At 44.5% G+C, this 127,078-nt stretch overlaps 1 protein-coding gene across 4 annotated transcripts; it reads right to left on the reverse strand.

The window, feature by feature from the left end:
- Window positions 1–1,626: 1,626 nt before the first annotated feature.
- On the reverse strand, window positions 1,627–110,125 carry BCAT1 (branched chain amino acid transaminase 1). 4 transcript variants are annotated; one of them, XM_084620334.1, is made up of 12 exons: window positions 109,939–110,125; window positions 74,494–74,565; window positions 43,399–43,599; window positions 42,263–42,319; window positions 40,390–40,500; window positions 38,709–38,828; window positions 30,117–30,280; window positions 28,189–28,331; window positions 20,010–20,095; window positions 18,983–19,123; window positions 17,473–17,547; window positions 1,627–11,158 (listed from the first exon to the last, which is right to left on the reverse strand). In XM_084620334.1, exons 1-12 carry the CDS (start codon window positions 109,945–109,947, stop codon window positions 11,117–11,119), a joined length of 1,221 nt encoding a protein of 406 aa, XP_084476460.1. In that variant the 5' UTR covers window positions 109,948–110,125; the 3' UTR covers window positions 1,627–11,116. The 4 variants fall into 4 exon arrangements, with proteins under 4 accessions (XP_084476460.1, XP_084476459.1, XP_084476462.1 ...); XM_084620333.1 differs by lacking the exon at window positions 109,939–110,125 and adding an exon at window positions 75,867–76,005; XM_084620336.1 differs by lacking the exon at window positions 109,939–110,125 and adding an exon at window positions 74,908–74,957.
- Between the last annotated feature and the right edge of the window lie 16,953 nt (window positions 110,126–127,078).

Here is a 127,078-nt window from a genome sequence, read left to right on the forward strand (position 1 = left end):
GAGGGGTTTTAGTTGGGGGCTGAAGGTGACGGCTAGTGGCGTTCTGTCATTTTCTTTGTTAGGCCTGTCCTGTAGTAGGTGACTTCTGGCTCTATCAGTCTGTTTCTTCACTTCTGCAGGTGGGTATTGTAGTTGTAAGAATGCTTGATAGAGATCTTGTAGGTGTTTGTCTCTGTCTGAGGGGTTGGAGCAAATGCGGTTGTGTCACAGAGCTTGGCTGTAGACAATGGATCGTGTGGTGTGGTCAGGGTGAAAGCTGGAGGCATGTAGGTAGGAATAACGGTCAGTAGGTTTCCGGCATAGGGTGGTGTTTTTGTGGCTATTGTTTATTAGCACTGTAGTGTCCAGGAAGTGGATTTCTTGTGTGGACTGGACCAGGCTGAGGTTGATGGTGGGATGGAAATTGTTGAAATCATGGTGGAATTCCTCAAGAGCTTCTTTTCCATGGGTCCAGATGATGAAGATGTCATCAATATAGCGCAAGTAGAGTAGGGGCATTAGGGGACGAGAGCTGAGGAATCGTTGTTCTAAGTCAGCCATAAAAATGTTGGCATACTGTGGGGCCATGCGGGTACCCATAGCAGTGCCGCTGATTTGAAGGTATACATTGTCCCCAAATGTAAAATAGTTATGGGTAAGGACAAAGTCACAAAGTTCAGCCACCAGGTTAGCGGTGACATTTTCGCGATCACAGACATGAAAGTTGCGATATTACAACAGAAAGACTTCAGAAACAGACTCCAAGGAGAGATTGCTGAATTGGAATTAATTTGCAAATTGGATACAATTAACTTAGGCTTGAATAGAGACTGGGAATGGTTGATTCATTATAAAAAGTAACCTATTTCCCCTTGTTTATTCCTCCCCCTCCCCCCCAATGTTCCTTAGACGTTCTTGTTAAATCCTGGATTTGTGCTGGACATGGCCCACCTTGATTATCATACACATTGTAAGGAGAGTGATCACTTTAGATAAGTTATTACCAGCAGGAGAGTGGGGTGGTGGGAGAGAAAACCTTTTGTAGTGATAAACACCCATTTTTTCATGGTCTGTGTTTATAAAAACATCTGTATTTTCCACAGTATGCATCCGATGAAGTGAGCTGTAGCTCACGAAAGCTTATGCTCAAATAAATTGGTTAGTCTCTAAGGTGCCACAAGTACTTCTTTTCTTTTTCCTGATAATAATGGCTTCCTTTAATCACTGCTGCAAAGTTCTGATGTGCTGTTAAAAGCTGTTTCCTGACAATGTGGTTAGTAGCCAGTCAGTTTAACTGCTTCATTTGCCCAACAGGTTTTACCTGAATGACATAAGTATCTCTGCATCCAGGTTTGGCTAGAACGATGCATGTCTGATATTCTTAGGGCCCAATTCTTCACCCATTTCCTTGGATGTCATGCCCCTTCACTTCAATGGGTAACTGAAGGCACAACCAGAATTTAGGCTTTTTATGACACAATTCGCTCCTCAGCACTGTGGGTGTTCCCATTGGTCTAATTTGGTAAAATATTTTGTTTAAATTCAGCTTTCACGATTAAATTTTATACATACATGTGGTAATTATGCCATATTAGATGTACTTGACAGTGCAGATTTCATAACATGCCACAGACAGGGGGCCATTAAATCCCTTTATTGAAACCAGAAACACTGCATAATTACAGATCTGATGAGGAAACTGCAAACGATATAGACTGCTTCTATTGCCAGCAAAATACAGTTATAACAGGAAGTTTAGACATACAAATATAAAGTGTTTCTTTCATGCCAGATGGTTTGTGTATAACAATGCCATGAGAAGTGTTTAATTGTGCTTCTATGAAACCTTTAAAGAAGGATGAGGTAGAGTTTCCTTTACCCAATATTTTCCCCACACACATCTGTTCCCTTAATACTTTTATATGCTTGGCTCTTGGTAAAATATCCTGTTAACTTGAACATTTATGAAAGCAGAGACTCTTCAGAGGGGTTTATTTCTCCCTGTTTAAGTTGACAATTTCTCCAACTTAAAACACCAGAATTCCACCTATTTCTATCGTACATTAATAACCAATTCAGAAACTGATTTGACTGAGGCATTCATCGACCCAAACTTACCACGCTAATGAAAATGCTTTAATATAGCTTCATATAAAACCCCTATTACTGCTCATCATGATAAAGACCCTTCAATATCCAGTCAATTTATACGGCAGCAGCCCAGGCAATCCCACTAGGACGTGAAAGCTGGAGAGGAAAGAGATTAATTTCTTGGCACCATCTTAAATTAAGGGATGACCATAGTTAACAATTATCTAATTCTCCCCTTATCATGAGCCCTCGCCAGCTGCTGGCATGTTAGATAACAGAAAGGTTTTGTGGGCGTGGGATTTGAAAAGATATGGAACCTTTCCTCTTCGAGGGTTGGCTTGACTCTAGCACCTGACTCTGTTTGGTGGCCTATATGAAGTGAATTGCTGGTCTCAGTTAAGGTGTCAGGCTCTGATTCAGGAAAGCATGTGCATAACTTTGAGCACTTCAGCTTGTGATCAGCACTTTCCCAAATAGCGGGTCACATCGTAAATCATCACTCCAACATTTGGCACTAATTGACAGTCTTGTTCTCAGAGCTGAATGGGCCTAGAAATACTATGCAGACCCCAGAACAAGACTGACGTACTGCAGTGGAGCACTGCAGGAGAAGGTTATTCTGTCATTGCCCTTGCTGTACCTGTCCTGGGGACAGAAGGCTTTACCCTGGCACCTCCCACTAGCACTTAGTATTGACTGAAAATCATTGGAAGCCAAACACAATAGGAGCTACATTCGTATTCTAAATAAACTTGAGGATGTGACGGCAACATGGGGTGACACCAAAGACTAGAACCACCGGGGGTTGTCTTGTCTCAGGAGGGCAAAGACCAACTTTGAGGTATAAGAGAAAGGAAAAAGGACCCCTATGTTATCCACGTCACTGAGGAACACCCTTGGTGGAGGGGAAGGCGGGGGGGTGTGATTCATGAATGTTTTGGATCCTGGCTTGACTGAAACCAGCAACTCTGCAGAAAAAGCTGAGGTGAGAGACTATTTTAGACTACAGTTAAGTTTTAATCTAGCAGACGTGTGTTATACTTTTATTTGTAACCTTTGGCTCTTATTACCGTTCCTCGCTATCTCTTAAATCTCTACCTTTATTAATAAATTTATATTTGTTTTGAGTATTAATAGATTACAGTGCTGTGCTCTTGGATTGGAGCTTGTACTCAGTTGAATCAAACAAGCTGGTACTTGTGTTCTATTCCCTTGGGAGTTGCAATCCTCGTAATTACAGAGTGTCCCGTGACAGGGGCTGGACACTATCAGGAGGATGCTTTTGGAGTGGCTCAGGGACTGGGATGTACCTATTGTTAACCTGCAAGGCAAAGTAAGGGCCAGCAGAGCCCAGAGGAGAGTGTTTGAATGGCTGAAGGGCTGGCAGTGACAGGGAGCTGAGAGCCAGCTACCATAAGAAAGACTTCCTCATGCTGGATGCTGCAGGGTAACAATGTGACTCAGAGTCCTGGGTACCCTAAGAAAGTGTCACAGCCATTGCTTGCTTTTCTTCTGGAAACTTCTTAAAGATTATGGGTGGGTTTGGGGTTGCTGGGGAATTTAAAAAAAAAATTAAACCAAATTATTTTAAAATCCATGTATATTTTAAAAAGAAAACCAAAAGTTTGTAAATATTCCTGTACAGAAAGTTATCAGAGGCTCCTCTTTTCTTATCTCAATCACTTTTACAGTTACGCCAGATGTACTAGATCTGACGACGCCTTCAGTGTGTCTGATCCTGCTGGATGGCAAGCATCTCCGATAGCTGCTGAGCACCATCAGCTCCCACTTAAGTCCACTGCTAAGCACCTGGCAGGATCAAGTTCTAAAACAGACTTAAATGTACCAAGAGGACTAACTATTGTATGGATGGAAAGAGAACATATTTTACTTAATATTTTTCCAAAGACATAGTTGGTCATTAACATAAGTGATTCCCCATGGGGGTTATTACAAAGAATTGTACAGGCATTTGTAAATCATGGTTACTTTCTTCTTCAAAGTCTTAGTCTCTTTTCTTACAATAACCTCACCCAGCCAGCAATTCTAAACATTTAGGCAACATAACTTCCAAAACCTAAAGTTAGACTCCTGAATCTTTATCTGGACTCCTGAAAAAATGGCCAAATTTTCATAAGTGCTTAGCACCCAGCAGCTCCCATTGACTGTTAGGGCCCAATTTTAATATCTTGGCCTTAATAATTCAGGTAAAAAGTGACTGATAGTGTCTGGTTTTTTAAATCACAATTTTTTAAATGAGCAAACCCAGAATAAATATATCCCCCAAAACATTGATTCTTTCTATTCTTTCTTTTTTTGGTGGGGGGATTTATTTTGTGTATTTCAACACAGGTCTTCCTTCAGAGTAAAGGAGTCACATGGGTCTATCCACACTGGCACCAGCAGAGTGTTTCAACATGATTGGTGCTAGTAAGGTACTAGCATGGTTCTCTAGCCCATGGGGGCAGAGGGTTTTCTGGGTTTTTTTGTGTCTGAGAAATGACTTTTGCAATTGTGCCACAGACCAAAAAGCATGACCTGTCTGATTTGGTAGCATTTTTCCACCTACTTTGCACTGGTGTAAATGACTGCACAAGGACAATGGACAATCAAGTCCCCATCTGTGCAATTGGGGACACCTATAGCATGGTTTGGCTAATACAGTTGTCAGATTTTTCCATCCTGGTCAGGGAAAATATATTGGAACCTAGGCTAATAAACACCATGTTTAATAAAGGAATAGGTAGGACGATTCTAATACAAGTGTTCCTTTATGAATGCAGTTACGGGATAACCTTCCTATATGAGGAAATGTCTTCCTAGCTCCCAGCTTCTGTGCTCATAACAAGGCAGACTTTTTAAGATTTCTCCCATGCCCCCTAAGCCAAAAATATGAGATCACACCACCAATCAGTTAGGTTGCACTATTTCCATTTTGCAGGTGGGCAAGTGGAGTCAAAAAGAGGCTAGATGACTTGCCCATGATTGCAGAGTTAATGTCAGAGCCAGAACTGAAACTCTGGAGTATGTGGCTCCTCAGCCTTTGCTCAGACTCCCATCCTTTCTAATATGTGGCCCATTTTGCAAATGGAATCAAAGAACTCAGGGTAAAAAGTTTTTGGCTAGGGTTTTGTGTTATGCTCCAGGTATTAATAGCCTACTCAGCTTTCAGTTATAATTTGGTTAAATACATGGAAAGAAATCAGAATTCAGAGGTATATTTTGCATTTCATGAAGGCCATGAGAGCCCAGACTTACACTTTAGACTAAAGATGTTTTTGTTCATTATATTTAATAGAATTTGAATTAATGGAATGCCCTGCACGTTCTTGTCTAGAGGCTGACCATTTGTAAGGAAATAGAGGTTTAAAAGTTTTCATAAAAGTATTTTGGAAGAAGAGGTTTCCAGACTGGGATGAGTAAAACACCTGCAATAAAATGTATTGTGCAGATAAAAGCCCATCACCTTTTTCCTCATTCTGCTGCTCTTTAATGACTTCCACACTCTTTGACCAGAAATCTGTTTCAGCGCGAAAGAAATTGCCTTTCCAGCACCATAGGGAATTAACTGCAAAGGACCCATTAATATGAGTTACTGACTGTGCTAAAATTTAGCCCCAAGGAGTACCCATGGAAAAATATTAGCAGATGCTTAACACTCACCAGCAGCCAGTTCTTCCCTCCCCCCAGTGCCTCCCACCCACTGGCAGCCCTGCCGATTAACTTCTCCTCCTCCCTTCAGAATCTCCCACCTGCAGGCAGCTCCGCCAATCTACTCCTCCCCCTCCCTCCCAGCGCCTCCTGTGAGCAGCTGTTCTGCAGCATGCAGGAAGCGCAGGGGGGAGAGGAGCAGGGACTGGGCAGAGGTGTGGGGGAAGGGGTGGAGTGGGGGTAGGGCCTGTGCCCTAAGCAGGGGTTGAGCACCCCAGGGAAAGGAAAAAGCTGGCACCTACCTGTACCAACATTACTTGCAAAATAGGTGAGGGGGAGAAAGACCCAGGCGATGACTGAAAGCACAGACACTGACTGCCCAGGGGAGCTATAAATACAAACTTCTTACAAATAGATTTTTAAGGCCAAAAAGAACCGTTATGATCATCTAGTCTGACCTCCTACACAGCATAGGCTGTAGCTCATCCAGTAAACTCTGCATCAAGTCCATAACCTCTGGCAGAGCTACAGCATATTTTCTAGAAAGACATCTCCAATCTTGAGTTAAAGATTCCAAGTGATGGAGAACCCACCCCATCTCTGGGTAAGTCTTCAGTATTAGCCCTGCTTTAGGTATCTGGAATGCCGGTGTGCCTACACTGCAATAAAAGACCCACAGCAACAAGTCTCAGAGCCTGGGTCAGCTGACTTCGGCTCATGGGGCTTGCGTTTTCAGCTAAAAACAGCAGTATAGAAGTTAGGGTTTGGGCTAGAGCTTGGGCTCTGTAACCTGGTGACAGGGGAGGGTCCCAGGCTCCAGTCCAATCATCTGCACTGCTATTTTTAGCCCTGGAGCACATGCCCAAGTCAGTTGGTCCCAGCTCTGAGACTTGCTGTAGTTTTTTTATTGCAGCATAGACCTACACTGTGATACAAGTACACACACCTGCATGCTGCTTTTCTCTCATTATTGGGCCTGTCTCCTCTGTGCACTATATGCAGGGTCATGAAGAGGTGAAAGGAGTCTGAGCGAGGCCTGGAAGATCAATCACTGTGTCATGCTCTGACAGGGCATTGCAACATTTGCTCTAGGACGTTGCATTGTTACATACTGAAGCAAAGGAAAGGGGCTAAGTGATCTGAGGAGATTACATAGGTTGCTCTATAGATAACACTGGACAAGAGTCCCTCCTCTCCTTCCCCACTGGTGATGGGTCTGTGAAATAGCTCTCAACTCTTGCCTCTTCTGCCTTGCCCACTACCAGTCGCTTGGACACGAGGGATGGTTCACATATCGGGTATGTCTGCACATCAAGCTGAAGGTGCGACTTGCAGCTCAATGAGACATACCCACACTAATTCTGACTGAGCTAGCATGCTAAAAACAGAAGCGCAGCTGTAGTAGTTTAAGGAGCTAGCTTCCCTGTGTACAATCCCTTCTAAGACCCTGGGCCTCTGTTCGGATGGCTAGCCCCTCCTGCTGCTCCCACCATCGCGGCTTACACTCTGTTTTTAGCATGCTAGCTCTATCAGTGCTAGCATGGGTATGTCTCCTCAATCTGGGAATTGCACCTCTAACTTGAAGTGTGGACACACCCTATTGTGTGTCCATTCCCACCAGCACATGCTGAACCCTTACCTTTCAAATGCCCTATTTTTCAGATTGCCATTCTCCAGGTGTAATATAGAATAAGGACAAGAGAATCACCAGCACTTAGGCAGGGAAGGTTCAATTATATCTCCCTGCACTCCAGTGGTGATTCATCCAGAAAAAGGGCAGGTGGTATTGCCACTGCGGTCCCTCAGGGATTTCTGCTCGGGGATGTGGGCAGACTTCGCTTATGGCTGGGGTTTTCTGGGAATCCTTCTCATGGACGCTGTTGAAGATTATATTGAGTGAGAACATCCAATGGCCATGTCCCCCTGGCCAACATCTCCCATTTTTTGGTCCTTGCTGCCCTCCTAACTCCCCGGGCAAGGAAATTACATTTGCTTTGTGCTGCCACAACCTCCTCTGGATGGACTTTCTACCCTGAGGATCCTTTGCCAGAGTTCTCACCAGAATAAATAATTGTTACCCCTGGGTGTATTTACCCTGAACTGCTATTACGAATATGGCAATGCAATGACAGCTGCTAATTCCACAACTCCTGCATCATCAAGGTTTGTATAAAACACTAGTTTTTGTGGACCTCTGAAATGGGATCTCATTTTTAGGACTTTTTTCCCCGACAGAAGAATAGCTGAAACTAAACTGAAAATTAGGAACATGCTCAAGGCTGAAAATAATAATCAAAGAATGAAGTGGGGGAAAGAAAGAACTTGCAAAAATTATAGTTCATCATTATCATTTTAAAGTACCACTGTTTGTAAAGCATACACATGTGAGAGGCTGAATTGCATTTGATCAACCCAATTAAACATTAAATAATTGCAGCCAATTATGCAAATATCACACAATTATTAATTTGTTGATCTTTTCTGAACAGCCTCAAATGTTCCTAATGTTAGACTATCTTATTTCTTAAATGATCAATTAGTGTAACCATAACTAAGTGATGAAGAATGGATAATTGCCTAGTTATGATGTACCATAGCCTTTCTATGTTAATCTGCTACAATTAAACAAATAGCGCTCATGGAAAAGAGATGTGCAGATGTTCTTTTACAATCTATCAGCTCAGGGAATAGCATGGTTCCTTCCTAAACTTTATGGGCTAAAATAAGGAGAACACAGTATCTCTCAAGTGCTCACTGTTATTTACAAATGTTATTTCTTGGAATTTTATGATAAAAGGATAAAATAATACAGATGCAGAACACAGGCTATGTATTTCCACACAGGATTGTCATGCAAGATCAAAATACTCTGCTGGTTTATTTAGTATATAATGTTTAAAACCTGGAACCTATTCACCCAGAGCCTGAATGAAAATAATCAAGGCTGTTTGAATTCATTAAGAGGGAGCAAAAGTATTCACAGAGGTGACACCAGCTGACTGGGAGCGCTCCACATGGTTTCACTTTTTCTCTAGGAAATAGCTCAGATTTTTGTGGACCTTCCAATTTTGTCCTCTGTTAGCCCTTGCACTTTTGAGGTCTCCAGCAGTACAAGAGGTGAAGAGGTAAGACAGGAGGTCTAACTCAGGTCTCCCCAAAAGTCAGTGTAGACCACCCCAAGTACAGGCCAATGTCGAGCCCCACTTAAAATTATTGTAGTCTGATTTAAGAACAGTTTCACTCACCTCTTTAAGGAGTCAACCACTCTAAATCAATCATTGTAACTGGTCTTCATTTCTTCACTCTGACTTGTGAGTAGATTACTGTCAGCACTGTCCATGGGGAATTTGATTTGCAACTTCTTTTAATACTATTGATATCTCAAGTATGGGAGTAGCACATCCAATTCCCCAGGCATCTCGTTAAACCGAACCACCTAGACTTTTGCTATCAAAGACAATTATCTAAGCTAAACGTGAGGGAACAGGTTACAGTCCAGTAATAGGAAGCCATTTAGTCTCACTCATGACGTAACCTTGTATGAGTTCTGTGACACACACTCTAGTCAAAGGCACTCCAGTTGTGGTACTTGCCTTGTTGGAAAAACGCTTTTACCCCACATCATATCTCAATGTGTCCCCCATGTTAATTTTTCCAGTAGACGAATAACAAACCAACAAAAACCAACAAACTAACAGTGGCCTATGATACACCGCAAGAAACTGAACAGAGAACAGAGAGCAGAGTACTACTGCTACCATAAATGAAATAACATTTTGTGCTTGTAGGTATAGTCTAAATAGAACACTGTCCAACAACTCACTCTGAACAATTGTCACTGGTAACCTTCAACTGTTCTTCAATAAGGTATCAGAAGAGACTACAGAAAGATGTGTCTAACTCACCACTCATGGGACCAGCAGAAAATGATGGCCTAGTAGAGACTGAGGGTTAATGTTTGACCAAATATTGTACAAGAAACCCCTGTGGATAATTTTAAGTGGTGGCTTAAAACAGTGGGCTGCCCATTAGAGATGATGCTTAGTATATTTTACATTGTGTTAGCAATTGCTAGTTAGAGGTGGGGTCTGTTAGAAAGTGTGGGAGAGAAACTCTTCCCCCCTTATTAAAAAAATACTAGTTAGTTCCCAAAATACTGCTGTATGGCTAGTGTAAAATGTAGGATTTGATTTTATGCAGGTGTAACTCCATTGACAGCTATGAAGTTACATCAGTTATATGCCAGAGTAACAGAAGAAGCAGGCCCCTAGCATTTTGGAGTATTGCTACAGAATACTGTAGTTCCTTTTTGGCAAGAGACATCTTAAAACTAGTTGAGAAAAGTGTGCACATAGATGAGAAAGCTTATATGGATGGTGGCATATTTAAGGATTAAAGAAAAGGTGCAGAAGTTATTAATTTTCCTAATTGTGAGCTAACAGCTCTGTATCTGCTTCCAAATAGCAACAAGAGAGTGTATCTTGAGTCAAGTGGTGTATGAAGAGGTAAGGGAACATGGTAGTGCAGAATGACAAAGGGCGAACGAAATCCCTCTGTTCTCCTGCACTGAGCACTTTCCACTGGCAAGCAGGGGAAGATGTAGGAGAACCCATACTGGAAAGCCATGGCCTCTTCAGAAAAATAGAAAGATCATATTAAGAAACAAGTGAGCCAGCCAGGCCAGGGAGCACTGTAAAGCCTTGGGTGGGGAAAGATCACTACTAGCTCTTGTAAGCTGATTTAGGAGTGCTGTTGCTGGGCTCTGAAGGGATTTCCCCCAATTCATCATCATTCTAAAGAAGCGGTTGCTCTGACATGGGGCCTTAAAAGGTGAGGGTATGATGTTGGCAGAATAAAAAACAGGGGCTCCTCAGGGCTCTGGGAATGCAGCGAGGAACCTCCCACACAAGTGGAGTAACAGAGAAAAACAATCCATTGCCTGAGGATGCAAATGAAATAGGACTAAAGGATAGTAACTGTTCTCCTAAGTAATGGGCAACTTTTTTTATATGGCAGTCTGCTCCGGTAGTGGTGGCAGTTGAAAAAACACCGTGGCTTACACTGAAGAGCAGTTGAAGAGTATTTGACAAGTTTTTGGACTGTACATAAGACACAAGGAGGCACCAAGAAAACGGTTGGGACAGTTCTATTGCTTACATCTAGCACCTCTAACAAGAAGATAGGCTTCTATTAGCAAGACTATGGTATCAATCATAATGATTGTGTTCACATTCCCTGGTATGTGGAAACAATCACCCTGGGGAGGAAAGGGAGAACACAGACTACCCTACGCACAGCTCTAAACAGGCAGCTACAGAAAATCGGCGATTGTTCTGGTGTAATGGTTTGGCCTGTCGGGTAGAGTACAGAAGGTCTGATTCCCGCCACTCTGCATTCATGACACCAGGAGTGTCCATTCGCTGTCTTCTCTTCCATACTGAAACAAAAACAAAGAACATATTTCAGGAAATAAAGGTAACTCTGCACCAACAAAATTTTCCCAGGACCTGATTCTTGTTCACTCTAAGGCCCTTTTCCACCACTCTGGCAGGGTAAAGAGACCTGTAGGGAGGAGTAATTATAATTTACACCCACTTCAAAGCTCCTTTCCACTGCCATAGCTGACCCCCATAAAACAGATTATTTGTGGTTTTATTCCTTAGCTTCAGTCTGTGTTTTAAACAAAGCTGAAGGCAGTTTGACACTTTATCCATCTCTACGTGAGTAGGCTGTGAAGGGGTGAAGATACTCTCCTGTGAGATGATATAAAGCAGACCAGTCCTGCTTTGATGGAGGTGTCTATGCATTTAATACAACCTGTGTTAAAAGTTCCGCAACTATTCCCTGTGGCCATTTTACTAATCTGCTCACATGTGCAGCCCCTGCTCAGGCCCCAGTATGCAAATGCGTCTATTTTCCCTTTTTTTAAAAAGTAGCTTTTTATTACATCTTTTTTTATTAAACCTGAAATAAATCTAACCACAAATACCACAGAGTAAAATTAGAGAAGATGTTACACCAACATAGTAAACCAAATAAAACAGATCTACTGTGGATGAAGAATGAGTCTGCTCTCACTGTGTAATAAACAGGGTTACAGAAGGCAGGGATGAAAAAGACCTACCATCTGTCTCTTCAAGACAGTCCCAGGGCAGAGGACAGTTAGCTATTACACTGACACTGCATTTGATCTTAAACTGAAGGTAAACAGTTCTAAGGCTCTCGGTCACAAACCCTGTAATCAGACACAGCTCATTCATTTAGGTAAATTATATGTGGACACAGGTTAGTAGTAGATGGAGCACTGGATCCTCCTGAGAGAGGGCATGGAAACTCTCTGCAACAATGGGACAAGGAATTGTTCAGAGTCCAGAGTGGGCTGGAAGGGCCATTTGTGACTGTCTGGCCACAGAGGGTGGAAGGAAGTTACCTTTCAACTTCTACATAAACACTGAGGGAGACCATGGCGGACCTGGGTGGAGAAAGGACTATTGCTATACAAATTAGCCCTGGGAAGGGCCAAGAAAAAGATTATTCGAGCCCAGGAGGGCTGAACATTGTTTTGGGTTTGGACTTTTGTTTATCTTTGGAAGGTGAGGACTTTGGCTTTTAACTAGCGAGTCACGTGTACCATGAAGGTGAAGGTAAAGCCCTGTTACAGTGAGAGAAACAGCGGTAAGAGTAGAGAGATGGCAAATCAGTAAATGATGTGGGATTGTGGTTAAGGGGCAGGTGGAGGTAAAGTCTAATCTCAAATATCGGTCATGTCTACTCAATTATTACTTATATTACAATAGCACCTAAAAGCCCTGACATCAAGTCCCACTGTGCTAGGTGCTGTACGTATACATAGTATGAGACAGTCCTTGCCGTGAGGAGTCTACAATCTAAACAGACAGACAAACCAGGGAATTAGTATCCTTGCTTTACAGATAAAAGAGGCAGCATAGTAATGAAATAATTTGCCCAAAGTCATACAGGGAACTGTGGCAGACCCAGGAATGGAACCCAGATCTCCTGACTCAAAAGCACTGGACTGGGATTCAGATTATCTCTAGACTTCACCTGTGGGTCAGACTAAGATGACAGAGAGCTGAGGGCAGCGGCATACGGAAAGCACTGTAGTCTATACATCTTTAGTAGCCCAGTATACACACTGAAATGGAGTGTGGAAGCATGGAGACCATATGAGAAAAACCTTAGGGCAGAAGAGCAATCTAAAAGATGAATTCCCAAGAAGAGGAAAAGCTCTTGGCTTGTTACTGTGTTCACTTGAAGAAACAGCATTTGGGAGGGCTGTCTTTGAAGGCAAGTGGCTGAACAGCTCTCTGTACAACACAACACCACAATGTCTTCTAACAGTCCTTGGGGATATTTCTTCTCCTTGTTGCTAATTCTGCTATCACTGGACAGAGATTTGCAGTGCAGCTCACAGAATGTGTTACACCATGCTCGAAAAGCAGGGTTCCATTCATGACATTTACAGGCCAGTTCCTTTTCCCTACCATGGGTGCTTCATGCTTCCCTGGCACTGCAAAGCAACCAAATGCCAGTTTAACCAAACAGTGCAAGATTCCCCCAGCATGGGCTAATCCCTGAGTAGCAAAGAGACGCTGTAATGTAGAAACTGGAGAAAAGGGAGTTGGCTCTAACCCTAGTGATCCTTTACTATTGGAACGGCCCCTTGGGGGTCCTAGGCAGTTGGTATAAGTCACAGCAGCTGTGAGGCTCCTCTGATTCACACTAGAAATTGGCCTGGCTCAAGCACTGGGCAATGAGGCACCATAAAGGCTCCTGTCTCCCTTCACATCCACCCAAGCTGTACTGAGCAGAGGCTGCATCAGCAGTTTCCATTAAAAGAGGTGAGTTCTTTATGCTGACGTTTACTCTGCTAATTAGGATAACTACTGCTATTAATTCACCTGTCAAGCAACTGAGTGAAACTCAAAAAACTTGGGAATTTATCTGAACCTCCAGAACCTGCAAAAATGGGCAGGATATCTCATGAAAACAAGCTCTCTTGTGAGACTTCCAGTACCTCCTGCTTCTTTTTGTAAGAACAGCCTCACTCAGACTTCAGTGTCTCACCCTGTTCAGAACCAAGAAATGCAGAGGTGCATAAAACTGAAATCACAATCCAGACTCCCATAAATTCCCTGAAAGGGTCAGTATGGATTCATTTTTTTTTGCCAAAGGTTTGTGTTCATTCTCAGATTTTAGAAAGGAAGGATGGTTGTGCAGTTAAGACACTATATTGGGACTAAGAAGATGAGATTCTATTTCTGGATTGGCCACAGACTTCCTGTGTAACCTGGGCAAATCACTCAATCTCTGCTCCTCTGCTTCTGATCTGTAAAATGGGGATAACAATACTTACGTCTCTAGCCAACCCTCTCTACCACTATTTTCTCAGGCTTGCCTATTTAGAGTAGCAGGACTGTCTCTTATTATTATATATTTGTACAGTGCCTAGCAAAATGGGGCCCTGATATTGATCATGTCCTTTAAATTCTACCCTAATACAAATAATTTCACCTGAAACTGTTCACCTATCCCACCCAAATTGCTTTCTGATCTACACTTTAAAAATAAACAAGCTTTCACTGCATCCTCCTTAAAAATACAAATCATCATGAAGAAAGCCATAAATAATCTACAATATTTAGGACCACTGGCCATATTAGCCAAAACATTCAGGGCTTTTTATTTAGGGAAGGAGATTGCCAGCATTGATTGGCATTTCAGAGGCAGTGCAATTCCCAGAGAGAACCTCATCTTTAAATCCTCTAACTCAAGCTGTCAAAGAACACAGTATTCTGTGATTGATGCATTCATAACCACACCAGTGCTATATACAGAGTAAATTATTTCATCTAAAATCTCTATGGATCTTTAGTGATCACAATTTCCGTTCAGTGACACAAGTGTAAACATATATTGCAGTGTTCCCGTCTCTTGCTACTGCCATGAGAAATGTAATCAGTTCTGCCCACAGAGTTCTAATTAGTCATTCTAGTGCTACTTCCCACTGAACAGCTGTTCAAATCCAAGTAAATCCTGTTGCACATGGAGGACTGTGGATTACAAAAAACAGTAAATGGCAGGAAAACAGATCTGGGTGCAAAATAATCAAAGAAATCTGAAAATGTTGAACTAGCATGTATTGCATACAAGGGAACTGGATGCCAGCGGTGATTAGTAATTGGATACGGAGTGATTCACCTCTAGGTTACTGGTTCAAATGCAGCACTCACCGTTGGAACTGAAAGTGCCTATCATCTAATCACTGTCAGTTGGCATACACAAAATGAATTAGTAGTCTCAGTCCAGCTCCTCATATAGAGACCACTATGACAAATGGGCCTAATTCATACAGCATCTTTATGCAGAAGAACACACAAGCCCTTTACATGCTAAATACAAATATATGGGAATCATTTCCTCTAACACAGAAATGCTCCACACCTCCATGGTGGAATGTGGAAGCTGCTTAGCAGAGCACAGCAAACAGTACTGTAGTCCACTGAAATTAAATGGGGAGATTTTTTTGAGGGGGAATCAGAATGTAAATGATCCCCGTGAAATGGGAGCTGCCTGTGATAGTTTATCAGCATATGTGTTCTATCTGCCACTTTGATTATTATTGTGTTGTTTGCTATATGATTATTAAGGGTTATTTTTAGCATGGCTTAGTTTGCAGGTAAACAGGAAAATGGAGAAGCCCACCTGATAGCCACCAATACTTCAAGGGACAAAGCAGGTATTACTTCCTCTGAAGTTTATCTCAGACCATGCTGGGTTCGACACCCTTGCCTTGGCAGAGGAGAGGGGAAACCCAGGCAAAAAATAAACAAAATTTTGTAGTGGATAAAAACCTGAGTCCCTGAAGCTCAGGTGACAGGGATGCAGAGACTGCAGGTGTGCAAACTGTCTCCCCACCCCAGTGGTGGGGTGTCCGGATAAGCGAGGCCTACCTAAGCTTTAGGTAAGACAGGCGTGCATATAGGCTGTTTGTTGTGTTGAAAACCCTTTTTGCCTTCTTATGCTCCTGTTGTGATCAAACAATACTTTGTTTCGAAAAGGTGTAGAGACTACGCTGGATGGTGTCCATGAGGGAACTGGAGACAAGCCTAGGACCCACAATGGTGGATCTGTGCCATCTGAGATTTCTGTCACAGAGGGGGAATCCAGCAGGGCACAGATTCAACAACTTTCTAGCCGCTTTGTGTCAGCAGGGTGGTGAAAAGCAGCTGGGACAGAATCTATATGATAGTATGCATGTGTGAAACCTGCAATAAATAGAAGAACAAGAATCCAAAAGAACTACTGAAACTACCAAAGTTGCCCGACTGTCCCTAGTCCAAGGCTGGTGCACACTACCTGATTTAAAAAATGAAGGGTTAGTGGAATGCTAATCATTTTATTTTATTTTTAACTACTCTATTGTACAACACATTGAATATCACATTGTAAATCTCAGTATGTTAGCCAGGGGATTCCAGGTGAGTCAATAGCAGACAATGGGCCACAATTAATGAATGACTCAATCTGACAATTTTTTGATGGCTGTATCAGTTCATGCACACCAGGTGAAGCCCTTACTAAAGATTTGCAGAAGAGTAATTAAAAATTTAATATAAAAGCCCTGATAGATTCAAGGGATCCATATTTAGTATAGATATTGCAACACATCTCACAATGTTTTATTAGGATCACCAGTTCAGCAGCTCACCGGCGGGAGGATAAAAACCTTAGTGGCAACATCTAATGTGCTTCTTAAGCCACAGACCATTAACTCTGGGGCAGTTATGAAATAACTATAGCAACCCAGATCAGAAGAAATACTATGAGAAGAATGCCAAAGAGTTACTGCCATAGTAAGCAGGAGAGAATGTTAGCTCTCAAACGAAGTGACTTGCAACCTGTCAAGGTAACAGCTATTCTATCCATGCAGAGGTCATATATCATTTACCACCCCTTACAGGAGAAAGAGAAGACATCTAAATAAATCAAGGAGGACACTGGTGCTCAGCTTCTTGAGGATGTCCAGAATGCTACTGACAGTCTTTGTGCACTGACAGATGTAAAACATGCCTCTCTAGATATTGAGAGCAAATAAAAGTGCCAAATGGTAGATCCCTCTTAACATACAACAAGCCACTAGAGGAGGAACTGCTTTGGGAACAAGTAGTGGCTTCATCATCAGAAAGACATTGAGCCTACAAGATAGCAGTTACTGGCCAATATCTAATACCATTTCCACCATCCAAGACATCATTTTGTGGGATTTTTAAAAATTGATTGGCTGTACTATTTTGTGGAAGTCAGTTTTAGTTGATATTAGATTTTATCTGACTGTGTATTTTTTTAAGGGAAGATGAAACAGCTGCCACTGGAGTTTCTGGATAATGACCGGGTATAACTTTTTATAATCCTAACCCATGTCATGAGACAAGTACATAAACATCAGTCTTTTACAAGCACTCCTGTATTTCACACCTGTATTAAAATCACTGTTTCAAGATGAAAGAGGAAGGGCAAGTTTTGAAGAGGAAAATAGCATCCCTCAGTGATATGTAGGGTAAATATCTTCCTGTACCATCCCTTACCATTGATAATCTACCAAGGTTTCAGTGCCAGGGGAGGTTGGAGAAAGTCTATATTTTGGTTCCTGGAGCCTGTAACAGAAAAACTATTCAATCTATTTCACCCTTTCATTATGTTATCATACCAAAGAAGAGAACCCCTTACTTGGATATCAGTCAGCTGATTCAGGAAGCGGGTTGCTAACTGAGGTCCATTCTCCATAGTTGGAATGTGCAAATTCTAGGATGGAATTAAAATGAGAATAATTCCTAGAAGGTCATCATGTACAGTCAGATAACAGCCGCAGCAGCAGCAAGTACATACATATAAAAATGCCTTTTAAATCCGAGGATCTCAAAGCATTTCACAAACATTAATTAAACCTCACACCACTCCCATCAGGCGAGTAAGGATCATTAATACTCATTTTATAGGAGACACAGGAAGCTCAAGGGTCAGCTGCCATTCACATCAACTGCACTACTTCTATTGACTGTAATGAGAGTTGGTTTAGGCCCCCCTCAGTGACTTGGCCAAAGGAGTGGCAGTAGAGCCAGGAATAGAACCCAGCTGCTACTGGAGTCCAAGCAAGGACTAATCACGACACCACACTTACCTTCTTGCTCAATCAGTAAGACTTGAGGAGGAGGGCAGTCAACTCAAAGAAGCACCTTTCTGTTTACTACCTACACTGTATATGGTGTTAAAACAACTACATTTACAATAATTTTCAACATCTTAATGTTTCCCATTCATATCTCAAAAGCCTGATTGTATTAATAGATATAGTCCATCTGTCAGAAACATCATTTTCTACACTGTTATTTTATTTGTTCTTTTGGCTATCTTCCCAAAGAAACATATCAATATACCTTGGGCTGGATTCACTGGTCTGCTAGGTTCATTTTATGCAATGTAAGCAGTGCAAAGTGAACTTAAACAGGACAGAGAAATGCTCTACAGAATTCCCCCTGTTCAGGAGGAATTTCCCAGCTGGTGTATAGTAGACAGAAACAGTTATGCCATCTCCTGTACCAGCTCTGCCATCTGTGTCCTCTCCAACAGAGCTGTACTGCCTGGTATAAGGGGAAGGATTAAGTCAGGCATGGGATGGGGTTAGGAAGGAGACTATTAGGGGATGGAAGGGGAGTGGTCATGGTGGAGCAAAGCCATGTTCTCTGTATGCTGATGGAAGAATTTAAAATCTCCTCCTCTGCCATTTTAATTTACACCAGGGATGGGCAGAACAGAATTGAGGAACTGTGACTGGCTGACAGCCTCCCCATTAAAGGAAGATTTGACTGCAAATCACATCACGTAGCTGGCTGAAATGCTTCTAATTGCAAAATTTGGATTAAATTTCAAATTTTGATTTTTTTTGTATGAATGAATTTTTTGACTTAAATTTAAAATAAATTTCTCCCCATCCCCACCCCCTTTTTCAACCAACTATAGAGCTGGTAAAAAAAAAATGAAATTCTGAAATTTCAAATTAAACACAAAAAAGAGGGAGGGGGAATTTTGAAAAAAAAAATCAGTTTCCCCCAACTTGAGAGGAAGTTGGGAAGAAGATAGGAGGCAATATACTGATAAGATACTTCCTGCATGAACCTCAGACAATGCCAAGCTGTAATTATCTGGGGAAGAAAAAAATAAACACAAATACTTTCCTTACCTTGCCTTTGTATAATATTTTAGAAATAGGGCATACGACACAAGCTGTCCCAGCACCAAACATCTCCTTCACTCTGTTTTCCTCCAAGGCAGCTGTCAGATCACTCATGGTGATGTACCGCTCAGACACTTTAAATTCTCCCTGCGCCAGAGATCAGAAAGACAGAACCAGAGCATATGTTCTTAAAGGTCGTAATTCTTTCCTTACATTAGACACCCGTAATTGTATCACAGAGGTGATATTTTTAATGAACTCAGTTGCAGCCAGTCAATTTTCAGTTCTCATAAGGCTAAGCAAGGCCTGGTCAGTAGTTAGATGAATGACCTCCAAGAAAAACCCAAGATCTGTAAGATGTGATGATGGCAATTCACTAGGTGGCACTTTCCCCTCAAATTTGGAACTGAACCTCCACACGGTGTTCAGGAACACTGTGCAGCCGCAGCAGAACTTTTGGATGAGATATAAAACAGAGGACCTGTATGCCTTTGATCATTGCTGAGCTTACAGCACTTTGTGCATGAGAACTTGTATGCAAGTACAGATTTGGAATCTGAAAGAATACAGGTGCTAGTGCATTATATCTATGGCTGGACTTGAGGCTGCACCTTGGTTGCTCAGAATGAAGGTGGAGACACATGGCCTATAGGTGGTGGAACAAGGAGCTGATGAGTAGAATGTAGATGGGGTGATGAATGACAATTGCTTATTTCCTTACTTTAAGCCAACTGTATTAACGGGATATGGGGTCTGGCAACTCTCACACAAAGTTAATGAAGATTTTTGTGTGGGAATACCAATTGGGAACTAGTTAAACAGACTGCATGTGGCTCTGTGGAACAAAGGCTAGTGTTTGGGTGGTTTGGCCCAGACTTTTTAATTTTAACATGCTTCCCCAGTTCATATTTGGTTTAAAGGATCAGGTGGAACTGTGAGCCATTACTTGAATGCAATAAATGAGTTATTTTCATAACAGTGTATCTCACGGTTGTTAAAATTGCTACTATTGAGGGACAAGGCAAACACCCACCCACTTGCGTGCCAGCTCCAAGATGCTCTGCCTCGTCACTCCAGGAAGAATGATGCCATCTAACGGTGGGGTTGCCAGTTCCTCTTCTGTTGAACCAAAAATACAAACAAAATAAAATATTTAAATGAGAGCAGAAATATCAGATACCAACATGCAATATCCGATATCATAAGATACAAACATTGGTTAGAATTTCAGAGGCAGTTTCTAAATTGCACAAACTCAGTTGGATGCCACCCGTTTTGAATCTATGCATATATCTGAGGGCAGGTCTACACTACAGCCTACGCTGATACAACTTACATAGCTTAGGGGTGTGAAAAAGCCCCCTCGAGTAACGCAAGTTTCGTGCTACTTCACCAACTTTGGAATCATCAAATTTGATCATGTCTGAATGTACATACTCCTCTTATTAGTGAAAAGAAGAAATAATATGGGCCTCAATATGAAACCCTGTGACACACTTGATACTGTTCCGTCTTCAGAGGCTTTACCATGAATGGTGGAGCAGGATGTGTATAAGATCCAAAATATACTTTGGTTGCTGTGAATTATTTTGAAAGCTTGCCAGGCCAGCTGCCAAACAGCATGGAGTTGATAGAATATGAGAACCTGCAAAATGTTTTAAACTGCCAGCTTTATATAATTTTGTCAAGTCTGCATATTATGTCTACCAGCCTGGGGTCACCTAGAGGAGCATCTGCCTCCCTTGTAGCATGTCATCATCTCCGTCTGGTACCATGTGTGTACCAAATGTGGCTCCATACGCATTCAGCTTGCCCATCTCTGGGAACTCGGACGATGAGCTCACAAACCCCATTTGTCTTTTCATGGGAGAGACATTTTGATAAGCTGTAAACTCCTGGATTTATATTAGCACATAGGAAAAACAGCCCTGTGTGGGAAAACTTCCTCTTCGTCTGCTTTTATTGATTTTTATATATATTTATTTGTATTGCGGTAACTTTCCAGAGTCCCCCATGATTTATGGAAACAAATGCTTTAACTTAGTTGACGAACATCACATAAAGACCATAGTTTTGCTCCCAGCACTTTTCCTGACGCTGACAGGCTGTGAAGATCACATTTACAGTGCCCTGTCCAGATCCAGGGATGATGGTTCCCACAAGATAGGTGTTAAGTCAATTCCGTATGACCAGTGCAATAATTTCCCCAGCAACAGAGAGAAGGGAAATGCCCTAGTAGTTATCAGAGTTTGCCCATTCACCCTTACGTTTATAGAGGTGGACAACGGGGGCGCCTTTGAAATTCTGTGGCACTGCCTCTTGCTCGATTTTTTGTTCATCTTTGGAAAGTTTCTTTCTGTTATTCCATCCTTCCATGAAGGGATGATGGCCAGAGTGGTGGGAAATGGGGAGATATCAGACCCCTTTCTGGTCACCAGTGGCACAAAACACTGTTGTCTGTGCTGGCTGCCACAGTCTTTTCCATCCTTCTATTGGCTATGCTTATGGATGCATTTCATGACACTGACAGAGGAGTATTTACCCAGCTCTGCAGTGTTATAAGCTGTTTAATTTTCAACGCTTCGGTTCTTGCATGAAAGTGGCAGATTTACACATTAAGGAGCTTTAATTTGCTGATTACTGTGCACCAGTTGCTCACTCGATTGATGATGTTCAATTAATAACTGATCACTTTACTTGTACAGTGAATCACTTTGGTTTCACAATCAATCTAAAGAAAACTGAAGTACTGTACTGTAACAGGATCCATGACCCACCCCTCTTCCTGGGACCTGCTTGCTGCCCCAATAAGGCTCAGAGAGGCTTCAGGATTGTGCAACACCCATGTCTTTATTTACTTACAGTTATCCCACCACCAGTGTATCTATTTACAAGCCTTGCAGGATTACTCAACCTCTTTTACAGGCAGAGTCAGCCTTCAGCTAGGAGGCCGTCCGTCCGTCCGTCCGTCCGTCCGTCAGTTCGTTCGTTCCCTGACTGACTTCTCCCTGGCTGCCCCTCAGCCTTCTCTTCTGGCTCCCTCCCAGCCTTTATAGCCCTTGGCTTGTCAGGCCAGCAGGTGTTGCCAATCCTAAGGCCAGCATCAGGCCTTTTCCATCAGCCCCAATCTGCTTCCCTTGCTTGGAGCTGACTTGGCAGGGGCTAATTAGGTGCTTTTGCACCAGCACCTTGCTACATGTACCAACACATGTCAGGGGATGCAGTTGTCTACCCAATTATTAAGATCAAGGATGGTCTTCTCCAGTCCATGGAGAAGTTCTGCTACCTAAGGAGTATGTTGTCACAGAATGCCACAACTGATGAGAAGATTACCGATTGCATAGCCAAGGCCAGCTCTGCATTTGGAATGCTGTCACACCACTTATGGAATTACAGGGGTGTTAAGATAAGCACTAAGCTAAATGTCTATTAGGCAGTCATGCTGGACAACATATTGCTGCTATATTAGGAAACTCGATCAGTTCCATATGCACGACCTTCGGTCTGTTTGCAGGGTCAATTGGTGAGACAAGAAATACTCAATTATTGTCAGAGGGCTGACATTCAAAGCATGCTCAAAAAAAGCTCAGCTATGCATTGGTCTTGGCATCTCGTTTGTATGGCAGACTCAAGAATACCCAAGGCCATATTTTCTGGTCAGCTACAGGAAGGCACCGGCTCTCATGGTGGCCAGTACAAACAATATAGACACACTGAAGTCATGCATGAAAGCATATCAGCCAATCCCAGTCACTGGGAAACAACAGCCCACAACAGAGCAAGGTGGCAGCAGACTTGTCATGTTGCTGTTAACTGCTTTGAAGCAAGGTGCATCATCAACACCCGAGGTGAAAAACATGAACAGCGCAAAGCAAGGCCACAACAGCCTGCAATGGTCATGGACGCTCTTGTCTGTCCCCCATGTAACCAGGCTTGCAATTCTCACGTTGGTCTGAACTCACATATACGTGTTCATTTATAGTGTTTGCTGAATGCTCATATGTTGACACTGATGTGAGACTCCATTGTCATTACTGCAGTAGCACTGAGAGGCCAGGGCCCCGTTGTGCGAGGCACTGAACAAACATGTACCAAAGAGACCATCCCAGATCTGGGGAGCTTAACATTGAAGTGATTTTAAAATTGCATTTTACTGAACAACATAAGCTTCAAGTCTTTCATGCAAGTTGTCAAGGTTGAATCCCCACTCTGGCACTTCGAGTGCAGAAGATGGGGGCCAGCAAGGATTTTAAAAATTAATACTGGCCAATTGTATTAAACTCCCAAGGTTACAGCTTTTCTCTGACCTTTGCTTGGTAAACGCTGCCACCACCCAAATGCAAAAAACCCTAGGAAGGAGCACTTGGGAATTCCTCCCTCAAGCCCATTCACCCCCCTCCCCCCAGGGAAGAACTGAGAAAGAAAACAAAGGAAATTAGCTGTTGCTACCAGCTAATCAAACAACATGCACAAACCTCTTAGGACACCAAAAATCCAATCCTGTTTTTTAAAAAAGGTAAATTTTATTAAAAACCAAAAGGAAGAATATACACCTGGAACTTAGGCTTTTCCTAGATTTTAAAAGAGCAATTCTAAAAATTAAGCACCCAAAATAGCTTTCTTGGAGGTTACAAGCATACAAAAACATCTGGGGTTAGTACAGAGGAGTCCACAAGCCAAAATAAAGAAATAAACCTGATCAGGTTTATCTAAACATTCCTAATTTACTTACATATTTGGGGGATTTCAAATAAGTAATTCTAGGTATGATCTGATTTCTCATACCTGGCTTAAAGCTTTACACAGCGTTCCTGCTGCCCTCTGTTCCCCTCTTTCCTGGAGAGACACAACAGACATAAAGGGAAAGCTTCTTTCCCAATTTTAAAAAGTTCTAGCTCTTTTGGTCAGGTGCCCACTCCTTTTCTTTTACCTGTGGGCTTGTTAACCCTTTACAGGTAAAGCAAGCAGAGAACAGACACCAAGAGGGATTTTATAGCTAACTGGCTGGCTGGGTGTCCATAAAAGGGAGCTACACCCCCTTCATTTATCACACAAGTATTTATGAACATGCACTGATTGATGCATATTGGATGAATTTAGGGCTAGGTAAATTACTATAACACTGAGAAAAACACCAAAATGTTTGCAGGGGTGGGGCCACCAAGAGAACTTCTGGGTCACATAGGCCTCAGGAAGCTCTGGGGTCCATACCCTATAATCCTCTTCTCTCCTTCCCTCTGTGTCGCTCTCTCCTTCATTTTTTTCCTCTTTTCCTCACACTTTCCTTTCACCCCAGGTCTCCATTCCATTTTTCCCTCCCTGTTCCAAATTGCTACTTGCTGCCAGGCCCTCTGCCCCTCTCTTTTTTCCCCTTTTTCTGTCTGTCATCCCATAAATTTGTCAATCTCTCTGTCACTCTCTACAAAAAGAATCCATCCCTTTAGGATCACTGTGCATCTAACAGCCCACACTGTGTCACCAGCAAACTTCAAGCTCCACCACCACATGGCACTTTCTGCAGCACAAACAATGACCATTTTAACAAGCATCAAACTCTATTTTTCACACATAAGAGCATTACTTTGAACTTCTATGAGTCTTTTCATCTGAGGCAGGGCTGGATCGAGGGGCAGGCGACCACCTGGGGTGCCGGCCTGGAGGAGCACCGGGCTCGGGGTGCCATTTTTGTTGTTAGTGACAAACGGGAAAATAGAATGTTTGAAGTAAAATGTTTCAGGTATTCTGTATGTGGATTCATTTTTCACTAACCATCTAGAATGTTCTGGACCTTCGTAGAATCTCATGGAACCTTCCAGACTTTCTGAGAGGTACATTTTCCTCGAACCTCCTAGAATGTTGTCAGCTATGCCCTTGTAGGTATATAAGGGGCGGGGCATTGCCAGTCAGTCAATGAGATATAAGAATGAAGATTTACAGATCCTTGTGTGCAAATTTATATCTAATATAACAGGGATAAATCATGCATGCAAATTGTGCATCAAAGTGGTGAAACGGGCTATAAATGCAATAAAAAAGAAGATATTCAAAACTTTAATGGAGGGGGGAGCTGAAGATGCACCTCGCCTGAGGCGCCATGTGGTCTAGGGCCGGCCCTGATCTGAGGATTCCAAAGAACTTTTAAGGAATTAAGCATCCCATCACTCCTATGAAGTAGGTATTATTCTTCCCATTTTATTGATGGGATAACTGAGGCACAGAGCTAAATAATTTGCCCAAGATCACATAGTGGCTTAATGGTTCAGCCAGAAATAGAACCCAGGTGTCCTGACTCTTTGCACCAACCATTCTCAACACTGCCTCTGTATACTGGAAAATATAAACAGATTCCATGGTGTACAGCCCCCATTTGGTGTATTCCCTAGACTGTACACTTGTTTTGATTTTAAAGGTCTTCATCTCTGCCAAGCTAAGCCCCTTGATAGGAGAAACAGACATTTCATTTAACATGCTTTCCACTCCTGTCACCCTTTGTCTCTCAACGTTATGTGCTGTGAAAAGGTAGGCCTGGAGGATCACATGGTGATCAAGCTTTACATTTGGTAAACATGGAAACCTTCCTAGGTATATGTCACTCTCCAAATATGCCACTGATGAAAGCAGTATTTCATGAATGGAAACTACTGAGCTCAGTTATTCCTGGAATAACAGTGATCCAGATTTAGCTACATTCAGCCAGAGCAATGCTAAATGTACAGGATCAGCATAATGTGTGTCATGCAAATTTACCAGAGGCTATTGGGCAATTTCCCCCTCCCCCTACCACCAGTATGAATGAGACATTTTCTAGGATCCGCCCAAGACTGGAATGTTAGACACCTCTTTTGTCCAATACCAGGGATAAATTGATCTAGAAACGGCTTGCAGTAAAAATGGACCCTCATTTGAAGCACTGCTGAAATCAGTCCCCATCTAGTGCATTCATGAGGGAACACAAAAAACATAGCACATACACACAGAGTTTACATTACTCCCTGCACACACAATGAGGTGTATGTTCCTGATGCTTAAACCGTACCCATGATTTCTAGTTCCAAATCTCACTATTTCTATGTTTAATCCCCCCCCCGCCCCACTGCAATATATGCACAATGAAACAAACAAAACAAGGACCCCCTAAGTAGCATTTAGGGTGACCAGATGTCCCGATTTTACAGGGACAGACCCTATATTTGGGGCTTAGTCTTATATAGGTGCCTATTACCTCCCATCCCCTGTTCCGATTTTTCACCCTTGCTATCTGGTCACCCTGGGACCAGTAGCATTCCTTATGAAGAGACAGAGCCAACAGCAGTCACTTTTTGCCACGGTGCATGCGGGTAGACAGTTATACACTGGCGCGCATTTTCTTGGTGGCAACATTTTTATGGGGCCCTAAGTTGTAGGTGTTTTAGGTCTTACCCAGGCTGCTTAGTAATACATTGCTAAATAGCTAATTGCCCGTTCAGTGCAAGTGATCATAGCATGTGTAATGGCAGGTCTGTTTTGGAATAGGGTTGGCATATATTTAGGCTGGATGGCATGAACAGCAGATTGTTTGTTCCACCCATGTCACAATGATACTATTCAGTAGTGCACTGGTAACACACTGGTATTGCAGCTGGATAACTTCTGCTTATTCCTGGTCGAAAAATAGAACACTGAATGCTAACCAACTTCTTGTTCATGCTGTCCAAATGGGCCAAATTCCTTGCTGGTGTAACTCCACTGAAGGTGCACGTGAGGAGTGAATTTGGCCCAATGGCTACAATATCTAATCCACTGTGATGAAATATTAAATAATAAAATTCACGTACATAGCATCATTCACTTGATCTCAGCAAGTTTTTTAGAGCTAGGTAAATATTATCCCTATTTTACAGCTGTATAAACTGAGACACAGAGACATTTAAGGGATTTGCCCAAGAATCAGCAGTCAAACTGGAAATAGAACCCAGGTATCTTGACTCACAAACCCTTATGCAAAATAAAGCACAATGCTGTTTCCATTGTGAGACATTACTAACCACCACTATAGCACTGGCAGAAAAATGGCAATGAAATGGCATTTTACAAGAGTGTGCATTGCATTAGCATAAAAAGGATCAGAGCTTGAATACCGATTTCTTGTTCTTTTGTTTCTGAGACTGGCAGATGGTGGAACAACACGTTGCCTTTATTTAGGATCTGAGCCAAAGCCCTGGGAAGTTAATGGGAGTCTATCAACTTTTATGGGCTTTGGATCAGGCCCATAGTCCTTCAAACCAGGTTACCCTTCTGTACTAGCAACCAGCTGGGGGCAGGGATAGCTCAGTGGTTTGAGCATTGGCCTGCTAAACCTAGGGTTGTGAGTTCAATCCTTGAGGGAGCCACTTAGGGATCTGGGGCAAAGCTTGGGGATTGGTCCTGCTTTGAGCAGGGGGTTGGACTAGATGACCTCCTGAGGTCCCTTCCAACCTTGATATTCTATTCTATGAACTGCAGACACAAATAATTGCATGCACAAGTGAAGGTACGCAAGTGTCTAAATACCTGGTTGCACACAGTAATTAGACAGTCAGTTGTCTAAGTGGCATAATTTCCAAGCTCGAGCCCAGCTTTAAAAATCTGGTCCTACATCTTCAAAGCAATTTACCAGGATTAAAGATGTAGAAGGATGATTGATGCGACACTTTATCTTCTAAGAGAGGGCCACTGGGAGAAAGGAGAAGCTGCTACAGTGACAATATGAACCTATCTTGCTCAGCAGGAAAGTCATGATTCAAAAGGAAGGTCAGATTGCTTTGTGGACACAGGTCATGGTTCAGGAATGGATGGGGATGCCCCTGCTAGAGGCCATGACAGAAGCCACACAAGGCGGAAGCAGAAGAGATAAAGGCGGCAGTTGCAGCCTGTCACAGAACTGCAAGGTCAGAGTCTCTGATCACCTGCCTTCTCTGCAGAGGGAAGGTCCCAAACCCCATTTCTTTGGAAGGGCCCTGCTGGAAGGAATTCTGAAGTAGTTGTGGGGGCTAGTGGGGATTGACTGAGGGGTGACTTCCCTCCTTCTACTAAAACAGAAAAGGAAGGCAATGCAGGCCACCATTCTTTGGGCCAGAACTACAAACCCCAAGAAGCATCATCCATACAACACTGACACCGGTCCTGAGATCACAACTGGCTCCCAGTCCTGAGGACTGCAACAAGCAGAGGTTTAGTGCCACATACTACTATACCTCCATCTTCATTTTCCCAGTACAGGAAAAGATTCATTGTTCCGACTTCGGTGATTTGATGATCCTCTCCATACAGCCACAGAACCTGCTGACACCCTAATTCCATAGCTTCACGCTGGGCATAGATGGAAGAACCATAATTCCTTTCAGGAACAAATGAAAAAGAGACAGATATCACTAGCTAGATGGGTATCTTCCTGCTATAAAACTTCCTAATTCTTCTACTTCTAAAAACAGCTTACATTACTTTCAGTGCCAGATTGCAAAATCTGCCTCACGATTAATGCTCTGCAGAGTAATTTCCTGCCCCTGACATGATTCCATTGGCAGCATTTAAATGAATGAACTACAAGTCACTTTGCTGCTGCAAAATAAAACTTTGAAGGGCTCAGCCAGAGTCAAGGGTTCACCATACTGCTCCATAGGGTCTGTGGACTACCTGGATAAAGCTAAAGGGAGTTTTGGTGGGCCGCCAGGGAGCTCCACTGGATCCTGGGATATAAAGGTAACCCCTGCCCCAACTGACTCATGAAAGTGTCACGTTTGTACAAGCAAAGTGGCTAACAGATTATGCAGTGAAGGCCGCAGCACTTCAAGTTTATACACATGGAAGTGGCTTAAAGCTAGTTTATTTGTAGAAGCAGAAAACCTGAAGCAGTTCAATAGGAGTCAGTTCAATAGGAAGCAGGGGATTCCCTTAGCCATACAGGCTCCCTCCCTCCCCTTAGCTCTCACTGCCTGTTGCTGCTGTCTGATGTGTAACTCTTTACCCAGTAAAAAGAAAAGGAGGACTTGTGGCACCTTAGAGACTAAGGTGCCACAAGTCCTCCTTTTCTTTTTGCGAATACAGACTAACATGGCTGTTACTCTGAAACCTGTCTTTACCCAGTGGATTTGCTGACAGAAATCTAGTCAGAAGAGATTTAAACTTAGATTTTTAACTCTGGTTTTCTTTATAACTGCATATTTCAGACATGCACACACAAATTTGCAAGATTTTAGGAAAAACAAGATGCATACTTTGATAAAAGGAGGCAGAAAATCATGAGGCACTGTGTGAACACTTTAAACTGGGATTAATTTTAACTTCAACATTTACCGACAATTACCACACTTGGGAAACTATCTGGTAACTCTAGGTAGTTGTTGACTTTCAACGGTGACTAAGGTAGATCAAACTTCCATATACTTTTTTCCCCAAAAAATAAGACCGGACAGAAGTTTCTCTTAGTCCCTTCCTCTTTGCAATTGCCCTTATTCCAAACTTTTGCCCTCATTCTCAAAACTTTTCATAATGTGACAACTTAACACAGAAATTGTCTTATGGACACCTTCTGTTCCATTTTCTGACAGAACAGCAGCAACTGCTTACATAGAGAAACAACATTAGGAAAGATTTCAGAGTAGCAGCTGTGTTAGTCTGTAGTCGCAAAAAGAAAAGGAGTACTAGTGGCACCTTAGAGACTAACCAATTTATTTGAGCATAAGCTTTCGTGAGCTACAGCTCACTTCATCGGCTCACGAAAGCTTATGCTCAAATAAATTGGTTAGTCTCTAAGGTGCCACTAGTACTCCTTTTCTTTTTGCGAACATTAGGAAAGCATTTGACTTGTCTTTATTTTAGCAGCTGGAATCATGAAGAGACAGCTCCACAGTCTCATGCAGCTCATTATGGACTACCAGGGGTCCACAAACTATAGTTTAACAACCTTAACCTTAGTCTATCTATGCAGGGTGAACAGATCGGCAGTCTGCCATTTTGTAGCCCATTTTGACTGGAGGTGAGATACCTCTTTTCTGGAAATGCCTTTGTTACAATTTCTGATTTGCAACATTTAATAATACAGCATCATAGCCAGGATTTTACTGAAAGGAAAAATAATCCAACAGTTAAAATATGTAATTAATGCATAATCAGGCTCTCTTACCCTCCCAATTTGCAGTCCCCCGTTCCTCCTTTCCAGGCTCTTACATATTTGGGATCTGCCCATAAGGATATTGGATTAAAGCTTCCGCTTGCAAAGTATGGGCCCACAGGACTCAGTATGACATACAGCAGGGCTTTAGTTGGCTTCTTGACTCCAAGAGAAGGCTGCACAGTAAAAGAAACACACATAGTTTTTGCTTTGTTTTCTTCTTCATGTCACAGTTTAGATTTTCTGAGTTATCACTTTCAAAGCACCTGCCGCAGGTGGGTGCTCCATCACCAGTCAAAGGGCACAATGCATCTGCAAAGATGCTGCTTCAAAAAACCAACCTAAGCCAGTGGTTCTCAACCAGGGGTCTGGGGTCCCCTGGGGGGTCGTGACAGGTTTCAGGAGGTTCACCAAGCATGGCCAGCGTTAGGCCCAGGGCAGAAAGCCGAAGTCCCGCTACATAGGACTGCAGCCCAGGGCACCATGCCCTACCACCCGGGCTGAAGCCAAAGCCTGAGCAATTTAGCTTCATGGTGCCCCATGGTGTGGGCCGGGCCCCAGGCAATTCCTCTGCTTGCTACCCTCTAACGCAGGGCTTGGCTTTTATATGCAGAAAAATAATTGTGGCACAGTTGGGTGGGGACTCAGAAAGAAAAAGGCTGAGAACCGCTGGCCTAAGTAACCCTTATTTTACACATGGCTTTCGTTTGACGTCATAAAAAAAATGGTTCCTAACCTTTCCGTAACTGTTGTTCTTCCAGATGAGTTGCTTATGTTCATTCCACTTTAGGTATGTGTGCACCAAGTGCACCGTTGCCAGAGATTTTTCCCTCAGTGGGGTATCTGTTGGGCTGGCTCTCGTGCCCTCTGGAGCCACATGCTCATCTGCTGGTATAAGGGGAGCCGCCGGCCTCGCACCCTCTCAGTTCCTTCTTACTGTTAACATTGACAGAGGGGTAGGAGGGTGGGTTGTGGAATGGACAGGAGCAACACATCTCAAAGAACAACAGTTACAAAAGGTAGTAACCGTTTTTCTTCTCCGAGTGCTTGCTAATGTCCGTTCCATGTTAGGTGACTCACAAGCAGTATCCCTGGAGACAGGCTCGGAGTTCATGCACATGCTGACAGCAACACTGCTCTCCTGAAAGTGGCATCATCCCAGCCCTGTTGGGTGATGGCATAGTGATATGCAAGGGTATGTACTGATGACCAGGTTGCAGCCCTGCAAATGTCCTGTGTTGGGACCTATGAGAGGGACGCTGCTGACAAAAGCTTGGGCTATTGTGGAGTGAACAGTTAAGATGACTCATAGCAAGCCCGAATACAGGCAGCTATCCAGGATGAGATCCTCTGGGCTGACACAGGTAGGTCATCCTCTCATCTTTTCCACTATTGCTATAAGGAGTTTAATCCTCTCAATATAAGAGGCGAGGTCCCGCATAATGTCCAATGAGTGAAGCTGCTGTTCCTCAGAGGTCTTGGGAGGCTTTGGGAAGAAAACTGACAGGAAAATGGCCTGGCTGTTATGGAATTGTGACACCACCTTAGGCAGGGTGGAGAGTGCAGCTGGACCTTGTCCTTGAAGGACACAGTGTAAGGTGGTTCTGATGTAATGGTCTTGATTTCAGAGACCCTTTTGGCCAAGGCAAACGCCACCAAGGAGGCAACCTTCCAAGACAGAAGCAGCAGGGGGAATGATGCTGGCGGCTCAAAGGGGAGGACCCATGAGTCTCAACAGAACCACATTTAAGTCCCACTGCGGGATCAGCTTGTGAACCTGAGGACAGAGCCTCTCCAGCCCCTTGAGAAACTGTACCATAATCTCGTGGGAGAACACTGACCTGCCATTCACCAGTGGGCAGAAGGCTGAGCTGGCTGCCAAGCACTTGACAGACATGAGGGCTAGGCCCTGCTGCTTTATGTGGAGCAAGTAGTCCAAGATAGATTGAAGGGAAGATCGGGATGGAGAGAGAGCTCGTTGAGACGTCTATGTCAAGAAGCATTTCCACTTATCCAGGTAGGTAGTCCTGGTGGACGGCTTTCTACTACCTTTCTACTACTTTCTACCTGCCAGATCTGTTCTGAGAAAGCCTGTTCCTCTGGGATCAGCCATGCAACATCCATATAGTTAGGTGCAGGGACGCAAGGTTCAGTTCAGGTGAAGCAACCGGCCACGGTCTTGTGAGATTTGATCCAGACTGAGTGGCAGCAAGAGTGGAGCTGCTACTGGGAGATTCAGGAGCGTACCAAACCAGTGGCTATCAGAATAACTCTCACCTTGTCTTGTTTGACTTTTAGGAGGACCTTGCGAACCAAGGGGATTGGGGGAAAGGCATAGCATAGGAGATCTGTGAGGAAAGCATCGGAGAGGGAGCCCAGGATGTGATCATGCAGTGAGCAAAACTGATGACATTTCCTGTTTTGTCTGGTAGCGAACAGGTCCATCTGGGGAGGCCCCCACCTTTGGAAGGTGACCCCTGGGTGAAGGGACCACTCATGGTAAGAGGAAAAGGATCTGCTGAGGTGATCCACCGGTACTTTCCGGATTCCTGGGAGATGTGACATCTTGAGATGAATGGAGTGCTTCATGAAGAAGTCCCATACACAGATGACTTCCTGACACAGGGCCGAAGATCAGGCCCCTCCCTGCTTGTTGCTATAGCAGGTATGGCCGCACTATTGTCTGTCAGGACTTGCACCACCTCGCCTGAGATCTGGGGAAGAAACACTTGACAAGCTAAGTATACCGCTCTGAGCTCCCTGACATTTATGGGCAGGGAGAGTTCTTCTTGGGACCAGAGGCCTGAGGCTGGTGAGGTGGCCTCCCTGCCCTAGGTCTGACATGTCCAAGATTAAAAGCTACCAGTGGGTTGAGACATAAAGGGCATACCCATCATTACTGATCTTGGGTCTTTCCACCATTCCAGGGAGGTGAAGGACTAGGGGAGGAACTGTTGGCACGGAGTCCAAGAGGTGTCTGCTCCAGGAATATACTGACACTAGCCACATCTGAAGGTCCCTGAGGTGCAGTCTTGCATGTTGAACCACTTAAGTACATGTCGCCATGTGCCCCTGTAGCTTCAGGCAAACCCAAGCTGTTGTAATTGGGTGGACCATGACACTGAATATCAGGTATGACATAGTCTGGACTCAGGCCTCTGGCAGGAAGGCACTGGCTTGGAATGAGTTGAGCACTGTCCCAATAAATTCTATACTCTGAGCCAGGACAAGAGTTGACTTCTGTTCGTTTATCAGCAAACCCTGTGCTCAGAAGGTGGTTTGGACCATGCTGATGTTATTCTGAACTCGAGCCTCTGACCAACTTTTGATCATTCAGTTGTCAAGATACTACCACCAGACAGGTTTCAGAGTAGCAGCCGTGTTAGTCTGTATCCGCAAAAAGAACAGAAATACTTGTGGCACCTTAGAGACTAACAAATTTATTTGAGCAAAAGCTTATCTGGGCTATAGCCCACTTCATCTGATGCATAGAATGGAACATATAGTAAGAAGATATGTACATACATACATACACACACACATATTCTCTCTCTCTATACACACACACACACAGAGTGGTTAACCCAGGACAAACAGCTACAAAATGGGGGTAGTAATTAGTCCCAGGGGATTAAAAGGCCCCTCCCTATCCACTGAGGAGAGAGAACCACAGGGCAATAAGGTTCAGCTGGAAAAGGGGTTGCTAGGGACCCAATTAGGTTCAGCTGACTCCAACTACTTGGGACTGTTTTAAACCCTCCCCTGGGTGGTAGGAGAGGGAGGGTGAGGGAGTGAGAGGAGCAGGGAAGTTGCCAGTTGGCAGCAAGACACCAGGCCTTCCCAGTAGGAGGGCTGCACTCGCTCCCCAGAAGGGAAGGAAAACAAGCACAAGGGACTGATTGAGGAGAGGAGTAGCAGGACCCTGTGCCACCTATAAGGATTTGCCTTGCCCCAAACCTGAGTCTCCAAGGCTAAAAAGGACTGAGCCTACTGAGGCGAACAAGGTATTTTGCCACAATACAGAGAACATGAAAAGGTCTTAATTAATTAGCCTCTTACTCCACCTTTTCATATATATATATAGATAGAGATATCTATATCTATCTCTTCTTACTATATGTTCCATTCTATGCATCCGATGAAGTGGGCTTTAGCCCACGAAAGTTTATGCTCAAATAAATTTGTTAGTCTCTAAGGTGCCACAAGTCCTCCTGTTCTTCTTACCACCAGACACTTAGTGAAACCCCCCAGGGGGCTGCCGATAGGCCAAAGGCAAGAGTGGTGAATTGGTACTGGTGCTGACCCACGACAAACCTGGGAAATCTTCTGTGGCCATGGAAGATAGAAATGTGAAAATGTGTCCTTTGAGTTGAGGGCAGCGTTCCAGTCTCCTGGATCCAGGAAGAGAATGACAGAGGCAAGGGAGACCATGCAGAACCTCAATTTCTTGAGATAACTGTTGAGGCGACGCAGGTCCAGAATAGACCAGAGATTCCGTTTGGCCTTTGGAATTAGGAAAATAATCCCAAAGTGAAGTAAAACCCCTTTCCTCTTCCGTCTTGCGAAACCTTCTCCACAGCCCCCAGTCATAGGATGGATTGCACCCCTTGAAGGAGGAGTTGCTTGTGAGATTTTGGGTCCCTGAAGAGAGATGCGGAAGGTGGGTGGGATTGACAGAGGGATAAAAACTGAAGGGTATAGCCGACTGTCACTGTATTTAGAACAGTCCAATGTTATGTATGACCACGCTGGGCTGAAGTGGGACAGACATTCAAAAAATAAAAGGGGAGATGACTCTGAAGCAGTGACAGGTATAATGCCCTTAGGCATACCTTCGAAAGGCCTGCTTGGGCCCTCCAGAGTACCTCTGAGATCCCAGCTGGGAGGCTGGGGTGGACAGGAGTGGCTGCTGGTGCCACTTATAACATCTCCCTTTTCTTTTGTTGGGTTCTTATCTTGGAGATGCTGAGAAACAAGGAGGCTGCTGGGACCTGAAGTGCTTCCTGGAAGCTAACGGAGCATAAAGGCCTAAGGATCGTAGGGTGGCAATTGAGTCTTCAGGCCATGAAGTCTTGTGTCTGTCTGCTCTGAGACTAGAAAGGAGCCTTCGAAGGGGAGGTCCTGGATGAACTGTTGGAAGCCCCAAGGACTGGAGCCAAGAACTATGCCTCATGGTGACAGCGGAAGCCTTTGTCCTGGCTGTTGATTCGGCTGCATCCAGAGCTGCCTGGAGAGAAGTCCTGACCGCATTCTTTCCCTCTTCCAAGAGGATAGTGAACTCCTGCCTTGAATATTGGTGCTGGGAGTCTTTAAATTTAGCCAGGGAGTCCCAAAGACAATCAAAACTTGCTGGTTAGAGATAGTAGTTGAAGGCTACCCATTGAATAAACCTTTCTTCCAGTTTCTTGGTGTCTTTTTGTTTAGGGGTAGCGCTCAACTGGCCCTGCCTGCCTGTAATTTTGTAATGTTAGTAAGTTTAAAGTACTGATAGAAGCCACATCATAACCTACTTGCAAGAATTCAGAAGTTTATTCAAGGGACATATTAATGGCTGTCATATGTATATGAAGAACCAATCCTCTGTGAATTTATTAGAGTATCTATACAATCGCTTTACAGGCTCCTTCCTCCTTGAGAGCTTGCCTCTCGTGCATGGAGCCATCATCACCGGGGTGAAGAGTTTGCTCCCAGGCAAAGTCTAAAATCTGTTGAAAGTGCCATTGCTTGTCCACATGGTATTTGACAGACCACTAGTTTGGATTGAGTGAACCATGCTCAAACTGGCTGTGTGGAAGCAGTAACTATGACATTAGTCCCATTTTTTTGGACCTCTGTATGTAACAGGAAGACAGATAGAAACTTGCTTAACAGTAAGAAAATACAGTACTTCCATTTAAATCTTGTTAGGAGTCTTGTCATGGTGAAGAGGTCATTGTTGGGAGCTGGTGAAATGAACTCTTCTGTTTACCTTTTGCAAGTCAGAGCAATTTTTCTGCTTGATATGGGTAAAGGCCCAATCAGTGTGGAGTAACCTGAAACAATTAGAGCACTTTACTTGCCTAATGAAGCCCCACATTGAAGAATCACTTCATATTAATACTGTGCACTTACTTCAGGGAGATAATTTCATTGATGGTCTGCAAGTGCTTTACAAACATTAAGTTAACAAAGTCCCAACACCTTTGTAAGGCAGCTAAGTATTACAAAGACTATTTACAGATGGGGAAATTGAAATGAAATGACTTGCCCAAGGACAGACAGGAAATCAGTGGCAGAATTGGGAACAGGAATCACACCCTGATTCCTAGTCCTATAATCTAGCCAGTAAGCCTTAAAGTTTTCCCTCCTATGAAAACTTACAAGAAACTAAAGTGTTCATAAGAATCAACTCCCTGTATCCAAATTGTTTTACCGACATTGTAGACTTGCTTCAATCACACCAGCAAGCAATTTGTGTATATGCAAACAGAGGAGCTGCAATGCAGGTGAAGTTCATCCATGAATGAGGAAAAATTCACCTATGAGAGAGTAGCACTTGGGACTCCTCCAGAGGGGAACAACTTTAAATTACCTTTTGGTCTTTAAATTACCTTGCCAGTGGGAGACCATGACATTCAGTCATTGAATTACCATGCATATCTCCCATAGCCTTTTCTCTAAATTACTTTTCAAAATTTCAATGCATACATTGCTGTGTAACTAGCTGGTCTCCTTTTCCTACAAAACCTCAACTGAAATATTCTACATAGAAAAAAATTTACAATCATTCACACAGACCAAGTGAAAAATTGTCTTACACCTAATGATCTGAACAAATTTGTCCACTAGATGGTGCTGTGCTCAATGTAAATGAGCTGTAGTAAAATGAGGCTCCACAGAGTGGAGCATTTTCTAGGTAAATCAATGTGCTAATGGCAAAGAGAATTTAACAGTCACAGGTAGGCAATCATTGGAAAAATGTTTTGGACAAAACACTGTTAAAGATTTTTCCCATCACTGAAATTAGCTTATATGTTCTGCTAGCTGTATAATTCTCACTTGAATTTATAAAGATAACACTATTCTCACTGGCAGCCAAACAGACAGTCTGCTTTACTGTTTCTGCTACAATTATAATATAGTTTATCACACTTTGGCCAGCTTATCACTTGGCAGCAACCCATGGGGAACCCACAAAAGAGACTGATTTGTTATCAAACTTCTGACTCCTCTTTGAATTGGTGAAACCTGGGTGCATTTATGCTTCAGCAGCAGGAGTGAGTGCAAACCTACCAACCAATCTGTAGTAGAAAAGCAGGACATGGAAGGAATACTGTGATTAGTGAGTATTCAGAGGTATGACGGGGAAGGGTGGTATATGAATGGAACTCTTGGAACAATGAGTATGTATACAAACACAAAAAAGGTACATGCAAATATGCTGGAGAGATTATACTGTGACATTGCTTTAAATGTGCAAGACTAAAAGCTGCCACAGGGTCCCACATTGAATGAACAAAAAAATCCAACTACACCAGTGCTTCCAAATTGGTGGCCAAAAGGTCTTTGATTTAATATATATAATATAAAATACAAACATACAACAAACACGTATATGAGACTATAGTACAGATATTGCCAAGGGCATAGCAACTTCTCAAATCATTCTTAAAAAGCAAAAAAGGTTAGGTTTTTCCTTGATTATCCAGATAGTCAAGTTATATTATCTCTTCTGTTGGCAGACTAAGAAAAAGAGGCTGATGATTGAATGGGTGATGAAGACTGAACTGTCTCGTCCCCCCGAGAGATCTTCACTCCAAGATGTGGGTGAGGCGTACAAGCTTGTGCTGATGCTGTCCATATTACATATGTTCGATGTATAAATAAAGGACATCTGTCCAGGCCAGGCCAGCATCTTTCATGACCACTAAATTCACTTTAAATGAATTTAGGAAGAAAAAAAGAACAGATGCCATTTGATTTGTATTGGGGGGAGTTAAGCAATGAGATTCCATTGAAGCCAAATGTGGTTAATCTATTTTCTAACATGCTACTTTTGAAAGCAATCATTTACATACCAGAGACAGGGAGAAAAAGTAAAATATAGTTAACCAAGCAAGGCCTGCCATTCATAAAACTCGTGGCACTACATTCACTAGTGCATTATGGGTACTTTGCACTCTGCTGGCAATGCAAAGGTGCCATAAACCAACTTTGATTGGCCTGTTAAACCAAATGTATAGAAACTGTACATGGCCAGAGAGACACAAATCAGCCATAGAATGCTGGTGAATATATCCCAATGCTTCAAAATAAAAAGATCTGTATAGAATGTTTATTATGAGTTGAATTACAGCAGGGTTTACAGGCCTCAACTGAGATCAGGGCCCCATTGTGATGGGCACTGTACAAACATAAGGGACAGTCTCTGCCCTGACAAGCTTACAATCACTGCTCTAGCCTAAGTGCCAAAATATGGTTGCCACTCCAGCTGTAGAAAGAGAATTAAATACTTTAGTCTCCTTGCCATGGTCAATTACACAGCATGGATTTCAAGAGGTTAAGATAAGAACAAAGCAATGAAAATGTATATAAAACTCAGAAGAAAACATTTTTTTTCCACACCTCTGTTCCAATTAAAGTAGGGCGGATATACAGGCTTGCAGATGTAGAGTGCGGGACCCACTCTTTTTCCACTTCCACAAGCTTCCGGATGCACTCTAAAAGCTCCTCCTTGTCAAAACACTGAAAGAAAGAAAGAAAGAAAGAAAGAAAGAGAAAGAAAGAAAAAGTTATGCAAACATTCTAATAGGAACTTTTAATCATGATGAAAAAGTGTTTGCAGACTATAGAAGTCCACGTGATTCTAACATCACCCTTGGTGTGTAATAAGATACAAGGGAAAAGGCCACGTGATTTTAAGTGCCAAAAAATGAGCAGTCTTAAGATCCTTCATGATATTGTGAAATATATTTCACAAACACAAATAAAGAACCAGTGGGATTACTCACCTCCAATTCTGTTGTAGAAAGCACACTGTAAAGAATTCAGTGTGTGGAAAGAACTCAGTGTGTGTATGGGCAATCCCCTAATTTTTCAGGGTCACACAGAGTTTAAAGCCAGAAGGGACCACCAGATCACCTAGTCCGACCTCCTCTATAATACAGGCCACTAAACCCACACAGTTCCCTCTGCACTGAGCCCAGTAATCTGGATTAGACTAAAATATTACAGCCCACAGGAGACAACACTATTGTGTGCCATAGGCAGAAAAAAGGAGGCATCAAGGTGTACCAACGCCCAATGCCCCTCAGTGGCAGGGTATTGATTAAGTGAGATATACCTGGATGATCCCAGCAGTTTGTTCCCAGAGCTTGGACCGGAATTTAAGGCCTGTGAATTTTCAGAGTATTGTGGATAATGAACATTTCACTATAGAATTCCTATATACAATATCACCATAAAAAGCATGACAAGGAACACACAGGCCAGGGTGCAACTATTAGGAGCACATAACTTGCCCTGCTAAAGCTCATCAGCATGGTGATAAACTTGGGGCACCAAGGGGCTACAGGACTTGACTAAGGTCACAAAGCAAGTCAGCAGCAGAGCCAAAAAATAAAACTCTTACCTTGAAGACAGCCACTGAAAACAATGGGTTAAATTCTACTTGTGCAAGCCTATGGACTTCCATAACTGTAAAAGAGGGTACCATTTGGCCCACTGTCTGTATATAAATGTTTAGAAGGATGTGTGTATTATATGCCTTCAGCTTCTAAAGGATTGATTAATCCCCCGAACTTTAATTTCCATCAGTGGGGAAGAAGGGCAGCAAGGAAAGATGGAGAAAATGAACCTTCATCTTTGTGCCAATGATCTAGCACAGGGGTTCTCCAAACTATTTTTTGCCGGGCCCCCCTTTGAAAATATTTCAGGATGTGATGACACTTCCCCCTGCCCACATGCCACCCTTACTTCTGCGCTGCTGCTGGCCAGCCGCCCAGCTCCGAAGGCAGCGCAGAAGTAAGGGTGGCAATACTGCAACCACTCTACAATAGCCTTGTGACCCATTTTTGGGTCGGGACCCCCAGTTTGAGAAACACTGATCTAGCAGAAGAGTTCATTTCACTGGCTCCCTACAATGAGCTCTTCACCATGACAAGACTCCTAACAAGATTTAAATGGAAGTACTGTATTTTCTTTGTAGTCAGCAAGGGTTTATAGCTCCTGCGCACTTCAAAGCCTCACACCCTAAAAATAAAAATGTTTTTCTAACCCAAGGAAAGAATGAGCTTCAGTTACATACTGGCAGCGTTGCTCGCGCCGCTGACCGCAGCATCCTGTCCATGTTGAGCGTTGGGCGGAACAGGCGGATTTTACCATCCACTCCTCGATAAGCCTTCATCCCTTCAAACAGCTACCAACCCAAAAGGAGAAAGGACCCAAATGAAAATTGTGCTGGGTTATCTCATGACCACCAATACAAAAATAAAACATGCCCTTTGGAAGTAACAGAGCTTAACACTTCCATAAACACTTTACATCTTCAAAGTACTGTATGAATTCTAACTAATCTTTGCGGCACCCCTGTGAGGTAGATAAGTATTATTACTCCCATGTTACTACCTGTTAGAGTAGTTGTCTACTCTAATCTGTCCCTGGGGACTTTGGTGATAATGTCATTATCCTGAGCTGGTTCCAACAGTTAAAATCTGTTGCATGGGTGAGACTTTATGATACCCTCATACCCTGACTAATGCCTAGGACCGATCCCAAATAGCATCTTCCCCTATGGAAAAGTCCTACAGAATTTAACAAAGTATGATAAATTTCCTTTAGGGCTCCACCTGATGTGTGCCTATGCTGAAGGAAAATTAAGGAAGCCCTTAAAATCCCTTGATCCTGTTTCAGCTGGCCCTTGCTCCATCTGTCTCCCAACATACCCCTATGTGGGGAGAGAGGGTGGAATGGGCGGAGGACACAGGTGGCACAGAAGTCAGCTCCTTCAGCTTTATGCCGGAAGAAGAATTCAAGAATTCTTATGGTCAGAATCTAGCTACTTTGAACCATGAGAACAGACTGGGGAAATCTAGCCCATAGTTTTTTGGACCATCCTATAGAATGTAATAGAAAACTATATCCCTGTGACCGAATAGTTCTAAAAACATACTGAAACAATACAATTCTTTAAGTTCTATGAGTTGTTTTTTAGAGTAGTTTCTATAGAACCTAAATGGTTTAATCACTATTACATTCCACAGCACTTTTCCATAGGGTTAGTACAGTAGAGGACTATCAAAGGCTTTAATGCAGCTTCCAGGACACAGTGAGGTCTTGTCCACACCACAAATTTTAGTTGTGTCATAACTGGGTCACAGGACAACCCAGTGTAGTATAAACAGAGCCTCAGTGATTTTCCCGAGGCCGTACACCAATTAAGTGGCAGAGCCACCATTAGAACTTAGGGCATCTTGCTTCTCAACACCATTCTCAGTGCTGTGGACCACGCCAGCTTCCACTTCATTAAAACTTCTTGCACAAATTTAAAAGGCAACCATCCCACAACAAAATTTGACACTGTAGCCAGAGAACAAAATGTACCTTTAATAAACCACGGCATAGCTGATAGAGGAACTTTAATAGGATTTTTTACTGGACTAGCAATCAGCTAATACTGTAATTTTCTTATTGTGCCAAATTGTGGTTATTACAAAACAGCTGTTTTCCCCAATATGCATTTACAGAATGTTTTATGAGAGAAAGAGGAAGGAATGTTAGTCTAAGATATGATCAGTGGTTTCAGAGAAGCAAGAATCACATCATTATTGCAACATAAAGATTGCTCAAGCTTTTAAATCTTTTTCTCCATGGATGGATGCTTGTCACTTTTCAGAGCACAGAAAACCTTTTCACTTGTTAAAGAAAGAGTACCTGCGGTGTGTTCTGGGAATGCCCAGCTCTAATAAAAGCAACTGCTGTAATTGCTTGCTGGTTTTTATACAATTTGCTGCTGCAAACTGTTGCAGGGCTGCAAATGCGTGCACACTATATCATCTGGCATCTGTAAATCACAGGAGCTGGATCCAGAGGCTAGCAGATCCAGGATATCACAGTGTATCATGGAGGGCAAGGAGAAGGGAGGGAGGGAATGCCAAATTCATCATTTTGAATATACCCACTGTGTATTCATTGAGCCACACCATTGGGACCAGATTCTCCTCTGTCTCTCCTCTTGGCTAGAGGAAACGTGATGCAACAAAAGTAAAAAATAAAAAATGGAAAAAAATAAGAGCATATTCATATTAGCAATGATTTCAGACTGGGCCACAGGCCTAGCACTAAAGCAATATGCTACTATGAGTGAAACATAAATTTGGGACTCCAGCGTGGTTTCTTGCTCCCTGGGCCAATCAAGAGCCATATTTAGCCCTCCTCAGCCACAGGGACTTGTAACCATAACACAGATTCTCGAAGGTTAGTTGACTGAATGGAAAAAATGGGGTAGGCCAGAGCCTTGCGGCTCAGAGGAGTTTCCCAGGCAAAAAAAGAAAAAGCCATGAGCCTGTTTCTCTTCTCTTTTACACCAGCGTAACTCCACTGAGTTCAGTGGAGTCACTCCTGATTTATGCTGAAGTGGAAGGAGAATCAGGCCAATGTTCTCACTGTATTTCCTAGATAGCTCAATGTGCCCCTACTGATGCTTTGACACAGACAAGAGTTTAGCACAAGCCGCTCCAATGACACAGAAAAGGCAGCTTTAGACACTGACAGCTAAGCATTTTTGAAAACTATTAACCACGCTGGCTTCCGGTTGTTAACATTTCACTTCCTTATGGGCAGCTCCTTGTTGCTATTTGGTCTCTGCTCTAATACATTTATTTTTAATCTTATAAGATTGCCTGAGAACTAGTCAACAAGTGGGAATTAAAAACAAGAATCTGTCTAGTGTGTCCTGCAATCCAAGCTATGGATCTTTAATGCCTTCTATCAGTTTTTCAGTATGCATGCCCAGTCCCCAAATTAATACCATCAACTTTCCTAGAGTCTCATACAGACCATCTCAGTGTCACACTAGAGTACGAAGCAGGGTGAACTGGAAACCGTGAGCCAGATTTTGCCCTCAGTTAATCAAATGTAAACCAAAACTAACTCCACCAAAGCCAATGGAGTTACTCTGGAGTGACACTAGTGTTAACTCAGCACATTAGGTCAGTACTAACTAACTAAGACAGTAACGGTACTTAGAACATATTACGAAATAATGTTTTCAAAAACTAGTAAAAAAAGGTAATTGCCTAATCCATTTGCTACTCACTTCCACAGCATAGTGGAGAGATGATGAGGCTGGATGTAATGAAAGGTTCTCAAGAGGCCTAATATGAGGTTTCTCCCATCCTGAAGTCAAAGACCATTCGACTATCAGCATGTTGTCTGTGAAAACAGTTCCAAACACCAAACCACTGGGGTCTGGTTTTTCCTTGAAAGTGGTAGCTGGGTTAATAATTAAGTCTGCAGCCTGGAAGAAACATAAAACAAAGATGTATGAGTATTTAAAAATAAAATAATTCAAAAGTAGATTAAAAGTGCTTGTGCATCAGTCACCACAGAACTATAAATAGGCAAGGGAGAATGCAATGTTTTGTTTTACAATTTTGACAGATAACAAGGCTTAACTTTAACACTTTTTCTATTTTTATCTATTTGCATTTTAACAGTTGTGGGAAATTATGGGGGCGGGGGAAGTCAGACAGTAATTATTTAATGACAGAAACTGAGATTCAAAAATCTTCCTGCAAGATCATGTTTCCAGGATACAAAGACTTCTTCATATAAAGGAAGATTGTGACTTGACATAGGGAAGTAAGGTGCATTTTTGTTCCCAGCATCGTGGTGGAGGGAGGGGGAGAGTAGAGCAGGCTCTGAGGGGCCGCTAGTCCCCTTGCATACACAGATGGGCAAGAGTGGCTGGAGCAGAGCAGGACTAGGGCACAGCCTTCTCTCTATTCTCCCCCCGCCCGACCTTCTCATAACATGCTGACCAGCACAGCTCAGCTGGCTCAGAGGGGAAAGTAATCTGTCAGAAAAGGATTGTCGCTCTGAGTCATACTGCCTCCCTGGCACAGCTATGCACTGCCCTTTACTCATGGCTCCAAGTAAAGTGTCACTCTTTTATTTGATACTTAAAAATACAGTGCAATTAAATCACAGATGCATGAAGGTAGAAATGGTTCAGCACCAGCCATCGCAGATTCTGCAGAGGACTTGGCTTTTCAGACTTAGAAACACACATTTTCCAAAGCAAGAGGAATTTGGTCTTAGTCTTTTGAAAAAGTCTCTCTTTAAACAATCTGATTTTCAGGAAGCCTTTACTAAACAATGGCCTGTTTTTATTCTTTTTACATAATGTATTAGATGTAAAATGAATGGTGAGCCAAAGCACATGAAGAGCCAGAAGCTTTTTCAATTCTGATAAGACTTATCTAGGTATTACAATGCATTAGTTTGACAACAACAATTACAGTTCTCTTTGTAGGAACTTTTAGCCTGCCAACTGTGAACTCTCTAAAGGGAATAGCTCTGCTTAATGATTTCATGAAACCAAGAAAGGATTCTACTGAAAACCTATTATCAACCAACCATGAAAAAGATATTACCAAAAGCTGTATGTCAAAATAAAAACCAATATTTTGAAACCTGGGTGCCTAAAACTAGCCATCTAATATAGTCCCCAAAAAAACACTTAAACACAACCTTAACTTTAGGAATTTGGCTAACCGTTGATGTCAATGGGACTTATCACGTACTCAAAGCCAAGCATGTATTTGAGTACTCTTTGCTTTTCTGAATCAGAGCCTTACGTATCCCAAATTAAATGATTTTCAAAGGTGCTGAGCACCTGCAGCTGCCACCGAAATCAACAGTAACTCAGTATCTCTAAAAGTGAGGCCTTTTTTATTTAGGTAGCTAAATTTAGATTTGTGCACTTCATTTTAAGCTCCTGAATTTCAAAAATTTTAGCCAGAGCGTTTAGAGGGATAAATACTTTTTTTTTCATATGGGAGCTTATTGTACTTGAATAATATATCTTATTTTAAAAGATGTTATGCCAAAAGGTGCTAATGGCTACCATTGGGATGGGGAGGGGAACAAGGGACGGGGAGGGTTCTTGATCCAACACCATCACAGGTCTCGTTAAAGCCAACAGCTGTGCCAAGTGTTCTCTTTAAGGCTCAAGAGAAGGAGCAAATCAAACCCCTTTTTGTAGTAAAGACAGCTGCAAAAAATTGGAGGATATCATCCAAAGCATTAGGGTGAGAACTAAACTGTGTGGGACTGAGGGGTTTCTCTGGTTGCAAATCCTGGGGCTACCAGACTGGGCTGCAGGCTGTGTGTATTGGAGGCAAAGAGTCTGTAGAAGGAATTGTGAAGGTGGTCCTGAAAGGAAGCAAAGACAGAGCTTCTCTGGGCACAGAGCATGCTGAAGTAGCAGATCTCTGAGCAGGGTAACTGCCTGCTGCTGTTTGTTTTTATTATGTTCAGGGAAAAAGGCCCTTGTGTAGAATTTTTGTAAATAAAACTATAAACTACACTAAGATACCCGACTCCTCACGGATTCCTCATCCTAACAGAAACGATCCTGCAAGGCCCCAAATATTGGCTAACTGCTCAGGCCAAAGTGTCAACAATAATTTAGAGGCCCTAAATCTCTGATGTGAAAACTTACATGGGATAAATTAAAATATATATAGTTTGACCTCTACTGTTGTATGTCCTTTTCTTAACAGGGCTGGCCTTACCATGAGGCAAACTGAGACGGCAGCTTCAGGTGCCAGACTGGGGCGGGCATTGAGGGTGTCACTAGGACCCAGAGTATAGAAAATTGTCTGTGGCTGATGCATATGTATTCTCTCTGCGCTAGATGCACAGAGATGGTGCAGTGCTGTGCTGGAGGAAGGAGGGCACGAGAGACATAACAGGCAGGCAGGAGAAAAGGTGAGAGGCAGTAGCAGAAAGCAGCAGGAGCTGCAGGGAGAGAGAGGAGGAGGAGCCTCTTATGTACCTCTCTAGCACCCCCAGGAGCCTGGACTGATTAACACCAGCTTCTCAGGGAGCTTCCTGTTTCCTGCCGCTTCTCTGAACCCACTTGAGAGAACAGGCAGTCAACTGAAGTAGTAGGAGCCAGTTAGGCCCTTAAGACGCTGATATCTTCCCTCACTCAGGCCTTGCTACCAGCCTGGTTATTTGTCCCCTTCAACGGAGTGTTGAGAGCCACTATAGCTGGCACAGAACAGCAGTCACGAGTGAAAGAAGAAAATGCCTCTGAGGCAGCATTCAGAAAAAGAAAGAAAGGAAGCTTTTCTATTTAAGCGGGAAGGAGCTCTCCTGAGATACATAGACACAAATGTTCACGGTGAGCCTTCTGGCACCAGTGAGGATGTGAGGAGATGCCTGATCTTCCAGTTAGTCAGAGTGCAGGTGACCTGGAAGCTACTGCAGCATCCATATCTGCATCTCAAATGGATGTAACCATGCACATTCCTGAAGAAAAGTGTAGATCAGAGAAGAGTGTGGTGGAGGCGCAAGAAACAGCTGCTGCCGAGTTTAGTTCCTTAAATCTAGATGATCCAGGACTGTGGACCCACTTGAGCAATATCCCGAAGGACTTCCTTGTACTGCATGGGCCACAGCAAGCGAAAAACTTCATGTTCCCCAAAGACAATGACAATAGAAGTTTCCATCCAACACATTACTGGAGTGAAAGCCCCAATGGTGACAAAGTGGAGAGGCCATGGCTTATGTGCTCAAAAACCCAGAATGCTGCATACTGTTTTTGTTGCAAACTCTTCCAGTCTAATGTTCCAGCCACATTGGGTTCTACCGGAACAAAGGACTGGAAAAATCTAGCTAAAAATCTGGCATGCCATGAAAAGGCAGCAAATCACCAGAGAGCATTCCATAGGTGGAAAGAGCTTGAGATGAGACTAAGGTTAAAGTCCACCATAGATAATCAGCATCAAGAGAAGATTACATCAGAGTCTCTTTACTGGCAAAATGTTCTGAAAAGGCTCATTGCCATTGTGAAATGCTTGCTACCCAAAACCTAGCACTGCATGGCACTTCAGATCAGCTGTATGTGTCAAACAATGGAAACTTCCTTAAAATTGTGGAGCTGATGGGTGAGTTTGATGCTGGACTCCAGGAGCATCTAAGAAGAGTTACCACTCAACAAATGTACACACACCGCTACCTTGGAAAAACAATTCAAAATGAGATCATACAGTTACTGGCAACAAAAGTCAAACAGAAGATTGTGTCAGCAAGATATTACTCTTTTCAGAGTAGCAGCCGTGTTAGTCTGCATTCGCAAAAAGAAAAGGAGGACTTGTGGCACCTTAGAGACTAACAAATTTATTTGAGCATAAGCTTTCGTGAGCTACAGCTCACTTCATCAGATGCATTCAGTGGAAAATACCATGGGGAGATTTATATACATAGAGAACATGAAACAATGGGTGTTACCATACACACTGTAACGAGAGTGATCACTTAAGGTGAGCTATTACCAGCAGGAGAGCGGGAGGGAGAACGGGGGAACCTTTTGTAGTGATAATCAAGGTGGGCCATTTCCAGCAGTTGACAAGAACGTCTGAGGAACAGTGCGGGGTGGGCAGGGGAATAAACATGGGGAAATAGTTTTACTTTGTGTAATGACCCATCCACTCCCAGTCTTTATTCAAGCCTAAATTCATTGTATCCAGTTTGCAAACTAATTCCAATTCAGCAGTCTCTCGTTGGAGTCTGTTCTTGAAGTTTTTTTGTTGAAGAAGAAACTGGGGCAACTTTTAGGTCTGTAATCGAGTGACCAAAGAGATTGAAGTGTCTCTGACTGGTTTTTGAAGGTTATAATTCTTGATGTCTGATTTGTGTCCATTTATTCTTTTACGTAGAGACTGTCCAGTTTGACCAATGTACATGGCAGAGGGGCATTGCTGGCATATGTCACATTGGTAGATGTGCAGGTGAATGAGCCTCTGATAGTGTGGCTGATGTGATTAGGCCCTATGATGGTGTCTCCTGAATAAATATGTGGACACAGTTGGCAACGGGTTTTGTTGCAAGGATAGGTCCCTGGGTTACTGGTTCTGTTGTGTGGTGTGTGGTTGCTGGTGAGTATTTGCTTCAGGTTGGGGACTGTCTGTAAGCAAGGACTGGCCTGTCTCCCAAGATCTGTGAGAGTGATGGCAAATTTTGAAGCAACATCTGGGAACATCCTCTGTGACACTGAAACCACTGAGTGCCACACTGGGAAAGTTGAGTGGAGGCGATAAAGCCTATCAAACACCAAATTGGGAAGATAGATGATGCCATAGTTGCCATTATGGAGGATAATGCCATGACAGGAACTGTTCGTGGGAGAACAGTGGCAGAGGAAATGGAATCACCAGAAACATACATAACTTCAAATTTCTGTGTGGCTTAACATACTGTTTGAAATACATGTTGTAAGCAAGAGACTCCAAGGTGTTGACCTTGATATATCTGGAGCAATGGAACAACTGGACAAAGCAAAGTCATATCTACAGTCTTACCGGTCAGATGAGGCATTTCAAAACATTCTGAAGAGTGCACAGAAGTTGGCAGAGGAACTTCACACTGAAGCTATTTTCCCACCCATTCAAGAATACAATAGTCACCAGAGAATATGACATTTGGATTACGAGGCACGGGATAATCCCATAAGAGACTCCAAACAACAATTCAAAGTTGAATTCTTTAACCAACTTTGTGCAATACAGTCAGTTGAAGAATGTTTCATGCAGCTCAAGGAACACAGCAGTATATTTGGGATGTTGTATGATATTCCAAAACTCCACACTATAACTGAAGAAGACCTACACCAGCAATGCAGGGCACTAGAGACAGTGTTGATACATGATGAAATGCGCAATATTGATGTGAGTGATTTAGGTGATGAACTGAAAGCCCTTTCAAGATACATTTCAGCAGGATCAACTCCAAAGGCTGTTCTGGAATATATGTGCACAAATAAGATGACCACCCTCTTTCCAAATGCTTTTGTTGCTCTGCGCATACTTCTAACACTTCCTATAACAGTTGCCAGTGGAGAAAGCAGCTTCTCCAAGCTGAAGTTAATAAAAACACATCTACGCTCCACAACGACACAGGAGAGGCAGGTCAGCCTTGCAACCATCTCAATAGAGCATGAGCTCGCCCAGACTGTGGACCTTCAGGAAGCAGTTCAAATCTTTGCAACCAAGAAGGTTCAGAAAGCACCATTTTGATTATTCAAACAGATAAAAATGCCAGTGTTTACTACTCAAACAAGAAAAGTTATATTTGCTGTTCAGGTGTTTGAAAGGTAAGAGTTGTTCAGACATTTTAAGTAAGGCATTTTAAGTTGTTAGTTCTCCTTTATTGGGGTATGTAGCAGAGCAGTACCATGAGAGGAGTAGAACAGGAAGAACGGAGAACTGACACCTTTCAAAGTTTTGGCCCAAGTGAGGGGGCATGAGGGCGTCATTTGAACTCCCTGCCTGAGGTGCTAAAATGTTGGGGGCTGGCCCTGTTCCGTAAGTATCTCTCTCGCCTCACCACCTTCTGTTAATTTCTCTTCCTTTTTCCTCTTTGTTTTTACTGTGCTGGACACCAAACTACTGTGGTGATACCTAGATACCACACTGATTGGATTGAACACACAGAAGAAAAACTGTGAAAGATGCCACATTGACAACACTGCAAACTGCAGTCTCCTGTTTGCCCACAGAAGAGGCACAACACATGCAAGCGCAGAGCAAGTTTCCCCACACCCTTCAATGTGCCTCAGCCCTGAAATGGAGAGACCAGCATAAGGGGTGGGAAAAGCAAACTTTAGTGTCTATCCTTGGCCCCTCTATTCAGACCGCCAATATGTGTGGCAGTTACAATGGTAGTTTGTGTTAATTAATGCTCTCACACAATTCTCAACACTTCTGCCTGCCACATCCACCAAAGTAGGAGCATTGCTGGGAAAGTCACAGAAGAGGTAAATAAATTTATTTTTTGTTACTTGTATTGTGGTAACATTCTAAAAATCTAGATCGGGGCCACACGATACAAACATTAGCATGAAACTAGATATGTTGGATTCTACCCTCATCTGATCTGAGTATCTCCCACTGACTTCAACAGAATTTATTTCCATTGAGCAGTGGAAGAATATTGCCTCAGGAGTCTTGACTCTCAGTTCCATCCTCTAACCCCCAGATTCAACCACGGCAGCATGATCTAGGGGACTGGAAGCCACGACACATGGGTTCTGTTCCTGGTTCTGCCATTGGCCTGCTGGGCAAGCGAGGTCACCTCTATGCTTCTGTTTCCCTTCCCATCCTATTGTGTATTTAGAAGAGATCACAAGCTCTCTGGCAGAGACTGTCATTAGGTGTTTGGAGAGTGCCTTGTACCATAGGGTTCTAATCTCAATGGGGGCCTCTAGAATAATGCAAATATTAAGCATAAACAAAGTGTGGAAAGTCAAAACAGATCTGTCAGTTGTGACTCAATAAATAGGTAGAAACTCATTGCCAGCCTGTGTTCAATGGATAACTAATGGTATATGCACCACTGATATCTTTTCAAATGTCATAAAGCCTCCCTTACGATCTCTTTACTTTCATTCCCATTTTGATTCAAAACAAAGCCTGAGGCTCGAGAATGGAGGGTGAGTCACGAGGCAATGAGGCTGAAGTAAAAAGAAAATGAGGTGCTCTTACTTGAAAAAGGAAAGCGTCTCCTAAGTCGTGCCAGAAAAACCCTACAAAAACCTCAGCTTAGCTTGCAGACAGGATTTCTGAACGTCCGCTAGCACACACACCTGGTGCTACAGCTTGCTCCATTTTGTCTGACAGGATAGGAATCTGAGCTGAATATACTCTGGGTAATAATAATAAATAAAATAACAAATGATAGAACAGAGGGGACTTAAACCTATGGATCCACTTGGAACCACAGGTGGAGAAGAGGGGAGTGGCAGCTCTGGGGCTTACTTGCCTCTTCTCCCAGATCCTGTGGAAGCTCCACTGCAATCAAGCTATGCTTGGAGATGGGGCTGGAGAGATGGGCAGGGCTAAAGGAGGGAGAAAGAACTTCTGTCTACAGGTTTTGCTTCCTCATTCACCCTCTAGGCAGCAGATAACAATAACTCAGGCTCCAAGCCTCTCAGTGGAAGGAGGCACCAGAGCAGCTGTGCAAAGAGGTGGGCCCACAACATGACTGGAGGCTCCCTTTCCTGTGGATCTTGGTAACGAGTGGTGTTGGGGAACCATACCCATGCCTGCCCAAACTTCTCCTGCTTGTGGACAAGATTCCAAGGAAACTTCCCAATTTTTCAGAGCATTTAAGCACAAGCCTAACTTTAAGCATGTAAGTAGTCTCACTAACTTCATTGGGACATTCTTAAAGTTAATCATGTGCGTAAGTATTTTGATGGATCAGGGCCTGATTCAAAGCCCACAAAGTCAATGTGACTCATTCCCTTGACTTCAGTGAGCTTTGGATTCGGTCCTAAAGGAGGCAAAAGCGAGTGGAATCGACAGGCTCTTCAAAGCTCCACCCTGGAGTTCCTCTTCAGGAGGGTACAGGTTGGACCAATTACCCTTGCAATTTGGCCCTGAATCATTATCCTTTTGCTCTTCCACTAGTAGACTTGCAGTGAATTTTTTTTCAGATAAGAAAGAGGAAAAAATTATTTTTTCTGGCTCTTACAGAAAAATTTCTACCTGAGGATTAATGGAGCAAGTCTTCCCTTCAACAGGTAGCAGCATCTGAGATTTAACAGAGCCAGACTCCCCTTCAACAGCTAGCAGCGTTTTCTTATATAGCACAAAATCACAGCAAGCTAATCTCTTATTTATCAATCAGGTGTTAGATGGGCTCTTTGAAGCATTACTGACATCTCAAAAATTTAAAAAAAACCCCAATCACAGCAAAAATGATGGGGGGAGAGGGGGTTTCAAAATAATACACCTTAATTAGCAGAACAAATTTCTGACCAGAAACTGGGAAGAACAATGCAGTGACACTTCTGGTCGTTTTAACTACTTGCAAGTGTATCTAGCCATTTCATGTATATTAAGAAGCACCCAACACCTTAGAATGCTAGGCAATCACGTAAACCACTCACATTCTGTAGCATCCCCAACCACTCATAATGTAAGTCTGCTCAGTGACTACCCATATGCAAACAAGCATCAGAGGGGTAGCCGTGTTAGTCTGGATCTGTAAAAGCAGCAAAGAGTCCTGTGGCACCTTATAGACTAACAGACATATTGGAGCATAAGCTTTCGTGGGTGAATACCCACTTCGTCGGATGCAAACAAATGCTTGGGCAAAACTCTTATGCTCTGCAATATGCTCTGAAAAGAAATAAACTCTACTTCTAGCAGATCTGAAAAATAGAAAATTATCCTCAAGTATCATGACTTTTTAAAAAAGTATTATACGTTCTGCAAGTGCAATGGGTTAAATTCAGCCCTCTGTTACACCCTCGGTGGGACCAAGCTTGGCCCAATATCATGTGACTGTATTACATTTAAATCTCTTTAGATAGCCATATTTTAAAGGATTCTTTTCATAATGGAACATTTTATTAAACTAATTACACAATATGATTAACAATTAGTATCAAATGCCTGTTTTAAAAAACTTATCTGCCAGCTGGACTGATTGATTAACGTAATTTCTAATGCCGTGCTGTCCTTTGCCTTACAACTGCTGTGTTGCTGCACTGAAGCATAAACACCATGTTCCATTTTTAGAAAGTGCCTGGAAGAAGGTTTGATTCTAACACAAACTGAGGGCGCACGTTGGCCTGTGACACAGAACTGGAATACAAAGAAATCTGTAATACTTCAGTGCTGGGATCTCATTGTACAGTAATATAATATTTGGGATTTATATAGCATCATTCACCTGAGGACTTCAACACTTTAAAATTGACTAATTTCTTGATAAAGTCTCTACCATTTGCAAGGCAACTTGTTACTATAGGTACTGTATTTCACACATATGAAAACTGAGGCACAAAGGATTTTGTGTAAAAAATTTCTAACATGTCTAAAGTTAGACATTTATAGCCATAAAGTTAGCCACTTAAAGCAGCAGTTGCCTGATTTTCAGAAGAGCTGATTTCATCAGGAGCTGGAAGTACTTAACACCTATGAAAATAAGGTCACTTATTCAGGTGCCTACCTTCAGGCAAACGAGTTTGACATTTTTGGCCCAAGTGACTTGGCCAAAGTCACACATTACCAACATTGTAAAGCCAGGAATAGCATGCAGATCCCCTGTCTCCAAGTCCTGAGCATTAACCACTAGTTCATCCTGCCATCCTTTCAATGAACCATTGGATTTGGGCAAATAGTGTCTGACAAGAGTGCAACTCGAGTTCATTACTATCAACAGTATTTCATTGAAGTCTCCTGTGAATATATAATTATGAATTATGTATGGTAGAGTCCATTATTATTATAGGAACAGAAGTGTGGGGATTATAGTTTTAATCAGCTAGTTGATCATCTCTTATATTTTACAAAGTTAAAATATAACAAACAACTCAGTTGGCAAGTTATGTCCTATATCTAGTGTACATAAGCAAGGCATTACAAACTACCAAACGCCCTGTTGCCAGATTATGTACTAGTGCCTTCCCTGGGACACAGAGGGATAAGAATGCTTCCTTATGTGTGGGATTAGACAAAAGGTAAGTTCTCCAGATATCTATATTGCTAGAATATGAAGTTCAAGACATATGGGAAGTTTTACAGACAAGTAAAAAAGCTGGAGTAAAACAACAGGTCAGCCAAGTTTTATGAAAGATGGCTGAATCCCTTTCCAACATTGTATTTCCTATTGCCATGATGCTAAAATAAAAAGCCGTAACATTGTATTGGGGGACTCAATACCAGAACTACCAGAGGATAACATAAGACGGTTAGAGTAGCAATTGCTGGATGAATGAAATAACTACAAGGATGTAAGCTTCTTGGGGAAGGTATCCTTTTTCTTTGTGAAACAGTTAACAATGCATTGTTGGTGCTAAGCAAGTAACCTTAAAAACAATTATTCACATTGAAAAAATCCACAGAGATGGAAAACAAAAGGGTTTTTCCAAAAAATCTCAGCCTCTTTGTTGCATGATGCTCACCCTTTCTTAAAGGTCAAGTTCCCAGGTAAAATAAACTAAAACAAAGGATCACTCTCCTTCTCCGATAGATTAACCCAAGAAAAACCTCTTTCCTGGTTGTTTTTCCAGCTTCTTCCACTTACCTTGGCTCAGATCTGTTATTTGTTGGAGACAATTAGTCTTTTGCCTTTTACCTTTTCACCTCCTCCACTTGAAAATCCACAGAATTTTAGATAATGGGCACATATACACTATCAATGGCTCCACTGCAGTTAGAGAAGTCCATTTGCTGAAAGCCTGCAATTATTTCAGGGACATCATCCAACTTCACCACCAGTGGATCAACCACAGCAAAAATTGCATTGTAGAACCAACAGTTGTCTTGTCAACACTGAACTGACCAGCCACAGATCTGTAACAATCTGGGGTAGCTGGCTTCCAGAGGGCAATAGCAACCCACTTCTGGACTGTTATGGCCCTTCTCATCCTTGTAGCCTGGTGCTGAAAGGCCGTAGTGAGCTTCTCACAGAGCTTCTGGAAACTGGCCTTTTTCATATGGAATTTGTGGGCTACTGTTGGTCATCCCATGTTTGCATGACGTAGTCCCACCTCTCTGTGCTTGTGGGTCTGATCCAGAATCACAGGGCAGCACAGAGGGCCTCATCAGCCATTAAAAACTGCATCAGCACTCCTCCACCCCTGCTTGTGCACTCCCCTTAAGAAAGCTCACTGCGCTTTCTCCTGGCACCAAGCTACTGACAAAATGTGCACCTCCATTTCTTCCCCCCTTGCCAAAATAAGAGTTGCATGAGTGCCAATCTGGTACAGGTCACTGCTCCAAGCTGGATCCATGCCTTGCCACCAGTTGGAATGAAGGCAGTGGTTACAGATCTGGAGAATGCCAAGCTGGATGTGGTTTACTTTAATGAGGTGCTGGGTTCATACTACTTCCATGCAGGATCCCCAGAAGGGATAGAGAAGTTCTCACACAATACATGTCAGGAGCTTAGCTGCAGAGAGGGGGTTGAGGCCAAAAGACACAGTCTCCGCTGGTGTCATGCTGAAGGGTCAGGGTCAGAGTCAGTGAGCCATCCTGACTCAGAAGCTCAATGGATTTGCTGAGACTGGGATAGTGGAGCAGGGGCAGCACAAGGGGCTAGGAGCACGACATAGGGACCTGGAATTCAAAGCCAGGAGTGAGGGGAGGGATCAGGAAATACAACAGGGTTACTCCTGGGGGAATTCTGTGCCAAAAAATTCTATGCATAATATTTTAAAATTGTGCATATTTTAATTGTCAAAACAACACAATATAATCACACCAGTTTCAATTATTTTGGTAATTTATTTAAAAATACCTGTCAGCACATATGTCTGTAACAATACACACAACAAAAAAGATTCAGGAAATGATTTCTGGCAAATAGATTCCTTACCAGGCATAATAATACAGAACTCTGAGTAATAATTCATTTAAACTACAATACAGAAATGTATTTTCTGCACCCGCGGAAGCAGTGCAATGGTTTGGGGGAGTCAGGCGTAATGGAGGAGCTTAGGGAGAGGGAAGTAATTGCTGAGAAGGTGCCTGGGAGTGAATCAGGTGGGTTGTTTGGTATGGGTGGGAGAAGTACAGAACAGGATTTTTGTCAGGGGAGGAACTGTTAGGGAGGTGGGAAGCCTTCCTCATGCAGACCCTGGCTGACCCCTGGCCTCTCCCGTTCAGTCAGGCACATCTGCCCCCGTGTCCCTGCACCCCCACTCAGTCACCCTGCCCCACTTACCCATGTGTACCTGCACCCTGTGACGGGTTGGGTCACAGAAATCCCCTTGGGAACTGCCCCTGATGTGCTGGGACTACCTCTGAGCCCATTTTCCCTAGCAGCTTGGGACTTCAGTACTTTGCCTTGTTTGATCCTGACACACTTGCCTGCTACAAACACAGATTCAGATCTGAACCACGTCCCCACAAGCTGCAGGCTTAACTGAAAACAGCTTAAGAAGTACTCCTGTCTCCAACTCTCAGATACCCAGCTCCCAATGGGGTCCAAACCCCAAATAAATCCATTCTACCCTGTATAAAGCTTATACAGGGTAAACTCATGAATTGTCCACCCTCTATAACACTGACAGAGAGATATGCACAGTCATTTGCCCCCCCAGATATTCATACTTACTCTGGGTTAAATAATAAGTAAAAAAGTGCTCTTATTAAATACAAAAGGTAGGATTTAAGTGGTTCCAAGTAATGACAGACAGAACAAAGTAAATTACCAAACAAAATAAAACACGCAAGTCTAAGCCTAATACAGTAGGAAACTAAATGCAGGTAAATCTCACCCTCAGAGATGTTCCAATAAGCTTCTTTGACAGACTAGCCTCCTTCTAGTCTGAATCCGGCAATTACTCACACCCCTGTAGTTACTGGCCTTTGTTTCAGTTTCTTTCAGACATCCTTTGGGGTGAAGAGGCTATCTCTTGAGCCAGCTGAAGACAAAATGCAGGGCTTTCCTAGGGGCTTATATAGCCTTCCTCTTGTGGGTGGAAACCCCTCTCTCCCCCTGTGTAGAATTACAACTACAAGATGGAGTTTTGGAGTCACATGGGCAAGTCACATGTCCATGAACGACTCAGTTCTTTACAGGCCGACATCATGTTTGCCTGAACGTCCTCAGGAAAGCTCAGACGTGGATTGGCGTCAATAAAGGTCCATTGTTGGCCAAGTACTCCCAATTACTTGAATAACCTCTTCACATTATGTTGACCAAATCTGCCTTAGGTGCTTTCTACAGGAAACACTTTAAATACAAGTTTAGAGCCAATGCTCAGAACTTCAGATATAAAAATGATATATGTATACGAATAGGATGAATACATTCAGTAGAACATAACCTTTGCAAAGATGTGTTATATGGCATATGTAGCATAAAACATATTCCAGTTATGTCAAATTTACATTCATAAACATATTCTATAAAGTATTATGGGGTGCAATGTCACCCCCCACACTATCCCTCCTCATGTGTCCCTGTACCTCAATTCAGCCACCCCTCTTCCTACCCCCTGCCCCATGTGTTCCTGAATCCCCATTCCCATTCAGCCCCTGGCCCAATGCTGTCACCCCACTAGCTCCTGTGCCCCCACCAGCCCTTCTGAACCCCAGTCTGTGTGACACCCTACGAGTTCCATGTGCCCTGCTCTGTCCGTCCCACCACTTGGCCCCACAGGCAGGGTGCTGTGAGAAAAGCAACCTCTCCTCCTCCCTATCCAAGGCTGGCTGCCCTCTGTTCTGACACTATAGCAGCCCCTAGTGGCCGAAAGGTGTAATTGCAGGGCCTCTTTGGCAGAATTTATTGTCTGCAGAGAAAAAAGAAATTCTGCAGGGGACATGAATTCTGCGTGTGTGCAGTGGCACAGAATTCCCCCAGGAGTATAGCGTCCATTTGCAGCAGCAAGCTGTGGTCCACCTAGTTGCATAGACAGCCTTCAAGTATTTTCCCCAGGTCTTAAATAGCATACCCGAGCCAATTAGGAGATTCACTATGCACCACCAATTAAGGCCTCTATTGCTGGGGCATCCAGTGATGTCTGAGCCTTCAGGGCTCCTGTTCCCCGCTTCACCGAAGTTATCAAACGGCTGTGTGGACAGGAGCCAGCAGACGTGAATTCTAGACCCACAGATCCTCACAAAATATTGCAAAAGCATTCATAGAGCAGTGCAGTTTCCTGAAGTGCTACATAAGCATGGGACGTGCCGCCAGAAGTCTTAGTGCCACATACAATTGAGTGCAGCATCAGAGTGGATGTAGAACATTACATCAACCCCACTCGGCACTTGACTGGTATTGTGTACTGTGGCCACCCTCCCTCATGATAGACTAATACGAGGGAAGCTACTTAAGGGTAGATCATACAAACTAATTCTGTAACACAGATGTACTCTTAGTTTACGAGAAGGTAAAAGGATGTCTCTTTTAATATAGTCACTATATTAGAAGAAATGCACTGAAAAAAGACAGTGCAAGTGTTAGGGAAAATCCCAAATCTAATGCTTTGAGTACAAGACTAGGAGTCAGGAAACATGGGTTCTGCTCTTGACTCACCAACAGATGCACTGTAACACACAGGGCAAATTATTTAACATCTCTACAATGAAAAGTTAAATTGATAACTTCAGCTTCTCCATCTGTAAAGACATTGATTAGTACTGCCCTTTACAGTACTAATCAACCTCTCTTACAGTGCTTGGAGATCCTCAGATGGAACATGCTACCTAAGGACAAAGTACTATTATTCCATCAACATCAGAACTGGCTTTTGACCTAGTATCTTGAGTCTAATAGTGGCCAATGCTAGATATTTCAGAAGGTAATGTAACCCCCCTCCCCCCCAAATGCTATCAGTGGGTAATATTATATACCTCTAACTGGTCAGCTTATGTCCTGAAGCAAGAGAAAACAGTATGTAAAAGCACCTGTCTGGGATACATGAATTCTTGCAGTTAATGCTCATTTCACACAATCAAAAGATTAGGAAAACAGGATGAGAAAATGTGGATTCATTTCCTTTATGCAACTTTTCTCCTAAAGGAAAATTTATAGCTGAACACCCAAAATTTATCATGAGGACTAATATAAGCCATTAAAGTGGAATTATTAAATATGGAACTAACACCAGTAGAGTGTGGCCTCTTTAAACCAGATAAGAGAAAAACAATCTCTCCAACACAACACATGGCCCTAGAGAGCAATAATACAGTACAAGAACAGGTATTTTATGATCAAGTGGGCAAATGAGCTACAGATGCCAATAAATGCTGATAAATTGAGAGCAAAGATATTAAAATCTTCAAATAGAGGATAATATCTGAAGACATGTTGTGACAGGGTGCTGGCTAGGAAACCCTGAGCCATACATCTGTCATGCCAGTTCCAATCAGAAAAAGGGAATTGGAGCTGGCTAAGTAAGTCCAGGGCTAAATGGCAAATGGGGAACAGCTGCCAACCTCATTAGCCAGTGGCTACATAAAGGCTGGCAGGAAGGCAGGTGGGGGGGGGGGGGAGAGGAGAGGAAAGGGAGGAGCCAGGGAGTTAAAGGCTACTCTCTCCTGCTGGCTGCAAGCTTGACACTGTCTGTAGCTACAAGGGTGTGGGAACATCCACTGTGAATAAAGAGCATGGGTGATAGCACTAGAGCAGAGATCTCTGGCTGGTTTGTGGGTGCAGAAGTGGCTTAAGACAGAGGGGCCTGCCTGTACTCTGTTACATGTGGGGGCTTGTCTGGGACCTGAGCCAATGGATGTGGTTGGCAGCCCGGAGATGGAGGAGACCCTGCAGTGGCTCGTCAAACAGCAGGAGCCGATGCAGAAGGCCTTGCAAGGCTTCCAGCAGTCCCACCAGGCCGAGAGACAGACCTTGCTAACCTGGCAGGCAGATTACCAGAAAAGCCTACAGAACTTTATAAGAGAGCAGACCAGTGTGCAGCAGCAACCCCTGCAATGAATGGTGAGCCCCACGGTAGGGGATGTCACCCAGCCGCAAGGCTTGGGACTCTGTAAAATGGGCCTGGCAGATGACCCGGATGCCTTCCTCAGTACATTTGAGTGGGTAGCCATGGGCACTGAATGGGATAGGGCAACCTAAGCCCTACAGCTGGCTCCCTACCTGCGGGGAGAAGCTCAAGTGGCCTACACAACCTAGAGCGAGGAACAGGCCCAGAACTATGAGACGGTGAGGGTGACCACCCTAGACCGGGTGGGCCTGTCGGCCGAGAAATACTACCAAAAGTTCTATGCAGCCTGATGGACAGGGGCTGTGTGGCCGTGGGCATTTACCCAGGGACTGATGGACTGGGCTGCCCGTTGCTGAGGCCTGAGACACACATGGTGGGGGAGATAATGGATGTCCTCATCCTAGAACAATTGCTACAGGGCCTCCCCAAGAATATCTGAGTCTGGGTCAGGCAACATCAGCCAAGTATGGTTGATATGGCAGTCAAGCTGACTGATGAATACACGAAGGCAGACGTTCCCTGAAGGGAGAGCTGACCCTATAAAGACAGAGTTGGGAAGAAGCTGGAGGAAACCCCTTCCTGGGAAAGGTCCTGAGAGGAAGGAGGAACCCCAAGGAGCCAGCGTGATTGTTTGCTAGCAGTGTGGGTGGCCAGGACATATCTCGGCATTCCCCCTTTTATGGAATGTGGGTGGACTGAATTTTGTGGCTGGACTAATGCTGGAGGGCGGACAAGGGGGCAGAGGCTATTCACCATCCCGGTAAGGGTGGGGAGGAAACCCCATAGGGGCCTGGTGGATATAGCTTCAGCCTTCTTGCTCATCCAGAGGGGGCTGATAAAACCACCCTGGATAATTCCAGGTGCACAGATGGTCCTGGAGTGTATCCACAGAGACAGGAGATACTGCCCGGTGGCCCAGGTGCCCCTAGAAGTGCGCGGCAGCTTTAAATGGGAGCGGGTCAGTGTAGTAGAGGGGTTACCATACCCCGTTGCGTTGGGCACAGACTAGGACCCTCTCCCCAAAGGGAAAAGGAAAGGTTCTCCCAAAGAAGGGGGCAGGAACCCCTAGACTGAGAAGCCCCAAGAAGGAAGAGGAGCAAGATCCTCGGGATAATGAACATGAGAACCCCAGACAACAAAGCCTGGATAGGGTAGACAAAGGGGAAGGACGTGCAGGGGACATGGCCAGCCCAAGCCCCTTCGAGGGAGAAAAGGGGCAACTGGGGCTCCTCAGACCACAGCTCCCAGGAGAAGAAACGGGCCCCCGCTTGGTGGCTTGGGAGAACCTGAGACCCAGGGTGTCCAGCAGGAGGTGAGGATTGGCCTCGAACCCCTACTGGAAAAAAGGGGATAAAGGAGAAGGGATGCCTGCAGGAGTGTGACGGGTGTGAGGATCTGTGGGTGATGGCAAAACTATAGGGACATCCACCCCCCAACCAGTGTGGGTTGGAGATGAAGGAACCTCCAGGGGATGATGCTGGTGATCACCCAAAAGAGGGGGAGAGGCTTTCCTGGGCTAACCCCACCAGACAGGGACGGAGAGGCCGAGGAAGGACTAACCTGGCAGTTCATAAGTGGGGAGGTGTGTGACAGGGTGCTGGCTAGGAAACCCTGAGCCAGACCTCTGTCATGCCAGCTCCAATCAGGAAAGGGGAATTGGAGCTGGCTGAATAAGCCCAGGCTTAAGTGGCAACCAGGGAATAGCTGCTGGCCCCGTTAGCCAGGGGCTACATAAAGGCAGGCAGTAAGAAAGCTGGGGGGAGAGGACAGGGAGGAGCCAGGGTGTTAGAGGCCGCTCTCCTCTACTGGCTGCAAGCCTGACTTTGTCTGTAGCTACAAGGTGCTGGGACTTTCAACTGTAAATAAAGCGCATGGGTGATTGCACCATAGCGGATGGTTTGTGGGTGCAGAAGTGGCAGAAGAAAGAGGGGCTTGCCTGCACCCTGTTACAATGTCTAATTGCTTTAAATCTGTTCAGCTCATATTCAGAGTGTCACCAAGCTATGTAAGAACCCCACCCCAAATACATAGCAATGTTACGTAACTTCCTCTGACTCATGTTCTGAGCATGTTTGAAAATTGACCTGAGTTAAGAGTTCAAAAAATAAATAAAAGGCAAAGTGCTTTACACTCTTAAGACTTTTTATGGGTTTGATTCATTGCATCACTCCAGTTTTATGCCAGTGAATTTCTACTGGTTAATTCATGATTTTAGTACACTGCTTGAAAAGATAAAGTACTACATATTTTAATTATTTTTAAACCTGGCTTGGGGAGGGGAAAAAGTGAATTTTTGTGAGAAATTTCCTCTCTGCCCCCTCCCCCCCCGTGTTTTTTTTTTGTAAAGGAAAAAAAATTATCACCTCTACAGACGATTCACTTTACAAGGAAAGAGTTGCAAACAGAAAAATGATTCTTTAAAGAAAAAGTAAACATTTTCTAAAAATGTTTACTATCTCAAATCAAATACTGGATGGGTCAGATCCTTGCCTCAGACAGACACAGACAGTTGCTACTGACTTCACTGAGAATTGCACCCACCTTAGAATTACACTGGTGTAAAAATGGAATAATGCACTAATGCATCAGGCTCTACATTTGGAGACTGTTTTGCAAATGGAGACACCATTTTCCAGAAGAAGCTAGGGCACTATTTAATGCTTTCTGGATGTATTCTTACTGTAGCAAATCCTGCTGCACAGAGTAACAACATCTCATTTGCCTTGCAACTCACTTGCATTTGTTTCCTCATGAGCCAAATCCCAATATGCGTTCTCTGGTCTGCTTATTTATGCTCACACACATTTAGAAACTAGCAGCCAGTTAAACCACACACCTCCACGGCTCTTCACCTCCAACCACAATGCATTCAGCTTTTAATCTCTGCTACCCTAGCTGCCAGAAAATGGAGAAATACAGACCACCACTCCAATGACGTGGAGAGATGAATGGCACCTGGACAAAAAGCACAAACCATGCAGCTCACCAAAATATGACTATCAAGAGTTACTTGATTTGGGGATCCATACGCTGAGCACATTAAAACACAGAGCTAAGACTCCTAGCATAAGGAACAGTGACAGCTGTCTAAGACCTGCAAGAACAAAAACCAAGATGTGCAGGAAATGTTACAGCAACCTCTCAACATGGACCATAAACACGTGCACTTCTTTTGTAGTGTATTTTTAGTTGCTTTACACTTAATCAGACTGTGGAACAAATTATTGTTTGGAGCTACTGTGACATAGTTGTTTCTCTTTAACAACTGTTTTTGAGGGGGAGTATGGGTGTATACAAAGAATATTATATTACTCAACTATATAGATTCATGGGGGGCCTTCAAAGTTCAGAATCTGCACTCTCCCCTCCCTCCTTTCACCCAGTATCTGTATCACTAACACCATTAAGTGCTCTCTAAACCACTAAGTCAATTGTAACCATAGTGCCCTCTAAATCACTAAGTCAACTGTAAATTAAGGGCAAGATTATGTAAACTGAGGAAGCCTTGAATTTCTTGTTTAGTGTTCATGTATGAACTTTTTTCTTTTTTTAAAAAAAATAAGGAAATTCCATGACAAAAAACTATGTAAAGATATAGTTAAGGTTCAGAGTACGTAGCAGTAATTTAAGGGAAAAAAAAACATTATGCAGCTATTGTAATTATCCCAGGAGCAAACATTACAAACCCAGGAAATTCAGAGCTATGGTTATATTTAAATATGAAATTCAAATATGATAAAGTATAGAAATGAATAGTTTACACCCAAGCAACATTAATTTACCGTTGGCGTAAGCGTGAAGGTGACCAACCACCCTAATGTGATTTAAAAAGTAACTTTAATCTAATCTGGAACCACAAACACTCAAATGCCTTAATCATAATCATATTCACTGCATGTTATCACTACCTGGCAGAGTTAGAGACTATATCTGTTCTGCTGTGAAGATTTTGCACTTGTGTAAACTTTCCTGTATGTACATCAACCTCAGAAATATTTTCTGCAATGCATGGTATGAGCACAATTTCATTGATCAGTTTCTTGTGTTTTCATGTACTGCACTCTTTTGAATACAAACTAGAAGTTAGATGCAGAAGACATCTAAAAAGCTAAACACGCCTTGTTAATCACTGACAGTCATTTGAAAAGTACAGAAAAAGATTAGTTTTGAAAAGTGATATTAATGCTGGTGAAAGGTGCTGGGCCGACATCCCTGGAGACTGAAATCCTTTGTACATAAAATTGATACAATACAGGTAGCGGCAGTGTAATCATTGCTCCCATTCATGTGCCTCATCCCTAACTTAATTAATGGTGCTGTATCAGTTGTAAATGTGAGATTGATTCTTCAGGAAGCCTAGACTTTGAATACAATAAGGGTTAGCTTTCTGACAGCTGGAGAAATTAAAAAAGTATTTTAGTGATAATTCATGTGCTGGAGATGCAGAATCTAGTCTACTGACTTCAGAGTAGTCAATGAGAGTTGAGAGCAATGAAAAGCTAGTAGCAGAGTTTGGTACTTAGCACACCCATAAGAAATACTTCCTGCCAGTCTGCAATGAGATGAGCCTGCAGTCTTTTGTCTGATAAAAGTCCCACTGACTTTCACAGGAGTTTAACCTGTCTAAAGACTGCAAGCTAGGGTCTAAGAAAAAATGTGGTCTCAGGAGGAGGAATCTGGCATTCAAGAATGGGCATTACACAATTTACACAATACATTTTACTTAACACCATTGAATTATACCCTCTTTTCTGTACTTCCATTCCTAACATCTTGGATCATCAGGTTATTGGTGCATAAATAGCAACTTTCTCCAGCGTAATCAGCCTCCTATTGAGTTTGATGCCCTTAGCAATATCATTATCTGTTGTTTCTGAAGTCACAGCTTTGCAATTTGCTTCCATTGAAGTGGTTGTGAAGTGCACTGGATTGGTTTGGGGTTTTATTTTTCCCCGCTATTTCCCTGCCCCTCCTCCATTTATGCAGTGTTTTAAATTTGGTTGTAAAGTTCAAAGCAAGTATAAATTATTATTTCATACAGTGCGACCAGCAGGATCCCCAGGCGGCCCTCTCAAACACACAGAAAATATAATATTTTCTAAAAACTCATCTCTGTCAGGGGTCTGCACTTAATCTTACCTCAAGTAACAGAGTCATAAGGCAAAAATGGACTTCCAAATTAGACCTTATCCTGAGCTGGCTGTTTTTTAGGGTTTCTCCATTCAGGACCCTCTGTCCCTCCTGCTAGCGCTCTCTTGCCTTAGAGAGACTCTCAGTCATGATGCTCCATTCTGGCTGAGATGTGGGAATGGAGGGGAGCAGAAGGAGGGAGAAAGGAAAGTGCCTCCCAGTATTCTCAACCTTCTGGGGACCTGCCTGACTGAGTGTAATTTAGCACAGCCGCAGGGCTGCTCTAATCTATGCTCAGTCTGCCCATGGCCCCAAAACAGTCAGAGCACATTGGCACTCTGGTCCTGTCTTTCCTCCCTTTGGCATATACCGGAGGTTCCAAGTGGGGGAGGAGAAAGCACATAGGGCAGTTCTGTCAGCCCTTACAGCAGGATTCTTTTGGGTTTTGTTCGTGTTTTGTTTTTTTACACAGAGGAGTGCCACGGGCTTTAAGGCCTCTGTATATCCCATCAAGTATAAAGGGATCAAAGGATAACAGTGGAACTAATGAAAACTACCTAAACCGTCTGCCAAGGGGAGACAACAGAACAGCTCTAGACTTCCATACATACTGGGCCCCTACAGCTTGACAACTAGTTACATACAATATAAATATTTTTTTAAACTGACATTCTCCAAAACAGAACTTCTAGTGGAAGAGTCATCCTAAACCATTACCCACAGGCAGAACTGTGGTGCCCCACTACTAAATGGCTGATATTAGGTTTTGCCTTACTGGCATCCCTCTTCGTGTGCAGAGGGAGGCAAGCACAACAAGAAAAGTGGCGGCCTGTTGCCATGAGACCAAATCTTGCTACCAATGAAGTCAGTGGCAAAACCTTCGTGAATGTCAAATGAAGGCCAAGATCAGAATTGGCCTTATCAAGACTGATTATAACCTTTGGTAGCATTTATTTTTCATTTCTGATTTAAGCCAGGGAAGCTAAAAGGGAAATAACTACTTAAGCCTAAAACAGAATTGTGCACTGGGCTGGCACAGCAAGCAAAGAATCAGGAAGGGCAGGCTGATTACCAGGGTTATCACCACAATTTCATTACAAATACCACAGTAGTCAACAGTAACACACAAGGAAATGCTGAAAAAGCACATGACAGTTCAACTGGGTTTTTTTTTAAACCCATATTTTTTAAACAGTTGCAAAAGTCTGATGGGGCTTTTTAAAGGACATGAATGTAAAGTAAGAAGAGAGAGAGAGAGAGAAATACACAGATGAGAAAAAAGGAAGAAAGGCAAAACTTGTACAGACAAAACAAAGAGGATAAGTAGGAATAAGGAGGAGAGAAGGAAGAAGCAAAGGCAAAAAAATAGCATAGAAGATTAAGTGGGAGAGGAGGGTTTCTGGGGTGCTCCTGCTAAGCTCCAATTTCCCAGCAGAAATGTGAAGTTGACATCTGTATGCACACACTGCTTAAAATCACCAATACATTTTGTGGAAGTGGGGAGAGGAGGAAAGAGAGAAGAGCAAGATTTTAATTGTTTAAGTTCTAAACAGAAGAGAAAAAGCAGGGCATTGCTTCGTAGCAGCTTCTGGCAGCTCATCAGCATTAATAAGTATTGTCTGGTTGTTAAGCACTGACGGTGTGCCCAAGCTGAGGTGCTAGGCTTTGGAGTGGCTGCTCAGACCCTTGACTCCGCAACTTTGAAGTGGGCTAGAAATGACTTATTTTTGAACATTGCCAAAGCTTAATAAATAGGAATAATAAATGTATACGATACAGTCTTTGTTGAGAGGAATTTTCAATCTCTGAATCAATACTGGATGATATTGTTTTACATATGGGACTGGCAGTACTGTATGTTGTAAGTGTTAAGGTACACAGATAAATGCCATTTTTATTTAATTTAAAGACCAATATCCAGCAACATTTTAGCAGGCAGCTGATGCATTAAGATTAGGTTAGTTCTCATGCAGTTTTGGACAGTACATAAGCCACCAAATGCATTATGCACCTCCATGATGTTCTGCCCTGGTTCAAATCGGGCATGTTATGTAGTAGGATGCCTATGAAGGTTAGGTGTCTGCTGACACCGACCAGCCATCATGTTTTAGACCTTCAGGGGGAGGGGGAGCGGAGTCTTTTTCTTCCTGCTTTCACTGGGTCAGAGTTTCAGATGATTCTTGCAGGGAAGTTGGTAGGCATTCGGAGAAGCTGACCATACCACCTTAAAAAGAAAAGGAGTACTTGTGGCACCTTAGAGACTAACCAATTTATTTGAGCATAAGCTTTCGTGAGCTACAGCTCACTTCATCGGATGCATACTGTGGAAAGTATAGAAGATCTTTTTATACACACAAAGCATGAAAAAATGGGTGTTTACCACTTAGGCTTGAATAGAGACTGGGAGTGGCTAAGTCATTATGCAAGGTAACCTATTTCCCCTTGTTTTTTCCTACCCTCCCCACCCACCCAGACGTTCTTGTTAAACCCTGGATTTGTGCTGGAAATGGCCCACCTTGATTATCATACACATATGTAAGGAGAGTGATCACTTTAGATAAGCTATTACCAGCAAGAGAGTGGGGTGGGAGGAGAGAAAACCTTTTGTAGTGGTAAACACCCATTTTTTCATGCTTTGTGGGTATAAAAAGATCTTCTATACTTTCCACAGTATGCATCCGATGAAGTGAGCTGTAGCTCGCAAAAGCTCATGCTCAAATAAATTGGTTAGTCTCTAAGGTGCCACAAGTACTCCTTTTCTTTTTGCGAATACAGACTAAGACGGCTGCTACTCTGAAACCTGTCATACCACCTTAGTGAGAGTTGGGCAACTGTTTGAAACTGTGGGACCTGTCTAGTTAGGAAGCAAATCACCTCATTTGACTTGAATTTGATGTTTTCAATCATTCAGAGATGCTTCATCTGAATGGTGTCCAACTTCTTTTCACACTTGACAGTAAGGTGCCATGTTTCAGTCCCATAGCATTATATATCCTCATCTTCATCTTTCTACTTATCAGGGTGCTCCATTTGTGAAAGACATTTTTGATGGGGCTATTATTGACTATGCTTTTTTCATTCTGGGCTTCAAGTTCTTTCTTGATGCCGCCCGTCAGGGCCGTCCCTACCCATATGCAAAGTACGCAGCTGCGTAGGGCACCAGGAAATTTGGGGTCCCTACCCATACGCAAAGTACGCAGCAGCATGCTGCTCCAGCCCCTGCTCCGCCCCTTTCCCAAAGCCCCCGCCCCTGCTCCGCCCCCGCCCTGCTTCTTCCCACCCACAAGTCCTGCCCCCACTCCCCTGAGGACTGCAGCAGGGGGTGGGCCTGCACTCACCGGTGCAGCAGCGGGTAAGTGCAGCGACCCGGCCCCAGCCGCACCACCAGTGAGTGCCGGGGGCCGGTTCCCCCTGCCTCCCAAGGCTGGGAGTCAGGGGAGCACAGCAGAGTGGGCTGGGGCTGGGTTGCTCCACTTTCCGCTGCCTCGTAAGTGCAGGGTCAGGCCCGACCCCGCACTCACGGGGTGGCGGGAAGTGGAGCGACCCGACCCTAACTCGCTCCGCTCCACCGGCTTGTGCTGGGGGGTGGTTTCTCCCCAGCCCCCCAAGCCTGCTCCTTCCCCCTGCGGAGGCCTGGGCTCCCCCATGGCTAGGGATGGCCCTGCCGCCTGTGTTATTGATAACGGAGCCGAGGTAGGTAAAATCACAGATAATCTCAACTGGTTGATCACCCACTAAGATGCAAGAGCCTGCAGCTTATTTAAAATGGCCTAATGGTAAAAATTTGGTTTTACTGAAATTAATTTTCAGGCTGACTTTTCCCACTGAGCTTCCCAGGGTTTAGATTCAACAACTAACAATATGTCATCAGCAAAATTGATGTCAATGAGGTTTTTATCATCGTGTGGTATACCTAAAATGCATTTATTTAGTGTCCATTCAAGAACATAGTCTATGAAAGCATGGAAGCATTCTGGGGCAGCAACACATCCTTGTTGAAAGTCCAACCTAATTTGGAAGAAAACAATCCTTTCCCATTTACAAGAAAGCAGCTTGAGGAGTCATCTTACCTTAGAGACAGAAAATTCTGCAAAGCTTGTCAGGAATGGCTATGAGTTTTAGCTAAAGAGATTCCCTGTTAATGGAGTCAAATGCAGGCTTGATATCCATGAATACAATTTGAATTCTCTTGCCTTCTTGATAAGCTATAGACTGTGACGATTTACTCCACAGCGGAATAGCCGGCTTGTTGTGGTCTTCTCTTGCTCCTTAAGATATCAGTGGCTTGGGCCAACAAGACAGAAGCAAAAAACTTTCCCTGGTATGGTGTCGCGGGGCGACGACTCACCAGTGCGGTGCTTCCTGCTGGTCGTCCAGGGAATTAGCTCTTCACCAGCACTGGAGCGCCCTCTGCAGGCCAGTATCTCATCTGCCACTGTTCCCCGTGTCCCTCCCGGACCCCGGTGCCTCTTTATCTCAGGGTTCTGCCCCAGCAGTACCCCCTCGCTCTAAACCCACCTTGTCTCAGTGGCTACTGCCAGTCATCAGCTAGCCCCCGTTCACTGGGGCAGACTGCAGTGTAATGGCCACTCATCAATGGCAAGGGGTTAGGACTAGCTGCCTCTGCCTATTCCTCAGGCTGCCCTTCTGCAGCCCCAGTGCCTCTATAGGCCTTCACCAAGGCCTGCAGCCTGGGGGGTTACCAGGCTGGAGCTCCCCAGCTCCCTTTGCCCTTCCCCAGCGCTGCTCTGCTCAGGCACCCTGTTCCCAGGCAGCTAGCCCTTCCCACTCCAGGGCTAGAGTGGGACTCCCTCAGCTTCTGGCCCACAGCCCTCTTCAGGGCCGGCTCTAGGTTTTTTGCTGCCCCAAGCAAAAAAATTTTGGGCTCCCCCCTTCCCCCTATTGCCCCAGCCCTGGGCTCTTCCCCCCCGACCCCGCACCGCCTGCCGCCCCAGCCCTGGGTCACTGGTAACTCGCTCCCAGGGCAGGCCATCAGCATCCCGCTTATGACACTAGCAGGGGCGGAGGCTGCATCCACCCGATTCCTTCCTAGCACCCAGGGGGGCCCTGACTCCACCCGCTCCCCCTTCGCCTACAGCTGGTCCGGCACTAGCAGGGTTGGGATAAGCAGTGGGGCTCCCGGGTTGCGCCTCAGCCCAGGGTTCCACCAGCCGGGGTCAGGGGGGAATCAGGAGGGCAGACCCAGGGGGACCGCGCCAGCAGGGCGCTGAGGAGCTGGGACAGGGCAGTCACAGAGGGAGCGGCCAGTGGGGAGCGGAGCCCCAGAGAGTGGGACGTGGGCCCCGCACAGCAGCGCTCTGGTCACCGTTCCCCTCTATGGCCCTGCTGCTGCTCCTGGCTGCCCGCCACAGCCCCTGGGCGGCTCGGGGAGCAGGGAGCCCTGCGACACTTGCAGGCGGCTCCTCTGAGCACCCCACGGGCGGCCCCCAGCCCGAGTGTCCCGTGCTCCATGTGTCGGAGCCCACCCGTGGTGCGAACCAGAGAGGCCCCAGGGCACTGCTGCTGCTGGACCCCAGTCCCAGGGCCAGCTTGGCTACCCGCTGCAGCTCTTCCATCTGGACTTCGGCAGCAGCTTGGGGGCCAGGACAGGGTCTATCTGGGTGAGCGCCTGTAGGGCCCGCCCCGAAGCGGGGGGGGGGAAAGGATAGCCTGAATGCCGCCCCTACAAATGTGCCACCCCAAGCACCTGCTTGCTTTGCTGGTGCCTAAAGCTGGCCCTGGCCCTCTTATAAGGGACAGCTGGGCCCTAATTGAGCCGGCCACAGCTGTGGCTGCTTTCCCACAGCTTCCCCCAGCTGTTCTCACTCCATTTCCCAGCCACAGCCCTCTCCAGGGCTGCTTTTAACCCACCTTCTGCGGGAGTGGGGCAGCTGCCCCACTACATATGAACAGAAGAGTAATGCCACAATAGTTACAGGAGACGCGTTTGCTGCCTTTACATTTCCGAAGTAATAAAACAATGCTTCTTTGCCAGTGGGACAGGACTGACTCTCCACATGATGCTGAACAGCATCGCATTCACGAAAACATAGTTGGTCCAGCACTTTTTAAGAGTTTTGCAGGAATTCCACAGATTCCAGGTGCCTTATTTCCCTTAGCTTTCTTTACATCTCTGTGGATGTCATCAGCAGTGAATTTGCCAGGATCATTCTGTGCAGAATGAGTCAACTCAGCAGTGGCCTTAATGTCAGGGTTCAAAGAAATTGGGGGTGCAATTCAGAGCTGGCTGAAACGTTCACTCCAGCATGCCATTTACTCTGCTTCTGTATCAATTAGCTGACCTGAAATGGAGTAGGTCATTCACTTGGTACAGGTTTCAGAGTAGCAGCTGTGTTAGTCTGTATTCGCAAAAAGAAAAGGAGTACTAGTGGCACCTTAGAGACGAACAAATTTATTTGAGCCCAAGCTTTCGTGAGCTACAGCTTACTTCATCGGATGCATTGGATGCTGTAGCTCACGAAAGCTTATGCTCAAATAAATTTGTTAGTCTCTAAGGTGCCACAAGTACTCCTTTTCTTTTTTCACTTGGTACAGTCTTTCTTGTCAGTGAGGTCACACAAGTGTTTATAAAAGGAGGCAAAATCATTCCTGGCAGAAGCTTTCTCAAGTGCGATGGCTGGAGTAACTGGTACAGTAACAATTTCCATACTCCACTAGAACTCTCAACAATAGCTTTAAAGTCATCAAGGAGAGTGACGATGTCGTGATTCAAGATAGGTGAAAGAAGAAAAGAGAGTTAAATATAGAACTCTGTCTTGCCTTCATCAGAAGCTTCACTAGTTGGAGTGTAGCTGAGAATAATTGTCCATCTCCCATACTTATGCTGGACCTTAGCTGCAAGCGGGCAACTGAAAATTGGTTCAAATAATCAGATTGATTTCACAGATTTCAAGGCCAGAAAGGACCATTGTGATCAGCTAGTCTGAAGTCCTGTATAATACAGGCCATAGAACTTCCACAAAATAATTCCTAGAATTATCCTTTAGAAAAGCACTCTCTCGAGTTAAAAATCGTCAGTGAAGACTCTACCATGACCATTGGTAATGGTTAATTACACTCACTGTTAAAATTTACACCTAATTTCTCGTCTGAATTTGCCTAGCTTCAACTTCCAGCCATTCAAATGTGTTATACCATTCTCTGTTAGACCAGTGGTTTTCAAACTGCAGGTCATGACCCAGTACTGGGTCGCCGAATGTAAGGCACGGGGTTGCAGTGACTCTGGTCAGCACTGCCGACTGGCCGTTAAACATCGCTACCTGTTCCGACACCGTGCTGCACCGTGGAAGCAGCCAGCAGCAGGTCCGGCTCCTAGGAGGGGCCACAGGGCTCCGTGCGCTGCCCCCAACCTGAGCACCGGCTCTGCACTCCCACTGACTAGTTCCTGGCCAAAGGGAGCTGGTGGGTGGGGGGGATGGTGCCATGCCTGCAGGTGAGAGCCGCACAGAAGCGCTTGCGCACCTCCACCTAGGAACCAGACCTGCTGCTGGCCACTTCCGGAGTGCAGTGCGGTCCACAGTGCCAGGAGAGACAGGAAGCCTGCCTTAGCATCACTGCTGACCAGGAGCCGCCCGAGGTAAGCCTGTGCCCCAATCTCCTGCCCCAGCCCTGCACCCGCCCTCAAACCTCTCATCCCTGGCCCCGCCCCAGAGCCCTGACCCCCTCCCATACCCCAACCCTCTGCCCCAGCCCAGAGCCCCTTCTCACCCCCTGAACCCCTCATTCCTGGCCGCAGCCCTCACCCCTGCACCCCAACCCTCTGCCCCTCCCAACCCCAAACCCTTCATCCCCAGCTCCGTTATGTCGTGGGCATCAACAATTTTCTTCAACTGGATCACCAGGAAAAAAAAAGTTTGAAAACCATTGTGCTAGACTGAAGAGCTCATTATCAAATATTTATTTCTCATATAGACACCTACAGACTGCAATCAAGTCACCCCTTACACTTCTCTTTGTTAAGCTAAATAGATTGAGCTCTTTAAGTCTATCACTATAAAGCATATTTTCTAATCCTTTAATCATTCTTGTTGCTCTTCTATGAACCCTCTCCAGTTTGTCAACATCCTTCTTGAATTGTGAGCATCAGAACTGGATACAGTATTCCAGCAGTGGTTGCACCAGTGTCAAATATAGCGGAAAAATAACCTCTCTACTCCTGCTCAAGATCCTCCTGTTTATGCATGCCTGAATCACATTAGCTCTTTTGGCCACAGTGTCACACTCGGAGTTCATGTTCAGCTGATTATCCATTCTGACCCCCAAATACTTTTCAAAGTCACTACTTCCCAGGACAAAGTTCCCCATCCTGTAAGTATGGCCTACATTCTTTGTTCCCAGATGTATAAATTTACACTTACCTGTATTAAAACTCATATTGTTTGTTTGCATCCAGTTTAGTGAGCAACCTAGATTGCTCTGAATCAGCGACCTGACCTCTTCATTATTTACCAACTGCAAACTTTATTAGTGGTGATTTTATGTTTTTTTCCAGGTTACTGATAAACATGTTAAATAGTGTACGGCGAAGAACCGTGTGGGACCCCACTGGATACAGACCCACTCAATGAAAATTCCCGGTTACAGTTTTATTTTAAGACCTAGTTAGCCAGTTTTTCACCCTATTAATGTGTGCCATGTTAACTTTACATTGTTCTAATTTTGTTATAAAAGTGTTGTGTGGTACCAAGTCAAACGCCTGACAGAAGTCTAAGTATATTATCAAAAAGAAAAGGAGGACTTGTGGCACCTTAGAGACTAAGCAATTTATTTGAGCATAAGCTTTCGTGAGCTACAGCTCACTTCATAGGATGCATGTAGCTGTAGCTCACGAAAGCTTATGCTCAAATAAATTGGTTAGTCTCTAAGGTGCACAAGTACTCCTTTTCTTTTTGCGAATACAGACTAACACGGCTGCTACTCTGAAACCTAAGTATATTATGTCAACACTATTACCTTTATCAATCAAATTTATAATCTCATAAAAAACCCCATCAAAGTTAGGATCTATTTTTCCATAGCCCCATGTTGATTTGTATTAATTACATTGCCCTCTTTTAGTTCTTTATTAATTGAGTGATGTATCAGCCACTCCTTTATCTTGCATGAGATCAAGGTCAGGCTGACAGACCTATAATTACCTGGGTCATCCCCATTTACCCTTTTTGAAAATTGGCATGACATTAGCTTATTGAAAATCAACATTAATGGTCCAGTTAAATCCACTTGGCCAAATCCTCAGTTTTGTGAACATGATATTTAACAGGCATCCAACTTCTTCCTTTCTCATATCCCAAGCAGCTGATCACATAATATAGCAGTTGCTTATTCTTTCCTCACTGCAGTAAGAAACAAATGTAGGGTGGTTTTTTTTTAATGCTCTAATTTCTACAGGGGTTAAATGCATTATCTCCAAATGATATCAGCATAAAACACTTATGTCCAGCATTATGATGATCAAACATGTCCATAAATCCAGCATTATGCACAATGATCATAAATAGCTCCAGAGCACTTTCTCTCACTGTGTCTGAAATGTTTCAGGCACCAACCTTTTTGCAAACAACTTACCTTGAAAGATTCAGTTGCTTGCTTTGTGGCTCCCCCTGTACATCCTCCAGCTGGGCACTCATTCTGACAGCCCTGCAAGAAATAAAAAGCAGGAGATACCAAATCAAATGCATGTTGCAAAGAGGCAGATACCTAGGCAATTAATATTTTGCATGATAGAAATCAAAAAGTATCAATCAGCCTTCATCATCACTTGATCAGAATAAGAATATTAGTCACTGTATTTTCCACCATCCTCCTGTTTTGGTTTGTTTTTTGTTTTTGTTTCAATTGAGTTATTTAACACAACTGCATTTCTGGGCTTTAGCAAGACTGGTTAAATCCCACATTAGCCTTATATGTCTCAGGGTCACAGTCTGAGAACAAAAGTGCAATTGTTTCACTTAAAGCTGAATAAATACTCTGGGATTTTACACAATTATATCAGGTCACTGAATCCCCTTTAGAGGCAGACACCTCAGCCTTCTGGTTTCCTCTGTGCCTTTATTCAGTGAAAATGACTTGGCAGGGGAGGGGACAGTAGAGAGGGAGGAAACATCTTCTCCAAACCATACTTCCTTAATTGAATGAGATAAGCGGTAACGAACGTACATCCACAAAAACAAAATTAGTCATGAATGTATACGCTATTTCTCTTATAGCCATTGTGTGTCTTTTAAGGACTCCACAAATGAGTGGGATATTAGCCAGCTATTGAAGGAAAGGGGAGCGATGGTGCAAATTGGAAGAGTAAGCCGACAGGTGCATGACCTGTGAAAGCAAATAATCGAGCAGAAGCATCCCATGTCCTCAAAGCAGCTTCCATGTTGCTTTCTTAGCATCCTCTCCCTGCCAGTTCTACAGCATTCTGGTCGCAGACATGAAACACACATTACAAACAGCGGCACCGAGGTAAAGAGGAGGGGGGGAATCTGACATGCCTTTCTGGCTTTGCTCATTTGAGCTAATCAGGACTTTCCAAGACAGTGCTGGAAAGATTAAAGGATGCAGGAAGGGTTTGTGGGCAGGGATCACAAGGGTGGAATATTTGGGGGATGGGCACTCGGAAGGCTCTGGTGCTGAATATACAGGAGGACGGTTGAGGGAATATCAGTAAATGCACAGGAAGATGAACAGGAGGGAACGGGCATTAAGAGGCTTGAGTGCTAGAATGAACGTGGTATGGGGAGGAGGGGGTTAAATGACAGAACAATTAGGTGAAAAGGGGTTTTGTGCTAGGATCATCTGGGGGAGGGGGATACCAATGCTGGAACCTTTAAGGGCCGGGAGGAGGGGAAGTTAACGTCTCTCTCTCTCTCGGATCAGACGCGTTCTCCCTGTTTCTCTCTTGCGCCCAAAAATAAACGAAGAAAGCCATGCAAAGTGGGAAATACCTGGCAAGAGAAGGCATCGGCTGCTCCCTGCTCAGCTGTCAGTGCGCTTGCCATGCTGCCGGGTGAGCGTGTACAGTGCACCACTGAGGCACTCTCTGCTACCCAGCTGAGGATCAGGAGCAGCAGTAGAGCTACACCACGGCTGAAGACCAAGCCCCTAATCATGCCAATGCGCTGCAAGTAACTACCTGACGTAAGATTTAAACTGCAACACTGTGTTGTCGGAGAGGCCAGCTCAGTGCCTGGAGGGCAAGGGGGTCACTCGTGTATGCTGGTAAAATATAAACTAGCCCCACAATGTTCTCTCATTAAAATATCCACATACTCCCACATAACGCTCTGCTCAGAAGACAACAATGATGTACCTGTAACTACTCATCCCAGTTATTAAACCAAGAGACAGGTACTGTTGTGTCAGGAGTTATGGCAATTTGCATAAATAAGACATTAAGGAGGGAGGGGATGATGTAGGAAAATTTAAGTCCCTGGTAGAAACCAGGTGCCAGCAAAATCCTTCATCATCAGATTGAAAGAGCCTTAAAATTAATCCCCACTTGTGAGAGAGTCTCCCCTACCCCAGATTTGTGAGATTTGGCAGAGCTGTTTATAACCTGTAGACCATGCTCTGTGACACAAGAGCCTCAGTTGTGACAGGACATTAATTTCCATCATAAGTCTGGTTCTGAGTGGTGTGTAATTCAGAACTGCATGTGTAGGGCCCGATCCTGCTCCCTTGTAGCTATGGGAATTTTGCCACTGCCATCAGTAGTAGCAGGATAAGGTATGGTCTAGCCTTTATAACTTATACAGACACAGGAGAGGGGACCAGGTGAAGGACTATGTTAATCATTTCAATGTAGCTTAATATGTAGCTTAAACTCCTTCAACCAAAGAGTACTGAACTCGAAGAACAGCACACTGTGTGTCTCTGAAGCACAGAAGTTGAAGGAGAGTTTAGTAGTGGAGAGACTAATACAGTGTTCTTTCACTTTTGCAGGCCTGTGGTTTGTTTATGGGTTAGAATAGATCACAAATGAATAGGAATGTGGTGGTCTCCAGTCAACCCTTAGTGGATGACAGTCTGCAACAAAACCATCCCCACGGGGTTCAGGAAGCTTGCACCTCCATCTGCCCCAGTAACCATATACAATACTTTGCCCCTTATGCTCATCCTCTTGCTTGTCCTCATCCTTAACCTCAATTCTCTCCTCTGCTTCCTTCCCCTCTGTCACACCACAGCTCTGCCATGGAATTACATGGGTCACACACTCATTTAAGATCAGTAAGAGGAGGATTGCAGATACGTTCCAAGGAAGAACCCACAATGGGAGAAAAATGGCACATCACCAACACCAGTACTAGCTCTTCCTCTGCCAGCACCTGCGCTGGCCCTGGCCAGACTGACAATCTGACCCTGGAGGCTTCTACTGAGGTCCAGGTCTTGACTTCCTGGGAATGCAGCCTGCATGTCCCTGAAGAAGAAAGTGAGGCAGGGAGAACCACCTCATGTGAGAGGTGTCTGTTGCTGGCATCCCTCAGGAAGCAGGTAAGAGAGCTGCAGGAGGATGTGGCTCATCTGCATAGCATCCAGGACCATGAGGACTTCATCGACAGGATGTACATGGAGTCATCCGGGACAGACGATACAGGCTGACTACAGAAGCACCAGAGAAGAAAGGAGAACCGACTGCTGTGCAAGAAGGAGACTGGCTGCATTGCCACCTTGTGCAACAGACAGTGCTTCACCCTCCACCCCACCCCAGGTCCCCTGTTCATTGCAGTCAAGAACCACTATGCTGTACTGGCAACAGGAGGAGAGGAGCAGACCCCAATGATTGAGGAGGAGCCACCTGCCCCCATGTCTGGGAGGCTCATGGCCACTGCATCCAACAGGAGGAGCCATAGGGTTCTGGTGGTTGGGGACTCCATTCTGAGGGGGCACGGAGGCATCCATCTGCTGACCTGAAATCCTGGGAGGTGTACTGCCTGCCTGCAGTCTACATCCAAGACATCACAGAAAGGTTACTGTGGCTCATCACCCCTCTGACCACTACCTCATGCTGCTCATCCACATAGGCACTAATGATAGTGCCAAGTATGACATCTGCCCCTGAGCAGATCAGACCATCAAATCAAGAGGCGATGGTGGAGGAAGCATTTCTACAACAGACAACAGAAATATCCAAAACACAAGACCTGGTATCAATGGGGAAATTTAACTACCCAGACACCGCAAAACACAAAACGTTCAATAAATTCTTGGAATATATTAGGGACAACTTTCTGTTTCAGAAGATGGAGGGAGTAACCAGGCGGACAGACATGTGAGTCTTGATTCTAACTAATAGGGTGGAATTGGTTGCGAGTCTGAAAGTTGAAGGCAACTTGGGTGAAAGTGATCATGAAATGATAAAAACAAAACAAAAACAAAACAAAAAACAGGAGGAGTCCTGGTTGTTTTTGCTGATACAGACTAATATGGCTACCACTCTGAAACCTGTCATGAAATGATAGATATTATTCTAAGGAAAGGAAGGAGCGAGAGCAGCAAGATAAGGACAATGAACTTCAAGAAAGCATACTTTAACAAACTCAGAGAACTGATGGGTAAAGTTTCCTGAGAAGAAAATATAAGGGGAAAAAGTAGTTTAGGAGCGCTGGCAACTTCTCAAAGGGACAATATTAGAGGCAAATAGCAAACTATTCTAATATGAAGAAAAGATAGTAAGAGTATATGCCTCTACCAGGAGCTTTTCATAGACCTTAAATCAAAAAGGAAATTTACAAAAAAATTTGAAAACCATGGACAAATTGCTAAGCAGGAGTACAACAGAACAGCACAATCACATTGGGGCAAAAATCAGAAAGAAGAAAAGTGAAGATTTACTTAGTGGGGAAGGAGAGCTAATTGATTACGTCAAGAAGGCTGAGGTGTTTAATGCCTATCTTGCTTCAGTCTTCACTAAAAAGGTTAATTGTGACCAGCGGCTTGATTAATATTAACAACAAGCCGGAAGGAATGGAAACTAAAATAGTGAAAGAACAGATTAAAGAATATTTAGGTAAGTTAGACGTACTCAAGTCAGCAGGGCCTGATGAAATCCATCCTAAGGTACTTAAGGAATTAGCTATAGCAATTTTGGAACCATTAGCGATTATTTTCGAGAACTCCTGGAGGACAGGGCAAATACAGTACCTGTCTCTAAGAAAGTGAATGAAGAGGACCCAAGGAATTATAGACCAGTCAACCTAACTTCAATTCTTGGAAAGATACTGGAACAAATTATTAAACAATCAATTTGTAAGCACCTAGTCAATGACAGGGTTATAAGGAATAGCCAACATGGATTTGTCAAGAACAAATCATGCCAAACCAACTTATTTCCTTCTTTAACAGGAGTACTGGCTTAGTGAATGGTGGGAGCAGTAGATGCGCTATATCTTGATTTCAGTAAGGCTTTTTAAACAGTTCCACATGACATGCTCATAAGCAAACTAGGGAAATGTGGTCTAGAGGAAATTACCGTAAGTAGGTGCAAAAATAATTGAAAGATCATACTCAAAGAGTTGTCATCAATGGTTCACTGTCAAACTCCACACAAACTTCCTCATTGCTGGACTTTACTAAAACTAGACAAGTCATTTACAACACACACTTTGCTTCTCTACAAAAGAAAAAGGACACTAAACTTTCTAAACTACTACATGCCACAAGGGGCCACAGCAATGGTTCCCTGAACCCACCCAGCAATATTGTTAACCTATCCAACTATACTCTTAGCCCAGCAGAAGCAGCTGTCTTACCTCGGGGCCTCTCCTTCTGCCCCTCCACCCCCACGAACATGATACAGTTCTGTGGTGACCTAGAATCCTATTTTCAACGTCTCCGACTCAAGGAATATTTCCAACACACCTCTGAACAACATACTAATCCACAGAGACCTCCCTACCAACACTACAAAAAGAAGGATTCTAGGTGGACTCCTCCTGAAGGTCGAGACAGCAGACTGGACTTCTACATAGAGTGCTTCCGCTGACGTGCACGGGCTGAAATTGTGGAAAAGCAGCATCCCTTGCCCACAACCTCAGCCGTGCAGAACACAATGCCATCCACAGCCTCAGAAACAACTCTGACATCATAATCAAAAAGGCTGACAAAGGAGGTGCTGTTCTCATCATGAATAGGTCGGAATATGAACAAGAGGCTGCTCGGCAGCTCTCCAAAACCACTTGCTACAAGCCATTACCCTCTGATCCCACTGAGAGTTACCAAAAGAAACTACAGCATTTGCTCAAGAAATTCCCTGAAAAAGCACAAGATCAAATCCGCACAGACACACCCCTGGAACCCCGACCTGGGATATTCTATCTACTACCCAAGATTCATAAACCTGGAAATCCTGGGCGCCCCATCATCTCAGGCATTGGCACCCTGACAGCAGGATTGTCTGGCTATGTAGACTCCCTCCTCAGGCCCTATGCTACCAGCACTCCCAGCTACCTTCGAGACACCACTGACTTCCTGAGGAAACTACAATCCATCGGTGATCTTCCTGATAACACCATCCTGGCCATTATGGATGTAGAAGCCCTCTACACCAACATTCCACACAAAGATGGGACTACAAGCCGTCAAGAACACTATCCCCGATAATGTCACGGCTAACCTGGTGGCTGAACTTTGTGACTTTGTCCTTACCCATAACTGTTTTACATTTGGGGACAATGTATACCTTCAAATCAGCGGCACTGCTATGGGTACCCGCATGGCCCCACAGTATGCCAACATTTTTATGGCTGACTTAGAACAAGGCTTCTTCAGCTCTCGTCCCGAACGCCCCTACTCTACTTGTGCTATATTGATGACATCTTCATCATCATCGGGACCCAGTCCACACAAGAGATCCACTTCCTGGACACTACAGTGCTAATAAACAATGGTCACATAAACACCACCCTATACCAGAAACCTACTGTCCGTTATTCCTACCTACATGCCTCCAGCTTTCACCCTGACCACACCACACGATCCATTGTCTGCAGCCAAGCTCTGCGATACAACCGCATTTGCTCCAACCCCTCAGACATAGACAAACACCTACAAGATCACTATCAAGCATTCTTACAACTACAATACCCACCTGCAGAAGTGAAGAAACAGATTGATAGAGCCAGAAGAGTTCCCAGAAGTCACCTACTACAGGACAGGCCTAACAAAGAAAATAACAGAACGCCACTAGCCGTCACCTTCAGCCCCCAGCTAAAACCCCTCCAACGCATTATCAAGGATCTACAACCTATCCTGAAGGATGACCCTACGCTCTTACAAATCTTGGGAGACAGGCCAGTCCTTGCCTACAGACAGCCCCCCAACCTGAAGCAAATACTCACCAGCAACCACATACCACACAACAGAACCACAAACCCAGGAACCTATCCTTGCAACAAAGCCCGTTGCCAACTGTGCCCACATATCTATTCAGGGGACACCATCACAGGGCCTAATAACATCAGCCACCCTATCAGAGGCTCGTTCACCTGCACATCCACCAATGTGATATATGCCATCATGTGCCAGCAATGCCATGTACATTGGTCAAACTGGACAGTCTCTACGTAAAAGAATAAATGGACACAAATCAGATGTCAAGAATTATAACATCCATAAACCAGTCGGAGAACACTTCAATCTCTCTGGTCATGCGATTACAGACATGAAAGTTGCGATATTACAACAAAAAAACTTCAAAACCAGACTCCAGCAAGAGACTGTTGAATTGGAATTCATTTGCAAATTGGATACAATTAACTTAGGCTTGAATAGAGACTGGGATTGGCTAAGTCATTATGCAAGATAACCTATTTCCCCTTGTTTTTTCCTACCCCACCACCCTCCTCAGACGTTATTGTTAAACCCTGGATTTATGCTGGAAATGGCCCACCTTGATTATCATACACAGTGTAAGGAGAGTGATCACTTTAGATAAGCTATTACCAGCAGGAGAGTGGGGTGGGGGGAGAGAGAACCTTTTGTAGTGATAAACACCCATTTTTTCATGGTCTGTGTGTATAAAAACATCTTCTGTATTTTCCACAGTATGCATCCGATGAAGTGAGCTGTAGCTCACGAAAGCTTATGCTCAAATAGATTGGTTAGTCTCTAAGGTGCCACAAGTATTCCTTTTCTTTATGTCTAGTCTAGTCACCTATCTGTGTGAGGGAGCTGTGCAAGTTATTCCCTTTGACACTAATGGAGGAAATACTGGACAATATTTTGTGTTTATATAGAACCTTTCATGCCAAAGAATGAGAAAATGATTCACAAATTATATACCAAGAGAACCACAGAAATAAAGCTGCACATGGAGTGGAGAGTGACAGACAAATGGCATAGAGCACAACAGTAGAGGGAAGAAATTTTGACTAAGAATTTTGAGGCAAATTCCTAACTAACTAAGAATATAAATGCATAGTAAATAGGAGCAAGGACACAATCACCTTGACATTTAGTCAAATTAAAACATTAGTTTAAACTAGTTTCAGGTATTATACCTCCTTCGCTATCCACCTTCCAAGTTTTGTTTGTTTTACAATCACATTTTCCTATTTTAAACTCCCTCACCTGATCCTGTATGAAGGATACACACAGACAAAAGGGGAAATAGTGACCGTAATGGCTGTCAAATGTGAAAGCTTAAAAAAAAATCAATTTAAGAAAGTCCACAACAAAAATATTTTTCTAATCTCTGTTAATTACTATAATCCTAGATGTTATTTGCCACAAAAATATGTGAAACATTTCCAGAAAGAGTGAGATTTTAAAGTTCACAGTGTCCCTTTATGGCCTCAGTCGAGAGACCTCACACTGTAATCTGTACCGTTCTTGGTCTACTGACCCGACAGCTTGAAAACTCCACTTACTTGCTCATCACTGAGGACCAGAAGTGGAGAATTTGGGGAAGGGGGAGGAAGGAGATACGAATGCATTGCAAGCAACTTATGCAGAAGCCAAGCTTTCATTTAAGAAACATTAATGGCCAGCTTTTGAAAATAGCTGTACTTCTAGTAGCCCCTGGGAACAGCAGCAGAAATATTTGAGTGGGGAACATGTATGTGTGCACGCACTAATCTACGTATTCTCCAGCCTCCTTTCTGGGGCCTCCTCTCTATTGAATAGCTGCAGTGCCTACCCCTGCCACCACTCATAGCTTTCCGAAGCACCATCCTGGGAGTTGCTAGGTGCTGAGCACTTATGAAACCAAGTGGTCAGATTTTAGGTGCCCAAACAAGAGCAGAGCTCTCTTGAAAATCTGTCCCTAAGTGTCTAGTCTTTATGGCTGTGAAAATAGCCTTTCAAACATTAACTGAGTGTAAACTGAGGCAGTGAGGTCTTACATGAGTCTGAACAGAGACCGTTCCGGTGTCTCTACTGCTACTCACAGTGTCCATGAAAACAGAGTGAAAACTGATCAGAGTTTTGCTGGTTTTCACTTCAGCTATTTAAAAATAGGTGGGCAGCACTGAGCAAGTCAATTTCACTCTGCGACCACTTGGGAAAGCTAGGATTAGTCGCAGAGGCAGGCAACGCAGAGCTATTCACTGGGAAGGAGGACCCAAAGAAGCAGCTAGTAGGGTTGCCAACTTTCTAATCACACAAAACTGAACATCCTTGCCCATCCCCTTCCCATCCCCTTCCCCAAGGCCCTGCCCCGCCCCTTCTCCATAGCCCCATCCCCCACTCACTCCACCCCCAGCCCCAATCGCTCGCTCTCCCCCACCCTCACTCACCTGCTCATTTTCACCAGGCTGGGGCAAGGGATCGGGGGGCAGAAGAGGGTGAGGGCTCCAGGGTGGGGCCAGAAATGAGGGGTTCAGGGTGCAGGAGGGGGCTCCAGACTGGGGTAGAGGGTTGGGAGGGGGTAAGGGCTTTGGCTGGGGGTTCGGGCTCTGGGGTGGGGCCGGGGATGAGGGATTTGGAGTACAGGAGGGAGCGCCGGGCTGGGGGATGGGGCCAAGGGTTTTGGAGTGTGGAGGGACTGGGGTGTGGGAGAGAGTACAGGATCTAGCTGGGAGTGCGGGCTCCAGGGTGAGGCCAGATATGAGGGGTTAAGGGTGTATGAGATGGCTCCAGGCTGGGGGCGAGTGGTTCGGAGTGCAGGAGGGGGCTCAGGGCTGGGGCAGGGGTGCGGGCTTTGGGGAGAGTTTGGATGTGGTAGGGGGCTCAGGGCTGGGGCAGGGGGGTTGGGATGCAGAAGGGGGTGAGGGCTCTGGGTGATGTTTACTTCAGGGGGCTCCCAGAAGCAGCCAGCATGTCTCTCCAGCTCCTAGGCAGAGGCACAGCCAGACGGTTCTGCACACTACCCCTCGCCCACAGGCATCGCTCCCGCAGCTCCCATTGGCTGCAGTTCCTGACCAGTAGGAGCTGCGGAGCCGGCACTCAGGGCAGGGGCAGCGCACAGAGCCCCCACGGCTGCCCCTACACCTAGGAGCCAGAGGGACATGCCAGCCACTTCCCGGGAGCCACACGGAGCCAGGTAAGGGGCCTGCAAGGCCCATGCCAACTGGACTTTTAACAGCCCGGTCAGCAGTGCTGACCAGAGCCGGCAGGGTTCTTTTCAACTGGGTGTTCGAGTCGAAAACGGGACACCTGACAACCCTAACCTACAGTGGAGGAGGTGCAGTGGAAACATCTTCTTACAGCACTTCTATTACCTACAGCTGCCACCAGGTTGCAGATGGGGTAGAGTAGCTCAAACTCACCCCCCTTGAAGCAGCCCTCAGGCTCCAGCAGAGAGAATAAATGAATGTTCCTCCTCCCTTCAGGACCAGAGGAGGTTCTTCAGATTTATCAGACACCTAATAGCCAGAGGCTATATGAAAAATGGCGCCTCCAGTGAGGCTCCAGGGAGAGCACCCTTCCTGGCAAATTTACGAAGGCCTTGTCCATGGAGAGTGAGCTACTCTCCTCTTCCATATTTGTCAGACACTTACTAGCCAGAGGCAAATATTTCAAGATCTAATCTCCCTTATCAAGATAGGAATTCCAGCTTCTGTTATATGTGATGCCAGGTAATCTAGTGGCTCAGGCTCAGATCCTTAAATACCTTTGGGGAGCTGGGCCTCAATGACTTCATTATTATTGTTAAACATTTATACTGTAGTATTGCCTACAGGCCAACCAGGTCAGGGCCCTATTGTGCTAGGTGCTGTACAGTCATTAAGTAAATAGAGTTGCACCCATGGGCCTGAGGTGTTGCAAATGATGTTTGCTCTACTGAGCCACTTATAATTTTGCCTTTGTCTAAGCACCAGGAGAAAACGCTTAAGACAAAAAGTTACCCTTCTGATACTGTGTGACTAGAGTGTCAGACAAAACATCTCTGTGGTTTTTAAAAAAGCTAACAGTAATTAAAGACCAAATTATAACAATGCAGAAAGATGATTCTCTTTTGTGGCTTTCCAGGGAATTCTAGTACTACTTGGCAGCCACACAACATTAAAAAAAATCTACAGAAAAAGTTGCACTTAAAATTGTAATGGAGCTTGTGTTTAAAAAAGGTCCACAAAGTCTGTCAGATGGAGTGAGAGATTGTGCATGTTGCTGTGGGGCTGAATCATAGAATACTATTTATAACATCAACTGAAAAAACCATTAGCTCATAATGACCTCTACAAGGGGCCTCTAGACCTTGGACACTCATTCATGGTATCACAGAGCCAGACACAGAAGCTTTCAGTTTAAAACTCTGCTGAATTAACCTATACTATGTTAAGCAAGTGGTTGCCCAGTACAAAAAGTAATGAAAAGAAAATATCTGCTGAGCGAGCTCATTTATATGCGAGTAAAGACTGGACACCTTTTACTGTAACAGAATGGGTATATCTCACCCATATTTTACACAAATACTTCTCTTCACGCCTTCTTCCTCAGGTGAGATTGAACCAAGAGGAATGATTGGTTGGCTGCTACTCAAATTGTGGTTCCAACCACTAATCAAGCCCCATGCAGGCAGCCCTTGAAATGTTTTGAGTTTTTTGGGCTTTGGTAGGTACCAGCTTGACAGACTTTTAAGATACAGAAGTCCTCCATTTATTCACAGGAGATATACAGCACAAGCAGCAATAGTGCATGTCCCCAAACAGACCCACGGGAGTGCCTCAATCCCCATCTGCGGAGACCACCTCAAAGAGGACAATTCAGCCTTAGGCTCTTTCAGTGCTTAGCCTCTCTTCCACCAAGGAGAATTACAGTTATGGTTGTCTCTGATCTCTGAGATGTTTGCCTCAGAGAAGGTTTTCAAACTTTGGTTTGGGATACAGAGTGGAAAACAAGATTGATGGGATTCAATAAAGAAAAGGAAAATTTAGGCGATCAGGAAAAACTTCACAATGATGTAATTAGTTTTCTGATTAATCTCTCAAGGAAACAAGAAGCTCCAAAGCTTGGCACGTGCAACAGTTTGTTTACATGAGAAAGTTCACTGGCATAAGTGATGGCTGAATTTTAAACCAATATAGTTAAAACAGTGCAAAAGGCTGCGTAGTCACTCTTATTTTGGTTTAAGAATGGCTTGTTTTGGTTTACCTTAAATCCATTAAGTGAAAACTGAAATATTCTGCTCTTAAATCACAGTAAGTGTCCATCCAGGGGTCTTCAATGGTTTAACTAAATTGATGTAAAAGCCCACTCAAGTTATACCGGTACAACTTTCTTGGTTATACAAGTCCTAACACTACACTGAACAAAGTAGAAGAACATTTACTACAGATGGGACACATCAATTAATTTTATGTTTATATAGACAAGGGTTAATGTCAAGACAGTTCCGTATTGTTATATCTATGCTGTATCTTTAAAAGCAGACTGAGCTAGTTTCAATGGGCAACTGCAGCCAAGATGAATAAGTTGCCAAAGTAGGGTCATCAAAGCCAGCAGTAAAGTTAGACAGTCTTGGAGGAGGGGATATTTACTTGGGGTGGAAAGATAAAAAGGAGGAACAAAAATATAGGAGATGAAACTTTTTAGCCACAACACTTGAATAACATTTTGAATTTGGCTTTCTAGTGTGATAAGACGCTAGGATCAGCAAAGACGCCTGATATCTCCTTTATCTCCTGCTATATGTAATATATATAAAGAGGTATAGGATAAAGCACACCTGAAACCCAAAAAGAGTGTGTGTCTGACAGGCTGGGTTACTGAGACAGCTGGAGGAGAGAAAACACTCTTTAGAAATGTAAAGTATTTTTATTCACTGTAGCAAGCCCTAAGGGGAACCTGTCTAAAGAGCTATGCAATCTGACAGGATAAGTCTTCACTAGCAACATTGAAGATCTGCCAGGGCACCAGTGTAGTGGCAGCACCAGGGCTGGGAGAGAGCCACCCCCACAAGGGGAGTAGCTCCCAGCGCTGGGAGCCAGGCTGGTGCACTGTCTGCGCTGCCACTTTACAGCGCTGAAACTTGCAGTGCTCAGAAGGGTGGTTTTTTTACACCCCTGAGCAGGAAAGTTGCAGCGCTGTAAAATGGCAGTATAGACAAGGCCTCAGCCTAGGCACTTCAGCTGCCTTACACCATGTACAGTCATTGATTTACATCTATGCAGTGTGGGTCTAAAATGTTACCATTCTGACTAGCTAGTGTTCTAAACCCAGCGAGTGCCAGCGTTCATTATGACATCAGGTGCGACACAGCTTGAATCTCCCCCACTTATGTATTTTTGCTGCTTTTCTCTCACCCGTTACTACCGCCTTGAAGAGATGAAAACAGACAAACAATTCTACTTTCTATTTTTTGTCATTAGTCCAGTGCTTAGAGATATAATGACCTTATAGAAGTTTCCTTCCCAAGTGACCTCCTAATGTTCTGTCTCCTTCCTTTTGTTTTCTAAGCCTATTTCCCCTAATGTTCTTCCTTTTGTTTTCTTCTCTATGCAACTTTTGTTATCTCATTCAATACTATTTCCTCTCTTCACCCGTTTGCTTAGTTCAACAGCTTCTTCCTTTGTCACTGTAGGAAACAATCTTGCACTGGTAGACAGAAAGACTAGATTTCCTAATGATTTTCTTCCATCTCTAACCCCTACGAACACTGCCTCAAAGTGTCTTTTTGTTGGCTTGTCAGCTCTCGCATTAATTAGTTTGTTTAAAAAGGGCATTGTTTGCTGGAATGACACAAAGAAAAACACATTAAAGCAGTCAGTTGTGTTCAGTTGACTTATTAATGCATAAGCATCTTTCTTAAACAGACACAATTCATGGCTGTGTGTCATGGTTATTGCTAAAAACAAAAAATAATTTTTCAAAGTGTGTATAAAACCACATGAGGGCCTTGTTCTGTTTGGCCTGATTTTCTTTAGACTAAGGTTTCAGAGGGGTAGCTGTGTTAGTCTGTATGAGCAAAAACAATGAGGAATCCTTGTGGCACCTTAGAGACTAATAATTTTATTTGGGCATGCAGATGAAGTGGGTTTTAGTCCATGAAAGCTTATGCCCAAATAAAACTGTGAGTCTCTAAGGTGCCACAAGGATTCTGCATTGTTTTTTCTTTATACTAAGTCCCCTTTACATCACTCCTACAGTGTGACGGGGACATAAACATAATTTATATCCCCTTTAAAGGCACCTTTATATTCCCAGATGTGATAGACCCAGGCCAGTTGGGTACAGCAGAGTAGCCTTATTGGGATCCAGGAACTGGGCGGGCTCCTCAAAGGCGTCAAGGGAGTCAGTGGACGCCACCCAGAGGAACTCTGCCCGGAGGCGTGAACGGACAGAGGATCGAAAATAGGCCCCACAGCAGAGTATCCCTTATTGGGATCCAGGAAGTGGGCGGGCGAAGCTCGCCCTCTGCTAAAGGATCCCCCCTCAGCCTAAGGGGGAGATCCACAGGACCTGGGAAACCAAATAATTACGGGGGACAACTAATGAACAACAGGGACAGGAGTGCGGTCAAAGGGTCAAACGAAGGGAACCGGACAGGGACACCGAGCAGAGAACTCCGGACAGCGCCCACCGCTCCTCAAAGGCGTCAAGGGAGTCAGTGGACACCGCCCAGAGGAACTTTGCCCGGAGGCGTGAACGGACAGAGGATCGAAAATAGGCCCCACAGCAGAGTAGCCTTATTGGGATCCAGGAAGTGGGCGGGCGAAGCTCGCCCACTGCTAAAGGATCCCCCCTCAGCCTAAGGGGGAGATCCACAGGACCTGGGAAACCAAATAATTACGGGGGACAACTAATGAACAACAGGGACGGGAGTGCGGTCAAAGGGTCAATCGAAGGGAACCGGACAGGGACACCGAGCAGAGAACCCCGGACAGCGCCCACCGCTCCTCAAAGGCGTCAAGGGAGTCAGTGGACGCCGCCCAGAGGAACTCTGCCCGGAGGCGTAAACGGACAGAGGATCGAAAATAGGCCCCACAGCAGAGTAGCAGAAGGCAGATATACTGGCCACTGGATTAACAATTTTCTGTTTCCTGACTGACCAGAGCAGGGGCTCCTCCAGGCTAATAAGAACACCTGACTCCAATTAACCTGCAAAGAGTCAGGTGAGGCCATTAAGCTAATGTGACCACCTGACTCTAATTAAGGCCCTCTGATACTATAAAAGGGCTCACTCCAGTCAGGCAGAGAAGCAGAAGTATGGCTGAAGGGCTGGTTAATGAAGACACCCTCAAGTCATTGGTAAGGGTGAAGAAGGGAGAAGCAGGAGAGTTGTGGGGAAGTGGCCCAGGGAAATGTAGCAACTCTGGCAGTGAAAGATTGGCTACCAACAGCTACTACCATTAGGGTCCCTAGGCTGGAGTAGAGGGTGGGCCTGGGTTCTTCTTTCCCCCCCAACCTGCCATGACAGAGACACCTCCTGGGAGGGGAAAACAGGCCTCTGTCAGGACAAGAGGCTAAACTGTTTTGGTATAAGGCTGTAGGAGCAACAGAGACAGTGGGAATTCTCTCACTAACCTCCTTGCTGGCTTATGATGAAAAGGGCTTAGTAGACTATCCCTGGCCCCAGAGAGAAAAGGGCTACGTGGAGGGTTGCAGTGAGCCTCTGAAGCTAGCATAAACCGTCTGGAAGCCAAGGGGACAAGGTTGGAGCTCTGCTACACAGAGCAGCAAAAACGGGTCTTAATGTAATGAAAATCAGGCTGCCCTTTGTGTTTTTGTTTAACCTCACTGTTTTTTTGGTCTAGCATTTTGCTTTGTCTAGGTATTCTATAAGGCCAGGTCTACACTGTAAACTTTTGTCCATATAGTACTCTTGGGTAGAGGTGTGATTTTATTTTTATGGAATTCCTACACTGGCAAAAACCCTAGTGTAGACATAGTTATACTAGCATAAAAGTACTTTTGCTGGGCTAGTTTATTTTGCTCACTGAATGGGTATAAGCTATATTGGCAAAAGCACTTTTTTGCTTGTACACATACAGCTATACCAGCTAACCTTGTCTACTGTAAAAACCAGACTTAAAAATGCAATAACATTTAAGTGTTTTACTTGTGACATTCCTAGTTGGTGGAAATCATACACAGATCTTTAAGTTTCTGAACAAGCTAAGTGGCTTGTTCACAAATCTTTAGCACAAGATAATGTGAATAATACTCAAATGTATACATACCAGAGACAAATAAAATAATTGTCTGAGGAATTATTGAACTTTTAGAACCAGGTAACAATTTCATGGGGGATTATACTCTGCCTGGCTTGCAAATGAGCCATTAAAATTTAGGGTTGCCAACCTTCCAGGATTGCCCTGGAATCTACAGGAATTAAAGATTAATCTTTAATTAAAGACTGTTATGTGATGAAACCTCCAGGAATACAGCCAACCAAAATTGGCAACCCTATTAAAACTTCTAGGAAAAAAAACTAAACTAACTGACTCATAGACTTTAAGGCCAGAAGTGATCATCATGATGCTCATCTACTCTGATCTCTTGCACACTGCAGGCCACAGAACCTCACCCTTCCCTTCCTGTAATAGACCCATAACCTCTGGCTGAGTTGCTGAAGTCCTCAAAGCAGGTTTAAAGACTCCAAGTTACAGAGAATCCACCATTTAGTCCAGTTTAAACCTGCAAGTGACCCAGGCACCATGCTGCAGAGGATGGTGGAAACTCTGCCAGTCTGACTCAGGGAAAACTCCCTCCTGACCCCAAATAGGGCAATCAGTTAGATCCTGACCATGTGGACAAGATCCAGCAGCCAGACATCGGGGAAAGAATTCTCTGTAGTAACTCAGCACCTCCTCATCTTAGTGTCCCATCACCAGCTGTTGGAGATATTTGCTGCTAACTGTTGCAGATCGGCTACATGCCATTGCAGGCAGTCTCACCCATATCATATCACCCAGTCTCATCATATCACCCCTTCCATAAACTTATCAAGCTCCGTTTTTAAGCCAGTTGGGTTTTTTGCCCCCACTGTTTCCCTGGGAGGCTGTTCCAAAACTTCATTCCTCTGATGGTTAAAAACCTTCACCTGATTTCAAGCCTAAAACTTTTTGATGACTAGTTTATATCCATTTGTTCTTGTGTCCACATTGGCACTTAACTTAAATAACTCCTCTCCCTCCCTAGTATTTATCTCTCTGATCTAGTTATAGAGAGCAATCCTATCTCCCTTCAGCCTTTTTTTGGTTAGGCTAAACAACCCAAACTTCTTAAGTCTCCTCTCATAAGGTAGGTTTTCCATTCCTCGGATCATCCTAGAAGCCCTTCCTTGCACCTCTTTGTTTGAGTTTATCTTTCTTAAACATGGGAGACCAGAACTGCACCCAGTATTCCAGATATGGTCTCACCAGGGCCTTGTATAATGGTACTAACACTTCCGTCTCTCCTGGAAATGCCTCACCTGATGCATCCTCAGACTCCATTAGCCTTTTTCATGGCCTCATCACATTGGATGACTATGAGGTGCCAGTGATCAACGAATACACCTAGGTCTTTTCACTTCCAACTGGCATGTCCCCAGCATATAGCAAACATTCTTGTTGTTGGTCCCTAAATGCAGGACTTTGAACTGTTTGTTTTCATCCCATTTCTATTACTTCAATTTTCAATGTCATCCAGATCTTCTTGTATGATAGTCTGGTCCTCTTTTGTACTGGCAATCCCGACTTTGTGTGATCAGCAAATTTTATTAGCACACTCAGACTTCTTTTGCCAAGTTCAAATAAGATTGGTCCCAAGCAGTGTTCCCTCTAATTTTTCCCCACCCATGTGTGGAATGAATTTTGTTATGTGCACCAATATGGAGGTGATATGTGACACATCACCTTCATATTTGTGCAAAAAACACAATTCATGTGGCAGGGGTGGGACCGAGGGATTTGGAGTGTGGGAGGGGGCTCAGGGCTGGGGCAGAGAGTTGGGGTGCAGGGGGGTATGGCCTCTGGGGTGGGGCCGGGGATGAGGGGCTCAGGCTGGGGCAGAGAGTTGGGGTGTGAGGGCTTTGGCTTGGGGTTCGGGCTCTGGGGTGGGGATGAGGGGTTTGGGGTGCAGTTGGGCTCCCTAGGGCTATGGATGGGAAAGAGGACTCTCCCCACAGCAGCACCTGGGATGGGTGGGGGGGTGAGAGGCGCCTTTCCCTGCTGTGGCAGGTCCAGGCTGTCATGGGTGGGGGCTGGAAGAGGGGCGCCTGTCCTCTGGCCACAGCAGGTCCGGGACTGGGCTGGGTTCCTGGCGCCTGTCCTGCAGCTGCGGCAGGTCAGGGGCCAGGCTAGGTTCAGGCTAGGGGAGGGGTGCCTGTCCCCCAGCTGCAGTAGCTCCAGGTCGGGCTGGGTATGGGGTGCCTGTCCCCCAGCTGCGACTGGTTCAGTGCTGGGCTGGGTGGGGGCCAGGGCGCTTCTCCCCCGGCCACAGCAGCTTCCACACTGGCCTGGGCTGGGGGAGAGGCACCATGGCAGGTTCAGAACTTGGGGAGAGGTATCTCTCCCTGCCACATCCCTGAGTGCCTGCGCAGTGCTTAATGGGCAGCTGCATGGCCATACGCCTGCGCAGCTTAGAGGGAATTTAGGTCCCAAGACTGATCCCTAAGAAAATCCACTAGTAACCTCCCTCCAGCCTGAGAGTTCATCTTTCAATATGACCCATTGTAGTCTCCCCTTTAACCAGTTCCTTATGCACCTTTCAATTCTCATATTAATCCCCATTTTCTCCAATTTACCTAATAATTTCCCATGTGGAATTGTATCAATGCCTTACTGAAATCCAGGCAGAACACATCTACTGCATTTCCCTTGTCTAAAAAAATCAGTTATCTTCTCAAAGAAGGAGATCAGGTTGGTCTGGCCTGATCTATCTTTCGTAAAACAGCGTTGTATTTTATCCCAGTTCCTGTTAACCTCTCTATGTCCTTAACTACTTTCGCTTTCAAAATTTGTTCCAAGACCTTGCATACAACATAGGTGAAACCAAAAGGCCTGTAGTTTTCTGGAACACTTTTTGTTCCCTTTCTTAAACAGGACCTATATTAGCAATTCTCCAGTCACAGGGTACAACCCCTGAGTTTACTGACTCATTAAACATCCTTGCAATTGGACTTGCAATTTCATGTGCCAGTTCCTTTAATATTCTTGGATGGAGATTAGCCGGGACCCCCAGTTTAGGTCCATTATGATGTCTGACTTTGACTTACATCTTGGATGTGATAATTTCTACCTCCATATCCTCATTGCCATTAGTCACCCTGCCACTACCCCTAAGCTCTTCATTAGTCTCATTAAAAACAGAGGCAAAGTATTTATTTAGGTGTTGGGCCATGCCTAGATTATCTTTAATCTCCACCCTATCCTCAGTGCTTACTGGTCCCACTTCTTTCCTTGTTTTCTTCTTATTTACATGGTTCTAGTACCTTTTGCTATTGGTTTTAATTCCCTTTGCAAGGTCCAACTGTGCTTGGCTTTTGGCAGTTCTCACTTTGTCTCTACACTTTCTGACCTCCAAGATGTAGCTTTCCTTGCTGATCCATCCCATCTTCCATTCCTTGTATACTTAATCACCTGTTTGAGATGTTTGCTCAGCCAGCTTGGTCTGCAACCCTTCCCTATGAATTTTTTTCTCCCTTGGTTGGGATGGAGGCTTCAGATAATTTCAGAAACTTTGACTTAAAGTAATTCCTCCACATTCAGATCCTTGAGTTCTTTAGTCCAGTCCCCTTCCCTAACTAATTCCCTTAATTTTTTTTAAGTTGGCCCTTTTGAAATCAAGGTCCCTAGCTGCAGACTTATTTTTGTTTATTCTTCTATTTAAACTGAATTAGCTCATTATCACTTAAACCCAGCTTGTCCTCTACAACCAGTTCTTCTACAAGGTCCTCACTACTCACCAATACCAAATCTAAAATGGCAATTTGGTGAAGAAATCTGTCAGCTATCACATTCAGGAAAATCAGGGCCGTACTATTATTAGCAACACTTTTCCTCCAAACTATATCTGAGAAATTAGTCTCCCATAATCATACAATTCCCAGTAGTATTTATTTCATTAAAAATACATTCCAAAATGAGAACTGCTTAAAGAGAGCAAATATGAGGAAAAAATTACATTTAAGGACCTGATCTTTTATTTCTTGCAGAGTGGATACAATTGGATTATTTTATTTTAAATAAAAAATTGGATTTTTTAAATTTAAATTAAATACATGGTGGTTTTTATATAACCCTATTTAAAATTAAATTGGAAACTGAAACTTATGTTAAGGCCTAAACTTATTAAAATCATGTAAATGAAATACAGAAAATAATATGAAGTACATATTTGCTGCCAAGTTTTAAAGAAAGTCAAACCACTGAACTGGTAGAAGTCACTGGCTAGGCACCTGGAACCAGAGACTGCTGAAGTGCTGAGCCAGCTTTCGACAGCAGTAGTCTCTTCTGTAAGTGAAGAGACACTTTTCTTCTTTTCAGTTTATTCAACTAGTTCAGTTCAATGACCAGTTCATTCAAAGTTTAGAAACCAGTTGGGAGTTAGGAAAACTTGTTTTCCTCTTCCAATATAGGAAATAAAAATGAGGTGTGAGAGCATGAGATCTACTACTTCTAAAATCCAGAAGGAAGTGGTGACCAGAGGAAAAAGCAGTCAAATTCATTCTCTACAGATAATACTTCCTTTGTTTAATAAATCTGTTCATTTTCAGTGCAAAACATATTGTGGTAAACTGACTTTTTTTTTCTTCCCCCTTTTGTATTCATTAGCACACTTAAGGTACTTTTATTTAACAAATAAAACTTTGAAAATGATTGTTTTTGTGCATTTGTAATTGAATTCCAATTTCTATCCAAATGCAATGTGATACAAATCATGAGTAAAAAAATAACGATTATCTAGTAATTAAGAAGTGTTATTCGCTATCTTTTAACATAATAAAGAATGTAAAAATTAAGAATCTGAATAAATGTAAGTTAAGCTATATAATTGCACAAATGAATATGTATAGCTATTGTGTATCCTCCAGGTTAGCAAAACCAGCACCAAATTTAGTGTAAAGGCTATATTTAGTTGCCAGTCAACATGTTTTAATGGTTAGCAACCAATGAGAATCAACCTTTTTTGGGAAAAATATCTGAAAAGTACAAATGCAAAACACAATTAAAATGAGTTAAATCAAAGTTTCCTGCTTGCTGATTTAAATCATGATTTTAAAAAACCCAGCAATTTAAATGGCTTTGATTTAAAACAATCCACCCTGATTTCTTGAGCATCCAATTCCTACAAATTTCAGTGGGAGTTCTGGCCATGGAAGGAACATACAATCAAACCCTAATGACCTGATTTACTGTTGCCCTGCACCTTGTGTAGCCAGTTATAACCATGCAAAGTGAATGCAATACTTCCAAATCAGAATAGTAACTTTTAGGCCCACTTTGGCCTGTGGTACAGGGCAATAGTGAATCAGACCCTACATGTGCACAAAAAACAAATGCTCTGGAATTCTTCTGGGAGACAAGGAGGACTCCTTTTTGTCCCGCAAGCCAAGCTTACACGCCCACTGGAGCAAGTCAAATAATAACCTGCTGGCTCTGCCAGACACCAACAACAATGCTAAGAATCAAAATGTTCTGTAACTGTGCATGTGACTGCAGGCTGGTAAGAGGCAGACATACACTGGTCTGAAGCTGGATTCAGCCTTAGCAACTTGTACAGACAACTTAATTTATTATTGAGCTGTAAATGCCACTGGTGCATGGAGACACAAGGAGCCTGAGTTTCTGGATTGAGTAGATCTGCCAGTGCAGTTGCCTATACCCTAATTCCAAGAAGTTTATTATACTGTTAGGAAGAGATGGTCATAAAATGAAGCGGATAAGTTATACCAACAATAATCTGTCATAGGATCTGAATGGGTTAGTTACTGCAGCTGGACCCAGCCAACCATCAGAAGGATATTTACAGGGTTAGGCTGTTACATTTTGTGTGTGTTAAAGGCAGTGGTTATTTTCAAAGGTAGTGGGTTGGTATGGATGCTTTGTCTGGATGCAGAATCCTTGACAGCTACATGTGGCTTTTGGATGAACATCTGGCCACCTGTCTGAAGAGTGAGTGTGAATGGCACCGCTAGAGCAAAAGATGGATCAAGAGACCCAGAGGTTGACCTGAGCTGTGAAAGGGTGGTTACAAAGCAGAACAAACCAAGACAGACAGCAGCTTCTGGCTAAGTGGTGGCTAGAATTGTGTGCTTTATCTTGACTCTGGAGGGCAGAATGGTCTCTGTGATGCTTGTAGTTATTTTGCCACCTTTGTTCAAGGTGAAGAGGAACTGTGTCCATATTTTTATAGGCTTTTCAAAGGCACTTATCACTGTAGTAGCTAAAGGTCTCCGGAGTGATTACAGGTTTATCCTTACAACACCTGTGAGGTAGGGAAAATATTATTAGGCCCATTCACAGATGGGGAATGGAAGCTTAGAGTTGGTGGCGGGGGGGTTTGCCTAAGAGTCTTCACACTAGAGACAGGAATAGACACCATACCCCTTCGAGTTCTAATTGAACATCTTAATCACAAGACCATCTTCTCTCACACTGGAGCACATCTAGCCTTCTCTTCTGTGGCTGTGGAGGCTTCCCAGGCAGAAGAACTAGCGTGGTTTCACCGCAAATGGGAAGTTGAGGGCTGTGCAGTGGTCGTATCTCATCTGCACAAAGCCATGCTCTATGCATGTTCTCTTCCTGCACAACAGCGTACAGGTGCTTGCTGCTCAAAACTTGTCTACACTGCTGCCCCAGGATGTTTTAAAACTGGTGTAGTTGGTTTGAATTTAGAGGGAGAATTTCCTCATTTTTGATGAAGCCTGAGTTTGATGAAGCCTGATGCATCCTCTTGGTGCATCTCATGGTGTATACAAGGGTAGCTTTAAATTGGGTCCAGTTAGCTCCTACCTTGAAGGAAAAGAGGAGTTGAAGCCCCTATTCTGAGGCAAAGGGTATTGAGGACAGAGACATACTACAGGGAAAACGCCAGGGACTCAAGCCATGCTTGTGGACAGTGCTTACGCTGTTTGTTTCCTTGTTTAAGTTAATAAAGGCAAGCTCCAGGAAGAGGGCAAGTTTGGACTGTATACAGTGTGTGTGTGTGTTACTTAGTACAGAGTAGGCTATTCACTTGCTTATGCCTTCTCACTGCACCCAAAAGAGACAAACAGCCCAGCAGACTCCCCTATTACTTACAGAAAGAGCCCCCCCAGCATCAGAAACCTTCTTTCTTCTGTCTCCTGAATTCACGTTTTGGTTACCAAGCATGGTTGAAGCCAGTGTCAAAGTAAAGATTCTCTCCACAACTGTAACTCTAGACCCCGTGCACCTACAAATATGCAATTGGTTTATCTACCCACAGCAATCTAAGCCCTGGTCTACCCTAGGACTTTAGGTTGAATTTAGCAGCATTAAATCAATGTAAACCTGCACCCGTCCACACGATGAAACCCTTTATTTCGACTTAAAGGGCTCTTAAAATCGATTTCCTTACTCCACCCCTGACAAGTGGATTAGCGCTTAAATCGGCCTTGCCGGCTCAAATTTGGGGTACTGTGGACACAATTCGACGGTATTGGCCTCCGGGAGCTATCCCAGAGTGCTCCATTCTGACCGCTCTGGACAGCACTCTCAACTCAGATGCACTGGCCAGGTAGACAGGAAAAGAACCGCGAACTTTTGAATCTCATTTCCTGTTTGGCCAGCGTGGCAAGCTGCAGGTGACCATGATGGAGTCCCAGAATCGCAAAAGAGCTCCAGCATGGACCGAACGGGAGGTACGGGATCTGATTGCTGTATGGGGAGAGGAATCCGTGCTATCAGAACTCCGTTCCAGTTTTCGAAATGCCAAAACCTTTGTCAAAATCTCCCAGGGCATGAAGGACAGAGGCCATAACAGTGCCGCGTGAAACTGAAGGAGCTGAGGCAAGCCTACCAGAAACCCAGAGAGGCGAATGGCCGCTCCAGGTCAGAGCCCCAAACATGCCGCTTCTATGATGAGCTGCATGCCATTTTAGGGGGTTCAGCCACCACTACCCCAGCCGTGTTGTTTGACTCCTTCAATGGAGATGGAGGCAATACGGAAGCAGGTTTTGGGGACGAAGAAGAAGATGATGATGATGAGGTTGTAGATAGCTCACAGCAAGCAAGCGGAGAAACCGGTTTTCCCGACAGCCAGGAACTGTTTCTCACCATGGACCTGGAGCCGGTACACCCCGAACCCACCCAAGGCTGCCTCCTGGACCCAGCAGGCAGAAAAGGGACCTCCGGTGAGTGTACCTTTTAAAATACTATACATGGTTTAAAAGCAAGCATGTGAAAGGATTACTTTGCCCTGGCATTCGCGGCTCTCCTGGATGTACTCCCAAAGCCTTTGCAAAAGGTTTCTGGGGAGGGCAGCCTTATTGCGTCCTCCATGGTAGGACACTTTACCACTCCAGGCCAGTAACATGTACTCGGGAATCATTGTACAACAAAGCATTGCAATGTATGTTTGCTGACATTCAAACAACATCCGTTCTTTATCTCTCTGTGTTATCCTCAGGAGAGTGAGATATAATTCATGGTCACCTGGTTGAAATAGAGTGCTTTTCTTCAGGGGATACTCAGAGGAGCCCATTCCTGCTGGGCTGTTTGCCTGTGGCTAAACAGAAATGTTCCCCGCTGTTAGCCACAGGGAAGGGGGAGGGTTGAGGGGGTAGCCACGCGGTGGGAGGAGGCAAAATGCGTAACGAAAGCACATGTGCTATGTATGTAATGTTAACAGCAAGGTTTACCCTGAAAGAGTGTAGCAACTGTTTTATAAAATGTGTCTTTTTAAATACCGCTGTCCCTTTTTTTTTCTCCACCAGCTGCATGTGTTTCAATGATCACAGGATCTTCTCCTTCCCAGAGGCTAGTGAAGCTTAGAAAGAAAAAAAAACGCACTCGCGATGACATGTTCTCCGAGCTCATGCTGTCCTCCCACACTGACAGAGCACAGACGAATGCGTGGAGGCAAATAATGTCAGGGTGCAGGAAAGCACAAAATGACCGGGAGGAGAGGTGGCGGGCTGAAGAGAGTAAGTGGCAGGCTGAAGACAGGGCTGAAGCTCAAATGTGGCGGCAGCATGATGAGAGGAGGCAGGATTCAATGCTGAGGCTGCTGGAGGACCAATCCAGTGTATGGTTGAGCTGCAGCAAAGGCAGCTGGAGCACAGACTGCCACTGCAGCCCCTCTGTAACCAACCACCCTCCTCCTCAACTTCCATAGCCTCCACACCCAGACGCCCAAGAATGCGGTGGGGGGGGGGCCACCGGCCAACTAGCCACTCTGCCACAGAGGATTGCCCAAAAAGAAGAAGGCTGTCATTCAATAAATTTTAAAGTTGTAAACTTTTAAAGTGCTGTGTGGCATTTTCCTTCCCTCCTCCACCACCCCTCCTGGGATACCTTGGTAGTCATCCCCCTATTTGTGTGATGAATGAATAAAGAATGCATGAATGTGAAGCAACAATGACTTTATTGCCTCTGCAAGGGGTGATGGAAGGGAGGAGGGGAGGGTGGTTAGCTTACAGGGAAGTAGAGTGAACCAAGGGGCGGGGGGTTTCATCAAGGAGAAACAAACAGAACTTTCACACCGTAGCCTGGCCAGTCATGAAACTGGTTTTCAAAGCTTCTCTGATGCATACCGTGCCCTCCTGTGCTCTTCTAACCACCCTGGTGTCTGGCTGCGTGTAACCAGCAGCCAGGCGATTTGCCTCAACCTCCCACCCCACCATAAACGTCTCCCCCTTACTCTCACAGATATTGTGGAGCACGCAGCAAGCAGTAATAACAGTGGGAATATTGGTTTCGCTGAGGTCTAAGCAAGTCAGTAAACTGCGCCAGCGCACCTTTAAACGTCCAAATGCACATTCTACCACCGTTCTGCACTTGCTCAGCCTGTAGTTCAGCTCCTGACTACTGTCCAGGCTGCCTGTGTACGGCTTCATGAGCGATGGCATTAAGGGGTAGGCTGGGTCCCCAAGGATACATATAGGCATTTCAACATCCCCAACAGTTATTTTCTGGTCTGGGAATAAAGTCCCTTCCTGCAGCTTTTGAAACAGACCAGAGTTCCTGAAGATGCGAGCGTCATGTACCTTTCCCGGCCATCCCACGTTGATGTTGGTGAAACATCCCTTGTGATCCACCAGAGCTTGCAGCACTATTGAAAAGTACCCCTTGCGGTTTATGTACTCGCTGCCTTTGTGCTCTGGTGCCAAGATAGGGATATGGGTTCCGTCTATAGCCCCACCACAGTTAGGGAATCCCATTGCAGCAAAGCCATCCACTATGACCTGCACATTTCCCAGGGTCACTACCCTTGATATCAGCTGATCTTTGATTGCGTGGGCTACTTGCATCACAGCAGCCCCAAAAGTAGATTTGCCCACTCCAAATTGATTCCCAACTGACCGACAGCTGTCTGGCGTTGCAAGCTTCCACAGGGCTATCGCCACTCGCTTCTCAACTGTGAGGGCTGCTCTCATCTTGGTATTCATGCGCCTCAGGGCAGGGGAAAGCAAGTCACAAAGTTCCATAAAAGTGCCTTTACGCATGCGAAAATTTCGCAGCCACTGGGAATCGTCCCAGACCTGCAACACTATGCGGTCCCACCAGTCTGTGCTTGTTTCCCGAGCCCAGAATCGGCATTCCACAGCATGAACCTGCCCCATTAGCGCCATGATGCATGCATTGGCAGGGCCCATGCTTTCAAAGAAATCTGTGTCCATGTCCTGATCACTCATGTGACCGCGCTGACGTCGCCTCCTCGCCCGGTATCGCTTTGCCAGGTTCTGGTGCTGCATATACTGCTGGATAATGCGTGTGGTGTTTAATGTGCTCCTAATTGCCAAAGTGAGCTGAGCGGCCTCCATGCTTGCCTTGGTATGGCGTCTGCACAGAAAAAAGGCGCGGAACGATTGTCTGCCGTTGCTCTGACGGAGGGAGGGGCGACTGACGACACGGCTTACAGGGTTGGCTTCAGGGAGCTAAAATCAACAAAGGGGGTATCTTTACATCAAGGAGTATTTCAGGCAGGACTTCACGGAGGGTTCCAATAAGAAATGATGCACCTAAGTTATTGTTCTTATTGGAACAAGAAGGTTAGCCTGGCCTCTGATTGATACATGGCTAGATTTACCTCGCCACACCTTCTCTGTGAGTGACTGCAGTGTGACCTAGAGGAATGAGTCCCCTAGACAGGGGAGGGGGGGAAGCAAATGAGTACAAAACAAATCTGGTCTATTTCTTGTTTTGATCCACTCCATCTATCTTTTACATCTTCGGCTGGCTGCAGACGGTGCAGAAGGACTGCATGCCATCCACATCTCATGGCTGCTCGGCAGAAGATGGTACAGTACGGCTGCTAGCCATCCTCATCTCTTGCCTGCCCGGTAGAAGATGGTACAGTACGACTGCTAGCAATCCGTATCGCCTGCCTGCTCACCATAAGACGGTTCAATAGGACTGACTGCAGGACTAAAGAGAATGACCTGCTCAAGTCACTCCAAATTTAGTCCCTGCGCCTATGTCTGCCCAGGCGCTCCTGATTGACCTTACAGAGGCGACCAGGAGCACCTCGGACACGACGAGAACGGCTACCAGTCATACTGCACCATCTGCTGCCAGAAGGCAATGGGTTGCTGCTACTGTGTAGCAATGCCATACCGCGTCTGCCAGCACCCAGGAAACATACGGTGACGGTTACCTGAGCGGGCTCCATGCTTGCCGTGGTATGGCGTCTGCACAGGTAACTCAGGAAAAAAGGCGCGAAACGATTGTCTGCCCTTGCTTTCACGGAGGGAGGGAGGGAAGGGGGGCCTGACGATATGTACCCAGAACTACCCGCGACAATTTTTTAGCCCCATCAGGCATTGGGATCTCAACCCAGAATTCCAATGGGCAGCGGAGACTGCGGGAACTGTGGGATAGCTATCCACAGTGCAATGCTCCGGAAGTCGACTCTAGACTCGGTACTGTGGAAGCACTCCGCCGAGTTAATGCACTTAATGCACTTAGAGCATTTTCTGTGGGGACACACACACTTGAATATATAAAACCGATTTCTAAAAAACCGACTTCTATAAATTTGACCTTATTCCGTAGTGTAGACATACCCATATTCATCATGATACATGTGGGATTTCCCATTCAAAGTACAAGGCATACCACAAATACCACAATAAGGATAAATGCTTTTTATATATATTTGTAGGAGTTACAAAGGAACAAGACTGGGAGCCAGGACTTAGGAGCTGATGACTTCTAGTCCTGGCTCTAAGATTGACTCCCTCTGTGATCTTGGACAAGCCATCTAGGGTAAAGTTTTCAAAAAACACCTAAGTGATTTAGGAACCAAACTCCCATTTTCAAAAGTGATTAGGCACTTGGGGCCACATTTACAAAGGTATTATAGAAAGAGATTCCCAGTAGAATTTACAAAAGTGCCTGCATATTTGGACACCTAAAGATCTTCATAAATCTGGCTGTTAAGAGCTTAAGGCTACGACTACACTACACATGTACCAGGGGTTCTCAGGACAAAATTTCTGGTGGCCTCAGGAGTGCAGCCACCAACTCTTGCTGGTGGCCACTCTCACACTTTTTCCTAAAACACTTTATTTGGTTTTCCAAAGCTAATTAATATGCACATATACATGTCCAAATCATTGTAATTTATTTATTGCTAGCTAGTAAGTCTGTTGTGAAAAGTGATATTAACAAACATACAAATATCACTTTTTACAGCAGACTTACTCTGCCCTGGCAAGCCTGGGGATAAATTAAGCCCTGGATGGAGGGTCGGGGGAGGCAGTGAGGGCCAGGGGCGATGAGCGTGAAAGGGGCCGAAGGAGGCAGTGGAGTGCTGGAGCCTGAAGCCCCGTGGTCAGAACCCAAAGCCAGAGAGGACAGGGCCCAGTGACGGAGCACGCAGTCCCATGGCCAGAGCCTGCTGTCCTGCCACCCCTGGGCTAAACCCCAAAGCCTGAGTCCCACCGCCCCGGGAAGGTGGGGAACAACCCAGCTGCCGGCTCCTCTTGCATTGTGCCCCAGGTGTCTCCAGAGGTGGGCAGGGCTCAACCCCTGCTGGGGGCCCCAGCAACCAACACCAAGGCAGTGCATCCAACTGCACCAGGGAAGGGGAGGGGCCGCTACTTTGGTTCCTCCCTCTCCCCTCCCAGAAGTCACAGCCCAGGTGGCTGTGGACGCAAGAAAAGCCCCTGGTGGCTGCATGCGGCCACAGTGGTAGCATTTGAAAAATGCTGTACTATGCTATACACTATGTCTAGACGCTTGCTACAGCAGCGGAAGAATTTCAGCAGCATCCCTTTGACTTTCAAGGAACTTTATCACTGTTACAAATGGGATTTAGGAGCCTAAGTCACTTAGGCCTGGCCTACACCTAAAACAGATCAACATAGCTACATCACTCAGGGATATGAAAAATTCACACTCCTAAGAGATGTAGTTAAGCTGACGTAAGGCCCAGTATAGACACTGCTAAGTTGATGGAAGAATTCTTCTGCTGAAATTGCTACAGTCTCTTGAGGGGGTGGATTTCCTACTGAGACAGAAAAAAGAAAAATCCCTTCTGTCACTATAGGTAGTGTCTATACTACAGCACTCCAGTGGCATAGCTGCAACTGTGCTGCTTCCGTGCTGTAGTGTAGCCATAGCTTTAGGTGCCTTTGAAACTTTTCCCTATTACTGGATCCTACACTCATTAAAGTCAATAACAAAACTCCCACTGACTGGACTGGTGCAGGATCCTCTCTGCCCATTTTCCTACTGGGAAAATGGGGATAATACCACCTACCTCACACAGACGGCAGGAGATAAATTAAAGAATTAGTTTACAAATTATAATTTTATAATTATATAATTATATATAATTAATTTTATAATTATAATATACTCTTCATTGTCATTTCTTATTTTGTTCCTTATAATTATAAAATTTTCTTGACTGGCAAATCATTCAGAGAAGCAAAACCACAGATTACTAGGGATGTCACTATTGATTTTACATGGAAGGTGCTCAGACACTATGGCGATGGGCAGCCGCAAAAGGGATGGGGAGGGAAATGAACTCACATCGCAATGGAGCTGGTAAAACAACACTTTGAAAGCTTAAATCCGACTTGATTTCCTATTCTTCACACCTCTAGAATGAGACAGAGCCAGCTTTGCCAAGGATCACACCTTGACAAGCCACGCTAGCTCTGTGCACAAGCAAGCATGTGCTAAGGCCGTGACCCTGCAGATGCTGCCATCAAAGGAAGGAGATTTTCAAAGACACAAAGGTACCCAGCTCCTATAGACTTTAAAAGCACCCAGCCATCTTTTGTGCCTCTGAAAACTTCTCCCGGTCAATGGGATTAACCCATAGAAATAAGCAGCATGTCCAAGAATGAGTGTTTCCTAGCTCAGACTCTAACGTTGCTTACAGCACAGGCTTAAACCCTGAAGATTGAGGATCTGGAGCCCTTCCAATTTTTTTAATTTTATTTTTTTAGAATTTCCTATAGCATCTCTGGACAATCTTGTTAGACACATCCCTCTTTGAACCTTGTTAAATTCTTCTGTGTGCCTTGGTCAGGTCCCCTCTCTTTCCCCTCTTCTGTGAGGCAAACAATCACCACCCTTTCAATCTCTCTTCACATGAAAGTATTTGCATGCCTCTAATCACTCTCATTGCCAATCTCAGAATCCCCTTAATTTCTACTAGACCCTTTTTCAGATAGGGTGGCCATCACAGAACACACAGTATCCCCAGAGAAGCTGAACCACTGTTTTATATAATGGTATTATCACATTTTCAGTATTACCCTCAAGCCCATTCTTTAAATTGTTTGCTTTTTTTGATCCCATAAACCTTCATCTCCCCCATGACATTCTGGCCCTCACATCCTCTGTGAGTTTTTTGTTTCCCTCCTCCTTTTCCAAATACCTCGGAGAATTCTCCAGTGGGGTGGATGGGTGTGTGATGTTCCTTGGTGCCAGTGGTGGTCAGAATGGGATGAGGAGAAGATAGCCAGCTGGGAGAGAGTAGACTCTACGGCTGCCAGATCAGAGGAGGAGGCAGTAGCTCGGCTGCCTCATGCCAGGGGGAGGCAGGAAATGCAGCGTTTAAATCCCTTCTCATTGCTGCTTGTCTGGCAGAGGCTCTGGGAATGAGTGGAGAAGGCACTGTCCCCGGCATAGCTTCGGAATACTGATGAGTCTCGCTATGGGATTTAAGGAGTTAATTATATGATTCAGCTCATAAAAAGCAATTGGGTGTCAACAAAATGACTAGAATTCTCTTTAGAATTCTCACGAAGACTTCATGTCTCAGAAGATGTCATATCTATTCAGTACCTTTAGGTAGCTTTCTCAAGAAACCACCTACCTACATTACAGGGTTGATTTAACTACTAACGTTTGCAAAGCTCTTCAAGTTCCTCAGGATGGAAGTATTACTTATGGCTTTGTACAGCAGTTCTCCAACTTGTGCAGTCCATCAGCACCTTCCACACAGAAGTCACTGTCTTTTGTGCTCATCTTAAGGACAACAATGAGCAAGACCATCAGCAGTTTGAACACAAGAGAACCTCTGCCCAAGCAAACACCAATCTGTACTACTGTGTGCAAGACACAGGCTCAGAAAAAGAAACCTTGGACCTCTAGCTCGTCATCTGGGAGTCTTGTTTTCAGGCTCCAGGATGAATAGCACACCATGTTCTATTGCACTCCGCTAGCTGATTGTGGAGCAGGGCTGCACTCTGGAAGGCTGCCCACCTTCCCAGCTGCAGAATGAGTATAGTAATCATGGCTGTTACAAGGAACTTAAATGAAATAGTATTAAGAGCAACTCACCAAAATTAGATAATGTGAAACCATTAAGATTCTGGCTCGCAGAAAGGGTAAATGCACTGTTTGGGGAGGTCAGAGACACCCTGAAGACTGGGTTTTCTGGGTCTAAACAGGAGAAAACAAAGGGACTGGTCCCGCACTGCTAAACTCTCATGGACTTAGTGACCTTGAGGAGGCATAGTAGAGTCTGCTGCTGATCCTGCAAGCTTCTCTATGTCTGTCCCGGCTCGTTGCCGCCTCCTCCTCTTTCCCTTCTGACCACTTCTGGCACCAAGAAGCATCAACAAAATCAATATTCTAGTCTTACAATCAGCATGATCATTGTTGTTAAATTCATGAAACATTCAGGTCGGTAAACTGTACTAGTATTAGCTATGCACATAGTTAAGTATTCATATATATAGTTCTTTTACTCCATTGTATATATATGTCCTAAAAATGTAACTTGGGCATGAATGGTGAACTTCAAAAGGGAAGGTAAGTAAATGAATAACTCTGGTCCGTAAAACAATAACAACCCATGTACCAAGATGGGCGTGTCAGGGAAGACAGATGGGTTAAAGCTTTTGATTACTTTTAACAACAGTTGTAATTGGAACTTCATGTTATTTTATTTGGCTCTTATGGTTTGCACAAGAGAAGGAATCGCTGGACCTTTAGAAAAGCAAACAACTGGATTTTCATAGTCAGTAACATATGGTAATATTTGCTAGACTCCTAGTGGACCAGAGTTAATCTCACCTCTTGTATAATAAAGGTTTATGATGACAGGTGCTCTGTTTTATGAGGTAATAATCTGGTTCCTTAAAGTATAAACTATGAGGCAACGGAACCATTTCCAAGGAAAGTGGGGCCACGCATCCCTGTAGTTGTAAGGTAAAGTTATCAAGTTACCAGAATGGGTGACTGTATGACAAGTTATGGACATATACTCCCTCAACATGCGCTCAAGCTGTCGTGGAAGTTTATGCTTTCAGTGCTGAGGCCAGGTGTTCAATCTCCACATTACAGACACCAAAGCTCTCAGTCACTAGCTACACTTTGTTACAGACTAGTACCCTGGACAGGACTTGAACTTCTCTGGGTCTCAAAGCCTTTGACTAGCTTTTCTAACAAGGTGGAAGACATAACTCATTTGGTATAGCGAATATGATCATATCATCCCTGCTGGTTGGGGCTAGCAAGAATAAAGTCCCCTGTTTTCTCACAGCAAAGAGACCTCATAATTTTTTTGCTAAAAATCCTGGTTTTGATGCCTACTAATGACAATGGTGTTTTTATTTATGTAGCCACAGTTATTTACAGATACTAACATTGTCATTTTATTTGTATGGGAGCAACTATACTAATGCATATGCTGAATCTTTAGCCCGCCTAGCGTGGATGCATTATTTCAAAAGGCCTGAATAGACTGTCTAGGTTGAGTGCTCATGTCATTAATAAAATGTGATGTGTCTCCTCTCCTGACAATCCTGACCCCTGAATATTTACTGATCACTGTATTCCTAAGGAGAAATTCATCCTTGGTGCAACTCCAGGGGAATAATTCCATGGAGTTATACCAGGGATGAATATGGCCCATGGCTGGTTTTGAAAAATGTAAGCTGTGTGCAAGCTAACCTCTTTTTTCTTCCTTCTGTTTCTCCTATGACTCTATAACACTGATCTGGGCAGTCAGCCTCAATGCCAGGGAAATCAGACCGCCCACATCCTCACAAGATGATGTAAGCGCTAGGCCTGTCAGCTGAAATAAGTTGCCACAGGGGGACAAGGCAGAACTAGAGAAACCAGAGGTAAATTCAGTTCTGACACATAATATTTCTGTAAAGAGGGCTCAGAGACAGGAAGGGAATTAGAAGAGGGTTGAGGGAGAATGTGTCTTTATTGGAGTAGCAGGGATTTAAAGCAGGAAATAGTGAAGAGGGGAAACTTCAAGGGACAGGGAAGTGTAATGATCTCATTACTGATAGATACCTTCATAGTTTTATTTTTACTACAGTTATGCCTAGAGGCCCAAACTGTGATTGGGATCCCATTGTGATGAGCGCTATGACTGTACAAACACACAGTGACAGTCCCTGTCCTCAAGAGTTTACAGTCTAAACAGATAAAACAAATGAAGGGCAAAAGGGAAAACAAAGGCACAGAGAAGTGAAGTGACTTCTCCAAAGTTACACAGTAGGCCAGTGGCAGAATGTACAACCCAGATCTCCTGTCTCCTAGATCAGAGTACCATTATATCATTCCCGTTTGTTCTGTCCAGCAGAGTGATCCTTTTGCTTAGAAATAGTGTAATTTCATTGTCAAGCTCACTGTTGTCATGATCAGTGCTATGGATCAAATTTTACTTCCTTCTTTTTTGTTTGTGCTTGGTTAGTATTGCTGTAAGGTGATGGATAACAGTCCTGCAGTTTGAAGTCCACTGCTCTGGTCAGTCATGCAGCTGGTACAGCCAGAATAGTGGCAATACAAGATTGTAACCTGCTCCCCAGAGTGCCTACATCCCTAGCCCACAGCATGCGGAACCGGAGAAGCCACTAAGTGGGCTACTAGGAGCATTTTCAGAACTTCTCCCATCACTGGTCTAGCCCTGTCTCAGCTGCATTGATGCTAGCAGTTGTGGGAATGCTCATGTAGATGGAGCACAGGTGTGGTGGGGTGGTGATAAAACACCGATTTACTAGTGTTCCCATTATTGACAGCATCTGTGCAGCTGCACCATTGCTAAGGCAACAGCGAGGGAATTTCAGAAAATGTTCAATGTAGACAAGATCCAAGGGTGAGAAAAAGGCAACACAACAATCGGCAGGGGAGAGCAGCATAAGTGCAGCCCACTGATGTTTCCCCTTCCGCCCCTGGGTGGAATAAGCTCTCATCTCATCTAGCAGAATCATTTAAGTGGAGCAACTATGCACGAGCCCAAGTGCAAATTCAGGACAAACAATATGTCAGTTCAAAGCCAGCTTTGTACAGAACCTCCTTCAAGACCCCAGACCTTCGCATGGTGCAGCTGTTTCGTGCAGTGTAAAGTTACCAGCTGAGAAGAAAAAGCAGCAACAGCACGAAGCCCTTTTGGAAGAACAAGACGTCTCTCCCCACATCTCAGGGGGCAGCATAAAAAAAGACTGTATAACTTAAAGGATGTAGAGACCCAACTGCGACTATAAAAGGCTGGTTTCCAAAAGCCCAACATCTCACATTAACTTTAACACGTGAAAAGGTTACATTTTCCATTTACACCAAACCACGCTACACTCTGCTGCCTGTTACCCTGATTCAGGTCTAGCATGACTGCACAGCTAAGAGCTATAATAAACTCCCGGGCACTTCAAATCCATGTTGCCTGTCAGCAGACTATACCCTTCGCTGATTTTTTTTTTCCCTTCTGTTTTTTTAACCCCTTAAGAGACCCATTGTTAGAAATAAAGCCGCGCCGGTAACAAACAATTCTCCCATGCAAGATTAGATGGAAAGGCTTTCTCTCTCTTTCTCTCTCTCCTCCCCCCCAATATGCCATTCAACAATTTAAAAAGGAGACGAGAGAGTCACGCACATCCTGCCTCTGAATCAGAAACAATCAACTCGCGAGGACAGAGCCTCCCTTGCGAAGCACCAAAGCCAAATCCGAGCAACAACAAACTAGAGAAATGCTGTTTTCTTGCCACTGTGCATCCCTCGGTGGACGGGCACCCAGGGAGAAATTCTGCAGCACACTGACTCCAATTACCTTCATCATGCTGGGGCAAGAGCATTAATTGCCAGATGAAGGCAGGAAGAGCTTTCTCCACGGCCCCGCTCCCTTCGGTCACCGATGAGGATGAAGCGCCTACAGGCTGTCAGTCTCTCCCTCACGCAGCGCCTGCCTGCTTTGGGACACGTTGCAGCGCAGGCTGGAAGGAACTGACACTCTCCCGGCCGCGGCTGCTGGCGGCGGCTGCTGCTTGCGGGTTCCGATTGCATCAGCGCCCGGCCCCGCCGCGTTCCCCCGGTCGCCGCTAGGGGGAGCAGTCGCCAGAGCCGCGGGACATCACCTCCCCAAAGAAGCAGCGTCCCCATAGCGCCAAGGTATTTCACCCTCCTCCCCCAGCCGCCACTGGCGCCCAGCGTCCCAGCCCAGTGGGCGCTGCGAGAGGTCAGGGCCTGGGTGTAATCATCTGCCTGTCCTCACGGGCTACCCAGACAAGGTAGCTACCAGGGCCCAGTTTGGGTCCATCACGGGTCTCCAGAATGTCCCAGACGTGTGGAGAGGATTCATACCACCAGGGATTCTTTGCACTGAAAATGTTTCACCCTGGCCTAGGGGCCTTACTCTTTTTCCTGCCCCTCCTTCATAGATGTAAGCAGTGTCAGGATGAGCTCCACCCTGACATCCCGTGGTGAGGTGTGGCAAGTTGTGGAAAAGAACTTCAGGGGCTGATCTCATTTGCATAGGCACACCCACCCCGCCTAGAATGAGACCATAGCTGCCCAAATGGTCACTGTGGCTGCTGTGGGATCCCCAGTGTCTCTGTTATTGGGGCAGGAAGAATAAATTGTTATTACCCTGATTATGGGAACTGTGCTTGGAACTGTACGTGGCCTTTTATTATGATGGAGGGATTCACCATCAACTAAAGAGCACTCGCTAGGCAAGGGTCATGGGTTCCAAAAACTGTGTGAATAGAGAGAGGTTGGGGACAAGTATTAATACTTGGTGGCATGGGCCCCTTGGTGAGGGCCTTACATGCTAATTGCACTTCCTCCTCTCTCCACTGTGGAATATCAGAGCTAATTTTGATTTCATTAGAAGTCTGGTTGTAGGCTGCTGAGCTCACTTTGGGCTGACAGTGCACCAGCACTGGGGCTGCCTTACTACAAGCTGAATTCACCTAAGAGCTGAAATCACTTAGTGTTGTGTTAAGTAGTGGGGGAGCCTGAAGATATATTGTGGAGCAGTTTGCAGGATGGCTGGAGTGCCTTGCAGACCGGCTGGTGAAGCAGTTAGAGGTGGAGCAGTTTGTGGATGGCAGGAGCTGCTTGTGGGCCGTGGAGCTGAGCGAAGGAGTTCGTGGGGCGGGTGGCGGAGCGGAGTGCAGCTGAGCGAAGGAGTTCGTGGGGCGGGTGGCGGAGCGGAGCGCCGCTATGGGGCGGTCAGCTTCAGATCATGTAAGGTGCCTCTTACCCCCATCCCATTTCCACCCAGGTTGGGAGGTAAAGCTCCGCAGATAAACTTTCGAACTCTGGGGCTGCCCTGACCAGGGACAGAGACTTTTGGGGCATTGGGCTTTTGGGACTTTGGGTGATTTGGGGTTGCTGGACTCAAGAACCAAAGGGAAAAGGGCATGCCCCAATTTGCTTGGGGTGGGTTTTTTTTTTGCTCATGGGTTGTGTTATGAATCCTGTTGGTGGTGTTTCCCCAACATAATGCCACATTGTTTCTCTCTGTTATTAAAAGGCTTTTCCTACACTATGGGTATGTCTACACTACGAAATTAGGTTGAATTTATAGAAGTCGGTTTTTTAGAAATCGGTTTTATATATTTGAGTGTGTGTGTCCCCACAGAAAATGCTCTAATTGCATTAAGTGCATTAACTCGGCGGAGCGCTTCCACAGTACCGAGGCAAGCATCGACTTCCGGAGCGTTGCACTGTGGGTAGCTATCCCACAGTTCCCGCAGTCTCCGCTGCCCATTGGAATTCTGGGTTGAGATCCCAATGCCTGATGGGGCTAAAACATTGTCGCGGGTAGTTCTGGGTACATATCGTCAGGCCCCCCTTCCCTCCCTCCCTCCGTGAAAGCAAGGGCAGACAATCGTTTCGCACCTTTTTTCCTGAGTTACCTGTGCAGACGCCATACCACGGCAAGCATGGAGCCAGCTCAGGTAACCGTCACCCTATGTCTCCTGGGTGCTGGCAGACGTGGTACGGCTTTGCTGCACAGTAGCAGCAATCCATTGCCTTCTGGCAGCAGACAGTGCAATACGATTGGTAGTCGTCCTCGTCGTGTCCGAGGTGCTCCTGGCCACGTCGGCTGGGAGCGCCTGGGCAGACATGGGCGCAGGGACTAAATTTGGAGTGACTTGACCAGGTCATTCTCTTTAGTCCTGCAGTCAGTCCTATTGAACCGTCTTATGGTGAGCGGGCAGGCGATACGGACCGCTAGCAGTCGTACTGTACCATCTTCTGCCAGGCAGGCAAGAGATGAGGATTGCTAGCAGTCGTATTGTACCATCTTATGCCAGGTAGGCAAGAGATGAAGATGGCTAGCAGTCGTACTGTACCATCTTCTGCTGAGCAGCCATGAGATGTGGATGGCATGCAGTCCTTCTGCACCGTCTGCTGCCAGTCAAAGATGTAAAAGATAGATGGAGTGGGTCAGAACAAGAAATAGACCAGATTTGTTTTGTACTCATTTGCCTCCTCCCCTGTCTACATCACACTGCAGTCACTCACAGAGAAGGTGCGGCGAGGTAAATCTAGCCATGTATCAATCAGAGGCCAGGCTAACCTTCTTGTTCCAATAAGAACAATAACTTAGGTGCACCATTTCTTATTGGAACCCTCCGTGAAGTCCTGCCTGAAATACTCCTTGATGTAAAGACACCCCCTTTGTTGATTTTAGCTCCCTGAAGCCAACCCTGTAAGCCGTGTCGTCAGTCGCCCCTCCCTCCGTCAGAGCAACGGCAGACAATCGTTCCGCGCCTTTTTTCTGTGCGGACGCCATACCAAGGCAAGCATGGAGGCCGCTCAGCTCACTTTGGCAATTAGGAGCACATTAACCACCACACGCATTATCCAGCAGTATATGCAGCACCAGAACATGGCAACGCGATACCAGGCGAGGAGGCGACGTCAGCGCGGTCCCGTGAGTGATCAGGACATGGACACAGATTTCTCTGAAAGCATGGGCCCTGACAATGCATGCATCATGGTGCTAATGGGGCAGGTTCATGCTGTGGAACGCCAATTCTGGGCTCGGGAAACAAGCACAGACTGGTGGGACCGCATAGTGTTGCAGGTCTGGGACGATTCCCAGTGGCTGCGAAACTTTCGCATGCGTAGGGGCACTTTCATGGAACTTTGTGACTTGCTTTCCCCTGCCCTGAAGCGCATGAATACCAAGATGAGAGCAGCCCTCACAGTTGAGAAGCGAGTGGCGATAGCCCTGTGGAAGCTTGCAACGCCAGACAGCTACCGGTCAGTTGGGAATCAATTTGGAGTGGGCAAATCTACTGTGGGGGCTGCTGTGATGCAAGTAGCCCACGCAATCAAAGATCTGCTGATATCAAGGGTAGTGACCCTGGGAAATGTGCAGGTCATAGTGGATGGCTTTGCTGCAATGGGATTCCCTAACTGTGGTGGGACCATAGACGGAACCCATATCCCTATCTTGGCACCGGAGCACAAAGGCAGCGAGTACATAAACCGCAAGGGGTACTTTTCGATAGTGCTGCAAGCTCTGGTGGATCACAAGGGACGTTTCACCAACATCAACATGGGATGGCCGGGAAAGGTGCATGATGCTCGCATCTTCAGGAACTCTGGTCTGTTTCAAAAGCTGCAGGAAGGGACTTTATTCCCAGACCAGAAAATAACTGTTGGGGATGTTGAAATGCCTATATGTATCCTTGGGGACCCAGCCTACCCCTTAATGCCATGGCTCATGAAGCCGTACACAGGCAGCCTGGACAGTAGTCAGGAGCTGTTCAACTACAGGCTGAGCAAGTGCAGAATGGTGGTAGAATGTGCATTTGGACGTTTAAAGGAGCGCTGGTGCAGTTTACTGACTCGCTTAGACCTCAGCGAAACCAATATTCCCACTGTTATTACTGCTTGCTGTGTGCTCCACAATATCTGTGAGAGTAAGGGGGAGACGTTTATGGCGGGGTGAGAGGTTGAGGCAAATCGCCTGGCTGCTGGTTACGCGCAGCCAGACACCAGGGCGGTTAGAAGAGCACAGGAGGGCGCGGTATGCATCAGAGAAGCTTTGAAAACCAGTTTCATGACTGGCCAGGCTACGGTGTGAAACCCCCTTGATGAAACCCCCCGCCCCTTGGTTCACTCTACTTCCTTGTAAGCTAACCACCCTCCCCTCCTCCCTTTAATCATTGCTTGCAGAGGCAATAAAGTCATTGCTGCTTCACAGTCATGCATTCGTTATTCATTCATCACACAAATAGGGAGATGACTACCAAGGTATCCCAGGAGGGGTGGTGGAGGAGGGAAGGAAAATGCCACACAGCACTTTAAGCACAGCACTTTAAAAGTTTACAACTTTAAAATTTATTGAATGACAGCCTTCTTTTTTTTGGGCAATCCTCTGTGGTGGAGTGGCTGGTTGGCCGGAGGCCCCCCCACCGCGTTCTTGGGCGTCTGGGTGTGGAGGCTATGGAACTTGGGGAGGAGGGCGGTTGGTTACAGAGGGGCAGCAGTGGCAGTCTGTGCTCCAGCTACCTTTGCTGCAGCTCAAACATACACTGGAGCATACTGGTTTGGTCCTGCAGCAGCCTCAGCATTGAATCCTGCCTCCTCTCATCATGCTGCCACCACATTTGAGCTTCAGCCCTGTCTTCAGCCCGCCACTTACTCTCTTCAGCCCACCACTTACTCTCTTCAGCCCGCCACCTCTCCTCCCGGTCATTTTGTGCTTTCCTGCACTCTGACATTATTTGCCTCCACGCATTCGTCTGTGCTCTGTCAGTGTGGGAGGACAGCATGAGCTCGGAGAACATTTCATCGCGAGTGCGTTTTTTTTTCTTTCTAAGCTTCACTAGCCTCTGGGAAGGAGAAGATCCTGTGATCATTGAAACACATGCAGCTGGTGGAGAAAAAAAAAGGGACAGCGGTATTTAAAAAGACACATTTTATAAAACAGTCGCTACACTCTTTCAGGGTAAACCTTGCTGTTAACATTACATACATAGCACATGTGCTTTCGTTACAAGGTCGCATTTTGCCTCCTCCCACCGCATGACTACCCCCTCAACCTTCCCCCCTCCCTGTGGCTAACAGCGGGGAACATTTCTGTTTAGCCACAGGCAAACAGCCCAGCAGGAACGGGCTCCTCTGAGTGTCCCCTGAAGAAAAGCACTCTATTTCAACCAGGTGACCATGAATTATATCTCACTCTCCTGAGGATAACACAGAGAGATAAAGAACGGATTTTGGTTGAATGCCAGCAAACATACACTGCAATGCTTTGTTCTACAGTGATTCCCGAGTACGTGTTACTGGCCTGGAGTGGTAAAGTGTCCTACCATGAAGGACGAAATAAGGCTGCCCTCCCCAGAAACCTTTTGCAAAGGCTTTAGGACTACGTCTAGGAGAACTGCAAATGCCAGGGCAAAGTAATCCTTTCACATGCTTGCTTTTAAACCATGTATAGCATTTTAAAAGGTACACTCACCAGAGGTCCCTTCTCCGCCTGCTGGGTCCAGGAGGCAGCCTTGGGTGGGTTCGGGGGGTACTGGCTCCAGGTCTAGGGTGAGAAACAGTTCCTGGCTGTCGGGAAAACCGGTTTCTCCGCTTGCTTGCTGTGAGCTATCTACAACCTCCTTCTCATCATCATCTTCTTCGTCCCCAAAACCTACTTCCGTACTGCCTCCATCTCCATTGAAGGAGTCAAACAACACGGCTGGGGTAGTGGTGGCTGAAGCCCCTAAAATGGCATGCAGCTCATCATAGAAGCGGCATGTTTGGGGCTCTGACCCAGAGCGGCTGTTCGCCTCTCTGGTTTTCTGGTAGGCTTGCCTCAGCTCCTTCAGTTTCACGCGGCACTGCTTCGGGTCCCTGTTATGGCCTCTGTCCTTCATGCCCTGGGAGATTTTCACAAAGGTTTTGGCATTTCGAAAACTGGAACGGAGTTCTGATAGCACGGATTCCTCTCCCCAAACAGCGATCAGATCCCGTACCTCCCGTTCGGTCCATGCTGGAGCTCTTTTGCGATTCTGGGACTCCATCATGGTCACCTGTGCTGATGAGCTCTGCATGGTCACCTGCAGCTTGCCACGCTGGCCAAACAGGAAATGAGATTCAAAAGTTCGCGGTTCTTTTCCTGTCTACCTGGCCAGTGCATCTGAGTTGAGAGTGCTGTCCAGAGCGGTCAGAATGGAGCACTCTGGGATAGCTCCCGGAGGCCAATACCATAGAATTGTGTCCACAGTACCCCAAATTCGAGCCGGCAACGTCGATTTAAGCGCTAATCCACTTGTCAGGTGTGGAGTAAGGAAATCGATTTTAAGAGCCCTTTAAGTCGAAATAAAGGGCTTCATTGTGTGGACGGGTGCAGGTTTAAATCGATTTAACGCTGCTAAATTCGACCTAAAGTCCTAGTGTAGACCAGGGCTCAGACTATGTGCTTTCGAGAGGGGAAGTATTGCCTCTTGGAGGCGCCCAGCGGGGGTGGTATATATTTGTCCCAGGTCACTGGATGGGGGCTCGAGCCGGTTTGCATTGTGTTATTGGAATGGATCCCCTAGATATTGAACCCGGCCCTTGTTGCTGCCAACTCTGACGGGCAGAAGGGTTACATAAACAAGGGTAAATGCTGCTTTGCTCTCTGAGTCATTTCCTCATACCTGCTTTCAAACTGTCTGGACACTCAAAACCTCTCAGTTTACCCACCCCTTTCCCCCAGTCAGCACTGCATCCTTCAGTTCTCATTGCAGGTGGATTTTATGCACACTTAACATTTTTTTGCAAAATTTGCACCACTGCAGGTGCAGCTCTTCCAGTGGTAGCAATGGGAGCTTTAATGTGGACAGGACCCAATCTCTGAGCAGAGATAGATGGCACAGGGCATAAACATCAGAGTCCCAACTATATGCACAATCCCACCATTGCTACTGCTAGTTGAGCTGCACCAATAGGAAGTACTGTACAATGGTGAGAATTCTGAAGAAAATATCCTACTGTAGACCCAGCCTAATCTCCCCAAATAAAGGTGCCTATTCCCATCTTCACTGATTTTAATCTTTTTTCCTTTGTTATCATTTTCATAACTGGTTTAACTCTTCTTGCCTGCTGGTGAGCAGCTGCGTCCAGCTCCAGAAAAGACTTTTCTTTACTGATTTTACTGCTAAGTGAATACTTCAGTAAACTGTTTTGCTCTGCATTTGTATGAATGATTCTCCCTTGAATATATATATATGTGTGTGTGTAGTTTCAAAAATAACTGGCAGAACATTGTCATGGGAAAACTCAAATGATAAATAGTAAAAGAACGATGATTTTATAGGTGAGGGTGGAATTACAGGGAAAAAGTTGGCACGCTAATTTTACAAATCCAGCAAACAGCTAGTGTCCCGCTAGTGAGGGTTGCAAAGCCTTTGTGCTCCAGGAGCTTCCCACCATGCTAGCTGAAAGTAATATGCCTACAGAGTAGGAGCTACTGGTACAAGGACACAGCTGAGAAAAAGCCAGATTCCTACTGCTGCTGCAACAGCTGCTCATCATGACTCCACTGAATGACTGCAAGCAACAGCAATGCCAGAGATTTGCTTTCTTTATTTAATTTACCATTTTAATGACCTTTTAAACTGTAAAAATAACCAGTGTTTACTGTTGTTGGTTTATGCGTGTGCACGCACACATGCTGAAGAGTTTAGGCTTTTGATATTTTCAATTATCTGACATTCTTAAGAGGCCATATACACCTCTATTTATGGGCTCTATTCAGCAGCAGGGGAAAAGTTCCCTTATATGGCACAAAGGTCTGCAAAATATCTGGAACATCTGGGCAGGGTTAATTCCTACATTGATGATAAATGAATTTTACATGAATTTGTAACTCTGCTGTAAGAATATACTTATGGGCTTGAACCATGACAATCAAAGGTCTTGTCTGCACTGGATTTTTTTCCCTTAAAGCTTCCCATCGTTGCAGCGCTATCAGTGCTGGAAACTGTAGTGCAGACAAGGTGCCCCAGTAGCTGCCAGCATTTGTACTACAGTGTCACCTAGATCTGTTCTGAGGAGGGTTAGAAAACATTGTGGGTTAGAAAACCAGCACCTTGTTTAGCCTCCCACTCCCCTGTTGCTACCACTAGAGCTGCATGATGGGAAATTTTAGGGAAAAAAATCTAGTGTAGACAAGGCCAAAGGTTTCAAGTGAGAATATTTTTGCAATTTTTTAAAATAGGCTATTTTTATGTTCTGAGAGTTAAAAAGTTGGTTTGGGAAATTTCTTGCCATTAATTGAATTTTTAAAACAATGATCTTCTAAAACCCGAGAGCGAAGGATGTTTCAGATCTGTAAAATCTGTTAATAATGTACACAGGCCTCTTACATTTTTTAAAATAATACAAACTGCACAGATAGCATTGCCAGACCCTGGGAATGGGTGACAGGGGATGGATCACTTGATGATTACCAGTTCTGTTCATTCCCTCCGGGGCACCTGGCATTCGCCACTGTCAGAAGACAGGATACTGGGCTAGATGGACCTTTAGTCTGAGCCAGTATGGCCGTTCTTATGTTCTTGTAATAATGTTTACAAACCGGAGACAATATTGACACTTCAGAATCCACATGCAAATTCAGCCTTCTTCCTTCTCTAAGAGGCTGCCAGCAGCAATGCAGACTCTATTTGTATTGAACATATATTGTACAATATAATGAAGAGCTTATAGCCCATACTGTGTGTTCTATGGACAAAAATATAGTACTATTTATTGTTTGTATTGCAATAGCACTTAGGGGCCTCCATCATAGATCAGGAATGCATTGTGCTAGGTATGTGTATGTATGTAACAAATCTGTAACAAAAAAACCCAGTCCCCTGTCCTGAACAATGGTGTGTTTTATTGTAACTCCTTAAACCAGAGATTTTCAAAAGCAGCTATAGGTTTTAGGAGCACCAGTCCCACTGAAAGCCAATGGCACTTTTGAAAGTCTTCCCTTAAAATCATATTAAAATAATAAAACATTCACTTACAATGGCTCCCTCGTTCTTTCTTTCTTTCTCTTCAGTCTCTCCATTTTCTTTCCTTCATTCCACTTTATCCCCCCGGTCCCCAGTTCCAGAACTGATTTCCCTCCTGCAGCAGCCTGCCTCTCACCATCCGTCTCAGACCGCCCTCCCATGCCCCAACAGTGCTCTCTCTTGCTTACTATCCCTCCCGTTTTTTCTCCATCTCCATTGGCTATCAAGGAAAAACTAACTGGCATTTATTGAATCCAGCATGTATATTCATCACTACTGGAATGTAATACTTCTGCCAAGTTTTCTTTTAAACCATTCATTCCTCACACCTCCTTTGAATTGATTATTAGGGGTTTTTTTTCCCCTTCTTTCTTTCCCTCTTCAGTTCCCTCTGATTTTGGCCCCTGCAGTATTTTCTTCCTCTTCCTTCTATGTTGCTCTTTCCGTCCTCCTCCTCCTCTGCCCTCCTGGCCTTTCTCCTCCTAAGCCTCTCAAATGTACTAATAATAAAGCTCCCTCATGACTTGATTTTTCAAGATGCTGAGCACTCTGATCCTGATACAACAAAGCACTTAAACATGTATTTAAGTCAACTGATGTCAATGGGACTACTCACAGGCTTCAGTGTTTAGCTGGATTGGAACTGGTATTCTCAGCATCTAGCAAGATCAGGTGTCCGTAGTGCTTCTCAATTGTAGATCTCAAAATGTTTTTCAAAAGAGATTAGATGTCATCCTCATTTTACAAATGGAGAAACTGAGAGACAGAAACTTGCCCAAGGTCCAGGACCAAAACTCAGGTCTGCTGACTCTTCCTCCAGTGCCCTAATCACTGGATCACACCAAAACTGGATTTCTCTCAAAACTTCTCATTCATCCCCCATAGCTAACCTTCCGCCTTGCTAACAGAGTGTTAGGCTATGTTTCTTCTCCAGCTCCTTTTCTCCTCCCTAAGGAGTCCAGAAGTGATTCTTCCCCCTTCCCTTGCAGCTGTAAGGGGAAAAGGGAGAGAATATTTTACAGTTGCCAACCCCAAATGTTCAAAACTCATGAGTCAGGCTCACCAAAAATCATGAGACTGGCTTTCAAATCATGCGATTATGTAAAAACAATAGATTTGGGCGTCTTTTTATTTACCTTCCGCTTTTTAAGCCTAGGGCAGAGGTGAGCAAACTACAGCCCACGGGCCACATCCGGCCCGTGGGACCATCCTAGCACCCAGCCCCCACAGGAGGGGAGGCTAGTCCCTGGCCCCCGCAGCCTCAGCTTGCTGTGCCGCCAGTCCTCTGGGTGGCTGGGCTGCGAGCTCCTGCCGGGCAGCGCGGCTGCGAGAGCTGCCAGGTGCAGTGTGTTAAATTGCTCCCGGTAGGAATGTGCTGCTTATGGTGTACTACTTACAGCTGCCAGTCCTGGTGCTCCGTTCAGAACCCCAATGTGGCCATCAGGCCAAAAAGTTTGCCTGCCCCTGCTTTAGGGTCACATTTTGAAAGTTTCTTCATAGCCACAGGGGCTAGAAACTTACTTTTTCTTTAAGAATGAAGGCTGAAATCATCACCTAGCCACTTGACTCCTGGAGCTGAGCTTTAAGGAAAACAATAATTATCATGAGACTCATGACGAAGTCACAAGAGTTAGCAACACTGCACTGTGCATGACAGCCAACGTTTTGAGAAAGAATTTTCAATGGACAATTCTGAAGATGAGCATGAGGATCTGTGGGTGATACCTGACAACCCCAAGTACTGGAAGGATTGTGTGCATTCTTCTGAATTGAAGGTTGATTTCATTGTATGAAAACTAAAATGATATTTTAATTAAAAGGCTAACTGGTGAGAAAAATAACATTTATTTCTCCAAATATTTCTACCCCAGCATATCTATTTTTATTCTAATCTTGGCTTCTCTGATTTTTGCTGGAAGACCTTCTGTAGGACTGGAGAAAAGCATGGATAACAAGACTGCAACAGACTGAAATCTGAGCTGCAGCTTTCCTAGCCTCAGATGACAAGGGAGGGGATGTTTAGACAGACTGTTTAAAATTCTTTTGGGTTTGAGTGTGTGTCACAATCTGTTTAACTGATATTCCAGACAGAACCTCTCTCTGAGAAAGGTTCAATATCCCCTTCCTATTTTAATACCACTTTGCCGCTTGAGTTCCTCAGTCCTCCAAACACTAAAATCGGAAAGTGAAGTCTTGATATTCAAATGTTACAAAAGTACAAAGCAAACTTACAAGAACAAAACATTTTGAGGCTATATTTCTCAAGTCTCATTTACACATAATAAGGCCCCAACCTGAGCATGAGCTAAAAGGATAATGTTGAGTGAAAAGCACTTTCCACATCAATTACTAAGCTTAACTAATTTAAAGCTTTAATAAGAAAATGTTAGGACAATATGTTACTACCTTAATCAAACAAAGCATAACTAAAGCAGGTAGAGCAGGGTAATGTAATGATCAATTACCAGTCCTGGAGTGCAGGTAGGATACACGTTGGTCCAATTTGGTACAAGTCCTGTGTTGCTCTAGTCCCCTTTGTTAAACAAACCACCTTTATACCTTCTCTCATAACATCATGCAAGCACATATTATTAAAACGACTGCATCTAGAAACATTCTATTCTAAATATATTTTCATACACACTAACCCAAAATCCTCTTAACTGATACATTTTACTTATCCTGCTAAAATCGTCATTGATACCTCCTCATCTATGTTTTCTAGCTATTAACTGTTTTCCTCCCTCAATCCAGCTGTCTTTTTATTGATGCCATTATTTCTTACAACAGTTGTCTTACTCTTACTTATTTGTTCCTTGTGGCCTTAAAATTACTGGTTGGCTAACTCTGTTCAATCAGTGTTCATCCTCCTTACTCTGTTTTAGCCACATCTGCCTAGTAAATCACAGATTTGTCTGGTTTGCTTTGTCTTGTTATCTACACAGACCAAGAATCTGCTGTAGATAAGATACAAACCAACTTCCTGATTTCATACAGACTTTGAAAGCTGGGTCAACAAGATACATAGAGAAAGCCGAAAAAAATTCTTTTAACATTTTCTCATAATGCTATTAAATATATAATACCTATTTATCTAAAATTATTTAATATACATTTATCTAACAGTTCATTATACATTTCTTTTCAACACAAACAAAAAAATCTCTTTTGCAGTTCACCATGGCAAATTTTCTCCCCCTTCTGTACCAAGGCTCCTATTCTATAATCAAATCCACTAGCACAGATCCTGCACACAGTGATATCCTGCATATGCATAGGGGTCTGTGCTAGTAGATCCAATTGCAAGAGCAAAGCCTGGCCAAAAAAAAAAAAAAAAAAGACAAAAAAATCCACTAAATCCTACATTCCCTACTCCCACATATTGATTTTGACATGACTATAACATGTTATGATGATTCATCACAATGAGATAATAGGGGACTGGAACAAAGAAACGCCTTAACATTGGGAGAAAAAAAACATAAAAGTACACAAAAACTAGCAGCAATAGTACAAAAATTACATTTAAGAGTGTCTACAGAACTGGCTTCAATGTTGCAAAACTGTACACTGCATTAAAGCTTTCACAATAGAAAGCAATATATACACACACACACTAATTACTGGAGCTTCAGATATTTGGATCAGTTCAGATGCTTTTTGAAACCTGTGAAATCTTCCAGTGATTCTCACTACTCTTCCAGTCACAACCATCATCTCCCTGCATCCTCTACCTATTTATTTAGAGGGAGCCCAGACGGTTGGCTATACCCATCTAGTGTTTTCAGGAGCACCCAGTAACTCCATTTCTTCCTTTGGTATCTTACATTTTATATGATTTCTCTATATATTTTTCTATGTCACTCCTCATGTCTAAGCCCCTGAAAAAACATTAATGAATTTAGCCTAGAGGGAGGTGCTAGCCCTATTTGACAGATGGGCAAAGCACTGCATAGAATCATTAAATAGTTTCTCCAGAATTACACAAACGTAGTGGCAGAGTTAGGAATGGAATCCAAAAAGCCCAACTTGCACTCTGGTGCCTTAATTGCAAGACTATCCTGCTGATGAAGATGGGAGACTTTTTTGCTGTGTTCGAAGTGTGTGTGGGCATCTCATCCAGCTTCAATCCCACCCTGCCAGATTGTCTTCTCTCTCCTGCTCTAAGATTACCTCTTTCATGCCCATTGGGTCTCTGGTTGCCTCCCTCTTTCCCTGACCTCTGCATTCTGCTGTTCTGGCCCTAAATCAGTGATCCTAGAGGATCCGTGTACCCTCAATAGCCATCATTCACACAAGAAGCACTGTGTGGCCCCCTTTTTCTGCCCTTCCCCCTGCTACATGCACACACACTCAGACTGTGCACTCACTTCTTACCCCTCTCCTGGGGCTGCCTCTCTGTGTCCCATTCTCTCCCCCACATGCTAGGGTTGCCACCTGTCCAGATTTCCCCAGGATTGTCCCTTTTTTGAGGTAGCTGTTCTGAAAAATCTGTAAAGGGGCTTAGTCTAGCTTCATGGGCTCAGGATCATCCCACAGGTCCCAGTTTTTGTTTTTACTTCAGAGGTGGCATACCAGGGGATTCTCTGTCTGTCCTTCCCTCTGTCCCATACGCCTGGGGCCCTTTATACCACACCTTTTCCCCAGCACAACAGGGTCTCTGTCACCTCCTTCCCACCCCAAACCCCAAGCTATTGAGTCTCTATGCCCTTCTTTGTCTGCCCAATGGGGCTGCTGTCCCTCACCCCTGGATTGGGAGGGTGGCTGGCAAGTGGCAAGTTTTTCCTTGCAGGGAGGCAGCCGGAGACTTTTCTCTTCCCTTTGGCTCCCCCTGCTGGGTAAGTGTGGCACGGCCTCCATCTATGCACTCCAAGCCATTCTCAGTGGAGAGCAACTTGTCTGGCTCTGAGTCAGTGTCTAGTACCTCCCCTATGCTAGAAATTCGGATACCTCTTGTTAGGGTCTGGTCTAAAGCCAGAAATGAGGGGATAGAGTCCTTCCCCAATCTTCAGGACAGGGGATGAACAATAACACCCTCTCTCCCTTCCCCTCACCCCTTTGATGGGATGATCCGAGGGGCAATCCACTGAAGGGAGTTGCTTGTGCTGTATGTAGGAAAAACCTGCACCAGGGACAATGAGCCTGGGTAAAGATTCAAGATTGAGTGCTAAGAGACAAATTGCAAAGCACCCACATTTTTGCCCACATGCCTGCTGCACTGATAACTCACAATGAGCTCTGTGTGTGTGTGTGTGTGTCAGACCTAGTTTATAACAAGTAGGATCTTAAAGAGATTTATGTACATTAAATAAGTCTCACACCACCCCTGGGACATAGCGTCCTATTATTTCCCTTGTTTTATAGGTGGGAAAAACGTAGGCACCCAGCAAACCAGTCAGAATTTTCAGGGGGGCAGTTAAACTGGTTTTCTGGCCTTTTTGCACTGCAGCTGATAAGAGAATCATTTATTCATACAAGAGGAGTGATTTCACCCTCTACTAAAATGCAGCCATATTTGCAGTGGAACATGGCATCCGTTGAATAGCACACAGCACCACTAAACAAAATTTTAGCACTGAAGCATAGATACCCCCAAACACACATGGATTATATGAAAGTATAAATCAGGCAAATACACTTGTATCAGCACAGAAAAATGCACACATCTTTGAAAAACAGGTCCCAAATATGGTCAGTGTCAAAGTCAGATTCAAGACTCACAAAATTTGTCAGACCACTCTGTTTATTAGCAAAGTGCTTTGCCAACGCACCCAGATGTGTGAGTCTCCTGCAAAAGCTCACGCTAACTTATTTATACAGATAAGCCAAAGCCAATTTAACATAGGAGACAAAAGGAAGCAGAAACTGACAAATATACATACATATCTTATTTGCATACTAACATTTACCAATCTCCTACCTCAGTAGGAGCTCTAAGTTAATTAGTTTGAGGACCCATTGTCTCACACTCCCTAATGTTTCTGTTCCTGACAACTATATTTCAACAAATCCTTCAAGCAGCATTTCTTTAATGAATTATAATTTCAATATAATTCATTCTACTTTCACATTAGTTATTAATATAGATCCAAACATTAAAAAAGGATGGAAGTGTCCATACAAAATAAAAAGGCAATTCAGGTTGAAGAGCGCCACAACAACTGCTTTACATCAATCCTGTCATTTCTCTGCAAATTCAAATGAATATGAAAGCTGCTTTGGCAGATAATCAATACTCTTAAATTAGCATGGTGGAAAGAAGATCACTGTGGATTAAGATTCTTTGTCAGAGAGCATAAGGTATGTTTATCCTGAAATACAATCTGCAGGGCAGTACCCTGCCTAACAATATAAATAACAAAACCCAAGACATTGCGACTGAGTTTGAGTGCTGAGACACGTAGAAGAGCTTTTCTTTAAGGGGTCATTATCCACAGGGTTATGATAAGCTTTGCAAAATTCACAGCATAAATCGCCCTCTCTTTTCATCATTGGTGGGGGCTGAGCAAAAGCTGTGCCAAATAGTCCCTAATAGGTATTTCATTCAAGTTTTAAATAGTATATTTGAATCATCTCAGCCTGGAAAGTGAGTCAGATTGGGTCCTCCTATTTTTTTTTAAAAAGTGTTCTTAGTTTCCAAGTGGTTTGAGTATTTGTTTTTCCTGTTTAAAATCAATTGATGTTGTCCCTGTTCAATACATGGAATTCTGTAGTTTTATTAGGCTATTCTCCACCTCTGATTCTAATAAAGGGATGGAGGTACCTAGAGCAAAATTAAGATTTTTTTTTTTTTGGTATCAGCAATGGTTGGTTTTAATTAACATTTAATTTGTATTTTGAGCCATACATTCACATTGTCCTTATTATAGGGAGAGTTTTAACCGAACTAGGCATTTATCCCACTTTGGAGAACAGTTAAGTTAGCTGGTCTGACACTGTTGTCTCTCTTTTCCTCAGCCCTGCCTGTTAGGGATTTCAGTCAGGAAAAAATGATGTATATTTTGCAGCTATGGGGCCACATGGAACTTGTCAAGAAATGATTGTTATTCTACGATGGCCCTGCCTTTATTTAGATCTTTACTGTAGATGCAAGACAAGTTTCTTGGAATCATTGCAGCTAGAAACATAGCTGTGGGCATGCCTTGGTCATAGTTGGGACATGCTACCCATCTCAAATTAAACCAAGGCATCAGGCACAGCTGCTTAGCACAGTTAAATGCCAATAAGCAAAAAAGTAGGTTTAGCATTGATATCATGTATCTCAAATTTTAAAAATTAAAACATTCCATCATGCTGCTTAAATGTAACATTTACTGTATTTATATTAGAGTAGCACCTAGAGACCTCAATTGAGAGCGAGGCCACATTGTGCTAGGCACTGTACAAGCTCAGAAATTGTCAGTTCTTGGGCAGGAACTAACGGTATGTTTACACAGCAACAAAAAACTTATGTCTGGCTCTTGCCAGCCAACTCAGGCCTACGGAACTCAGGCCTTGCAGGGTGGGAGGGTCCCAGAGTTGGGCTCCAGCCCAAGCCTGAAAGTCTACTCAGCAATGACATAGGCCCCTGCAGCCCAAGCCGGCTGGCATGGGCCACCCAGGGGTTTTTCTTTGCTGTGTAAACATACCCTAAACAGACAAGGCTGGAAGAGAAAACAAAGATGGGAAGTGAGATGTCTAGGGCTACCCAGTAGGTCAGTGACAGAGCAAGGAATGGAATATAGGCCTCGAGTCTCAGTTGAGTACCTTAACCCCTGGACCACACTGCTTCTTTGATTGCTGCTTATAAAAATTGTGTAAATAATTTATAATTTTATAAAAATTATAAAAATTTGGTTAAATACTAAGATGATATTTACAGTAGCAATGGGGATGCCTACCTAATAAATGCTTGTCTGACAGATTTAATACAAAAAAAAAGAGACAAGGTGGGTGAAGTAATATCTTTCCAGTCACACAGAGCTT

The sequence above is a fragment of the Lepidochelys olivacea genome, assembly GCF_965140295.1.
Source record: "Lepidochelys olivacea isolate rLepOli2 genome assembly, chromosome: 1".
Taxonomy (NCBI): Eukaryota; Metazoa; Chordata; order Testudines; family Cheloniidae; genus Lepidochelys; species Lepidochelys olivacea.

Bases quoted from the DNA above. Each gene is read 5' to 3' on its own strand.
- BCAT1 (XM_084620333.1), bottom strand. From the start codon at position 75,920: ATGGCAAGCGCACTGACAGCTGAGCAGGGAGCAGCCGATGCCTTCTCT. The intron at 43,600-74,493 runs GTAAGTTGTTTG...TGTTTCTTCCAG, and splicing joins AAGCAACTGAATCTTTCAAG to GCTGCAGACTTAATTATTAA. The intron at 30,281-38,708 runs GTGTGGAAAAAA...TTTACTGTGCAG, and splicing joins CTACTTTAATTGGAACAGAG to CCTTCTCTTGGAGTCAAGAA.